The sequence below is a fragment of the Gavia stellata genome, chromosome 2 (genome assembly GCF_030936135.1).
Source record: "Gavia stellata isolate bGavSte3 chromosome 2, bGavSte3.hap2, whole genome shotgun sequence".
Taxonomy (NCBI): domain Eukaryota; kingdom Metazoa; phylum Chordata; class Aves; order Gaviiformes; family Gaviidae; genus Gavia; species Gavia stellata.
This window is the reverse complement of record NC_082595.1, coordinates 53,405,260-53,549,438: the sequence shown is the minus strand read 5'-3', so window position 1 is coordinate 53,549,438 and position 144,179 is coordinate 53,405,260. Positions and strand designations below refer to the sequence as shown.

General features: G+C 42.9%; 1 protein-coding gene across 1 annotated transcript; it reads left to right on the top strand.

Moving 5' to 3' along the window:
• The first annotated feature begins 71,776 nt into the window (after nucleotides 1-71,776).
• On the top strand, nucleotides 71,777-133,217 carry RSPO3 (R-spondin 3). Its single transcript, XM_059835730.1, has 5 exons — nucleotides 71,777-71,888; nucleotides 106,639-106,830; nucleotides 108,324-108,470; nucleotides 110,868-111,065; nucleotides 133,024-133,217. Exons 1-5 carry the CDS (start codon nucleotides 71,792-71,794, stop codon nucleotides 133,215-133,217), a joined length of 828 nt encoding a protein of 275 aa, XP_059691713.1. The 5' UTR covers nucleotides 71,777-71,791.
• Nucleotides 133,218-144,179: the final 10,962 nt, after the last annotated feature.

Below are 144,179 nucleotides of genomic sequence, written 5' to 3'. Positions count from 1 at the left end.
CCTGCCTGTGCAGAGGTGGATTTCACCTGAAAAATCTACTCTGAATCTGGCACTGGAAAGTCTTGAGTCTGATTTTGCACATTAAAGACAAATAGATAAATAAACCTTTTTACCCTGAAAGTAGATGTTTTGATATAGCTCACTTTCCAGATTTGGTTTTCATCCCAGTATAAGAGGAAAATGTCTTCAGAAACCTCCAAAGGAGTGGCCATCAAACTGTGGCCACCCCTTTTGTTCACTGCTTTTCACAAAACTGGATGCTATTTAATTCTTCTAATCTTTTTTCCTAATGGATTTCATTAATTCCTTAATCTTTGCTGTGAGAATATTTAAGAAGATTTTTACTTCTTTAAATTGAAATCATATATGATTTGCTTATCTTAGGCCTTCTAAAGTGGACAACTTTAAGAATCAGAAGATTCCTTCCACAAATCAAGGTTTTTTCTTCTTCCGTTGTTTTCTTTTCCTCCAGCGTTTCTGTATAAGGCTGCTGAGACATCTGTCTGAGCTATGGTATGGATTTGAGAAGATGAATGTCAGGCCGAAGCACTGTCTGAAACTAAGTGCCACAGGACAGACCGTGTATAATGTAAGAAAACACTGTGTCATAGAAAAAGGCTGATTCACTTCTCTCCTTTAAGTCAGCTGATCACCAGGCAAGCCATGAATTCCAGGTTGTCAACTTCATAACAAAGGAACAGAAGTAAATAGTTGACTTGGAGGAGATCTCGGGTGGTTCCAAATTTCACTGCTGCTTGGCTGGCTGCTCATCACTGCCAAATGCTAAATACTCTCTGAATGCCAGCCATCACCATCAGTAAAAATGTCAGCGTGGTTCATTGCTTCCACCGAAGCACACCTCCTTAGGATTACAGAGTATCCTTTATGGATTACCGTTTAATCTCAATGGCTTTCTGCCATGCCAACTGTGCTGAAATACTCCTAGATCTCTGGCTAGTTTTGTCCCTCTGTATTTGGACAAGTAATGTTAGTAAAGCTCTGAACAGTGAATGACATGATGGTAAAAAAGAAAATAAAACAGTATCCCCAAGTGACTTTCAGGCCTGGTGAAAAACGAAACTTTTTATCACTTCCATATTTTCTGTTACATTTGTTTCCTGCAGAGAAAAGCATCAATGCCAATAACAAGCATGCTAATTACTATTTAGGCCATAGCTTCAAGTCTTTAAGTAATGTTGAATAATTACTTGGTTCAGTCAGGAAATTTGCTAAGACACATTTCTCCAAACGGCTGCCAAAGGCAATGTCTGTTTTTAATACTTGAAAAATAAACCAGATTTGCACTTTTAAGTGACCACATTTTTACAGCTCCTTTTGGGCTCCTATGCAGCATTTGACTTTATCCCACCTCATGCTTTCTCCTTCCAGCCATCATACTCAACTCATCTAGACTTCAGGGCAACATCGAAGATCACAGTCCTGGGAGCAAATTGCTGTACTGTTTCATGCACTTTGATTTAATGTAGCAGGAGGCAGGAACAGAGGTGTGGTGGTGGTGGAGCCATTCACTTTCAATGGCTCTAAGCAAAATCTGAGAAAAGGGTAATATATGAAAGACAAAAACACAAGGAGGGGAAGAATTTCTCTAACATACAGAAGACAATACAGAGAACTTCATGCTTCCTATTGCAACTGCATGCATGATTAAAATGAGACACCATCACTTTAGGACTGAACAGACTCATTTCAGTCTGAAGTGAGGATCACAGCAGAATGATGACATCTAATAAAATTACTTTTCTTTATGATCCTCTACAGCTGTAACCAGTCAGTTAAAATCAATTGATCACAGTGATCTCTGCATGTTCTTCGCTCCTCTCTCAATTTTGGTGGGAGTCTTTGCTGCAGTCCCAAGCTATTCACATCAGCTGCTGATGCTAGAAAAATGGAGATGAATTCCCCTTTATTTTAAAGTTCAGAATGTCAGAAGAAAAGATAGGTTGCATTGAAATACCCCCTTAACATGTAAAATACTGCTTGAGGTTTGCTCAAGCAAGAAAGACCAGAGTGGCATGTTTCCTCAGGAGAGAAAAGCTATACTTATCAACGGCCACAAGCCACTTTCGGTCTCTCTGGACTGTTTTGGTGCTTACTGTCCTGACAGCTTTTCTTTTTTGAATAGTTGTATCTGCTGAAATTTGTGAAACAAAATCAATCTTTAAGGAACACCTTAACAGCACATACATTCAATTTAAAAACTGAGTCAGGAAATTCCACTTATATATCCCATTCAAACTGGTATTTCAGAATACTGTGGCCAGTCCTTTCAAGTCTAAACTAGGTACAGGGTGGCTTTTTACTAACAGTTTCTTAAAAATTGTTCTGTTACTCCCACCAAGGAATCTCTGGAGGTACTAATGGTGAATGCAGAGACATAAGAACCTAAGAATGGCCATACTGAGTCAAAGCCACAGGTTCATCCAAACCAGCATCCTGTCACCAAGAATGATGGTAGAACATAATACACCGAGGCTCTAGAAGTACTTCCCCAGGGTATTCTCATGGCCTTCAGTAATTTGTGGCTTAGGGAATTCCTGAGCCAGAAGTGATATTTTTGCTTTTCATGGCACTGAGTCATTGTGGAACTTCTCTTCCATAGCTTTCTACCTGGGCCCAAGTAAACTGTTACCATTGGTAATATCCTGCATCAAGAAGTGCTCACCTGTGCCTCCTGGGAAGGAGCACCCATTGTTAATTGTTTCAAATCTTCCAGCTGGGACCACTGGCACAGAAATGTCATGAGCAAGAAGCATAAAAAACCACAGTGTGATGGTTTAAAATGCCATTGTCAGTTACTGACCTGTCATAAGTTGCTTCTCCAGAGTAGTTGGGAGTCAAGTTTCTTTCGGTTACTCGCTATAGTTGGTCTGCCTGCACATTCAGCCTCTTGAGACTGTAGCAAGACAGCAGTGTGCAGACTGTAAATTTAAATTCCTCCTGTGAACCACAATTATCTTGAGAACAATGTTTTATCATAAATAGTGTTTTATTTTCAAATCTTCAGAGCTCAGAAAACAAAGAAAAGTCAATACTACCATCTTTGTTGTTCCTAACAGACTTTTTGATGGTCTCATGTGAATCTAGAAGGCGGAAAACCCATTTTAACAAGAGCCTTGGCCACCTCAAATCTGAATGTTGTTCTGCTGGATATAGTTAATACATTCAGTTTTTACATATTACCTAATTTGAAAAGTCAAATCTCAATGAAATATAATATTAGTGACAAAAAAAATTAAAATGCCAGGGAACAGAATTCCCTCAACCCAGCTTGACATTCCCACTCGCTCTGATACTTGTGAATCACAAGGGAAGTGTTTATACCTATGGGCTGCCTAAGAAAGCAAAGGCAATTGACTGTCATCTCAAAGAGGCAGCTTGAAAGATTATAGGACATTGCCCAGAGCTGAAAGCTGAGGTCACTATGTGCAGCTAAGAAAGGACCTGTTTCCTTCAATGACAAGGCTTATCTGTTGTTGACATCATGACAGTATCTTCTGTGGCATGGCCTTCAAGTGTCTTCCTGTTCTACTGTGGTCTTCTTACAGTTGCCATTTGCCTACTTTTCCATTTTTATCTCTGCTCTCTGTAGATGTAACTTACTAGTGAGAATTTGGTTCAACCAAATGTTTTTAAATAACAAAGCTGCATTATTTGTAAATTTGCCAGGTCGTTCCTATTTTGACATAGGATTGTGCTTTCTGCTTCTATACTTTTTACCATTAGCATACTTCAAAAAATTGTAACATGGAAGAGAAAAGAGGGAAATCTGTCTTGTAATGACATTTAATGCAAAAGGTTTTATTTCACATGAAAACCCACCAATATGGATATACAAATCTCTCTGCAATCAAGGGCAGTTACATAGACATACCTGAAGACAAAAGAAGACCCCTTCTAATTAGTTGAGATGTTGCCAAGAAGAGCTGCAGGGCTGAGTATGGAGATCAACTGGTAAGTTCACCACTTCTAAAATGACAGAACAGTGAATTGAAAAAACAGTACTTCTCAAAATGTTTATTTTAAAAACATTCATTTTTAAAAGTGCTGTTCACTGGTCTCATTTTCAAATGTGATTGCCTAGAGATATGCAGAGCTTGAAAGCCAGCTCAGCTGCCTTAATGCTTGATAATGGCAATTAGGCTTGCAATCCTTTACAAATTATATTAATTCAAAATATGCACATACATGATTTAAAGAAAATGAAAACAGGCAACAGCTTTCCCTGAAACAGAGCAACTGAGTGCTACCATAAGAATTACTATATAGACAACATCTCATTGTTCATTGTCACATAGACTTGATAACAGGTCTTTTTTATTATTATTATTATTTGATACTGATTTTGAAGGTTAAATGAATTGATTGATACTGTCTGCTATTCATTAGAGCATACTTATGTTTTGCCCTTCCCCATGTGATAGAAGGAGAACAGATACTTGTATATGTTTCCTTTTGTATGTCTTATAGCACTGAATACTCCAGGTCCAGCATTTTAGTAGCTATTAACATCTGTGGTTCACTCTTTCCATAAAACTGTGAACCCTAGAGACAATTATCTATGGCTTTTTCAGATCCTGAAAATTTGAATTGTGAAGGAAAAGCTGAGGTGAGGTCCTGTCCTTGAAGAGTAGGTGGTCAGATGATCAGTGTTGGAAAGCAGTGTCCCAAATGATGTCTCTGCCAGAGAACCCTTTGTCTGTATTCATTCCAGTTCAATTTTCTTAAATAATTTGTCTTGGGTAACCAAGTGAGCCTTCCTGAAGAGTCACATACAATTACATTTCATACTTCTCAAGTATTTGCACTAATTTCCCACACATACCGCTGGGACAGCCTAACTTTGCCTTCTTGTACCCCATTCAGTATTTATTTATGCCAATTAACCCTTACTTAGGTCACAAGCAAGTGGTCTGGAGTGCTGCATCACCCCTGTGCCAGGTCTAAAACGTTTCAGTGTACTCTGGATTTTTCAGGGCTAGATTTGCAGCGTTTGAAAAAGAACCTTTGACAGCCTTAGCTCTTCTAACACAAAAGGTTGAAGTAGCAAGGGCAACTGTTGCCTGTGGAGACGCTATTGTGCTGGAAGGGTGTTTGGGCCTCCAGCTATCCATTTCACACAACTGCTGCATGTGGAAGCAGTGACAGGGAGAGAGAGTGAGGCCGAGGAGAAAATTCTCTACCCTTTGGCCAAAAACCTCTCCAGCTCCGGCTGGCCTCAAGGTGCCAGAGCAAAGACTGCTGGCTGCTCTCACTCCACTCTCCCCAAACAGTAGTTCATATGGTATAAAAGGCAAGTATAATTTAACACAACATGCCACCTCTGCTTGGGCATGGCCCAGGCCTGATCCAGCACAGAGATTGAATTACCTCCCAGCTCTGCAGAGGGAAAGCCCTCCCATCACTGGCCGACAGCGGGAGATAGCTTGGCATGCAGCTGCCTGTGCCTTATCTAGTCCAGGGATGGAGAGGGGGCCCCAAATTCCACTGCTGCCCAGTCGCAGCCCATACGTAACAAAAAGACTTGTGACAGTTCCTCCCGGACAAAACAAAAGTGGTTCCAAAGAACTGTGGTCCTGAGCCCAACATACTCGTTACTGAAGCCATAAGCACCCTGCAGCACCAGGAGAACATGCCATCTCTGAGCAGCTTGAGGCAACGGTGAGCTTCCCGGCCAATGGTGCTTGCAGCGCTCACAAAGCAAGTGCTGAGTTTGCAAGTGCTTTCCCTCTGTTATTTATACACATTTTATTTCAAAGATTTATCAATTTAAACAACAGTCTACCTAAAGTTAGGAACGCACACGTACATATATATGGATAGTCTAAACTATGTACTTTCTACTGTTCTTTTTTTTCTCACCTTTTTCCCCCAGTTGTTCCTAATTGGAAATGGACCAAATTGTGCTCACATCTGTATATGGAGAGCAATACATTTAAGTAAGTTAAAATTCCAAAATGAGATTGACTTTCCCTGCTTAGACTCAAAGGCAGTTTAGAAATCTGGCACGTTGCACTTTGTTGTGCCCTAGCCCTGCTTAGCATCAAGCCCACGGAAAACTACATTGACTTTGTCTAGGGTTATTCCCCTGCTTAAAGCTAAGCAGGGCCTGTGAAGCAAGCTCTGAATCTTTGTGGTTTACTTTCTTTTATAAGGTGAAATAGGCATGTAATTATATCATAATTACATGGCAGTAAGCAGAAATTAGAGAAAAAAATATTGCTGAACAACTAGATGCAATTATGCAACTTTACACAGTTACTAGAATTTGCTAAAGATTGTGTGTCAATCTAGGCAATTGCTCCTCCCTGGTAACCGTATAATTTCACTAAACTGAACTCCCAGCTTGGAGGACAGGCCGATCATGTATTTATGTTGTAATGATACAGCATAATTACCACATCCAGCCACTGTATGGAAGGTACTGTGCAATCAGTTCTAAAGACTTACCAGACATGATAATTTGAAGATTGTTCATATCATACTGCTATTCTGTAACTTAAACCTAGATTGTCTAAGTTTCTCACAGCTTCTAACATCTACTGTGTGTTTGGAAAGAAGGAGGAACTGGTTCCTTCTACACAAGAACATAGCCTTGCTTTGCATTCTGAATCAGAAAAAGGCTGTATCCTCCAGATGTCATTACAGAATTTCACTGCTTCAGTTGTGTTTTAGTCCCAGATAGCTGAAAGGACGGATACAATGGACAAGATTCCCAAGGTTCATGTGTCTTCATAAAGACGTGCAAAAAAATATTACTGCACCCAGCATGACAGGGCACAGTAATTTTCTAATTTTAAGAAATTAGAATAAGAAATTAGGAATAGAAACCACAGGGCGATGACATGATATCCACCTCTTACCTGAGCCGCTTCTCCTCCTTGGTCCTCTGGCTCCTGAACTCTGTTCTCTCACCCCTTCTCACTTAATTTCCATCATGGTCGGTGCTACTTCTTACCCCTGTGTGTGAAGCCTGCTTTTCTGGATGGCAGTAGCAGCAGAGCTGGTGCCAGAAGGCTGGTCTCACTGGAGCTCCCCTTCACAGACCAGCCTGATGGATGATGCTTTCACCCAGCTTTTCTTGTGGATCTACTTAGATGCCCCCATACCACAAACCTCTCTGTGCAACAGGAGCATTTTGGACCTTCCAAAGCGTTTAGCTTCATCGTGTTTGGCATCATGCAGGCAAGAGACAGCCAGAACGCTTTTGCATTTCTTCTATGACTCCTGTTCCTTAATTTGGCATAAAATCCCATTTAGCCTCCTCACTTTCACATAGCCAGCCTACCTCTGTGACTTATGAGAAGATAAGGCTACAACAGGAATATAACTTCTCAATTTGGGCACCGCTTCCACGAAAATGGGGACATTGCTGACTTCCAACCAGAGAGGAAAGACTTCCAACCATTCTCAAGGCCTGAGCCATTCTCTGTCTGTGCGTGTAGGAGTTGTATCTAGTCAAAACCTTACCTTCAAGGCTATCATACAGGTTTTCACAGAATCACTACGGTTGGAAAAGACCTGTAAGATCATCAAGTCCAACACAGAATCACAGAATCACTACAGTTGGAAAAGACCTGTAAGATCATCAAGTCTAACACAGAATCACAGAATCACTACGGTTGGAAAAGACCTGTAAGATCATCAAGTAATTTTAAAATAATTTTGTCATTCCCTTTCCTTTTCCTCTGTATTACAAAATCGCTGTTGGAATTATTATCACCAACAGAGGAAACTGTCCCAGAAATCTCTGCATTTGCAAGGCAGAACATTTCCACAGAAGCTTTACATATGGAACACTTAGAAGCTAAATTACAGCTTTAGATGATTGTGAATTGTCTCACATACATAGGGAAAAACTAATCTTTTTCCTCCATAAACTATTACTTGCCCCAGAGCTTGTTGGGACCCTGAAAGGTCTGTGAATTGCAAAGCCAGATCAGGTTATTTCAAAGAAAGAGAAGACATTCTATAGTAAAAGCATGAAATGTTAGAACAGTAAGGAAAGATGTAATCTGGAGAACAGGAGGAAAGACACATCAAATTTAGAGAGAAGAGCTTTAGAGACAAGAGGTTTTGGAAGGTGAATTTAGATGTGGGAAAGAGGTAACAGGTTGTGTGGGGGAAAGGATCTAAAAGATTTTAGGCATGGGTTTTCCTGGCACACAAGTTTCCAAATTGCTCAATTTCCTCCTTTTCCTCTGGACCTGCCAAATCCTAAGCAAGACAACCATAACCCTGTCCTTTCCTGCCATGTTGGCACTGCAGTAGAGGCAGTCCTAGCTACAGGTTGTGAAATGGGAAATCTAGACTTTCGATGACCTGGGAGGAAAACTAACCTGAATACCTGAAGTATGGATGCAGAGGAAATCTGTTCTGTGACTGCTTGGTCATTCTGGCTGAGGGTAACAGCACTCTCACACTCTTCATTTGGGTTTCTGAGTTAGTGGTCTCTGCACAAAACTGAAAACCTCCAAGTTTTACTCCCAGCTATGATATTATTTTTTTTCCATTTCATGACATCAATTTTAATTCTGTTTCTCCATACGTGAAACTTTACTTAGATTAATTCCCTACCTCCCAATTATGTTTCACTGACATTTTTCACATCAACATTTCTTGTCAGAAATCTTTTTCTTTAACTACATGAGGGTTTTTTTGTAAATAACTGACCTCACACTAATTTTCTATTCATTTTTTCTTTAACACATGACAACATATACTACCCAAAATTTAGGCCTGCGTTGTTTTCAGTAGTTACAAAAATATATTTTGTTTTTAATAAGTAAATGAAAATTTCTCATGGAACATTACCAAAAAAAACAAAAACCAAGAACCCATTTCAACTCTTACAAGAAGGGAACTCCAACATTTCTAGCACATTTTGAAATGTTTCTTCTGCAAACACTATTAACAAGGGTGCAGAGAGATTATACATCTCTAAACATTTTGAAGGTGAAAAAGAATTTTTAGAAGTTGAAACATAGCAGCTACCCATGACTTTTATGATAAATGTATACCTTTACTTCATGTATAATCATATAAAATAACTTGCAATTCTGTTAACATGCTGGCATTCCTTTCTTTTAGCAGGACAAATTAGTATGCATTTATTTAACCTGTCATTACATCATACTGTACATCAGTCACTATGCAATTACAAAGGTAATGGTTACCATGTAATACTGACAAAGCCACTGTTTGGCTGTTGTAATTGGTAGTCAGTAAAATGCATTTTCCACATGATGAATGAAGTAGCCAGCAAAGCAGTCAATGCTGCATGAGATTTACCAGAACAAAGATTAGTTTTAGAGTCCTGTATGAGCTTGAACATACAATAGCGTGTCTGTTTCTTGTTTTTTCAGTTCTGTTACAAAACCCTATAGAGTGAGTTCAGCAGGGGAAAGCAGTGAAGGGAAAAGGACCATATTTTGGGGCGGGGAGGGGAGGAAAGAAACTCAAAAGATAAAATTTGCCATGTGTAAAGGTCAGTCCAAGACCCACATCAGTCTTATATCACGTTATTTTAATTTAAACCCCTTCTCTTTCTGCAGCACCTCTGCTATTGGCGGCAGTTCCTTAGCAGAGCCAAAGATGCTAGGACCAAAGTGAGCCATTTAGTAGCTGGAGCTGATGCAACATGCAGTCAGGATATCTTCCCACAGCTACATTTGTCTCTCTCCCAGACAGATGAGGACAGGCTACCTTTAACTAACTATTAAACTTGGTTGTCTTCCTCCCTTCATCCCTTACGAATTTGCTCCTGGAAACAGATAAACCCTCTTGGAATCAGTTCCTTTAAGCAGTTGTGAGGGCCATATTCAGATCTTTCACATGTACAAAATCTTTTGATTCATTGGGGAAGTATTGTCATGCTGTAAAATCTATTGAAGAACCAGCTGCAGGGACGGATTTGGTCTTTTGTCTTGAATGACATTAACTTAATGAGTAAAAGTTATTGACGCTGCAGTGACTTCCATGTTTTTAACAGTAATCTGTGTCAAATTTTAGAAGTATTTAGGAATCTGATTCCTAATACAAAGTAGGCATTGCAAGCCTACGTATCTGGATAAGTCTGCTTTTTCGATTTTCACTTAAAATCCATGGGAGTGAGGCACTTACTTAGTGAAATACCTCCTGCTGCTCTGTGACCTGTTGAGCCCAGCACCTGTATCACCTGGTGTGCGTTCCCAGAAAGGCACTTGGAGACCTTCTGTGGGGTTCCCCTCAGCTGCCCAATGGAGCAGCTTCACCAAGGGATCAGGATGTTGAAGGCTATAAAATAGGTGTGCAGTGGAAGCGTAGAAGCTGGCAAGCTAACGAGTGCTTTTGCTCCTGTGCTGAAGTGCTGTAAAAGGCTTCACGCTCATCCCAAAGGGAAAAAAGCTGGGAAATATATTACAGAGTTGCCCAACAGCATGTCACTTCTCACAGAGACACACCGTAAGCCATGGAGGCTACTTTTCTAATCCTCAGACTTTCTATAGTATAAAACAGATGACCAGTTCTAGTCCTAAAAGGACCCAACAGACAGAGCTCAGCTTTACCCTTGCAGCAGGTTAAGCCTCCAGTGGCTCTGCCAAACTGCAACCTGAGCTCTGTCTTTCAGGGCCCCGGCCACCCATAGCATTAGCCCAATTAGGACAAAACTAAGCAGCTAGGAGAAGAGAAACACCTCTCATATCTCCCCCCTCACAGGGCCTGTGGAAGTGCATTTCTTCCAGACAACTTGTGGGTCCCCTTGGAATCTCAAGAGCCAGCTGAGATTAACCCAAAATAACCACAAATTTGCTCACAAGGGCCTGACTTTGGTGTGACTAGGGTTTTACCTGGTGCATTATTCTTAGACATATAAACTAGATTTTATATTTGAGCTAATAGCTATTCTGTCACATATTCCTTTCAGAATCATCTTGTCTGGATTTTCTCTGTGTTCCCTAAATCCATCAATGTACAACTGATGTAATTACTGCATAAAAACCAGCAATACTTCTAGCCTCATCTAGTTAAGTATTGCGTCTGTGACAGACATCAAAGCTCACTGGTGAAAGACAACTTATAAGAAACAATTGCTTATAGAAAAAACCTTGTCTCTCAGCTTTTCTGATAATCAATGACTTGGGGAACTGCAGCCATTTGCAGTCACGTCCTGCTTTACATCTAAGGCTTAATGTACAGAGTTCTGGATTTCTAGGAAAAAATAAATCTCAGGGAAATGACTTGTCTATGCAGCTAGTGTAAGCTGTATATTATCTTTTCAAAATATCTGAAGGCAACCGTGGTACAAAGTATAAAGAAAGAATGAAAGAGGGATTTTCTAACAGCTTCCCAAGGTAAATGGCATGTATTTAATTTCATGGGACATCTTAGAACAAGAGCAGCAAAAACATTGAAAATGTGCGATGGAATAATGCTGCATTAGCAAGGGGATGGCCTGCATATGCTATTTCAGCTCTTCTGACTCTAGTTTATCTTCTCCTATGAATTCTTTTTGATTGGCCTTTGCTTTCACCTCTCACACTTTGCAAAAAAGCAAAGGATATGAACAGCTTTGGGGAAAGAGGCAGGTTAAAACTCAATGTTTGGATTTTGTCTAGAACTAGTCCATAAGGATAGGTTTTTTAAATACATATTCAGTGACATTTCAGTATTATGCATTAAGAATCCATACTTAAACATGCACACTCTTTTCTGTGTCTTTTAACAACACCAAACCTAAACTGTAAGCTATTGGCAGTACCTCTTCTGAGCTATTTGCCTGAATTATTCCTGCAATAAATCTCTAGAAATGTCCACTTAAACAGTAAGGGTCATAAATATCTCATGGAAGCCGTAAAACACAACAGAATTTTGGAAGTCATAATTTTAATGGATAAAACTGTGCTATAAAAGAAGGGCCTCTGGGACCAAGGCTAAACTAAAATTTATCTAAGCGAGCTGCGATGCTAATCCATCTGCAAGCGATAAATTATCTTACGTCCCAGGTGTGACATATTAATCCAAAGGGTGCCTAGTGATTAAGGACACAAAGGTATAGATGTGGCTGAGGTCCAAGAAAGCCCCAAGCAATTAGTGGTGACTGGAAATTGTCAACAATTGCTCTGAATGTTTGATAGTTTCCTCTGCACTCAGGTTTGCCAAGGCACACACTCCTGAGTGTCTGTGGTCGGTTTCCAAAGCGTGCATGGGGCACAGTGGCAGGGCCTGGCTGGGGACCCATGCAGCTCCAGGCAGGATGCTTACAGTCTTTTCAACAAGGTACTAACACACCCCTCCCAAGCTCCCGCTGAAGTCTGAGGGTCAGGCCAACAATTTGGGGGGGGAGAGAAGAAACAGGGAATGCTTTTTTAAAGTACATAAGTAGAAATATTTCTGTTTGGTCAGAAACAGAAAAAAAAAAAAACACCCTTAAAAAAAGTCCTTTCTATTCTAAAGAAAACAAAAGTAATTCTTGGAAATGCTGAATTGCATTGTGGTATCATTATAAACTGCTGTGATTCTGAAAGTTGTTTCAAAGAGGCCAGCACAGTCCCCATAAATTAAAGACAATGAAATGTTTAGCCAGCAGGCAGGGTGTGTTGGACTGGATACCCAAATCATTCCATATCGTTATACAAACTATGTTTCAAACAGTAAAAATGGCGAGCTGTTAACAGCAGCATTGGTATCACTGAAGAAATCAGAGGCAAACTCCTCGGATTCCCTGATTTGCAGGGAATATGAACGGGATCCAGATGAACGGCTCCCACAGCGAAACCCTGAGCCCATGTGCTGGAGAAGCCGCACTACTCCCGAAGCAGGCTGCTTGCTGCTCTGCCAGACAGCCCAGGTGAAAGCTTCACCTGGCTGATGAAACTCTTGTTTCTGGAAGAGGCCAACTAGATTATCAGCGTTATTCGGGGGCTACGGTGGGAGGGGGAGAGCAGAGACATTTGGGGTTGCACTCGCCAGCTGAGAGCGTCTGCTATGAAGAAGGATGACACGCACACAGTGGATTAGATGAAGCCTTTGGGTTTGAAACCTGTGCTCTGCTTAGCACCCAAACCCACACTGCAGCACACAGCCAGGTCACACAACAGCCCTTTGAAACCCTCCTTGTGCACCAAGTCCAACGTGAGCCCACTCAGTGGCACAGAGGGCTGGCGTGGTGCCTGGTGTGAGCAGTGCCGTGGTGCTTGTCCCTGCTGTCCCCTGGTGCTATTGCCCAGTCCGCCTGTGAACCTACAGCACCTGGGCATGACAGCTGCAGCACTGCACGTGTGCATTGGTCCTTGCCGACCATGTTGCAGGGGGGCCTGTCTAAAACTGATCCTCACCGCTTATCTTCCCAAATCTCCATCTAACCAGGATCCGTAAGATCTACCGTCTGTTTCCAGAACCCATGAGTAAGGAAAGCTTCAAGAGCAGCTCACAGGCAAGACATAACATATGATATTATGAACATACAAAGAGATAACACTGCTTCACTATATGCCTAGGTTGGGCTAGATGGAGAGCTGGCTCCCAAACAGAACTGAAAGTGCCAGTTTCAGCCCCTGTGACAAGGTATTTTCCACCCTTGCTGGAGGACTCGGCATACCCAGCAGACCCAGGATAACGTAGTCACATTGAAAGTCACTTTTGACATTTGGGAGTTCCCCTCGAACTACCCATGAGTCTGTTGTAGCTCACAGTCTGGCTTCTCCTTGCCTAAATCGCTGGGTCTCTTCAGACCCTGCCTTAGCCATGTACAGGTGTGCTGACAGCCCAGTCAATGCCTTAGCTACCAAAAATCTGGCTGCTGTTATTCATCATATACCTCTCTACCTTTTCGCTTTTTACCTGAAATAAGTTGGTCCCTGTTTACACAGCAGTATGCTATATGTCTGATTGGAAGGATTTGGGGCTGTTTATCTGCCTTGCTGTAGCTTCCCAAACCCCTGCTAACACCAGAGTTTTCATTTCCATACAATCACATCTGAGACCTGTGCTCCTTCCCCAAGGAAAATGCTACCTATTGCATTTTTCTGCTCCTATACAAACAAAATCACCATCCATCTAAAGACCTTCGGCTAATTCTCACAAAATTGACTTAACTGACTAATGACTTAACTGACTTAATTGATGAATGATGCTCTGTCCTCCTGGGCTTTGACATCCTTGTTGGTACTGATTTCCAGTAATTTAATGTGGATTAGCTCACCCCTAGAAAAATTACCAGCATTTGAAAAGACGCCTTCATTAAACACTAATCAATATGAGGTTGTTTCTGCAGTCATTTTCCATTGAAGTCTCTCTTTTTCCCCAATAAGTCTTGTTTGCTCCTTGCCACAAACTCAGAATTTTGTTGAAGGGTTCATTATCTTCTGACCTGTCATGGAGACAAAACCACACTGGAAACACCTATCCACCTAGAGCAATGTAGCAGAGGTCGAGCTCCCTCCTGGGTGCCAGGGAGCCTGCTGTATGCCTTCAGGGGCTTAGTCACATGGAGAATGCCAGGTATCATGCAGCGGTACATTACGGAGAGGCTGAGGAGGAGCTGCTTTGGGGGAGAGCAGAGTCCATGGCTACAGCCCTTCTCTGCATCGCAGAGCAATTCACTCAGTTTTACTCAGACTTTGCTTTTGCCACTTTGCTGAGTATGGGTGCCTTCTCTCACCTTTAAGCATCAGGGTAAAGACGAGTCTGCTTGGATTACTTTCGATGCATATTTTAAATGATGTTTTTATAAGACATTAGAAAATTAGCTTCAATGAAAATTAAAAGATCAAGACCCAGCAATTTCACCCTCCAGTCACCTTACTAGAACTATTTTTAGAAGTGAAGCAGGCTGTGGTGGGGAGGAGAAGGACACAGGGAGAAGAGCAGCGGGGCACTCTGTGTCCTATTGGAGCACACCGGATTGCCACTTACATTCTGCTACTGTTCAGTTTGTGAAATGCAAAGGGACCCTTCAAAGGGGTCCATCTGAACCCAGTTTAGCAGTATCCTTCCCATGTCAAGCTATTGTGACCCAGTGAAAACAGGCGGGGTCAAGCTGCTGCAGAGGGCTCAGCAATCTTCTGGTGCTGCTAACAATCTGCCCACCATGCAGCGGTGTCCACCGAGCAGGGGACAGGTGAGGCAAGCAGCTGAAGCCCCCGCGTGAGAGCTACATGCAGCCATCATTGCTAATCAGTGCCTTTGACCAGATAGAGAGACCCCTCTCACCCTGCCTCCATTTGGTGTAGCTGTGGATGTTGTTTGTTCATGCTCTGATATGGAGCTACGGGGCTGCTAAAAGAAAACTTGTCAGGCTGGGTATTAGATCCTCCTTGACAGAAGCAAGGAAAATGGGCTGTAAGATTGTTAGGGAGGTTTCTTTGGGGTGCCTGCATAGCAACTGAGTTGTACTGGATATTTTGGCTTGCATATACCACAGTTAAAAAAGTTAAACACAACGTTTCATTTCATTTATTTCATTCCAGAAACTGGAGGGCTATGTGTAGACCTGAGTGAATGCATTTTTGTCAAATATAAAATATAAATATATCTATCTGCTTTGTAATGCAGCTATGAACTGAAAGACTTGCTTCAGTCAAAAAGATGAGAGGAAGATGTAGGCATTTCTGAAGTCTGAATGTTTTCTTTCAGTCGTCTTAAGACAAAAGAGTTTAATTTTTCATTTCAGAATACTAATTTTATTTTGATGTGAGGCTACAATTTTAAGTAAAAGAGATAAGAGTTCAATTGCCTGAAAGCAAAGTGTTTTATTTTGGTTTCCCACAAAATAATTTCTTTGAGTTATTTAGGGGCTGCTTGGCTTTGGCCAGTGACAGTAAACCCTTGCTGTGACTCAAGATCTGGGGAACTGGAATTGCCTTTCCCAGATCCTGGCTCTCCCAGTGACCTGCACAGGGACTTTTTCTGTGTCTCTCCTCCATTTTCTGCTTGCCTGGCTGGGCTGAGAGCTCCCTGGGGACAGGCACTGTTGTCAGACACCTACTCGTGCAGCTCCTGGCATGCTGGTGTTTCTGTTGACCTAGGTGCTGCTGCTGAGGGATCACTTTAATAAATGTCTCCCCTCTCATATAAATGTTACTATAATTGCTGAGCATTGTAGAAAGTCCCACACCTGTCCTCTCCCAAGACTTTGAGAAAGAGAAGGGAACACAAACCAGCTGCAACTGGAAACCACAAAAGGTTTGATCGGAGTTCATCTCTGAGGTAGCAATACCAACTGTGCTATTATAACCAACATTTGAACCTACATTCGTAAACAGAGCTGACATTTGTTCCCAGGAGAGGCTGCTGATATGTCATGCACACATGAGCCGTACGGGTGTTTCTTCTGATTCTCACATGCTGGTTACAAAAGGCAAGTAGCAAATGCAGACTGATACCACTTCCCTGCTTCTGTCATGTATATGTAGCAGGTGGCCGGCGCGGTTGGGTACGTAATGTTTGGATGTCTTCAGTCCTCCAGAATTAGCCATGAGGCTTCACTAAAAGACTCCCTGAACCCTAATATAAAAATAAAATGTCAAACATATGCTATACAAAAAAGGAAACAAAAGGAGGGCTGTAGTTATAAAAGTAATATGAGCTTACTGAGGTCCCGACAGCCACAGACGTCACTGCTGTAGGTTTTAATGTGCTTTGAAATAGAAACCATTAGCAACTCATGTATAACAATTCTAAATATACAGTAATTTACAACCTTACCCCAGAGTCCATTGCATAAAACATTGATGTATTTTACTACTTTTTGTAGGCAGTGGAAGAAGGAATGGGATGCTCCCGCTCTCTGCCACAATCCCTATTGCTACCATGACCCCCATGAGCACCACAGGACAGAAAGGGACATAAACAGGGCAGAGGAAACCAGTCTAAGCAGCTTTCACTCTTTTGGGTTTTTTATTTTCACAGCCTGTGACCCTTCTGTTCCTCCCAGAGCACAAGCACTGCCAGTGGAGTCACTAAGCAGGGTGCAAGCAGCTGAGGGGGCCCTTTCTCCTTGAGACCTCTGCAACTGCCTTTAGTATTTCAGCAGGCTGGAAAGTATGCAGTCACAGGGCTGTGTTTCAGTGCAGACACAGGAGGTTTGATCACAGTGGTCCCCTCTGCTGGTTTTGACAAAAGAGAGGAACAGAACAATCTGTCAAGCAGATCCAAAAATGTCCCAGGTCTGGTCCAAACCCAGAAACTCACAACTAAGGGTCAGACTTTAAAGCTGGTCCAGAACTGCAGACTCTGAAAAATGTGGTGTGATGGTTGGGAGGAATGTCTGTGCAACCCCTGGTAGGACTCTCTTGAAACCGCAAATCCCATTCAAATCCCACCTAGATGATAAGGTCTCCAGACCATGGAATATGTCTTTTATTTGACTGCAAGACCCCAGGCAAAATTATTAAAAAGCATGGAAAAAATAATCAGCTGTGGCCCCTGCCATACCTATTTATTGAAGCTTGAAGTTGGAACCTTTGTCAGGGAAAGCCAGGCTAGTGTGTAATATTACATATCCTACATGCTGAAAAACAGTGTAATGAGGGAACTTCAGTGGCTTATCAAGGGACAGCTGTCACAAGAAAGAGGAGAGCTACTGTTCTTCCATGTTTTTCCTGTGCCAGACCTAAGCAACCTTCCTCATGGGGCAGCACAACATGATGAAGACCTTCTGCAAAAACAGATTCAGCTTTTTCCAGAAACTTTTCCCATTTACTACTTGTAAGGTCCTCAACCCTCAGTCCACTGCTGCCATCACCCTTCCCCATGGCTCATGACCATGCTACCATCAGGCTGTTCTCCACCAAATCTCCTTCCCTCTCCCTAACACAGCTGCAGACCTCATTTCACCAGGTCCTTTGTTGCCTCCTCCAAATGCAGCTGCCAATTCCTTTCTCTTCTGCCCTGTCCACACCTCACACCTGCCCTTCTGGCGCTTTGCCTCTCCTGCTCTGCTCTGAATTTGGATTCCTCCCTTCAGCTGCTGTCTCCAATTCCTACGTCCTCTCCAAAAAGATTTCAGAGAACCAGTATTACTTTATGCTGCCCTCTCCCTGGATCATGTCCTTTGGATACCTGTATCCCCCTCTCTGCCTCTCTGTATCCCTTTCCCCACCTCTCATCAGGACAGCCATAGTGGGTGTGTTCTGTCCTATGTGGGATGTGTCCCTGTGCTTTATCCTCCTTGCAGCATTGCCTTGGGCTCCTCCTGACTGCAGCTTCCTTCCACCTGCACTTCTTCCAGGTACCCACTTCCCTCCCACCTTCTGGCTTCTGGTTCTTTTCCCTCCTCTCCATCCATCCCGTTAAAGACCCAAACAGGATCCTAGAAGGTCATTTCCTTCTTTATTTTCCTATAGTCTTCTGGCCCTGGTTTAAGTTCCTCACTCACCAAGAGTAGCTGACTTACAAATTCTGCTACGTCTTATCAACCAGGACGCAAGCTTGTGTGCCTTCTGAATAGTGCTAGAGTGCTACATTGATGATTTCAAAGAGAAATCACTGTTCAGCTCTAAAATTCAGTGCTGTTTGTTTTGGTATGTGATAGCTAAAGACTATTTGGTACTAGTCCTTACAACTGACTTTTATTTTGGTTTACGATGATGCAATCAGTGCAGTCATGTAGCCACACAGAGAGAAACAGTATGGCCCACAGTGAATTTAACACTCACATGGGTAAGTAGTAGGCCAGATTGCGATACATTCCATTAACTGCGCTTGTCTGACAAGTCTGATTGAGGCATAAGTAAAAAATATACTCTGACTCTTCCCAGATAAATTATTTCTGTAACTCGTTAAACTGCATGTGCACATAAATCCGGAGAAGTAAGAATTTCTGAATTTAAAGACTTAAAGAGAAGACTGCAGGGCAAAAAAGTAAAGTTGTCATGTGTAATGAAGATAAAGTACCTTTGCAATAAATTTAATTATGCAATAAAGTGCCAGTGTGGTGTGCAAGGAATTTGCTCAAGGTTCCCCAGGTAGGCTTTCATTCATTTTATCTTGCATTCTTGAGCACTAGCAGTCAGACTTCCAAGAGAATAGATTGAAGTATGTATATTACCTCCCTTCATAATTTGTCTTTTTAAAATGTACCAGAAACAACATGTACAAGTTGGTTAATGCAAACTCTTCAGTTTAAGAATGCAGAAGCCAAGAAGAATTCATGTAAAGGTAATTATTTATTTATTTTGTTTCTGCATAACATATTCAAATATAACATCTCAGTTCCTTTGAATAAAAGTATCAGTGGTTTATGTCAGTGTTTACGCACTTTTCCACAAACATATTGCCCCATTGTCTTTGGGACTCTGGTTCAGTAATACAGATGTAGATCGCTCAGATACTTTATCTGCATGACAAATATGATTGTAAACTCAGTGATAATTATTCTGTTTCTTGTGTATTCAGTCAGTTGCTATGAATAGAGGACTTGGGGAATGGCCATGCAGCTTTTACAGAAACAAGATCATAACTGAAATGGATGTGATTTTTCCCTATTCACGTAATTTTTAACCACAAGACAACGATAGGCTTGTATACATTTTTGGGTACAATGACCCACATTTTATGCTGATACATCCTGGCAGACCCTCACTGACTTCAGTAGAGCTCAAATTAATTTGAAGTCCCAGGAAATTCAGCCCACTTTGCCCTAGGAACATTTGTAAATATTCCCCTGAGAAGGCAAAAGTAGTCTCAGCACTTTCCTTGAACACAGTCCCATGTGCTGCAGCCCCTTCTGTTGCCTGTCATGTTGGTCATTCCAGAAGGTAATCAGGTGGTCTATGGGCATCCCACATTTTGTTCTGCGTTTGGCCTGCAAACTGGTGGTGTTCTGCTGTACAATCTTGTGGCTTGCTATATACGGATTTGGGCTTGGCTTGTACTCACTGTGGTCTAAAGTCATGTAGGAAGGATTAGAGCCAGAGTTTCAAGTAAGAAGATGTTTTGGAGCCCTATGGAGGTTTTCTCATGGAAGGGGAAAAAACCCTCCCACGCAATCATCTCTAAAGAAGGGATTACCTGTTTTCATTTACCACTGAAACAAACGCAAGCATCTCTGAGATGTTTTTGTGGCTAATGCACAGCTGGTATTGTGAGAAATACTGTAAGTTGTGGCTGGATCCTCTTCTCAGCAATGCCCATGTAAGGCTGAAATGACTACTTTTTGCTGAAGGAGTAATCCAGTTTTACACCGTCATAACTGAGGGCAGAATTTACCCCAATGGTTGAATGTCTTCGACCCAATGAAGAGACTAAACATAGTCAAATCAAAGCAGCAAATGAGTACTCCTCAGAGGCGTAGTAATTTATATCAGTTAAAACTGTCCTTCATATTAGGCCATTGTTCTGGAAAGCATTTGGGCATGTCCTTATCCTACACTGCTGAAGGCAGTAAAGCAGGTAAAACACATGCTGAATTTCAAGCTGGTGCTGCTGAGATTGTAATGCTAGTAGTGAAGACTTTTGATGAGCTTCCACCTGTGCTGCAGAGCAACAGAAATTAGGTAAATGTGTTGGGTCACTGCCTGCCTTCCACCCCTGCAAAGCAACCTCTGGACTGAGCACCAGGGGCCAAAGGGACCACATGCTGGTGGGAGCCAGCCAAGTCTGCAAGCATGGCAGGATCCGTGGATCAGTGGAAAACCCTCGAGGCTGTGGGCAGGGCAGTGGCATGAACCAGTTCTGCCTCACATCTCTGTCTGGGGGTGATTTGGTTGATTTCATGGTACGTTCAGCATGGCATTACTTTGCCCCCTTAGAAAGTCTCTGTATGCTCTATAGGGTCTTTCCAAGACCCCATTTTCTGGGCAGCTGGGAAAGTGGTTGCTGCAAAAATTTGGCAAAAGCCATGTCCTTTTTGTTTTCATATAGGACATGGTATTTGGCTGTGTAACATGGAAAACTCTATGTCACACAGGATATTTGGCAGCTCTTGCACTGGTGTGTGGGAGTTGGGAACTGTATTAAACCGAACGTCCAGGTTTCATGGGCCCATGTTTTGATGCACAGCTGGGACAGGGTTCTCCTGAGCCCGTGTAAAAAGGAGCTATTCCTCTACGCTTTTAGTTTGGTTGCATGCAGTAAATATCCTTCCCTTGAGCAATTCTGCTGAGTGGGTTCAGAAAGGAGCTGCATCTAGAACTAGCATCAGAGTAGGATTTTGGTAATGTTATGTTCACTGCAGAGCATAACTCACAGCATGAAGATCATTCTGCTTTTGGTATCCAGCCTCTCAAACTCATTGACAAAGATCTGTGAACCACAGATGTCTGTATAGTTTGGGAGATGTGGCTTTCTATAGAGTCATAGAGTGAACTCTTGGATGACTGTGTATTAACAGCTGAAAAAGAGTTTGCAATCAATAATACTATGGTTCCTGTCTTCCCCCATCACTAAAAGCTGTTAGTGGATGATATAACCCAGGAGTTGTATCTTCCGTAGCAGAAGATAACCCAGGTGCTATGGAGGCTAGAGACTGGAGTGGGTGGGTTGTACAACTTTCAGGAGTCCATAAAAATAACTAAAGATTTACCTATACTTTATATCTGAAAAATAAAATATAATAAAGTTGTTGTTTCCTCTGTGTTAAGCTTTTCCTGTTCCAGATCTCATATGCCTCTCTCTTCAGCTGACAACATACAGAGATTTTCAGACAAATTTAATAGTCTTTTTGCATCCCTGCCTCTTTCCCAAAGTTGGGCTTGGCCCTTGTGTAGATGAGGAGCACAGCACTATACTGCTGTGCAGACATGCTTGCTGTGTAAGCAACTTATTTACTTCAGACCATGTATTCTTTAAGTTTCATAACAGGACTGCTAAGGTCAGAGATAAAGCTTGCACACCATGCTGTTTGCAAAACATCTCAGGGCAACTAGAAATATGCTGGAACAGCCATATTATACCCTACGGAGCCACAAAGTTTTACTTCTAGGAGGTTAGTCGTGCTTGGAACAAGAACTTGCACTGACTATTGTGTAGTAAATTACATGTTTTTTTCCAGCATCAACCTTATACTTTGGTTTTCCCTTGACACCTTTGTTATTTTCACAGGCTGTGACCTGTTTGTGTATCTCATGTAGAGGACTAGTTTTATTACAGATGTTAAAATGGCATCAAACTGACTGGGAAGTTTTGACACGTGCTCTGAAATCAACCTTTGTAACACATCACCGTGCCTTCTTTTTTCAGCGTGAACCTCATAGCAGCGTACGGCCGTACATACCAGGGACAATCCTGGGACAGCACAGCGTGACATGCAGTGACCGGCCTGAGACAGCCTGTGGTGGGGTACGGTGGCTGTGCTGAAATCCTACCAGCATCCTTTCAAAAACCTTCACTGCCTTACCCAAAGTCTGCTGGGAATCTTTTCAGGGTTTTGCATCAGGACACCCTGGGCTGATTGTGAATTAAATGTGTTTCGGTGAATGTGCAGCATGGGACCTTTGAGAAAAGTCAAGGTACCACAAAAGAACACCCATATCTATTAGGCAGTAGGCAGGACCACTGAACTAACCAAACTTTAAAGAGTTACAGTAAAGCATCGTTATTTTCACATGCGTGTTTCAAGGTAAGAAACTGGCTGTGTGTTTCCATACTAGGGTCAAAGAGGAAAAAATATCATATATGAATCCAAAAATCTATAAATCAGAAACATCTCTTTTCAAAGCTGCCTGTCAGAAAATTGTCAAAATTCTGCCTGTATGGATTTTTGCATATAACAAAGTGCAATAAGGTGAAATGCTGTAGCGTGTCTAGAGAAGGGCAACGAAGCTGGTGAGGGGTCTGGAGCACAAGTCTTATGGGGAGCAGTTGAGAGAGCTGGTGTTGTTTAGCCTGGAGAAGAGGAGCCTCTGGGGAGGCCTTATTGCTCTCTACAACTACCTGAAAGGAGGTTGTAGTGAGGTGGGTGTTGGTCTCTTCTCCCAAGTGACAAGCAATAGGACAAGAGGAAATGGCCGCAAGTTGCATCAGGGGAGGTTTAGGCTGGATATTAGGAAAAAATTCTTCACCAAAAGGGTTGTCAGAGATTGGAACAGGCTGCCCAGGGAAGTGGTTGAGTCACCGTCCCTGGAGGTATTTAAAAGATGTGTGGATGAGGCACTTAGGGACATGGATTAGTGGTGGACTTGGCAGTGTTAGTTTTACGGTTGGACTTGATGATCTTACAGGTCTTTTCCAATCTAAACAATTCTATGATTTTATGATTCTTAGGAACAGAGAGACAGGTTCCATGAAGTGTCTCTGCAGAAATATATGTATTTGCTAAGAAATCCATGGAATAGATCACTTAGGAGCTTTTGCCTTTTTCTTTTTGTTCTGCTTGGCTTTAGCACATACTCCCAGGTGCTCAGAGAGTATTAATGTATTGCTTTTGCACTAGGTTGCATCCTGAAATAAAGGGAAGGTAGTGTTGATGAATCCAGAACACATTTTGTGCAGAAAATTCCTCTCCTTCCCTTTCATGGTGAAGAAGCACGTTGAATTTTGAGGGTGTTTGAATGGCTTTAATGGAGCTGGTGTGAAGGCAGAAGTAGAGTTTATACATAGCAACTTAGAGCAGGGAGGGAAAGCAACACATGTGCACTGGAGGGACAAGGACAGAGATACCCAGAAACATGGTAAATTAACATAGTGTGATGACATAAGGAAAAAAGGGACCTTGTTAACGAACCAAATTGTTATTGCAATGAATGTTTATTTTCAGAGTTACAGGAGGTATGCTTTAGAGGCTATTAGTCAAAAAAAAAAAAAAAAGATGGGGGAAGGGGGGAGGATTTCGTTCAACATCTAACCACATGCTTCTGCCCTGCAATGCAGGGAAACAAGGAGAGCATTGGATTTCACAGATAGCACCACAGACAGCTATTAAGGCCTAATCCAGTTTCGCATTTCTGCCCAGTGCTGGCTAACTACCAGCCCAATTTGCTGGCTTCTCTCTCCCTGTGTTTCTTCATTGTTTCAAGCCATGCAGAGACTTATCCTAATAATAGGTCAACCCTCAGCCAAGTGTGTTCAATTGAAGGCCACCATGGGAGAATGGCAGGATATTGTCTTTCCAGCAGCAAGTGAATTTCAGGCAGCTTAAGGCGGTATCCATTTCACTATAATGCTGGTTTATGTTACAGCCCTTTTCAAACTTCTAATTGCCCTGTACTGCTGACATTTATAGACATCCCCGACTTTAAATGAAAACACAACACTGAGGTCAGGAGGAGGTTCTGGGACAGCAGAGATCCCAGGTGAAGCCAAGGGAGGAAATTACTTCAAAACCTCCAAATGCCAAACTTGTTGGGGTGGGGGGAGGAGAAGAGCGAAAAGAATAAAGCCCAGCGGTGAGGGAGACTCTATTCACAGCCCCAAAGGTATGGATGCTTAATAGCGACTCTTACTTATCCACACATTCAAGGCCTGGAGCACAGCTAGTCCTCTCTCTCCTCAGTTTCTCTCCCCCTAGGTATAAACATTTTAAAGTATTTATTCATCTGGATATGTGACACTATTTTGGCCCATCTCTTCAACTGTGTTACATTGGTGGAGTGCCAATGAAGTCAGTGACCTTATGCTAGCCGGGAACCTGGTCTCGCTGGACTGAGAAAGTGTCCTGCCTATTACAGAGGAGAAAACTCCCAGATTTTCTTTCTTCTGTCCAGGAATCCTCATCTGAGGGAAACTGATTTAGCAGCGGCTGACGGTAGGAGATATCGTTACATAGGCTGGCCCTTGCTTTCCAACACGCTGCACAACTTGTCAGACACATGAGGTCAAATCTGAGTTAAAGAGCCAAAGTGAAGAAACAAGATGTGTCTCATTCATGCAGGGATCTGTTAGAGTGGTAGACTGTCTGCTCACTTCAATTACTCCTGTGGTGTAGATGGCTCCATTATTCCAGGGAAAAAATATCTTGCAAGGACAAAAGTGAAGGGATGCTACCAGTGTTATTTGTTCCCTTGTATCTACAACTGTTCTTATACATTTCCAGGGGGGTTGAAGACCTGGAATGTGCTCCCCAGCTGCTTGGCACCCCTGGGGCTGAGCCGGGCAGGGCAGGGCAGGGCGGCAGAAAGCAGGGGCTGTACCAAGGAACGCATTTCCTTCATTCCTGGTCAAAAGATGCCTATACCTTCAAGGCATCATCCCATCCTATGCAAGGGAAACTTGCGTCAGTGAGAAATGGTGGGGAAGAAACTCTGCAGAGCCATAGCCTCAGTACCCAGTGAGAAAGGCTGCAGCTCCTCGAAGGGGCAGAGAAGCAGTGCGTGATACCAGGAAAGCTCACAGATCAGTGGAGCACATGCAAGGGGAGAAGACATGGCAGCTGGAGGGACCCCTTGACTCTCTATCATGAGTGCCATGGCTCCTCAAGCAGTCTTAACAGGTCATCATTTTGTTCCTGCTGAAGGATTTCCTACTGCATCAACAGGGGATGATCTCTTCCTGCTACTGAATGGAGAGAAATTCAAGGGGAAAATGGATAGGGAAGAGACTGCAGAGGTGATGACCTTGCTAACAGCACTAAGTGATGGTACCCTGGGAATTTATTCCTTCTCTGCCTTTGATTTAACAAACACAGGCAGGCAGGGAATAAGACTGGAATCCACAGTTAGATTGGGAGGAAAGATTATGCCAGGTTGGACGGGGCTTTGAGCAACCTGGTCTAGTGGAAGGTGTCCCTGCCCATGGCAGGGGGATTGGAACTAGATGATCTTTAAGGTCCCTTCCAACCCAACCATTCCGTGATTCTATGATTCTGTGATTGGAATGTGCAAAATTCCTATGTTGTTTGATCTGCTGCTTGGTGCTGTGCTTTGTTTTTTCTCTTGTGTCACTATCACCTTTTGAAAGACAGGATTACGAACTATGAGACTGTGATGGAGGATACACGATATTGTACTAGAATTTGGACAATAAACCCAGATTACTATTCTAGAACTGGACAAAGTTAAGATAGTTGTGTATCAATAATGTGAAAAAGATGCTAAATGGCAATGTAGACAGAGAAAAATAGACAAAATATGGCTTGTGTTTCAAACACATTGTTAAAAAGATGTTTAAAACTTTCAAGTACATAATACTTTTTACTTGAAATACAGTCAAGTTTATATATAATTCTATATTTCTGTGATTACAGGTTGATATTGCTAATGTATATTTATAATGCCTCTATATAGCAATAAAAAATTCTTCTAAACATAGTCAACCATGTGCTGATTTTAAAGTCCTGTGTTTTATCCAGCCCATAGACACACTTCTACACCCTTCCTGGTGTCTTGCAATTATCTAGTAGATATGCACCAACTATTATGCAAGATATTCAATAGCTACACAGTGCCAGGTTAGAGTACTTCAGGCCAGTTATTTAGGTTGCTAATGATGATAATGATTTAAAAGCACCTCCAGTGACTTTCAGTGGGAGACAAGTGACAAAATGTTTTTGAAAATCCTGTGACAAATATCTTAATGGGTTTGATTCAGTTCGTCATACACAAATACTTAGTGTCACTCCAGAGACCTTACAATATCTGAGAAAGGGTATCTGCCACACAGGACTGGCAGATTAAATAGGACCTCCAAGAGTATCATACCTTTCTGCATCAACAGTTTGAATATCTTTATGATACGGGCAGGGGAGGGGTGGGATACTCACCGATGTTTAGGACAACTGAGCCCTGCGTGTCTGACAATGGTTATACATCTAACTTCTCCTGATTGTAGAAAGTTTAAATTTGAAATTATCAACCCAAAGACAATTTCTGACAAAGAAATGAGGCTTTCATTGTGCAGGAAGAGGTTCACTCACTTTTACTCCTCATGGAAAAGAAGCATGGGTGCCACATAGCCAGCCAGTAAAATTCAGAGGAAACCCACTCACTTTAGTGGGGAGATGTTAATCTGCCACACTTAAGGAAAGGGCCTGGCAAGATTCCTCTTCCTGGGGTTTTTGTAATTATATAAAATCATAGAACGGAATATGACTCGACCTGTCGCAGGAATAGACAACGAGGAGAAACTCAAATTCCTTTGACTTGGTGTTTGCCTCGATTTTGAAAATACAACTCAAGTTTTAAATAACAACCTATTCATACAGTGAAGTTTAAGACCTCAGTGAAGTTTAGGACCCTATAAAGCAAACCTGGACCTAAAGTAGCTGTTTCTCCCTGTGTTTGTATCTGTTCCTGTCTCCAGGCGTCAGCAGAAGATACTGAAGTTCCTCTTTATAAAGAGGACAGTGAAGTCCCATGAGACTGGTGTGGTACTTTCCAAACTGCGACATAGGTGTGAAAGTGACTACTGAGCAGAATGCACATGACTGTTCTCCTTGTCCTTCACTCCTGCAACTGCTCATCATGCTTCTGCTCCTCACTTATAGAATCGAGGCTTAAAGACCTCTCTCTCTTTCAGCATCCCACTGTTGTGTCAGGGTTAGTCAAGTAACATTCGCACTGTGTTAAGCTTTCAGTGGCTTTTCTGCTGATACCTGGGCCATAGCAATCTTGTCCAGCTTCACTTTCTGCCCGATCCATCCTTGTCCCACACTGCACAGGAAACTCCAGAGCTGGAGAGAGGGAATGGAGAGGGAGATCTCTTGCAAGTGCATTCATGCAATATCCCATCTTTCACTTTTTTTTTTCCAGAGTGGTGACAACCTGAGTCTGTGTTATTAATAGATACAGTGACTGCAAACTCACACATTATTTTATTTTATTTTTGTGAGAGCCGATATTTCTGTTAAAAATTCTCCAACTCAAATTTGTTACCAGAGTATAAATTTCATTTTCTATTTCCTCTCTCTCCTCTTAATTTCTGCCAAGCAGCAACACTGTCTCAGGAGGAAAAATGCCATTCTCCTAATAGGATGTGTCAGTTCCCTTAAGCCCTGGTAGGTTTTTATTTGATGCTTTTGTTCCTTTCTGATTCTAGCTGTTCATAAAAAAAAAGGTCTCTTCAAAACAATGCTTAATGTAAAGATATTTATGAATGGGAAAACGATTTCTAATGCAGCTCCTTGTTCTTACACTGTCATTTCTGAGCAGCAACTCTGAACTATGCTTCCACTGTTTTCAGATTTCAGCTTGTTAAAGGGAGTATTCGGTATGCAGCACAACATTCAGCCAAGATTTCATTACATTTTGGGATCCAATTACTCATGCAGAGGGGGTTTTTTGTAACTTGGTGTAAGTTTCCTTTTCCTGGGGAGGTTTTATTTTAATTCCCTTTAGTCTGCAATCTCCTACAAGTATTTTGTGATATTTTTTAAATCATGGCAGAGCTACAAAATAAATACTTTTTTTTTTCTTCCTTTTTTTTTTTTTTAACAAATCTGGAAAAGAACCAAATCCAGATGAAATGCATCTCCAAGATTTTTGAGTAAAAGCAACATTAAAGGATATCTAATTAGACCTACAGTAATAACATCACCATCCTTGTTATGGGACATATATATATCTAAAGGCTTGTGATCTGCTGAGTTAGGAAGTTAGCAAGCTGGAGGGTCTACCACAATTTCTGAGCACCCAATCAGCTACACCACATATGACACACACCATGGAAATTATAACCTACTCTATAGCTTTTGTGTAATCAATTTGGAATGACCAGATTTGCTCTCAAAACAAGACTTCCAGGATGCAAAAGCCACAGATCTGAACAAAACCACAACTCCCTATATGCAAACTATCACATTTTTATATAGTACAGTGAATCTAAAGAATTTAAAACAAGATGCAGAAAAACTGAAATGCCAGCAAACTAGTTGTGCTGTTTGCCTATGACCACAGAAAATTACTCTGGATGTCCTATACAGCCTTTAACTTTTTAAAGAACATTTAATGAGTACATAGGAATTGCCATCTATGAATCCAGGCATATAGCCTCACCAAATCCTAATATAGCATCTCTTCTGCTTGCTGTTGCTTGGCTCCTGAATTCCAACACAATCTTTAAATGATAAACTTCTTCCTTACTCCAAAATGTTGATCTGTGCTTGTGAATTTTAAGTAACATCTGTTCTTAAGAATTGCAATTACTTTGCTTAACATTGATGTAAATTGTTGGGTTTTTTTTTTAGTTTTCCCCTTCTACTGCATCTATTTGCCATTTTATGCAACATTGAATTTTGATGCTTCTATTAATCTTAGCAAAAGCCAGGAAATTGAATATCATAAATAAGTAAATCTGGTCAATTTGGAATAGCCCATGACTGCCATGCACCGAAGGAGGCATTATGGACTGGTTCTATTCAAACAACCGTACAAGGCAGCATCTTACCTTGTAAAAGCCCCATCTATTTCGCCACATTTCTGTTGCCTCATCCCATATGTCATGAATTTGGTGAAGTTAGTGAAGTGAAAAAGAACACTAGAGGATAAATTTATCCCAGGCATTGCAGAGTCTGCATTCAACCTATATTCTGGACTAAATCTTTTTCTGTTTAATACTTTTTCCTTGCTGAGGTTTTAATAGAGAAGGTTACTTGTTTTCACATCCAACAAAGCATTTTTACTCATTAATTTCTCCATAAATCACCTTCTTTCTTTTCCTTTATTTTTGCTTAAGGGGTCTAGATTTGAAACCACCATCCTAAAGCTCAAAAGACCTCGACCTAACTCCCAGACTCATAAATAGCGCACTTGTATAGCCTGGGGAAAATCCCTCTGTCTCTATGGACATGGGCAGAGACAGGGGGAGAATGGAGAGTGCTGCCCTTCTCTCTTGCACTGCACTGTCCTCCTCCTGGCATTACGTGAGCTGAAACCATCTGACCTCTCTATTTTAAAGATGATGCTGCTGCCTCAGAGGATAGACAGATATGCCTTTGCAGCACTTCTGAGTGTGGTTTGAAAACTACAAATAAGGTCTAAGTCAACAGCGTTGAGCAGGGTGTGAGACAAACTAAGAGAGCTCATACAGACGGTCATGTCATCCCAGCAAGGGATGTGGCGGTAAGCTCTGATGGGCACATATTGCCCTGGCTGATGGCTCAGGGAACTAAAACTCTCTCCTCTCACCTCTGTGATAAATCCATGCTTGCAAGTTATGGCTGCTTTAGATCAGAGAAACAAAAGACAGGGAGCAGTAAGTGTCTGGTTAGAGAAATAGCCAAGTAACCTGAGTCAACATGCAACATGGAGGTGTATATTTTGACACATAATAGCACAGTATTTATAGATCTTTTCTGGGCTCCAGGAAAATGTTCTGCTTTCTGTTGTGCTCAGTGAAATAGATCTGGATGCCCTGCACCCCTCTTGTTATCACTAAAGTATTTTGTTATCACTAAAGTATTTAAACACCTAACCCCTTATCTCCATCATGCTGTGGATCAAAATGACTGAGTGAATGTTCTGAAACTTTAATACATTAATCAGGAGTTATTAAAAAAAATATTTGCAGATAGAGCCAATAGGCAAACAGATTTACCACTTTTTAGGAAAATACGATGGCAGGAAGGGGGCAAGATTTCCTTTAGTGTTTGGTCCATACTGGGCCAAATAGTGGTTAAGCCCAAGTCACCTCTTCCTCTATCCTGCAGTGGTTTAGAGAAATCAACACTTTTCCTGAGTGCTAACAGGAGGTTCTGATGGTTCACTGTTCTCAGACAAAACCAATTGCCCAAGGCTGGGGATCCAATGGTCGTGTCCTTGGGGCAGAGCTGTCAAGAATGAAGAGAATTTGCAGAACACTTCTTTGTTTTGCTGAAAGTGTCTCAAATTCATTACATTTTCAGGAAAACAAATGCACACATTACAGAGACCATGCTGCCATCAGGAAAATGTTAATCGGATGCATTACAGTAAAGAACAAAGGCATAAAGATAAACAAGACCCTGACAAAGAAAAGTATTTAAACATTTTGAAGTATGTGTTCAGAGTTAAACATCTCCATAATCACTTTGTTGAAGTGTATCCAAAATACAAAAATAACCTACTTATTTTTCTAGAAGTGAAGTTGGACAATGTGGTCCCAGTTTTCTTGCATGTCCTGTTGTAACACCCACATAGCCCACAAGAGTACAAAACCTCTGTCAGATGAGAAGTCACATTTAACATGCAGTTTCAACCCGCAGAAATATATCAAGCCCAGCAAATGGGTTTTGCATGCATATATGTACAAACACATACATATCTACACATATACAGTCTAAATGTGTTTGCATTACTTCCTAAGCTGTTGCAAAGCACAAGAAGACAACACAGTCAAGTAGCCTACCATAGGACATCCCCCTATCAAACAGAATGTGACATAAGTAAAAACTACAATGTAGCTTCACACAGCTTAAGCAAATGCATTATTTAGTGGTGAATTTCCTGGGAGATCTGGTGGAGCCCTAAGGAGGTCCTAAAGTTCTTCTTGCACCAGCACCCTGAGTGGTGTTTCCCAGGGTAGCAGCCACACCACTGATCAGTTTATTTTCTCCCACCGTACCTGCACCCAGCACATGTCTCTTCTCTATGTCCAGACACTTCCTTTTACCATGTTATAATGTATAAAGAGCACTCTAGTATGTTTTTCAGCCTACAAAGGCAAGTACTTTAAGGAGATGATCCTTGTGTAACCTATAAACTCTGAAGTTTTCCTACAACAGGCAGCATCTACTCATTGTGGGCAGGGGGAAGTCTGAATTGCAGTAGCCACAGCTCAGTTACACCTTATGTAAACTACCCTTCTATAGGAGTATAAGTGGAAAGATCTGAAGGTAATATGTGCCACCTTCCCCATGCTTGCAAACAGTTGCACTTTCACTCATCCCCCCTAAATTTAGACATCTGTCTCTCGAAGTGTTCCTCTCTCTCCACTGACAGGACAAGAAATATAGCAAATCTCTGCCCATAACTTAAGCACCACTGTCAAGGACCTGAAATTAGGTGGGATGATTCCAGGTTTCTGCGATGAACTGCCATGGTCCATCTCCACTTAAATTTCTAGGTGCAGCTTCAGTAACGAGACATTTTAGTCATTGAAACTGTCCTTGCCCTGCCTGAGATTACACACTGCTACATACCTATTTGTTCATGATGGTCAATGCTTCAAATGAGCCTAGCAGGTAGTCTTCCATGGCACTTCATGATCATGTACCTTGCACACGTGTCCTACGACTTTTTCTTAGCTTTCACGCTGACACAGTAGCTAATTATAAAAACAAACTGTAAGGCTATCTGTTTGCCCTTGTCTGTTGCCAAGTAATGTTTGGTTTGACGTGAGACAATAGTATCAAGATGCTTGAATCAAGGTTGATATATAGTAAGAGAATGATGTTAAGAGGAAACAATTGCAATAAGTAGCTTTCCTCACAAGGAAAATAATAGAAAACTATACACAGTCTTAACATTTTAAATGCTCTTTCCCTTTAGCAATAGCTTGTATATTAGAGGATAAATTTCACTTTGTGTATTAAAATTACAACTATTATTTCACTTTCTTTGATATTTATAACAAATAAAGAAATATGTAGCTCTCTTTATAGACTTACCTAAACCCAGGAATTTCTTGAGGGCTAGACGTCCAGCCCTGAAAGATCAGGTGAACCCTTTTTTTTTTATAAAAGAGAAGAAAAAGAAGACGATGATAATACACTTATAAACTATCAAAGTAAAGTTTTGGATCCATGATTCCAGAGCTGTCTGGTTACTTCGCCTGAGACTTTGACCCAGCCAATGTCTACAGCCATGCATAATTTTATATATTCTGACCTTCGTGCAGCCAGTGACAAAGAAGATGTAGCTAATGCATAAACAGCTGCAGATTCACATCCTAATCAGTATCTCAGCGCAGCAGAAATCATCCTTTTCACCTTTGTGCATCTTTTCAAGTTGTGATAACCTGACTAAAATTAACATACTTTCTAAGGCAAACAAAAATGAAGCCTTGCTCAGAATATGTATTAATTTTTTGTTTTCAGGATTTCTGGAAAAAAGCTGAATCCACCAATTCCAAAATTTCTGAAACCTTTTCCTAGCTTAGCCATTTATTTTTATGTGTGTTATGTTCAGTTTTATATCCTAAACCCACAAGTGCTTAAATCGAGCCACGTAGAAGCAAATGGGAGAGTTGAGCTGGCATTGCTATTAATGCCACTCCAGTACTGACAAGTTCCTAACATGCAATCTTTTGCTTTTTAAATTCTACTTGGTTGTCAAACCCAGGCATAGATTGGAATAGTCTGTCCATAGATAAAATTCCTAAATTCCTTTTCAGTTGATAACAACATATTTTTTTGGAAGTCTTAAGAATTGACAATAACTATTATTTTCCTTGCTCAACAGTCAAAGGAAATCCCTGTGGCTTCTACTCAAGCCACTGAAACATAGAAGAGAAAAAGAAGTGCCACTGTCTGATATTCATGTACCTTTAATATTAGGCGATGCAGGTGGATCTGGTTTGATGAAAAAGTGGTACCAATATCAAGCTCCTGAGTGGCTATTAATTTCTAACAGAGATGCACTGTGGCTTCAAAAAAAAGCAGGAAAGCAAATCTCTTCTTCATTCTCTCCAGTTCATAACTGTTCCAGCTATTTATGGCTTGCTTTTTCCACCCAACCTTCTGGAGGCATTTTTGTTCCTCTTGACCCTTCAGCACTTTCTCTGGATGCCTCTGCCTGTAAAGAAAGGTAGGATTGGCTTTTGATTTATCAGCTAAGTCCCTGACGAGAATGAAAATACTTTTGCTGTTGTGGGTGGAGAAGGAGTGTTTGCAATGGCTTGACTTGCCCTGACAGCTCTCTGTGTTTAGTAACTTGTCTGAAACATTTGTTTTGGGATGTCAGCCATTTGTCTCAATCAGTGTTGAAATTTTTGATAGGAGACTACTAGAAAATAAGTTCCTGTTAGAACTGTTGTACCTTTACCATACAAGCAACAAAATACCTAACATTCATATGGAAAAATCTGAAGCAGAATGGATGATATATTTTACTAACATTATGTATTATTTGGCCTTGTTTAATCACATTTCTAATTTAAATGAAAATCAGGGTCCTCACTGCATCCAGAAGAAAAAATACTTTCACCTCCACCATGTTGTGTACAAAGACAAAATAGCAGGTTCAAGAGACAATACAGTCTATTTCTGGATGGCAGATGCTCTGTAGTGTAATCATTATTCATTGGCTGCAGGGATTTTCAGGCAGGCTGCCAAACAGCCCATGTGCCTCTGCTTATTGCCACATTTCTTCAAGGTACGCTTTTTAATTGGAAAGGGAAGAGATCATGTGCGACTTGCTATGCAGTTCTTGACAAGTAGGTTTTAAGATTAAATGCTATACTATTTTTTCACATGCAGGAAACTTTGGAGAATGTGATCTGCCTCTCCAGTAATCACACATTAAACTATAAAGCTCCATAGAACACAACTGTTGATAAGAAGAAAGGAAAACTGGGAAATTATTTACAGTGGGATGATGTTCAGGCCCTTAGATAAGTGCATGCAAAATGTCATGCACATATCCACCATAAAGAGCAAGCAGTATATTTGCTAATGCATTCCTTCTCCAATGCGAAGTGCTCTTACCAGGTACTCTTCATCTCTACCTAGACCTGTATATTTATCTATACTTTGTACAATATACCCCTCCCATATGGCAGTGGATAAAACACAGATCTACAGATGAGTCTAATTCCAGGATTTGATGGGCATGACAAACACATGGTTTGCATCTTCTAGACCCTATCTAAGATTTTCCGGCTGTCCAGATCACCAGATCCTTAGGTCTTGATCTGTAGATACAGGATGCAGCCCTGTAGGGATAAAACTACAGGATTTTGTCTTACAGGAACTAGAATATGGTAAAAAGATGAATACATTTCTACACTGCAAACTTGAAAGGCCAAATTTTCACATCTGAATGTCTAGAACCCATAAATCCATTTCTAGCTTTTAGATTATTTCAGGTTTGTAAGACTTGATTTCAGCACCTCCAAATGAAAATGTCAATGAGATATATAGATGTCTTAATAGCTACCTAGTTGGGCTTCCTCTTACATCATGTGTGTGTCAGCAGTGTAAATGTGTACACCTGAGCCGGTCATCTAAATTCTTCTTTTAGACAGTCAGAGGAAGAGGCTCCTGAAAGGCACTGGTTGTCTCTTCCTGAAGCAGATTTCTAAAGTAAATCTCTTAACCACAGCCTAAAAATGCCTTTTTTTTTCACATTAACAATAAAGAGAAGCTATGGAACTAGCCCCTGTGTAGACATCTGCATTGTAGACATTGCACACACCTTGCATACTAACCCACAGGGCTAATGAAACACAACCAAGCTTAAAAACTGGAAGCAAGAGGGACTACCTATGAGGAAAGACTAGAAGTGCTAACAAGTTAACACAGCCTGGTTAAGCTGTGACACAAGCCCTCCTTCATGTTCTTCAGCATCACAAGTACCGAGAAAGAAAAATAAATTTTCCTGATGTGCTGGGGTTGCCCCGCTTTGTCTACACCAGCTGACTGGCAATAAGACTGAGCTTGCCTGCAGACTGCTGGGATGACCCAATCTCTGAATGTGGGAGGAGGGAGACCAGAGAGTACCAGCACCCTACCTGCACTGTAATGCAGCCATGGGGCCCTGTAGGAGCCGCTGCCACCTCCTGTGCTTGCACCCACTCCTGGGAGCCCCTTTTCACCATCCATCCTGCATCTATCTCATGTTTCAGCACCTTGTGAAGATTTTGTGATGTATCACCAGGGGTCAAGAAGACTCTGCTAAGACATATAGCTAGAAATAATGAAGCAGAAATAAGAACAAACAGAATAAGGAAAAAAAAAGTTTCCTAAAGCTTCCTAACAGTGAACTCTCAGCAGGCATAAAAGAGAAGAGACTCATTACTTAGAGACATTTTCTTCAGCGTCTTCAAGACAGACCATCAAAGGTGTTATGCAGCAGACAGACACAGAGTGCGCTCACAGATTCCCAGACCTGGTTGTGATCAAAAGGTGTGATGTCCCCTGACACTTCTGAAAATATCCCTGCAGGTAATCTGCTGCTTCAGCTACTTTAATAACTTTAGTTATCTGGCACTTTGCTCTACCTTCTTTAACTGTACTAGTGCACCTGCTCAAGTCTCTTCACAAGATCTCCTGTGCAGGTCCATTAGATTACTGCTTTCCACAAAGTTACCAAGATATGATAAAGATGTCCTGACACTCATTCTCGCTCCCTCTCTGATTTATCCTCCCCTTTTAGGAAAGCTGCCTGACTGAAGCTATAGGTTTAAATTATGTAGACGAAATCTACTACGCTTTCAAACAATAGGCGTTGCCTTCCTCCCACTTGGAGAACACCACCTTGGTTTTCCTCTTGCTTTTGCACCTGATTCTTAAGGTTAGGGTATGCCTCAACAGAGTTTTTTTTAGACCATGTGAAAAATTCGGTGTGTAAAGGCTGCAAAGGATGGAGGAGCTCCATTGTAGGGTATGATACTGAACTGGCACAGGATAGATTACAGTCTGTGGGTTATTCAGTTGGCAGGGATTTTCATGTGTACATTATGGCAGGAAAGCATCCTACGGGTGAAGTGGCAGGACAGAATCTCTTTCTGGGAGCACAAGGGAGTATTGGGGCTGGCGAGGTATGGAAGGGAGAAGGGGGATGGACACGCCAGTCAGGAACATCAGGACCTCCAAGCTGCTGGCCCTGCTCCTCAGCTCCCCAGCTAAATAGGAGGTCTGAGATGTTTAGGAAGGAAGAAAAGGAACATCTCAGAACAAAAGAGTCTGTGAAATGTTTTCAGATGCCAAAGAAGTCCTTGGGGAAAAAAATAAAAATTTAAAAAAAAGGGTTTTGGTCTGGTCTGAATGATTAAGCAGCTTTTTCCATCTCTAATTTCTATGACTTCATACTTGTGTGTTGAAATCCAGACTCCACTGAAACTGATGATGAAACTCCCACTGAATTCCAGGAGCCAGGCTTTTATCTGCAGTGCCTTAGGAGAACTTCTTCTAATTCTAAAAGTCCTGAGTGCTATGTGAGGAATTTCCAGCTGCCATAAAAGCTATTGTTGTCTTCCTAGTACTGCAAGCACAATTCCAATTGAAAAGAGATCTGTACAAATATAAGTATTTGAGTAAGTATAAGGCTCCCTTTCTGTTTCTTATTGTCTCTAACAAGAGATATTTCCACTGATCAGTCTGAGAGTTAAAAACTAGTTATCTTACAGATGGGTAACTAAACATTAATGAGACCACAGATTGGCTCCCCAAGTCTATTTGGTCTATATGCTGCCTATCAGCTTTTTTTGTGCTGACAGTTCCTGCTACTCACAACTGAGAGCCTGAAGTAAAGCTCCCAGGCTCCACCACTCTATAGCTACAAAGGGAATAAGGGAGATCTGCAGGGAACATGGAGAAGCCAGTTTGTTCCACACAGACACGCCCGTTGCAACTACTATGAAATGTGGACAGCAGCAGAATACTTTAAATGCTCCTTCTCCCTCCATGCTCTACTCTCTCCTCAGCACCACTGCAGCACAGATGTCCTTCTGGGTTTGATTTCTTTCCCTGGATGAAAAAAAGGTCACTCTACATCTCCCATGTTTCTGCAATTCTTTTATTTTTGGGAACTAATAAGGGGACTGAAACATATTTCCCTTTAGCTGCAGTGGTTTAAATTTTTGGTTTAGGAATGAAATATTCGTGAACATGGTAAGAAGGAACCAGTGTGAGTGCATCTCTGCAGTTTAGTGCCTCTCCCTTGATGATGGAAAGGAGAGTGAGAACCTTCTCGGGGGCAGATGAGTATTCAATAATGCTCTCGCTTCTTGAATGCTGTCACCCACACCACGTTCTCTGAAAAGGGTGAGAAGGACTGTTACCTCTTCCAGTCGTCGTGAGCAGGAATGGCTAACAACACTGCCTTGCGCAGACCTGGTTTGTGTAGGCATTTTCTCACCTTTGGGTGAGGAAGGCAAAGCAATGTTCAGCCATGGATCCCAGGATCACTCAGAGCATCAGTTACTCGGGCTTTCTCGGCTTTCAGATTTTCTTAGGACACGTATTGTTCTCATAGTGTTTCCCTTTTCACAATGGCAGCAGGCACTGGATTATTTCCAGTCCATCCTCTGATGCTGGAAGTGCTCAAGCTTCCAGCTCTGGAAGGACCCAGCTGTTGCATGGACCAGCATCAGTCTCAAAAGGGAGGGCAGGCCCATGTTTCCACATCTGTGGCCAGGTTTCTGCTTCCTCCCATGCCACCTGGGTAGCCTTGGACAAATGGTCAATCTCATCCCCCAGGAAGCAGCAAATGCCTGAAGCAAATCAAAAAAGTTAGGTGTCCTGAGTCATCCTAGTTTGCAACTAAAGACAACAAAAACTATATGCGTAACAAGGGTGACAGGTTGCCACAGCTCAGCCTAGCACCGCAAGGTTTGCTTGCTGTTGGCTTTATCCAGGAACTGTCATTTGATTAGACTCCTTTCCACATCATCTGTATGGCAGAGTCAATGTCACTTACTGTCCTTTCTTAATGTGGTGGTTTAGATAATATCTGCATAGTTTCATTCCTACAAATTACTAGTGGTTCTTGACATTGATTATTTGCAAGACAGTTTTCCAGGTTCTTCCATTTTTAATTCATTCTCTTCCTTGGCTGCCTTGAATGTTCCCATGTGGTTATAATTGTTTTCAGCAAATCCATGCTCCTTAAAAGAAGCATACAAGTCAGTACGCTGGCACAGCCCACAACAGACAGATTGCAAAGTTGTGTTCAAGTTTGCTGAGGTTTCTTTCTTTACAGACAAAACTGGAAAAAGATATATGAAAAGAGCAAAGCTAATTTCAGAAAACCCTTGTGACAATTGTTCCATCCTGCAAATGCCAATTTAATATGCCATTTTGCTCATCTGATATGTACAATGGCAAGAAAAAATGGATTTGATAAGAACCATGTGCACAGCAATATGAATAACAGATTATATGAATATCATTAATAAACTTTCTGTCAAAGGGTTGGGGCTTTTTTTTCTTTAGTTTTCCGTTTTATATAAATTACTATTATTGCCTGTTTTTTTCAGGCATCAAGGCCTCCTAAAAAATCCTTAGATAAGGATTGAATTTAACAACCAAAGCAGATACCTGTTGATGGTGATGTAGAAGAAACACTGTTTTGTGCAGGAAAGAATCTTGTATGGCAAGCAGTCTTCTATCTACGTTTCCCGAGATAAATAACTGTAAGACTACAGTTTTTGACACCTCTAGATTTATTCCTGGATCCCTCTTCCTTAGGTATTTAACATGAGACATATGAATTGATCAAAATGATACATTCATAGCAACCTTCCACTTGTTGTGAAATAATTAAACTAAAATGCCTTAGATTATCATTATATAAATTAGTAATGTGTCATTGTCTCGAATGAATTTATATCAGTTTGGATGTGCTGCAAGTCTGGCCAAACAAGCAAAAATTCCCTGCTCAGGGAAAATTCCTTGGCGTCAGCTCTGTTCATATTCTAAGAGTAAGCAATTAGTTGCTTGTGTTTAAAACATCGAAGAAAAAATTCAGGGAAGCAAATATCTCTTCCCCACAAATGCTTACAGACTGAATATTCTGAGAGAGGATCTTTGAGATGCTAACAGTAAAATAGCATAAGACGGAAGAAATATTTTTGACCAGAAAAATCATCAAGAAAACAACCAAAATGATCTCTTGCATGTAACAGAAAGTAGAAGTGCCAGGGAAGGTTTTTGCCATATAGCAGACTGGTTTCTAGCAAGAAGGAAGAGCTGAAGAATGATAGTTTATGCAAATAAGTCAAGAAAATGGAGACTAATAAATTAAATTGCATTAACACAAAGTATAAATAAATCCCATGTTTATGTTTGGATGCTGAAAAAAGTACTGACACTTAAATTTTCCATTGCTATCAACACTACAATACCTTAGCAGATTGCCTAGAAAATCATCCAAACAAGACAGCAAAGCCTGCCTGTGCTTACTGGAACCATATTTGCTGGAGAGAACTAGGGTCACACTATTAAACAGAATTAAAGTTGCTATGGCGGGTTTAGTAGCCAAACAGCAGTCTATATGTTGGAAACGTATATTGAGTGTATTTGTCAGCTAGACTGTGGCTTTCTGAATGCTTCCAGACTATAGACATGGAAAAAAGCTTCCAGGAAATAAGATCTCGGTATACTTCCCCAAAAACCCAGACAAAATATGGAAAGATATTTATGAAAGGCTTAGATTTCCCTCTTCTATATATTAGGGTTTGGACTCCATCCCCATGAGAAGCCCCAAAGAATGTATAGCTTACAAGCTAATATGCCATCTTCATATGCAATGAATTATGATATGGGTAAGTTTTGCAGATCTCTGTACAAGCAAGTGTGCTGTGATGCAATCAATGTTGTCTGGGAGAGCACTTGGCTTCCTTTCCCATAAGACTGTCCCTTCCCTGTGATCCCCTGCCTTGTCCGCTACAAACTTGTCATACTCTGCAGCAAAGAAGCTGGGAACCCCAATGGATAAAAACTGTGTTCTTACCATATGATTCTGTTTCAATCTTAGCATATGTATGTGGGCCTGCTTAACCTCTTGATCTGGTTTAGCAAAAAGAGGAGGAAAGGAAAGAGAAAAAATGACACAATGAAATAATAAAATGAAGTGATATGAAATGAAGTGAAATGAAGTGAAATTAAATGAAATGAAATGACACTAAATGAAATGAAATGAAATGAAATGAAATGAAATGAAATGAAATTAAATTAAATTAAAAGAAAGAAAAAGGGAAAATTTGGAACTTTAGGTAGATGTCCCTGTGTCTTCTTTAACAAGCATCTTATGGAAGAAAGCAGCCACATGTCTGTGAGAATTTTGGTTTTTTCTTTCCTTGCTAAGCAATTTTTTTTTTTTTTCATTGGGATAACTTCACAGTAGGTCGGTTTATAGTGTGGACCCACAAGCAGCTTTCTGTGGCCTGCCTGAAAGAGTCATGAGCTGCAGTGCAGGATGAGACGGTGTAATGAGGTAATGAGTGTGGGGAAAGGAAGTAGAGAGTATGCATGCACTGGCTTTGACATCAAAGTTGTTGTTCACGTAACTGTCCTGAGGAAATACAATATTCTAACTATACATTTCAGAGATCCTTAAAAATTTTCTGAAGAAGCTGTTGTTTGTGTCGTTATTTTCAGTTCCATTCTCTTGGGGATTTCCAGAGCTACAAGTAAATCCACACACAACCTTCTGGAAGACTTGGAATCACCTATGCTAAATTACTCCCATTCTTGCTCTAATGAAAAAAGCTGAGAAAGAACAGGTATTTCTGCTTTATAAGAAATGTAGAAGTTCTCTTATTAGCTTTAATTTAGAATTGCGACAAATGTATTTTTCAATTTCCTATGAAATGCAATTTTTAAAAAATGTTGTGGTACCTATTTTGTGAGCATGGCAAAATGTCATCTCAGAAGTGCAAGAAATTTTAAATCTTTACTAAAACTTAGGTTTAGGCAACACAAGACAAAGCTCAGTGGCATCTGTAATTTGTGTAAACTAATAAATCAGTTGTGCCATACACGACAAATAGATACTTCATCAGCTTCATTGAGACTTCCTATAAGGGTGGGAGCTACTTCACTGATTAAAGGAAAGATAAATACTGAGTTCTGTTCTCAGATATATTAACACAAATCTGGGATGATTCCAGTTAAAGTCAATCAAATTACTTTAGCTTCCCAGAGAAGTTGCACTGTGATGTAATTGATATCATCACTCAGTTTTCACTCATGCAGAACATAAGAATACTATCCACAATCTACAAGTCTCTTCTAAAAAATCTATTCATACAAATCTATACACAAGTGGAAAAGATTTTTGAGGCTTGCATTTAATCATTTGCTCTCTGAATTGTGAAGTTTTCCTGCATTGTATCATGGCCATGCTTTGCATGCCGAGAGATATTAGTAACGGCCATTAAAGTACCCTGTCATTTAAAAAAAAACTAAATTACAAAATCGTCATGACATTTGACAGGATTACCATTTGCAAGAGGAGAATTACGCAAATGCAAGAAGCTGAAAGGGTGATCGTTTTCTTTATTTCTTCATATTAACTTCATTGGATATTAATCCTCCTACGGTGTTTCCAACACAGGGAATTATGTGGGGGAGACTGTCAAAAGTGTTTTCTGTCTACTATTAATTGGCTTCTGTTGATGCTCATGAATTTAGACATTCACTTTAATAGCAGACTTTGTCCAACATTAAGCATATTTGAAAATTGCTTCTGCAATTACTAGTGACTGGGGAAAATGTTTTCCTCAGGCTGAGCCCTTCTTTTGCTAAGTATTGTCTCAAAATAGATCCCACAGTGGGACAAATGTGTTTGTTGCTTAGATATGGTCTGCCAGATTTTCATGCGGAATATTTCAAGCCGAGGAGGGAGAATGAACTGTACTGTGCAAGTTCTTCATGGGCGTTTAACACCCACAGTTTGAAATTCTAGCTCTGTTTATTTTCTCAAATAAAAACCAAGTGCTTGTTTCTGGGTCCTAGGTTTGGACCAGACCTCCCTGCCAGTGAGGCCTGGCAGGAAGGACTGAAAAAGCAACAGCTTTGGGTCTTGCTAAAGTAACCCTGGGTTACTGGCTGGAGAGAGCAGCCAGAACTTGCAGTTGCTCCTGGGTTGGCTGACAACTGAAGCCTGTTGTTGCTAGCCCTTCCCCTGACCTTCGCCTTGACTTTTGGTTACTGGCTTTATTTTGGTCCCTGAATCCAGATCTTCATCCTAAACACTGACTTGGACCATGTGCATCCTATTGCTTAAATAAAGGTCATGTGATTGGTCTTTCAAGTGTGGAGAGTAAATCTTAACAGTCTCACGTCTTCACGGAGTCTTTCAGAATATGCCACCCCTGGTGAATTCAATTCAGGTGCTCCCTGGCATCTGGGTTAGCTGAGTGTGGATGTGAACAGCTACAGCAGAAAGCCATCCTCTCATTAGTGCATCCAGATGTGCACACCTCTTGTATGAGGTGCTAGGACTCATAAGGACATATCCTGTGACTCACAGCGCCGTATGAAGTGGCACTACTCTGAATTGTTTTCATTATGTGTTAGGAGAGACCCTGCTCTTTTGCAGATGCCTACGCTGAAGTGCTCACAGCCCACCAACTCAGTAACATTTCCTTCCTATTTGTTATGCTCCATATTTCTGTCTAAGTTTTTTATTCTAACAGATGGCAAGACACAGACTCGAGAGACCTGTTCTAGCTGTTGACATTAATCCAGCTTTCATTTCGTAGCCCCAGAACAGATTTTGTGACGTAAGGTGTATAGTGGAGCAACCTGGCATCCAAGGAAGGCAGCTTGGCTTTGTTAAGAAGATCAGAGACTACAAGTGGATACAGCAGGTTTTAATAACTACAGCATTTCCTCATGCTGATTGTCAATATTGGAACAGAGTACCGGGATTGTATCACCATGCTTTCTGGGGTAGCCTTTAAGAAGTTGCATGAGGGACGTGCTCCAACCCAGATAAGGACATGCAAATCAGAAAGACCCTAACAAGCCAGAAGTGGGTTGTTATTAAACATCTCCCTAGAAATTGGCCTTCAAATGGCCAAAGGTTTGTGGTTTACAACAGTTTAATGCTGACAATTGCGGGGATTTTAATGAAAGGTGAGCTAGCTATTGCTGTGGTGTTGGTACTGTTGAAGACATCTAATATTCCTGAAATCCTCAATCAAGTCAAAAACCGGGGCTTCTATCTTGTTTGTTGAGCTGGACTTTGTGAGGGAAGAGACCAGCCTACAGTACTAACACAGTACTAATACAGTACGAGCCTACAGTACTAACACTTTGAGGCTGAGGTGGCACTGGAAGAGCTGAATTTAGCCAAGCAGCAGGACCTTGGTAGGAGCATATCTACCTGTGTTTGTACCTCTTTTGAGATTTGAAGACAAAGTACATTGAAGACTAAGGAAATCTGTGTGTTACAAGAAAATGCTAGAATTTCATTCTCCAACACACCACCTTGAAATTTTCTGCAGCAAAGGAAATTGCCCTGCACCACTGTGCAGGCAGGGATTGAAATTTGGGCTAATAGGAACAGGATGCTAAGTGAGGTTGCAGGAACCCTGTTCACAGCAAGCTGCTGTGGGATCTGTGCACTTTGCAAGTGCTTGAGGCTTAAATTGATCTCAGGTCAGCCAGTAGATTGAAGTTACACACTGGGCTTCCAACTCAAATTTCCTCTGAAAACTCAAGTGGGGTAAAAAAACCCCGTATGGATCAATATACCTATGCTTGTGCATTCTGCATTTTCATCCACAAGAACTGCTGGATTTGTATCACTAATGCTTGCATTGTGCTCCATTTGATACTGTAAACCACTTTTTACATATTTGAAAATGTGGTTTCTTTACTTAGAGGCCGTCCTGAGTCACATCTGCTAGGGACCAAAAAGTGAAAGAAAGAAAATGGAGGTCCTGCCCTCAACTAAAGCTTTATGTGAAAAATCTCACTTTACCTCAGGGAGTGTTTTGCACTCGAGTAAGTGATTTGTCAGTACTAGGCAAAAGTTGGACCAGTTAATGGCCCCACAGTAAGAGTAAAGACAGCGGTCTCTGGGTTGCTGTATGGCTGGCTTTTCTCTGTTGTTCTCTCCAGTCTGGTCTTCCTTCTTGTCCTTACAGAAGTCAAATAATCCCATTTTGGGGTTCTCTTGACTGAAAGCTGCTTACTTCCCTCTGGTCCAAAGCTGCTAGTGACTGTTCCAGCTCTTCTTGTCTTTCTGCTCCTAGATGAGTTTTAGTAGCTCACATTTTTCAGAATGCAAGTGGGCTTTCTTCTTGGGGAAATGGTAAGCAATTGGTCCAGCTTATCATAGTACAGACAGGATCTTAGTGACCTACCAGACAAAAACACTGGTCAAGCTTACGGACACCAAGAATGTCAGGTGCAACAGATTTGCAGGGATGTACTGGGGCAACTCCAAGTGCAAGGCAGTGCAGAGAGATTATTAGGAACAGTTCTGAGAAAGTCTTGGACGAAGTTCAAATCACTGAAATGACTAATGCATTTCAGATTTGGCCAAGAAGCGGCATTAAGCCTTCATTTTCAACAGAAGGGCACCTACCATTAAACAACATCTTCTCTCTGACACATCACTTTTTACCAACTTCACTGTTGCAGCAATTTAATCACTGGTTACTTTTACTACCAAGGCAAACTGTTATGTGAGTTTTGTGTGCAGATAGGATGATTTGTTTCATATGTCCAAAATACGTTTGCTGCAGGCAGGGTTTGCTGCTAAGTAGATAAACCACATCTGAAGCCCTAATGCTCTCATAAACTGGCTTGTGCTTTCTGATCATTTCTTTTAAACACAGCTTCTACTCAGCATCAAAAAACATTAGCACTTTTCAGAGAAACCAGATCCCTCAGCTTTGACACATGATTTAGCACTCTGATCATTACACAACACATGGTTTCAAAGTATCTGTTGCAATTTTAAACATGTGTGATGCTACTTGAACTACACTGTCTTTTTCACAAACTGCCCTGGGGAGTTTATTGAACATATTTTCAATCAGGTTTCCTGGCGCTTTAAGTATAGTTTTCTCAAATAGCTGGGAACATTGAAGCACTACATGAAACAAAATAATGCAGTGTGGACTAAGCAGGTGCAACTTTCATGGCCTGTACTCAGAGGTGTTGTGGATTCACAAGTGTTTTGAGTTACTCCAAGTTAGTTTTGATCCGTCTTATTCCATTTAGGCATTTAGATAGAGTCTAAAAACAAATATAACACAAATGCCATGACTGCTGGAAAGCAACAAAAAGTTGCTTTCCTGCCACTTTAATTTCCTCCTTTGGTATCCTGAGCAAACTCCTAGCAGAGGCAGATTGAGCACTTCCGAAGTAGCACTTGCTTATACTGGTATGGAGTTTTTCATGGTCAAAGGAGTGGGTGAGAGAGTTTAGTTTGCAATGGGATGCCTTCTTTGATCCAGCTCACCACAGGCCCACATAAGTGCTAGTGACAGCACTAGGGAGGGATGTGGGAGTGAAAGACTGAGCCCACAGGACAGGATGAGACCACTGCTTTCAGCAGCAGATTAGATTTATACCAGATTCAAATGATCCTGGAGGTGCAGCATCAGTAATATCCACTGCTCACAGCCGCTGAAAAACCAAATCAGCCCAGGCTGTTTATTGCTGAATCAACTCCTTTCTTACAGCTTCAGAAACACAAAGCTGTGCTGCCTGCCAGCAACAGGAAAGAGCAAAACATGGATCAGAAACTCCAGCCTGAGAGAGGATGAAGGAACTGAAGGTCTCTGCTTTTCCCTGAGCATCACTGACTGCAGTGCACCGGGAAGGGGAGGCAGGATATTAGGGCTAATGGGTGCAGAGCCACCTTGTTGATGGGCACGTGCTGGCAAGGATTTCTCCTCGACAGCAGGTTTCTGTGCTGGCTATCTTGACCGCTCGTCCCTCCCAGTGACAGGTTTTGTAGCTCCACAACAGTGTGCAACAACTCCCATGCTGCAGGCAGCTGAGGTGATAGCCTCACATCCCTGTTTCAGCCAGGGAGGCTGACTAGGCACAAGGGATCCCAGCACTGCCTCATGGCACACACCTACCCCATGGCAATGGCCCGGCTGGGGCTATCTGAAAGCCAGCTGGGTACTTCACAGCTGGGAATTGGGCATTTCCAGCAAAAGCTCTGTTCTGTGAAGCCCCTTGATTGTGTCAGTCTTGCTCGCTTCGACCAGGCAAAGGAGACGATGGAGCTTCTGCAAAAAACCCTTTTCCTGAAAGCACATTCAGTTCCCACCAACTTCAGTATCAAAGTCTGCACTAAATAAGAGGCAGAATTTAGTCCCACCTATGCTAATTTGGGCAGGTACTATTTCCAGGGCTATTCCAAAGTAAACAGGGTGCCTGCCAAAATATCAACCCCCTCCACCTTGTGATTGCTCCCTGGTGTGCCCCTGTTTCAGGAGGACTAGGTTAATAAGGAAAGAGCCCACTGCATTACCTTAACCAGCTGAAAGGGGGATATGGTGCCCTGGGGGCTAGCTCCAGTCATCCAAGTTTTCCTGCAGACACTAATACTAATTGGCCATGAAACCAAAAGACATACCTGTTCTGAAACGTAGCTTAGTGAGGTGAGCAAATGGCCACGGGCTACTTCAAACCCACTGTTCCAGATCTATAGACTGGTGAAGAAAATACATGAAGAACAAAAGCAAATCTCACCTCGTGGGTGAAAGGATGTAATAGTATCATTGTCAGTTTTATTTTACTAGACTGAGAGTTCTGTGTTGTGAAGGCTTGGCTGGAACACATACACTTGCTTTTTTGGAGACTAAAAAGATCTGGTTTAAAATCACACAAGAATCAAAAGCTGCAGAAAGCTGCACAATTAATTAAATAAAACATTCTCAAATACAGAAAAGAGAGTTGTTAGCTTGCATACACAAGTGTAATATGAAGGTCTAATCTCAACTGATTTTACCTTTTCTTAGGCAAGACATGTAGACCAGGGATCTGCCATTGTGAAACTTTGACAAAAATCGTATTTTGAGTCATGACAGTAAAGGCTACTAATCAAGATAAGCTCTGGCACTTTTGAAACATGGTTGCCTGACCCTTGGAAACACTTCTTGTCACTCTAAAATTTGTTATCCCACTCACATTGTTATATTCTCTTCTGCTATTTGTCAATAAGGCACATATCACTGTCACCAGTACACATACAAGTTGACCTGGTATTTTGCTTCTCACATGGGAGAGCTGTTTCATTGTAGGCAGTCATGGTGATATAAGTTGATACGGGGTTCATAAGGTAGCAATCAAATCAATGAAATAATCATCTGGCTAAAGCAGAAAGCAAAATATATGTGAAGTAAATTTTAAGCCGTCAGAAAGAAAATCCAGTGATGTCATCACCCCAGTACTCTATCAGCTGTACAGAAACAGTGCATGTGCGCTGGGTGTTCTAGCCACCCACCTCCTAAAATCACATGCACGCTGACCAGTCCTATTGTGTGATCATAAAGCAGAATTTATGCAGGCTACAGCAACTGTGGCAAGAGTGCAAACCATCCTCATCCAACGTGCTTTCAGAGAATGTGCAAAGAAAACAATCAAAGGCTTTGGAAGTTTTTGGATTGGATTTCTGAGCCAGCAAGAAGCCTTCGTTCATGAGGGAAGTGTTCATTGATATAAATAGCTTTATATCTCTGGAGTCTTCTTCCCACCTTCATAACCACTTTTCTGCTGTTGAGGATTGTTACTGTTCTATGGGGAATCCAACATCTGGGTAAGTGGGTTTTAATTATTGGAGAACTACCACGTAATACAGAAGCAGCCATTTTATTATGCTTTGGTGTCAGGTTTTTTTCACAAGGGGTGTCACAGGATGATTGGGAGGTTGGAATTTCCCCAGCCAATGTAAAAGTCCTGATTGAGTGAGGCGGAGGGCCAGTGGAGTGAGCAGCACTGAGACGCTGACCACGGTGTTTGCCTTTTAACTGGAGCCAGCTCCTGCTCCTCCACTCCATTCCAAGCTCCTGCTGTGCCTGGCCATGGGTTCACAATGATAACACCAGACCTGAGCCCTCTCAGCTGATCCAGATACAAATGTTTGATCTGGATACAACATGGACATGCAACCCTTAATCCAACACATGAACCGGAGTACATTATTTAAAATTTGTTAATTTTACACTTCCAAGGTAGCAACCAGAGGACAGACAATGCCTGAGCCACATAAACCTAACTGATGGATAGATAAGCCAGTGCAATTGACTCAATACATTGGTACTAGCAAAATGAGTTTATTCACTAGCAAGGTTGATCAGTACTTTACATCATGATTTTGTGGTACCTCTTGATCTGGTAGAAAGAGCCCTTAAGATGGAGTTGCTGTATTGGTGAACCCCAGCCTCAAGCAAAGTATTGCAGTGCCCAAACCATAATAAACCCTCTGGACCCCAGTATGCCAGGAGTGCAGAGCAGAGACCTTCATTTTGCTCCTGCATGGAATCAGAATAAGCTTGCCAGGGCTTATTAACCTGGACAGCATTGGAAAGTGGCTGAGTAGCCTTGGAAGTAGCATAGCTGACTTATATATTGCAAAGCCTGACTTAATAAATTGTAATTAGTGATGCATGGGTCTACTCTGGGGTTTCTGCACCCATGGCATGGCTAATTAATAGTCTAGATAAACCATCCATAGACTGCCAAGGTAAGAAGTACCCAGTTCAAATATCTGCTATCTCTACCTTCCTATTCATCAGTTTCTTGATATTTCCTCTCCCTTCCCCAGTCTCCTGCATTTCTAGCACAGGAGTGTGTAGCATGCAGTGCAATGTCTTTGGCATACTGGAAAAAGAGGTTGAGTGGGAAAAGACAGCCGGGCAGCATGTGCTTCCTCTCCAGCCACATGTCTTCCCTGAGAAAAAGGAAAGGATTACTTTGCTACATGCTGTGTTGGCTCTGTCTACTCTCTTCTGGGAGGCAAGATCAAATCTACAGGCGAGATTCTGTCTGTAGATTTCTAGATGAGCATCCCTGCTTTACATGTTAGAGCAGGGCTGAAAAGCAAAAGCTTACTAAATAAAGATTTGGGTTTTGTCTAATAAAAGGGAATACAAGAAGAGAAAGGAAACAAATCCCTCTGCATCCTACAGCAAAGATTGTTTGAAGTTCCCCATTGATTTTGCACTGGCGGCAATGAGGGTTCTTTCCTCTACAGTTCTGCTCTGGGAATGGCAACTTCCAGCCATGCGTGATGTCCTTACATTACCTCAGAGCATGGTCTCACTGCTACATGGCACCATGCAGCACCATGCAAAGAGGTGAGTGACAACGCCAGAAACAAGATAACCAGCGCAATGCAGGACTGCACTGAGCAGCTTCTCCCAGCATGGCTCATTTGCTTGGGTCCTGTGCCATACCGATGTGGTGACGCTGTTTCTGTTCCTGGAGCAACCTCATCCAGTGCCAGGCCAGACTTCTGGCTCCGAATCTCATCACACTGGCTTGTGTTAACTGTGAAATTTATGAATGGTAATTACCAGTCCACATTTCTAATTCCCTTTACTACTTTTGCGTCCACTAAAAACTAGGGAGGGTTAACCATAGGCCCCCATGGAAGGGCTGAAGTTGGACTCATGTCTCTGAACCTGGAGTTTGATCCTCACAGTGAAGGTTCTTGTCTGTTAATGTCTTTCATATTTCTTCTTCACCACTTCTTCCTTCTCCCAGCATGTGCTGGCCAGATCTTCTCATATAGGCACAAAGCCACCTGCAAGAGGTATTGATGTCATTTGCTCATGGAGTTTGCAAGGCTGACTGTTTGGTCTGCTTCTAGACACAGCAGCACCAGCAACCAATATGGTCACTGAAAACCTGTACCAGTCTGCAGCTCCTGTTTCTTATCTCTGGGGTTTTAACAGCACACATTCATTTTACCAAGGCAGATTCTTTTCTCTGCAACACCCACTGAAAATGTGTCTGTGCCCAGTGGAACGCTCAGCACCTTTATGGCACAAAACACGTCCCTAGGAGATTTTGGCAGCAGTAAAGGCCTGAAAGTTGAAGGAATATACTTACAACATCACCTGTGTGAGAGCCTCACTGGTTTACTGCCTCTCTGAGAAATCCAGCAACCGCACAACAAGCCCAGATAAAGCAACAGTCTTGCAGTGGACTCTGCCACCACCAAAGCTTTCTTTCCCCTGTTGATGGTAACATGAATCATGTGTCCTTGAACCTGAGGGAAGAGAAGATGTGAAAACCTCTGAGAAAGTCGGTAGCAGTGGCAGTGTTTTGCGGCATTGAATGCCAGTGCAGCAAACTTGTCTCTGTAAAATGTTCCCACTTCTCAATATTTCAGCTACACACTACTAGAAAGCATCTACTATTAAGCCATACATCACCAGGGGCAGGCTTCTCATTTCTTTGCTGCAAAGGCAAAAGTAGGTAACTTGCATGTGATTTATAGGGAAAACTCTAACTAGATGAGTGCAACACATACCCTGTGCCAGCGGCAGTAAATCCAAGCCCTCTGTGCTCTCAAGGGAATGTTTCATGCAGTAGCTTGAAAAATATGTGCAATGCCTTTGAAAACCTTGCGTTTGAGGGTTGGTAGAAAATTTCTCACCACCGTCCTGTGTGGCTACCTGCCTGTGCTGAGAGACTACTACAACAGCAGCAACTGCAAAAATTGCCTGCTCTCAGGCCTTATATCAGACTCCCCAAATCACTTTTGCATATAGTCAGGAGGTTAAAAAGTTTATCTATGTTTATAAAGTCTGTCTTACCAGGAGGAAAAAAAAAAGAGATGATTACATCTAGCCTTGAAAAGGCCACTTTACTTGCAGGACTGAAGTGTTTAAAAGTGTTATTCCAGGACTTTGGAAGTAAAATGAATTCTTCTCCAGCAGGGTCCTGAGAACGTGGGACTGATGGGCAGGCAAAGCGGCTGGAGTGGGCAATGAAATGTGCTCAGGAAGAGGAGGAATTCAACTGTCTGTTGTCAATTGTAAGTTGTTTCCACTTTTATTTATGGAAATGGGTTTAAAAAACTGTTCAGCCCTTAATAAGAAAAGGAGCTCATCCCTTGCCATTTAAATAACCCCCACAAAGGGCGGAGGTGAATGACATTCCCGAAGTCAAGCTGTGGGACAGCAGAAGAGCTAAGAGGAAAGCAGATCCCCATGGCGCAGCATTGAGCAGTCTGACGTGGGACGTGTCTCCGCCACCTCCAGCAGCCGGGCTGCGGCGGGGCAGGTCATCCTCAGGACAGGGAGGCAGCGGGGCAGCTGCATCCCACCCTCCCCAAAGAAAAGGTCTGGCCCTGCTCTGTTCAGAGGCTGCTGCCTCCGCTTCTGCTCCAGTAGGGAGGGTTTATTTCTCCCTCTGCTCAGAACAGACTGTTCCAGGTACAGTCTCCTGGGAAGACAAAATAGATGCCAGTCTTTAAAGTAACGGCATTTGCCCCCACCCGGAGCAATATAACCACCACTGCAGAGGGGAAGGAAAAATTAAACCACTCTCAGAGATCTGGGAGATGGCAGATGTTAGCCTCTCTAATAGGAGTAATAAAAATAATTACTTCTATTAATATTAGGTATCCAATTTCCAGTGTTAAACAAGAAAAGTGCAATACCTGCCATTTTAAATTACTCTGTCATGTTTTCATTCCTTCCTTTCCCCTCGGGATTTCAAAAATCTTGACAAAATATGTGTGCACTCTTCAAATATTTCCTGAGGCCAGTGGGGTCCATATGTTCTTAGGAACAAGTTTTTCACTCTGTGGGTCATTCCTGATAACATTTAGATTTTCTGATTGGTATATATTGGCAGCACAGAGCTAGAAGACGATGGGGATTTCCCCTTGCAAATATAATGCGGTACTTTGTATAGTTTAAGGGCAGTGCAAAAGTAATATAGCATTTTACAAAGAGTAAGCAGAACACTTCTGTGTTTGCATTTTGATTACATCCATGGCTCCTAAATTAGAGTGTCATTGTCAAGGTAAGGATGATATTTTATTTAAACTGGTGCTGAACATATGGTGTTATTTATGCCTCAGACATTCACAGCAGAAAGAATTTTCTAAGTCTAATTTATGCTGTTAGCGAGTAGCCAGCAAAAAGATGAGACCTCACTGTTTTTACTAGCTAACAGAGTGCTGTTTTAGATTAAAATAGTTAAGAGATGTATTTTTTTGAAGGAAAAAAAAATTCTACATGGATCTGTACAGAAACCATGACTAATGTAAGTGTAGATCTGTATCCTTCCTCTGCTGTCAGAGCTTGCCCATGACACCATCTCTGGTTGTCCTCAGCTACCCATTGTACATCATACCCCATGACCTTCCCCTCTGTCAGTAGTTTTTGATGAAAGTATTGTTTGAACAGGTTGGGGCGGGTTATGTGTGACAGGGGATGGACATGTCTGTATTCATCTGTGCACGTGCTGAGAATCATTTGCTCTTTTGCTCATATGGAAGACGAAATTGAGCTGAAGTCGAATTTCAGGTCAACTTTACTCCTAAGTAGTGCCAAATGGTGTAGGAGGTTTTGTGAGTCGGTGCACTCTAGGGAATTTTATTTTTTTAGAAAAACAGGAAATGAGAGAGTACTTCAGAAAAAGACTTTTTTTTAATAAACAATTTAAGTATATTTCAGTTCTGAGTCCTCTCTCTCTTCCTCACCTTCCCCCTACCGAGGGAGGACTGGAGCCCTTATATTTCATCTGTATGTGCTTCTTAACTCAGCTTTGTAGTTGGCCTTTAGAGCTACAAAAGTTCACTTCATTCAAAGACTGATCCACCTAATCTTTTCCACCAGAAAATAGATTTATTTTGTTTAAATGTTAGCAATTGCTCATATTAGAAAGCTAGATAGGGATCTGCAATACAACAGACTATGCTAAAGAAAAGCCTGACGCAAAGTTGTGATATTAATCATTCAAAGGGAGCTGCTAAGGGTGCAAACAGATGGGAACAGACATAAGAATTTTATTTTTCAGCCAGAATATCTAAAGATTGTCTGATTTGCTTTTTTTGTATTTCAGTTATGTAGAAAACTTATGTATTATATATGCATATATTGGAAAAAAGTTTCAATTTACGTTGTCAACCATACCATTCATTTGCATTATGCAGTGGCCACCCCCTGTAGCAGGTACAGGCGCTGTGCCGAGGGGTGTCCACAAAATGCCGTGCTGGTAGAGCCCAGCTGCTGGGGCTGGGGAAGAGGGACGGGCAGGAGGCTCAGCGAGACAGAGCTCCCTGGGCTGGCCCTGCCGTGAGAGGCGTCCATGAAACCACACCTCCTGTGGGGCACACAGCAGGCAAAGGGCTGGATTTGACACTGCCGTCATGCTCCCAGACCCCAGATACAGCCCTAACTTCTAGAGCAAGGCCTTCTCGCCCTTTTCCACTTGCAGGCTCACTGGCGGCCATCCCCCCGCCTATGCACGGCCCCACCGCGGGCGCAGGGAAGCGCCAGGCCTGCAGCAGGGCACTGCCGCCGCCATCCTTGGCCAGCATGGAGAAAGGTCAGCGGTGACCAGCCAAAACGACCGGTGGGACAGGGGAGCTCAAGGTCTCTAAAGTATGGTTTGTCAAGAGACCTTGTTCATAAAAAGCAGGCATAGCATTTCTGCCTGTTGTTTAAAAGAAAATGCACGTTATCGCCACTTACTTCAGCTAATCTTTGCAAAGTGCTTAAGTTTCATGTTCAAAGCCATTAAGCACATGTTTATATCCAATTCAGCACTGTTATTAAGAATTTTCAACAGGATACGAGAAAAGTCCGTAAATCTGGAAAGCAGCCGTTTGACAAGTCCTGTGACTTGCAGTAAGGACATCCAGTAATAACACAAAAAGGGACTGTGATGCTTTCAAAGTCAGTGTACGGTAACACCAGACTTTGTCAGTAGGCAGTGTTACTACTCCAACATCCACATGGGCCAGCACGCTGTCTCTTTCTCACAGCATCCAGAGATAAGGACTTTCTTTCTCAAATTTCACTGTTGAATGAAGTGACTTTGGGGTAATTCTCCAGTCCATTTCTTAGGAGGCTCCCAGCTCCACCAGAGGTGGTTTTGCTCAGGAACCAGAACCAACAGGAGAGGGACCTGATAACCCAACAGCTCTGAGAATGAATCTAGACCCCACCTTCCTGCTGCTTTTTTACATTCGTTTTTTTTCCTGTTTGTTCCCCTATCCTCATAATTCTTCTTTGAAGACTTCTAAAAGGGTCTTTTTATTTCTTTAGAAATCGTTTGTTCAAAATTCTAATGCACAGAATATGCTTTTTAAGTCATTTATCCTCAAATTCTGTGTTTACAAAGCAAGCGTGAGACTCAGATACGTACCTCTGCATGAAGCAGATGTACGCCTGCAGACTTGGACTGGGGGAGTCTCCAAACTGGTACTTCACACACCATGGTCCATGTGAAATGGCCAAATTTAATCAGAATCTGCAGTTTTGTTTATGCCCAGGCCACTGTCTTTTAAAACACTCTATTATTTTAAACTCTATCATGTGATTGTATTTTTTGATCTCATTTAGACTGATGTAAACACCAAATAACTTCACCAAATGAGACATTGATGTCAATCTGGGATAGGTCAGATCTGTCTCTGACAAACCTCCTTGGCCCTAGAGGTGAATAATGGTTTAATTCTGTCATGAGATGACAGTTCCTCTATTTGTTTCCCTTGCTTTGAAGAGCGGGGATGAATCTGGGACTTTGTTCTGACAGCGAAGGCCTGATAGTGCTAAAGCCATTTGCAAACAGCCCCTGACTTCCAAACCCAAGCTATTCCCATCCTAAACTTCTCCCCAGCAGATTCTGCCAATCATGACAAATTGTGTGAAATCTGTGGTGAAATTGTGATGTGGAGAAAAGTCCACTAGGGACTAATTTGACACCATCAGATGCAATTTTCCTTTATTACCCTAAGGCAAGATTTAAACTAGTTTCCAGGGGTGAGAGGTTACTCCATTAACCCATGTCGCTCGCCCCAGCAGGCTGCCACCTTGACAGTCTGGAGCATCGTTAAGTGGATGTATTTCTCCCGTTTCCTCAGTCTTTTCCGGGGTTTTCATTTTAGGGTCGCACTTTTATTCTTAGTCTTCAGATGGACATCTCTTTTCATAGTCAGACCGATCTCTACCAAAGACTTTCCTGCAGCCTTTTTTTGCAGGAGGAAACTAAGATTTAGGCTCAGTCATTCCAACAGAGCCAGTTAACCCTGTGTTGTCTGGAGAGGAGAGTGGGGACTGAGGAGGGCAGAGATGCGAGGCCCTGGCTGAACTTCAGATAATATGGGAAGGCAGAGGCGGGTGGGGGTATGAGGAGACATGGTCCTGCGGGGCACTGCTGGCCATCCCAAACCAGAGCTGCCTCTGCACACACCCACCCCCTGAGTACACGAGCACCTGGGAGGTGACCAGAGACTTTGCACCGGGCCAGGCTTCAGCTGAGCATCTGCCTTCGTGTGACCTTGTGCCAGAGGCACTACATCCCCTGGCACCCTGGGTCAGCACGAGCCCTTCCAAGCAGGCTTCCCGCAGCACCAGCCCAGGCCCAGCAGAGCTTGCTAGCTTGGGGTTCATCCTCAACCAAAGCAGCTGCTTTGCTTCTGGATCCCAGCAGGCGCTGGAAGTGGTACAGCCCTATTCTCGTGAAATCACCCCTGAGTTGTAAGTCTTGAGCTTGGTGTTTGCCTGTGTGTCTGTTTATCCATGGCACAGTTACCCAGCTATCCACATAAACTGCACACAAATGACAAATAACTGTGCAGATGTTAATGCTGACCAACACCAGGTGAGATTGCAGAATCATGTCTAATAGCCATCTTATACTCATTCAGGACCCAGTTCCATCAAAGTCCAACATAAAAAGTCAATGCCACAAGTAAGAATGGAATTTGCGAAAGAGCTCAGATTGCATATGCTTTTTTTTTTCCTTCTGTTTCTTCAGGGTTTTTTCCTTCTTCCTTCAACTTCAAGAAAGTTTAGTTTAGTTCCATGTCTCTGTGCTTCTCCCTTTCACACAGGCACTGACTACGAGAGGACATATTGCTTATGTGAGCTTTTGTGAAGGACAGAAGGAGAGCTCCTCAGTGTTTTCAGTGATGAGTCAGAAAAGCAAGGGCAAAAAATGCGCACTTTCCTTTTTAAGCCTGGACATGAAACAGGTTCTTCTTAGGGTGCTGTGTGTAAGTGGTTTAGCTGAACCAGGGACTTCTGGTGCAGCAGAGGCATAACCATCCTGAATCTGCAAATATTTCAGTGTTTGTCTTTGGCAATAATTTGGAAAAGGCACTGCAGAGGCAGGAACAAGAATCCCCAGGAGGGCAGATGCAACATAATCTGACCCATTGCGACATTCTCCACCGTTTTAGTAGCTAGCATAAATCCTGAATGGTAAGGTAGTTCCGCCTCTTTAAAATACCTTTTTAATTGTCAAGAGGAACTGTTAAGTGAATTAAAATGAGCTAGTTTTAAGAAATGAAATAAAAATATTTATATAGGGGCTTGGATGGGTTTGACTTCACCTCTTTAACTAAATTAGGTGAAGCCAAAATGTTGGGGACTGATGATTATTGCAAAATAATCTGGATGAAGACTGGTTATAAATTTAAAGTTAATTAGCTGTCCCTAAATGGTTTTATATATACATGGACGTTCTTGTCCTGAGGCAGACAACTGGAAGGATTCTGCAGGCTGGATCACCTGAGAGTACAAATCTGGGCCACAGTACATCTGATGACAGCATTGCATTTCTGTGGTTAACTATCATCTCATAGGGTTAATGCTACTCACTGTCCTTTGAGAACTGCCCAACATCCTGATTTTTGCCACATGCCCTCTGCCTTCTTCCCCCTCCAAGGCCCTGTGGAAGGCAAGCCCCATTGCCATGTAAGAGTGTCTGCAACACACTCCTCCAGGAGGGAGAAGACAGGCTTGGAGGCATCTGCTTTCAAGATCAACAATTGCTTTGCAAGAAAAAGAAAAAAAACAAAAACAAACCCAAAAAACCCTCGAACAGGAAAAGCCATTTAAACTGAATTACTGGCACTACTATTTTCACCTCTCCACAACCTAGCCATGACTTGAAGAGCATCCTGAGTTAAGAGTTCATAATTCCAGCTGAACTTAATGGGAGTATTTACACAAGAATCATGTTGCAATAGCTAATAGGCTTGGTTGTGGGCAAGTCTGTTTTGCTGTGTCTGTACTGATTTTGGTCCAAAGAATCTTCCCACTGCTACAGTTCCACCAACAGGTAGGATAATCGTAACACTGCTGTGACTGATCACTGCTAATTCAACAACCATGACATCTAATCGTGGCCCAGGCAGACTGCAGTGTTTGAAATCCATGCTGGTGGCTGCTGCTGGCTTGTCCACACCAGATCTTCCATCATCAGTACCACAACAAAAGTTCTGCTGGTGGGTAACTTGTAAGGAAAATGTGATTTTGGACACGTCCTCTCTGTCTCAACTTTCTTCATGAACACAGTAACAATAATGATATTTCTCAAGGTTATTATGAAGACTAATGAGTAAATGCTTATAAAGTGCTTTGAAGATGAAAAGTGTGAAATATTCTATTTAGTTATAAAAGCATAGATGAGGCAAAGGCAGCAGCCAATGATCTAATTTAAATAAAATATCATTTTATAATGTTCTAGTGATGCTGGGTTTTGACTATGAGAGAGGGCAGTCAATCTCTGTGCATAAACAGTGACACCAGGAGATGCACTTCCTCTTCATGAACTTTGGAAAACCTGATATATCTCATTTAATAACAAAAAGAAAAATAAGGAAAGGAGAGAAAGAAAGAGAGAGACAGAGCCAACATGAGGTGTAGGGCAATGTTTCATATTAACCCCGGCTTCCTCTTCATCCAACTGATTTCTTTGAAAAACACAGTCACAGTTCATCCACTGGTCCTATGGCCCGTGTTGTTCCTCAGGGAAGCTCAATGTTATAGTTAGAAAGAGCTAAAGGAAAAATATTGCTGAGGAAATTAACTAGATTTTTCAACCTAGCAGCTTTGTAAGAAAAGGGGATGCATTGAAGCTAAAACTTCTCATGGAAATCACAGTTTTTCATTGATGCTGTCAGGAAAGATTGGAGAATTTCCAGCTAGGACCAGGCAGAAACCATTGAATTGCATTGGGTTGGATTTGGTTGGATTGGGTTAGGTAGGGTAGGGTAGGGTAGATCAGGGCACCTTCTGAGGATATGGAAAGCTGGAAAACAAACCCCTGTCCCTCCTGGCTCCAAACAGGAATACTAAGGTGGCTCTCCCTTTCTGTAACCAGTGATTTCTGATCAATGACTTCCTTTTTCCCAAATCAACTAGGACTTTTCCAGCAAGGCGACTGTCACAGAGGACAGGAGATCCTCCAGCCTGCAGCGACAAGGATGCTCAGCTGCTGTGCAGAGACTTGGTCACCCATCCCTGGTGCTGGTCAGACAGGCAGTGAGAGCAACCTGAGCAACATGCTGCTCTGGAGCTCAAAAACTGGGAAGAACATTGATGGTAAGCTGCAGATGATGGGTGGGAAAAGCCTGTGTCCACATGACGAACACTGTTAGGTAAGATGTCTTATTCAACTTCTTGCTGCAGGGTCCATAGCAAATGTAACGGCAAAGAGGGGCACGAGCACAATTTTCTCACAGAAAAGACAAGTGCCCTCATCACCCTAGGAGGCACAAGCCTAAGAGGGGAAGGGAGCAGTGCTTTCCAGGGGTTTCTTCAAAATCACAGAATCACAGAATCACTAAGGTTGGAGAAGACCTGTAAGGTCATCAACTCCAACCATCAACCAACAAACACCACCATGCCCATTAAACCATGTCCCACAATGCCTCGTCCACACATTCCTTGAACACCTCCAGCAATGGTGACTCCACCACTTCCCTGGGCAGCTTATTCCAGTGTTTCACCACTCTCTCAGTTAAAGAAGTTTTTCCTAATATCCAGCCTAAACCTCCCCTGGCACAACTTGAGGCCATTTCCTCTTGTCCTGTCGCTAGTCACTTGGGAGAAGAGACCAACACCCACCTCTCTGCAACCCCCTTTCAGGTAATTGTAGAGAACGATGAGGTCTCCCCTCAGCCTCCTCTTCTCCAGGCTGAACAACCCCAGTTCCCTCAGCCGCTCCTCATCAGACTTGTGCTCCAGACCCCTCATCAGCTTCGTCGCCCTTCTCTGGACGCGCTGCAGCACCTCAGTGTCCTTCTTGTAGTGAGGGGCCCAAAACTGAACACAGTATTCGAGGTGCGGCCTCACCAGCGCCGAGTACAGGGGCAAATGCCTCAGGACTGTGTGAAACAAAGCCAACAAGAATAATTTTGGAAATTAGAAATATCAGTGAGCTTAGATCTAATTTCCCATACTCTACCAGTTGCCTGACATTCCCCCTATGCATTCCTTTGTCTATACACAACAGTACAGAAGGAAGGGAGTTCATCTAACTTCAGACATTTACATATTTTAGGACACAATTCAACTCAGCTCTTTTAGACATCTATCACAAGACAAATAAATCAGTTATAGAAATGCCTATGTCTTTCCACTGACTACAAAAGCAGTCTAGATGACAAGTTCATGCGCAGATATGTGGTCAGATCAATTCTAACCCCATGACTATTCCCCCCTCATCCTTCCCATTTCCCCCATGAAAAAACACGGATCCCCTCACAGCACAAGGCTCAGCGCAAGCAGGGCTCTGCTTGTAGAGTCACACCAGCATGTGTTCATTGATGAGTGAAACCAGGTTGAAATTCAACTGCTTGTTCTGGCCTCCCACTCATTATCTCTGCTGGATGTTTAGATCTCAGGGAATTTGTGGAGTTTCTGGGTTTCCAGACACCAGATAGTCTTCCGTGAGGCAGTGGGCGTAATTCCTTCAATGACTGTGGAGGAATCTCTAGAAGGGAACTTCATGAGCATTGCTCGCTCTCTCCTCTAAGGGAAGAAATCAAATTCATGGTTTTCTGACAAATACTTGTTTTCTGCTGTTGTCAGAAAGCCAGGAGACATTTAGCAGCTGTAGCAGTGGAAGCTAAATAAAAGAAGAAAAGTTTCCAGTCTGCTGCTACACTGGATACGTACGCAAAGTGAGGTTAAAGAGAGGTAGCTCTGCTCTGGGAGATGCTCACCCAGAATAAATTTTGAAGTGGCACAGCCCTCCCTCCCCTCCCACCTCGATATAGGTTTAATTCTTAAAAACACAGTCCAGTGACCACTGCAAAACAAGGGTAGTAGTATATTCAAACCATAAATCAATATTAAAAGTGGACTCACTTTTTTAAGCAGGATATGTCCACAGCCTTAATCCAAGATACTAGTGTGTAACTGATGGGATGTTATATATGATTCAGAGTTACGTTTCTAATATGAAGTTACCATGTAACAGACTTAATGTGTCACCAGATACAATACAAAACACTGTAGAAAATAATCTTCAACACAAGAAATAGCTCCATTTCTTTGGGATGTGAAACTCTTTCACTTTCTTTTCTACTTTTGTTTCCTAGGGCTCTGTTTCCTTCAAAGCTAAAACTGGTATTTGCTGGTTTCAAGGGCTGTTTATTGCTGTGACAGTAACACATCACTCCAAGTAATGCTTCTTAAGTACTATTACATGTCTGATCTGAAAATGTACAAACACATTCAAACAAAAATGCTGTATTAATAGACAGGCTTAAAATAAATAAACAGGAAACAAACAGAACTTTTTAAAAGAAGGAACTGCAGTTGAAATACTTTAAAGATAAATAAACTTTTAGATTTGACTCCCTCTAGAGTATTTTTAAGGAAAAGCTCGATACGGGAGATTCCTTTTCTGTTGCAGAAAATCTCGCACCGCAGTCCCACCGAAATGTACTTCCCTCCAAATGCAATAATCCCTCTTTGCCCGGCAGCCTCTCTTCAGCGGAGCTCTCTGCCTAGTGCTGGTCATAGCCAGGCCCCTGCAGGGCTCAGACCAGAGCACCTCACTGAGACCAGAGAACAAAGGAAGATCTTTTTTAATAAGAGGTGAAAGAGTCGCAATAGTGCGTGCCTACATTTTCCAGAAAGGGGACCAAATCCTGCCTGTCTTCGTCAACTAAAGGCAGTAGGAGGGCTTTCATTTGGTCTGTAGTGACGAGTCAGAATAGAGTCGACCCATGTCTGTAGGGATGTGTTGTAGTACAGGACCTTCGTGCACTTTGACCCTTGGGGAGTCAAAAAACCCCAACACAGTGTTGCAACAACTGCAGATCCCAAATGTCTGCTTTTTCTAAAAGGAGGATCAGTTACCTATTTCAAAATGAGCAGTGCCAATGTAGATACCAAGGTCTTCGCAAGTCTTTCAGTTAAACTCCCTCGGTCCCGTTGCACACGACACACCACCAATGTTCAGCCACGGTCTGTATCCACTAATGCTCCCACTATCGCTCACGCTGGGGGAGCTGCAGAGGATTACAAGTAGTAGTGAGATATTGAACAGAAGAAAAGGTAGCACAGAAAAAACAACTGAATTTTCCAGAAAAAGCCCAGTGGAAACAAGACATGGAGTCTTCCAAAGCATTTATATCTATGTTTCTAATGAAAAACAAACAGAACATCAAATATGTTCCATAAGTTTTCTATGTGACAAGAAAGAGGGGATAAAGGATATGCACAATTTTTTTCTCTCTTTGCCAGGCGGTAAGATGGAAAGATACCTGGAGAAAAAAGATGTGTAAATATGCTGTAACTGCCTGGATCTGAAAATACAGAAATTGGATTTCTTACTAACTAGCTCCACCACTTCCCAGCGTGTGATAGCTTCTCAGTTACTAGTTTTCTAAAGCCAAAAAAGGGGAAAAAAACCCAACAAACTAGAATCTTTTTAGCTGTAGAAATGTGTAGATAAATTCAATCTGACTACAACTCATGTACTGCACTGCAGTCCCTCCAGGAATAAATTTGGATCACTATGCCATAGACTCCAAAGGGTCAACATGACATATTGCATCATATCCCCCTACATGAAAAAGTATTCACTAACAAACATCACTTCCAAAAGTGCTCCTTTATTCCCCTTTCACATTATAGTTTCTTATGAAATATTTTAGTGGATGGCTTTGGTGCTTTGCCACATTTCTCTCAATCTATTTATAAATGTTTGGTTGGAAAGAAAGTAAACATTACAGGACAAACACTTTATAAACCTTTGCTATTTTCATATAATACTCGAACTGCAATTGGTTTTGCTTTTAAAAAAAGTAATAATCCTGGAGTGCGGTGCAAAATGACACAAAACGTCCCATGCCTGTTAAAATGTAAAAAGGAAAAAATCAAAAAGCATAAACCCAATGTTTTAGATCTCATCTGAGAACACTGAAATGATCTCTTTTACGAGGGAAAAAACCCAGGCCTGCCAGGTAGACTCCATCCTGCATGGTGTGTAGCTGGTAACAGCCTTCAGGGCAATCACTGCTGTTTGATTATAAGTCGAATTGACTAACATGCCACTAGAAAAGCGGCAGCGACGATGAGTGTGTGATCCCCCCCCCCCCCCACCCAGTAATGGATTAAACAAATGTTTTACACCTTAAGGGTCTGGCTGCATTTGGCAAAGCACAACTGGTTTCTCAGAGGCAGAAAAGCGCTGGCTAACGTGCATGCTGCTGCAGGGATGGCTGCATCCTTCCCACCCCACACACCCAGTGACTTGCTGCTTGTTTATTTAAATGACACTGTTGTTTGAAATGATGGGGGCTTCTTATCCTCTTGAGTCATACATTCTCTGTCTGGGATCCTCTGTTTAGGCACTTTTAGCACCTCATTAATTACTAACTGCAACAAAGTCGTGCTGTTTTGCAACTCTATTGCCTTTGTTAAGAAATCTCAATCCTGTGTTAGAATGTGAAAGGGGACTGTTATCTACCATATGCCCTGCTTGACTCCATATTACAAAATTAGCTTTCTAGTTCCTGAAATACATATACATGTGCTCTTTATATCCATACCCCATGGTTAAACAGCCTGGCTTCTGTTAAAATAGCCTGCCAGTAACAATTGTAGAAGCTACCGTTGCAGATAAAAAACACTCTTAACTCCGCAGGTTATAAATAAATGTTTTATCCAGGAAGATACCATTTCTTAAAAATGACCATTAAGTCCTGCCTCAAAATGCAACTCTAGATGACCTTCTATGAATCTGTGGGTACTAACACCCTCTCAACCAGTTAACTATTAAAGAGAAGTAACTAACAGATTAAGCACTTGGAGATTTTATTTCACTTTCAGAGGGCGGGTTAGTGGGACAGTATCATGTAAGGAACCGTGAAACTCTTCCCTGCAATGTCCTGAATGTTATTACTGTATGTAACTCTGCGCACACATTAAAGCAGGTTGGTACGAGAAAATTGATCCAAACAGGGACCTCCATGGCTGTGCAGAAAGCTGTGATCTAAGAATCATCTTCAGCAGCAGCTTAGCCTGGAAGCACCTAATTAAATTCCAAATGTCCTTCCGTGTTTGGGCTGAATGCTCCTCGGAGTTCAGCCCCTGCAGAGACCCAGAGCCAGCCCAGGCAGGACTCCTGGGTGAGCAGCTTGTGGGCCAAAGCTGAGCGTAGCAGAGCTACATTCACTGAGGAGCTAGGCCCAGCCACCAGTGGGACCAGAGCCCTCTCAGCAAGCAGTGTGCAACAGCTTCTTTATAAAACAGGGACAGAAGAAAAGAAACGGTAATGATAACGCCTTTGCTTAGTGGTTAGGATATATGCAACCAGGAGATAGCAGTTTCTGCTCATACATTTCTGTTTAATGTGAAATGTGCAAGCAATCTTAAACAAAAGAAACAGAAATTAAGGCTTCCCTTCATTTTTCCCTTAAAATCGGTTCCTTCTTATGGTCTGACACCAAGAATCTGGTCTCCTTTGCTACACGGTGGCTCGGCTGCACAAGCAGCCTGTGGAGTGACCCCAAGCTGAAGAATCCCCTAACCAGGAGCCTAGGGTGCGGGGTGCGATTGCACTCTAAATCACACTCACACTGAAGGTACACATGGAGCATAGTCCACACTCTGGCCAAGTTTTATTGCCATTGGGCTTTTATACTAAAGGGGTCTCTGAAAGAAAAGAGAAAGCTGACTCAATTCTTTTGAACGAAAGGATCTGAATTTCTCCCCTGATGGAGGAGGCTGGCTGGCTGAGGCATGGCAGATATTCAGCTGGGCAGAAAACCCCAGCTGAGCTGGGTGTTTCCTTCTTGCCAGCTCCTACTGGCTCTCAGTTCAGGATGAATATTGGTTATCACAGCAGTCTGGAGGGGTGCACCTATTCCCACAGTTCATTTGGGGAGTTTAGGCACCTTAACTCTCGAGCGTTGGATGTCACTTGCAAAGTCATATGCCTAAAATACAAGAATCGTTACTCCTAGACTGAAGATGCCACCATTTATTTCATTAAATCTTGGCTTTCAAGTTGTAGGTGTCTGATGCCTGGTTTGTAGCTTGTTCAGCGAAGTAAATGTTGATACTAGATTAGCAGAAGCTCCACATCACTAAGTCGTCGTTGTTCCACCATCAACGATCAGCCCCATATGACAAAGAACGAAGTCCTGAATTAAAATGCAGAGTGGTTCTTTCCAGTCATGAATAGTGGTCAGAAGTATGCTGGAAGGCACAGAAAAATGGTAAGGCTCTGGCTGAGGAAGGTGTGTCTCTTCAGACAAGTGCAAGGGCTTATTTCAGTTCTGATGATGTCAGTGCAATATATGCATCTGCTTCATGCTCTCCAAGCATAGGGACTGACATCAGCTTGTGCTTAAAAATTCTTCTCAACGGGGGACCTTGTCTCTGGTGCGCCAGAGTTAAGCAGAGAACATCTTTCTTCAGGACTACCATTTTGCAGTCTTTCAGGACCTTCAATTTACATCTTAAAATAAGCAACAAGAGCATTTGAGTACAGAATTGCTTCTCGATTGCTCAGCATTATCTGCTTAATACAATCATATATTACTGAAATATCTCATAGAGTAAGTATCAGTGACACATTTACCAGTGTTTAGTGAAGGACCATCTCTTGTAACATTTTAAATCACATAATAGTTGTCTTCACAGGGTAAAATTCTAATTAAGTGCCACAAAGTATGTCCAGTGGAACAACTTTTCCTCCTGTGCCAACCCTGACGGTTTGTTCAAGAGGGGCAGTGTTGCTGTTTCATTATATTTATTAACATGGGACCCAAGACCCATTTTGGTAGCTCAGCCAGATTCCTGCTGCCCTTCCCTGCTAGCACAGGGCAGGGCACCCTGTGCTTGCGCACTCTGTGCCTCATGTTGTGACAGTGGCCGCCCAGTCCCTCATCAGAGCACAGCTACTACCAGCCCTGTAGTACCTCTTATGCCTTCAGGTCACCCAGGCTGAACTGCTTCATGACTTCAGGCAATGGAACGGGGTTGTTGAGGACAGATGGAACTGCAGCACATGAACCCCATCCACAATGTGCACCATCGACCTTCTTCATGCCTGCCTGTTCCTCTATATGCACACTAGACAACATGCCCATCACCCGCACTGGGTTGTGAGCACACACATTAAGAAAAAGGCTTCTTCTCTGCTCCCAGCCTTTCCAAAGGACCCTACTGCAACCTGTAATTTCACCTTCAGTAGTGAGATTGCTTCACTGACCCCTTTGAGACACTCCCTGCCCTTACTGTTTTACATGCCAGGCTTTTCATTCCCTTTTCCTCATGGTGAACCAGATCAGAGAATTGAATCTGCTGGAAAGAAACCTTTTTTTTTTTTTTTTTTTTTGCAGGATTTCTTTTTTTTCAGCCTGATATTTCCCTAATCCAGTGTACAACTGCTAATGCTTGGACCAGCACAGCCCAGGAAGTGGGAATGAGCAAGTCGCTTGGGCAAGTGTGGGATCTACTTAGGCTGACATTACCACCAAAGAAATTCACAGGAAACACTGCCAAAGTGAGAAAACAGCTCCTAACTTAGGTGTTGTGAATCACCCTCCCAAATACTCAAATCATAGAGAAGTCAATGCCTAGACAAATGGATGTGTCAGAGTCCTGTGAAACCTTTGTTGTTGGTTACTCACATCCTCCAGCTTTACCCAGTTATAGTTCTACCTTATGGGCTCTCACCACAGGAGAAGTACACTTGGGCAAACTGGTGCGTGAATTTAAACCAGTGCAGTTATTCTGGTACTGACTTCTGGGTGGTTAGTTAGTCTAGACCAAAAGCATTTTTTTTTCAACTCAGCATACCTCATAAAAATATTTATGTTAATCACTTCTGTTCTAGGTTGAGTATTTACACCCAAAATACACAGATACTTCCATGGCAATGCTGAGAGTTTTTCTTGTAGGTACAGTTGCTCTAGGCACAGATTCTGCAAACACAGAACAAAAAGTTGGTCTGCATCCCAAAGGTTTTACAGTCTTATTGCAAGTCCAAGAGACGACCAACTGATAGATGAATACAGGGAAACAATGACTTAGCAAGGTTTGATCATCCTCGTATTAACTGCTAAAACTTCCTCTGTGCCAAAAAGTTCTCAGTTTCATTTTGAAGCCTTCCTGTTGGACTTTCTTAACTGAACTGCATCTGGAAGGCTTGTCCTACAGAATTTGCCCATGTGTTTTTCCCACAAATACGCTTTTTTTCCCTACTTACGATAAAACAACAATTCAGCTCTCTTCCAGTGCAATCCAGAAGACCAGGTCCAAACCTCTCTTGGACTGATGAAGGGTCAAGCTGACAGGAGCAGGCTTTGGACCTGGCCCAGGCTGAGGGATAGTCCAGACCCACATGCTAATTTAGGGCCTGATCCTGCAGACTTTGATTACACTGGGATTTCATTACAATGACAGAATTGCAAAGTCGGAGATGGGAAAAATCAATTAGGTCATCTAGTCTATTTGTTGCCAGTATAGGATTGTTCCCTACTGCACATTTTGTTAATGTTCTGCCATAACATCTTTTAAATATCTGAAGCATAAAGACATTATTAAAGATATTGGGAACGGATCTTTGGGAACTAGTTTATTTTTTAAAAGGTACACATATTCTCATAGGCTCAGCTTATTGTGAGTAAAGCATTTCTCATCACTGACTTTTTGGTTTATTTAGACTATGTAATTATAATCTTCTGTTTGTGGTATTAACAGCTTTTGAGAATGCTCATGATGTTACAGAAGATTAACCTCCTAAACTGAACATGACTAAGGCACAAGTGGGTTATGGTAGGAAACACAGAGAAATGTAACAACTGTCAGATTTGAAAATATGGAAAAGTGTAGTAATACAGACACACACACACACATACTTACATACCTATATGTGCATGTGCACGTGTGTTTTGGGTAATTTCTTACACATTTGTGCCTCTCTGCATGCCTTGCCCACTCTGTACGTGTTTCTTAGTTTGTACAGAAAAAAAAAAAAATCTGGGGCAAAGACAGTCATGATTTAGGGTCCTGTGCAATGCCAAGAATACTATTGGTGTTTAAAAAATAGTAGATGTGTCAGATTGTGCAACCTTTACTCAGGATGACTGCTCCAATCCTTTAGCCCTTCTCACTTCATTACTGACCCAGGTCTATGGGGATGCTACCGTGGATACCTCCTTGGTGGTGAAGTCTGACCTATGCCATCTACACCCTGAGCAGCACCTGAAAAATAAGAAAATTGTATTGGACACGGTATGCTTCATTTTCAAGTTATGTATCAGAAGTAATCCAAGGCCTTTATTTCTTTACTGTGTTTCCCGAGTTGAAAAGGCAAATTAGTGACCCTTTTGTTCACTTACACAAACTATTTCCAGTCTAGAGAAGAATGACAAAGGGTTAGCATTCAGCTGTCCTGTTCACATGGCTAGTTTTTATGACTGGAGTGCCATTTTAAGCAAGCATAGTATCAGCTGTTAATTGCATATTATTATCTTATTTTGGATATAATCTGAGCATCTTGAGCCCACCTCCTTTTTTCCCCAATGCATTAGCTATTCTGAAAACTGAAATTAACATTTTCTAGCTATGGAAAGTTGCACAGAAAAAATGCTGGGCAGGAATTGCAATAGTGAAACCACCACACACTATTCCTATTTGACTAATTTCTTTCTTTAAAAAAAACCCCAAAACCACCACCTAGCTGATTTTACAGTCTCCTGCTGCTGGCTTTAATGTAGGTCAGTAAAAGGGAGAGCTCAGACATCTTTGACCTTCCGGCAACGGTAAGGACCATCAGCCATTCTCCCCCTCCCCACCCTCTTTAATAAACCCCAAAATAGAGAGGCGCAGAAAACCACCCTGAGAGCTGTTTCAGTTGCAAGGAAATACTACATCCAGCTCCCTCCGCCGCGTGCGCTGCTGCTGGCTCCTCATGTCCCCGGGCCTGGCGAGAGGAGGCTTTTTTGCAAGCCCGATCCCCCCTGATGCCGGCAGCCCACCGGCCGCAGGCCCACGCGCAGCTGTGCAGCCCCGCACAGCCCAGCCCGGCCCTGCTGGCTCTGCCTCCCGAGGGCTGATGTCAGCCTGAACTTTGCCACCGATATCTCATCGGGATGAGCGACATAAACAGAGAATTGCACGCCAGAGTTCTGCTCTGGAACAAGCTCCTTCCACACATTTCAGCAACATAAATCTTCTCCTTTTGTCACAGAACGGCAGTAACTGTTTATGGGTTCCGTTTGTTATTGTTGGGGGGGTTTTTTGCCCCCTAACGCAGCTGATCTGAGGGGGGTAACCTGGCTCTCGGGCATCCTCTTGCCCTGCCTCTTTTCAGATCCCATCTTGAGTCAAGGCACAGCTTTTGTTTTCTCCCTGGTCTATGCCTCTGCCCCTCTTCCACAACAAATAAGCGACTTCTCCCCCCAGCTGCTGGTCACTCATGCATAACCTGCCCTTCTGCTTGGCCCTCGGTCGGCACAGATCCGCACGGTCGGTTTTGCTGAGGCTCTTGGGCGACCCGCACCATCCCCAGGAGTGTCTCCCAATACATCTGCCCCATGCGTACCCGCTGCAGCAGGGACACATGGAAGGGAAGAGGCTGGAGAGGCAGCAAGCGGAGTTTCTCAGCCGTGCTTTGTCAGGGCAAGGCGAGGGAGAGCACTCCCCATTTGTTTAATGTTTTCCTTATGTTTCTCGCGGAGCGTTTATTTTTTGACATGCTTTCTCTGCCCACTGGTGCTAATGCTGCTCGAGCAAGCTGGCTGACTGGCTGCAGGTTGGCTCACACGCGTGTCCCGTCCTTTCTCCGCAGCCTTGTTTATTTATGCCACTTGCCTGGCTTGCTCAGAAATTTCCACACACGCACTAGCACACGAGAAGTCCCAATCTCCAACAAAACAAACCGCCGAGGCGAATGTGCTTTCTTCATGTCAGCATAGCCCCTCGGCTTGTCTGCCGAATGACTTTTATTTTATGCCTCTCTAGCAATCCCACCCCATCCGGCTCAAGTATCCTGGATTAGAAAGACCTTCCCCAGAGTCCTTTTCAAAGGGAGCCTCCCACAGACCTTTAAATCCCCCACATTTTATGGTACAGATATTTAACAGCTCTGAGAGAGGTAGCGGGGGGAGAGCCTGAGGAAAACAGTTACAAATAGAGTGGCTGCTCCTCGGGCCACTGAGGTTCCTGATGCGATCAGCGTCGTTTTATCCGGCTTTCTCTCTCATCCCAGCGACAGCCACTGAGATAAGAAGCGAAGCAAGAAAGGGTTCAGTGAGGTCTCGGGTTTTCCCCTGAATCAGCCTCACCTCCCCCTCTCTGGCTCTCCCCTTCCCCCCAAAAAAGAAAACCTTGCCGGAGAAAGGAAACGCGATACCCTTCTGTCAAAAAGGCGGCTGTGCCTCGCCTAGGTGCAGCTGAGCTGCGCCTTTGCTGCCCGGGCTCCCGTGAGGGTCCCGGCGGCGGAGGCGGGGAGGCGGCTGCGGGCACCCCCGGCCCTGCGGTTCGGCTCGGCTCGGCTCGGCTCGGCTCGGCTCGGCTCGGCTCGTCACGGCTCCGGCCCGCGGCCCAGCCCCGCGTCTCCCCTGCTGCCAGCCGGCCGTGGGGACAGCCCCCGGCCCCGACGGGACACGCGGCTTTGCTCTGCCCCGTCCCGCCGAAGTCACCCCGGAAAATGCCTGTCCCGGGGGGAATGGCAACAACGCAGAGAATCCCGAGGAGAAGGAGAGGCTGGAGACCCCCCACCCCCGTCCCATCTCCCCATCTCCAGGGATGTGGGGGGCAGATTCGGGCAAGAGGGGGGTGCTGCGCCGTGTCCCCCTCCGCGTGGAAGGGGCCGAGCACACCGCCCCGTCTCCCCGGCAAGTGGGGGGGCTCCTCCCCACGGAGGGGCCAGGGCGCGGCGGGCAGCGGCATCTCCGCGGGGGCCCCGGGAAGGCCGGCGGCGGCGGGGAGGCGAGCGGAGCCCTCAGGACGGGGGCTGCCAGCGAGGCTGCAGAGCCCCGTCGCCCGCCCCGGCCCCGGCCCCGGGCCCGGGCCCGCCCCGCCCCGCCGCGGGGGGCAGCGCAGCCGCGGGGACGGCGCGGCGCTGCGCCCCCCTCCCGGCCCCGCCGCTGGAGGATGCTCGGGCGCTGCTGCCCCGAGGGGGCTCGGCCGGGCGCGGGGACCCCCCCCCCCCCGCCGTGCCGGGGCGCTGGGGCTCGCCTCCTCCCACCCCGCCCCGCCCCGGGGCCTCTCCCCCGGGGCCCCGCTCCGGAGCAGCTCCCGCATGAAGCCCGGGGGCTCCTGGTCGGCGGGCGGGAGAGCCGGGGGGGCCCGGCCCACCTGCGCCCGGCGGCTGGCGGTGCCCGCGGCGCAGAGCGCGGCTGCTCCGGAGCAGCGGCGGCGGCGGGGCTGGGTCCTCCTCCTGCCCCCCCGCCGCTCCCGCCCTCGCACACTCCTCTCCCACCGCCATCCATCCATCCGTCCTGTCGGCACCTCGCCCGCCCGGCGCACACACGGGCGCGCACAGCCGCACGCACCCCGGCACCCCCACAACATGCTGCCGGCCACCGGCCCGGCATGGACCCCGGCGGCGGCTGCTCGGCTCCTCTCCGCTGCTGAGTCCCCTCTGAGGTTTGCGGCAGGTAGCGGGGCGGACGGTTGGAAAGTGCAATAGGAAAAGCGGAGGGGAAGGAAAAAAAAAAAAAAAAGGAAGGAAAAAAAAAGGCAAAAAAAAAGGCAAAAGCCATCAAGCCGGCCAAGCCCAGCTTTGGATCTCGGTGCAGGTATTTCTGCTGCTGTGTTCATCCCTTGCCGCCTACCACCCCGGTTTATTTTTTTCTAAAGGAAAGCAAAAAAGAACGAAAAGGAGAAGTCGAACTCTCAAAGGGTTACTATGCAATTGCGACTGATTTCTTGGTTTTTTATCACTTTGAACTTTATGGAATACATTGGCAGCCAGCACGCCTCCAGGGTACGGCGACAGGGAAGAAGTAAGTGCGAAGAGATTTATACTTTGATAACTTCTGCTTCTTCTCGTTATGCTGATCACCTGTCGGGGGGGTTCTTGTGCCCCCGGTGCCTTTGCGAGTGCGCTAGGGAGCAAGTCCCGCGCCCGCGGCGCGGCCGAGCGGATCTGCAGGCGGTTTCATTGAGTTGGAGGGATGAAGGCGATTTTTGATCTCTTTCTGGTTTTCTCTCTCACCTCACCGGGATGAGCAGAGCTGGCTCCGGGAAGACCTGCGTCTGCTCCTGTATATTTTAATGTCTGGTGAAGGGGAACGTCCTTTCTTAGCTCTTTCCATTGCCTAAAGGGAAAGCGCGATGACAAGACAGGTAACTTCTTGCCGTGATGCCCTAAGCGCCTTTCTCCACCCCGGTCCCCATTTAGCGACCTGGGGGAGGACGGAGAGAGAAGCCCCCACTCCAAGAAGCAGCAGTACAGATTATGGCTGTAGGTTCAGCCTGGCGCTCGGCGGTGCGGAGTGGGGGGCTGGGGTGTCACGCCGCTGCCCGGCCCGCTGGCTTCCAGCCTTCACTCGCCACCAGTCACCTCGGTGGCACCGTCCGGGAAGCCCCTGGGTCGTCCACCGGCACTGCCCCGGGGCTGTGGCCCCTGATATTTTATGTTGGGTTGGGTTTTTTTTAATCCCATGGGATGAAGGGAGTTCGTCCCTTCTGATTTAGCCAGCCCCCGACCAACGTCGCCTGGGTCCGGGGTGGCGGCAGGAGGGAGCCGGGCGGGCCGGGGCATCCCTGCAGGCCCGGGGGGCGAGGGTCAGTAACCGGGGGTGCTGGCAGCAGCTCCTCGGGCACTGCCGTCTGGAGGAGGCGATGTGGGAGACCAGAGGCGAGGAGAGCCCCCCCGGCATGGGGGCAGGAAGAAAAGCGAGGCAGAAGCGAGTCGCCCCCTCGGGAAGGCGCTGTCCAGGTCGCGGGGCGCTGCGACGGGCCGGCGGCCCATGGCTCCGGCGTGGGGCTCCGGCGCGGCCGGCAGCACCGGGCAGCTCCGAGGACCCGGGTCCACGGTGACCCCCCGGCAGGGCCGCCGGTCAGAGCCCTGCCGGGGCGCCGCAAGGAGCCGCCGACGGCGCCGTGCTGCGGCAGCGGGGGGCACCGGGACGTGCCCCCGATCCCGCCTAGCCATCCCACCTGCATCGGACCCGTCGCCGTTTCTGGGGAGGCGTTTTCTGCGCACCTACTGCGGAAGGGCTGCTCATGCCTGTCCTCTGCCTGACAGCTGCAGATACCGAGGAAATGTCATAAAACACGGCAGCCTGCATTTAATCAGCAAGAAGTAACTGAGTTACTTCCTCAGGGAGGGGACGGGGGATGACTATTATTCTAATTTTTTTTTTGCTCAGCGCTCGCTCCCTTCCCCTGTTTGGCATGGCTAGCCCTTGAAAGCCTCCTTTGTATGGTTTGCCTCCTGCACACAAGGTTTGATTCACCTAAAGTGCCCCTAAAGCGGAGCCGAGGACGAGAGAGAGCGGGGCTCCAGCCCCCCCATCCCCACGGCCGCGCAGCGAGGGAGCACTAAGGGCTAAGTAAAACATGTCAGGGCATCCGATTTATTATCCTTGGCAAGGGAGGGCTCCGCAGCCTCCATCACTTCCCACCCACTCCTTTAACCCCTGGCAGCCGCGGGCCCACAAGCTGCGGCGGACCCCCCACCCTCCACGGGAGCACCCCAACGGACGCGGGTGGAGGGGTTCAGCCCCGGGTCGGGGGCACAGCAGGGGCAGGACCCCCCCGCGGGGCGAGGGTCGGGGGGCGGGCCCCCCTCCGCCCGTCCTCGCTCCGGCACCTGGTGCGCTCCGCTCCGCGCCGGGCCAGAGCCGGGCCGGCGGCGACCTCTGCTGTCCTGTGCCGCGGCGGGCAGCCCGCGGTGGCAGGTGCTCGGCTCCGCTCGGCACGGCACGGCACGGCGCGGCGCGGCCGCTGCCCCCCTCCTGGGGCCGCCCTTTTGGCGGGGGAAGGCAGGTCGCCCTCCTGCCCCCGGCCGGTCTCGGTGCCGGGTGGGCGCAGGGCAGCCGCGGCTTCCCAGCGTCGGGGCTGCTGCGTGTGCGTGTGGTGCGCTCCTCACGCCAGCGCCGTCCCACCTAGGCCTTTCTTAGGCCCCCTATTCAGCAGCGTAACTTTCGGGAAATAGAGCTGGAAGTGTTGGTTGCAAATAATTAGCTGGTTGGTACAACGTGGAGAAGGTACTGAGTACTTGCTCAAAGTGTTCTGGTTAAAAAGCAAGAGTTAAGTTAAATCCACAGCAGAACAAGTGGCTGAAAAATCACAGCTAGGAAGAGTCGGAATGGGAGTCTGGCTCATTATTTTGGCAGTGAAGGCAAGTAACCGTCAGAACACCTCACCTGGATGCAGTGTGCATCCTGGATGCAGTGTACATCGTCCACTGGCTGAGGTCTTCAAATCGGGCTGGTTGTAAAACATGCTTTGGTATAACCAGTGGTTATTTAGAGTGTGAGTGTTTATGAAAGTTATTATAAAAGAGGTTACAGTCACCACTTGCACTGGCCATTTTGGCTTTAAAAATCTATGAATCGTTATTAGTGAATACTGGAACTTGCAAAAAAATTATAGTGTGCAGATAAAGATGACACCTGTCAAATTCATCTACTACATGGAAGACTTTCTCTGGATTTTCGTTTCTTTTGCCCAGATAGCCTACTTCAAGCATAAGTCCTAAACCCATTGCTAGGGAAGTGTTTTCAAATTTCCATTTAACCGATACAGTTTTAAATCCGGTACAAACCACTTGCCATCAAGCAGTCAGCAAGCCCTTGTTACTTCATTTTGTTTAATATCTGAGTCCCCCATTCTATGTATTGTATTGTAGACTCTGACATTTTAAGATAAAGGAATAACAAAGCTTGAACTAACTAATTCAGAATATGCTGGGCCAGACTCTCAGCCAGTATAAATTGAAGTTTCTTTGTTAATTTACCCTATCAGAAGGACCTGGTCCTGAAGCATTACTTATTTTGTATCTATTGCAAAAGTAATCTTTACTAGGAGAAAAGTCTGGTCTGCAGTCCTTTCACTCCCCAAACTCCTACTGAAGTTTCTAGTTTGAGCATCCTAAATTTCTGTCTCATGATCAGCAGTAAGTGCGTAGTCGGCTGTGCAGAGGCAAAACTCCTCTGAATTCAACAACAGAGTGCAGGCAGAGGATTGGATCCATAATTAGACATAGCACAAGATCAATGAAAGTTCAAAAGCAAACATATCATCAGCAAAGAGATTTTTGCTTTTATTCTGATAAGGGCAATTAAGATTAACAAATTAAGTTGCTTGCTTGGGTCCTACAAGAGAGATTAATATGCAGCCAAGTATAGACTAGCATACCAATGAATAAGAAATTCTATGTATCTGCCAGTGATTGCAGTTTGCTTAGGAAAAAAAGTAAGATTAAGTCAATAGTTCCAAAATATATAGATATAGATATATATATATATATATATATAGCTCTGCAGACCACCATCAACCCTCAAAACTTAGTACTGACAGTTATGCACCTTTCTCATTGACCTTTTAACTGATGGAAATGAAGTATTATTTGCTATGGGTCTGTGAATGACCGGCAGACCATTTGCCATCACCCTGTGGACTACCAGTGAGCCACGGACTAAATTTGGAGATCGCTAGAATAAGCAAAGCGATAGAAAATTCTGTATTTGTACCACAACTCCTACATCTGGAAGTAAAACTATCAGTATGACCTAGTGGAACTGCAATTTGGATGGAGAGCTACCACGATGTATATTATTGGTAGCCCATCAGTATCTGATATTGGCAACTGGCTCCTGCCTTTTGCTGTAACGACACGTTCGCGATACCCAGCATTCACTCCTTTGGTCGCTCCTCCATCGTTTTTTCTGTTGACGCGGGACTGCGGGTCTTCCATCATCTGCTTCTGGTCACGGTCGTGAGTGGAGGGCTCCACCCTGCAAACCCTCTGCCTCTCTGGTTTGGTTTGCATGTAACTGCTTAAGAATTCAAGATTAAGCAGATGCCTAACAGCCCATTTGAAAACATAGCTATGTAAAATAAAACAAAAGAGGAGAGAACTGACAAAACACAAACTGGTAAAATTATGTCTTCAGTTTTTTTATACCCTTGTGGAGGGCGTCATTCACATGGAGGTAAAATGTCAACAAGAAAAGAGGAATTACATTATTTATTAAAATAACACACATTTTGGAAGCAATTTTTTAATAGTTCACCATCTATATTTTTGATATCTACATGTATGTTTAGGGTTGTATGGCACAGATGGTAATGCTACATATTCTATATATAATATAGGTGTTCTTACTATTTTTTTAAAAAAGAAATAATTCAGTATCTGAGTGCAATAATTTAAAGCAGAAGTTAGCCAAGCAAGCAGCCATCAAGTAAGCTGAATCTGTCCTTGGGTGGGATTAAATTATTTTCAAAGTATTTGTATGCTGCTGATAATTTTTCTTTTGTGATGTTTTCATATTAGTATTGTCAGAGTAAATACTTTGCTGGTGACAAGTGCATCTTTTTTGCAATGTAACTATACTTCTCATTTTTGGATGAGATCCTGTTTGTTTCGAAATAGACTGTAAAATTCCTATTGCAGTCATTAGAAACAAAAGCAGACGGAGTACCGTTTCATCGTATTTTCATAAACTGTGAACGTATTTCACAGTAGCAATATCTTAAACAATTAAATATTAGAAAATCACTGCCCATTGCTGAAAGCATTAGAAGTATTATAGGGATATCCTGCTTGCGTTGTTTTTTTTAATAACTCTATGTGCATGTAGATCTGTGTTTGAAGTATACCAGCTGAATGTGGAACAATACGTGTTATTATCCCAAGAGACTAAAGGACGTTACAGACCAGTTCTTCATTTCATACCTGGCATCTGAAAGGGTGATAATTCCAAATTTTGTTTCTTTCAGCTCCTGAAGACATTTCCTACATTATTTAAAATTTATGTTAAATTGCAAATACATATATCACCAGAACGTCTCAAAGCCATTGACGTAGGTTGGTATGTCAGCAAATATGTATGAAGTCCTATTTCTCTTTGCAGGCAGCATAAAATATTGCTATTATTAATGAGATGGTTTTAGAGCTGGAACTTGCTTCCTTCGCTTTCAGTGGAGAAAGTCCCATGGACTTCACCGGAGCTGGAGAGGGCTCTTTTTCTGCAGGACCTCAGGAAACATTTTGAGTTTGGAAGAATTCCTATGCTAGAGTACTTGCAAAATTGCATGATCCAAATATGTACGATACCTATATAGGAAAAAACAATGCTCTGTATCTTTCAAAACTGTGATATTTAGCCTGCTTGGGAGGCAATCTCTTTCTTAAGCATATGAAAAGAACAGCTATTTTACTACTTTCACCTACTGAGCCAACTGAAGTCAATAAAGTTAACTCTGAAATTAATTTCTTCTTTTAAGCTTTATTACTTGTGTATCAAGCCTTTGCAAATCCCTGGTTTGCTGCTGCTTCTTGCTGTAAATTTTTCACTGAAGATAATGGAAGTTCTGCTTAGTAAAATCTGAGCTAGGACTTAAAAATGAGACTTACCCATTATCTCTTGCTTTGCGTGCTCATTTTGCTTTCTGGTTGATAAAGCTAGTGTGCTGGCTTGACCACTGCTGTTTATCGCTAACATTAATGAGCTGTCTACCATTTCATATTAAATCGTTTATAGACAGTGACTACTAGGAAAAGTCATCTGTTAGAACTATAGAGATTCTTAAGAAATTTTTTCCCCAACAGTAAATTGTCCCTTTTTCATTTGAAATTAAAGAAAAATTTGTGAAAGCCTGGTGGAAGATATATAAAAGCTAATAAAAATTAATATTTTTGGCTCATTTCTAATTTTAGAGGCCGAAGTACTCAGTATCACTTTGCCAATTTTTTACCAAAATAATGCAGAACAAAGCAATCTTACCAGATGAAAAAAGGCAGCTGAAACCATGTACATTTTTATACAAAAGTCTGTCTGCTATTACCACAAACAATGCTGCAGATAAAAATATTCAGAGAATATTTATTAATGCAAAACATGTTATGGCTCTCAAAACAAAAAACCAGAAGAGCTACAACTTTTTTATAAATAATTGAATAACTAAGCTTCTGGTGATGGCAGAACAATCACTTATTAGACACTTCGTCATAATAAAATCCAACAGATTTTATTAATGATGACTTTAACCCTATTTTTGTTGTTAGCAGTGAGCAGCGCGATGAGCAACGCTACTTAAAAAGAAGGAATGATTGTACTACGGTTATACAATAGCTGACTAATAAACATTTTTGGGTGTTTTGATTTCTAGATTATGAGCTATAGACCACGCATTTTAAAATGTTAGTATTATTTACTTGTGTGATCAAAAATAGCACTCACTGAAGCAAAGGAGCCACAAAACTTACATCCCTCCAGTGCTGCTAGGGAGGAACTCAGCTATGGGGACCGGAGCTGAACCGGGACAGACATGAACTGTGACGGCACTCAGCTCCTGCCTGCTCCAAGCAGCACCCTGGCATTGTGCCGATACTTCAGCTCCACACAACAGAGTAATCAGGGGGGAGAACATAAAGAAATGCATATAGTGAACACTTTTAAATGAAAGTAAAACCCTGAACCACAGGTCTACACTGAGTTCTGGTAGCGCGCTGCTATAAACATTATCCTTTCAAGCTTCTTATTGTGTGTCGGTTTTACGTCCTGACACGTTTCATGTTTAAACTTGAAAGGTCCTCGATGGCATTTCAGACGTTTGATATTTCCTGCAGGGTAAAGCAGATTTTGGGGCACTGTAAAATAAAACAGGAGTTCATTGATGGGTGTTGGAATAGCAACGATGTGTGATTCCTGCGGCTTCCTGTAAAGTGTGAGGGCAGACACAGCAAGGCTCAGATCCAAGAACAAGACTTAGGTGCCTAAGGTGTGTCTGGGGCAGGATTTAAACACCTGAGTCCCTCACCTTCAAAGCCCTGCTTAATTGCCACCTCCCCCTTGACACACGGGCATTTCTCATACGTTTTGTCGTTTCGAACATGAGACTTCAACTTACGGACATTGAGCATCCACCTGGCATGGGAGACTTCTAAGGTCAGGTCCCTTCTGCAGAGACTTTGAGATTTTCTCTTAAAGAAACCCTGGGTAAAAAAGGCAATAAGTAAATCATTACAAATAATAAAAACAACAATACAAAGTTCTTCCACAGGGAGAACAGGACTCTGCAGGTGATCGCTTGCTGACGCTAGAATACAGTCATACGCATTCCTGCTCCCGCACTCAGGTCCCCCAGGCCCTTCCCTCTTCCATGCTAACTAAAATGGGTGCAAGCAAATGACCTGAGATTACATGTAAATCCAGGCGATAAAAAGCCAGTTTCTTAGAGCAGATCAACACAGGCTAGAGTCGTGCTAGATAGAAGAATTAATTTAACTTAGATTTTCAGCTCCTGGCTGGATATTTTAGCTGCTAAGTTTTTGGATACATTAAGGGCAGCAAGGCTGCTGCTCCCTTCTTGGTGTGTTTCAAAAGAAAAAAACGAGGTCTCCTCTCTTTTGTTAAAGAATATATTGGCTTGCAGGGCTGGGTAGCAGTGCCAGGGCACCTAAGCCCCCTGGACAGCCAGGATTTGAGACAGTTTCTGACCCTAGCATTTCCTTACGACTAGGCTGAGAATCCTGTGCTCAGCTTGCTGGTTTTTGTCAGTCCCTTTTGGAGGCACCCAACTCTTCCCACCTACTGAAAGGCAACTGAAGTGCCTTGCTCAGGGCTGCCAACTATACTTTGATGGAGGCATCGATGGAGGGCATCACTACACAAAGCAGGGATGTTCAGAAGAGCATAAATCCTTTATCAAGCACCAGCTCATGCACTCCACTTCTCTCCAAATAACTCACCAGGTGTGCAGCTTCTCTGGTGATAGCGTTTTGGTGGGAAACTACAGCAGAGTTAGGGCCTGAGCCCTTTCTCCTCATCTCCCCTACAAAGTGAGGTTCTTTTTCAAGGGCAAGGAAGAGGAGAAGGCTCTCATGTGAACCAGAAACGTAGAAGCAACCAGCTGGTGGAACAAGATTTCCACTGCATTTCTTGACTAACATTTACAAACATCCACATGAACCAGAGCTACTAAAACCTGACACTTTAATATGTTTACAAAGTTTATGTATGTTATCAGCACATGTAATACTCCCCAAAGGATTTATTACAGGTTTCTTTAGCAACAACATTTTTTATTCATAACAGCTCAACTGGTCAGAGAGAGGAAAACAGCCAGCTTCTTCAGAGCGCGCCTCCCACGCACACTTGCCCTGCATTATTGCATTGCTTATTCACGAAGATTACAAACACCAGCGTCGGCAAGTGTTTCATAACCTTGTTTCCTTTTCCTAGAATGTTCATAATTAATTTCACTTTTTTCTATGCCACTGAATAAGGAGTTGCTGGTTTTACTTTATGTTACACTGCTGAGTGAAGAATTACCTCTCCAAAATAGAACCAAGTGGGACCAAAGGATATTTATTTAACACGGGAGTCAGAAGATGTTAAGTGCATCTATTTAGCAAATACACACAGATGGATGAAGATTCCAGAAAGTTTTAGTATAACACAGAACTGAAAATAATCAACTAAGAGGAGACCTCCTTGTGCTAGGCATGATGGCCACATATGTCATAAAAGCTAATAGACAAGATCTTGAAGGCTAGAAAGGTAAATAAATTACACGATTTGGTATTTTGCAAAAACCCAGCTTGTTTTGCAGTCCAAAATGAAGTCGCACATTCGTCTTTTGTGTTTATGTTTTGTGAAGAGTTGAGCAATTAACAAGTTTTGAGTGTGTATTAAAAGTGAAAGTAGAATTCTGTACAAGACTGTAGCATGTATAACTTGTGCTATACCCTGGACAAGTTTTTTTAAGCGCAAGGCCCTGGCTTTAGGAATGAAACAACTTAAATGTGCTATTTAAGCTACCCATTGAGGGGAAGCTTCAGTGGTGTAAGAATTTATCAGTAGGATTCAGTTGTGAGTGAATGTCAGCAAGAGGACGTCCACATGGCTGCTTAGGTCTTATATTATTTCCTAAGAAAAGACCAAAGTTATTTTCAGGAACAGGTAAATATAAAAGCAAGTTCCCCTGGACAGATTGTAGACAAAAATATTTCCCTTGCTTTGTTAGCATCATTTATTTCTGCTAACAACCTATAAAATTAGCATGATTTGAGAATGCTTAGTCTCTTCCATGGCTGGGTACCATGTTCTTTCATTTGACTAATTTACTGAGATACTAATCACGCTTTAAACCTTCAGCTTCTTTCAAATGTATGTTTTAGAACAAGTAAGCTGTTACATTACTATCTCTGAGTTCAGTGTATTTCAGGAAATAATGTAACAAGTGGTGACATATATTATGGTTTAATGGTCTCTTAGAGGTCAAAGTGAACTCATTTACTCCATGGACGTGAAAATTATGGAGGAGGTTTCAAATAGGCTTCCTTTTACAATTTTTCTGTGTGCTGTGGCTGGATACTCTGATGAACACAAGTCTTCCCAAGCTTTATGGAGGTTAGAAGCACTGGGTGGGGAGTGACTGGAGTGTGGGGTCTTATTCCTATTTGCCAGGATCCGGCTGGCCACAAAGGAAACTGTAAACTGTACCCCTTCGAGGGGAGAACAGGTTGCTATTCACCTCTTTCTGCAATCACATCATTTCCCAGCTACCCAGTGAGCGGAGAAGTTCATTTCTTCCTCAGTATAAATCACACCTGAGTCCAGATAAAATAGATTAATCAAGAGAGTAGTCTTTTCTTGCATTTCATTATGTAAAAAGGAGGATTCTAACCATAGCTACCACTAAAAGACCACCAAGCATTATGAAAGTCAATCCATAATCCTTTCTGAAGCCTTGCATAATTTGTTGAAAAATAAGTTATTCATCTACGGAACTTGCTGGTCGAGCCTTCCACCCTGGTTCCCTGACTGACTGTGGTTACTGCTGTGTGCACCAAAAAGGGCCTGTGTTTTTCATCTGGAAGTCCGCAGAGACCTTGGACACATCTTGTCCAAAAGAGATCAGCTACAGAAATTGCAGTACTGCATAAAAGAGAGCTTATTCAGAAGAAGAATCTTCCATCTCATACTCCCTGACTCCTACATAAGCCTTCTCTGGCTTATGTACTTCATCCCCTGGAACCCCCTAAGCCTACAGCTGTAGTCCTAGAGCTGGAAAAACTCCTTTACACAGTCTGTGCCCATGATCTGCTAAAAAGACCTTTTTGGCCATCAGTGTATGTAACACTTGACAAAGGTGTCAGGAAATCATAAACCTACCAAAAGTGCACGGTGGTGTTTAAAACTGTTCACAAAATACTGACAAAATTAATAGTTTTGATGGAAAATATAATAATATTTTCTAAAATATATAAAACAATTAGAAATAATAAATGAAAATATAAATAATATAAAATAAAATCTAAATTAAAATAATATAAAATAATATAAAACATAATGACATTTAGTCATCTCTCCCTTCTCCCCTACACATTCATATCTATATCTGTATATACACATCCACATACATACACACAAATTCACATAGACACAAGCAAGAATTAAAGGTCTTGATGTGTTCTTAAAGTATTTTCACTTTGAAATTGTCTTAAAATATAGGTAAAAAGGATACTGATAACCCCAGACAGAGGAAGTTTTGTTACAAGCCACCCAAAGCTTTTTGGTTTGTTTGAAATCTCCATCTCTTCTCCCACTGTTCTTATGGTCTGTTTGGTCACGGAAAACAAAATAATTAGTTTTATATGGGTTAAACCAAACACTAAATTAAAAATAAAAAATTTGCACGGGAAGCTTGGTAGGGGACTCTCTTCTCTTTCTGTTGAGCCAGGCATGCCTAGAACTACACTAGGAAGTTATATGGACCCTTCCCTTTTCAGTTGTGTACAGGTGAAACCTTTCTGGCTTCTCGGATGACGTGTATCTCTAGGCTGGAAATTTTATTCAGCCAATGAGGGGGAAAACAATGTTCCTTAGGCTGGGCTCTGGCAGGGGAAATCGGTGGTGCGAGAGAAGAAGAGTCTTTCCTTGCCCCCATGACAGCCCAGCAGCACCACTACTGACATTCCCCAGGGGGATGTCTGTGCATGTGCCTGTACGTGTGTACCGCCGCCATCTGTGCATCTGCCGAGGGAACAGCAAGAAGAGTTAATATGCCTCTCTTTTATCAGAGAACAGAAATGTCATGATCATAAGGCACATGCCAGACTAACATGAGGTTTTCAATTAGAGCCTCTGCATTGTTTTTAATGGGAGTTGGTTTAGGCAGAATAAACATCTCATAAAGGTTAAGGGATTGATTCTGTTTCTAGTTACAACTCGTGTCAGGAAGCAAATAACTCACAGAGCTCTGCCAGCATAAAATTTGCATGTGCTCAGAATCCAGCCTGGATGTTTATACAGGCTATTAAAAAACCACGATAGTTGGTGGGGAATTTTTGTTCTCACTCACCAAGAAAAGGAGCAGCAATGCAATCTGCACTTCTCTTCCCGAGGTGCTGGTAAACGTCGTGAGGGTATTCCACCGTCTTTTGTAAGAGAACAGCTGCAATTTGCCACTTAAAAGTGTGGGAGGGATACTTCTACTGCTTTCCCCACGCTGTACTTACTCACCCTGACCAGCACTGTGTGCTCATGAGCTTTCTCCTACTTTGCCATGTGCTCAGTTACAGTTGTCAAACTTCCCTTTTCCCTCTCGTTCTACAGGTATTGAACTCGGGCACTATTTCTCAAAGCAGTGACTGAAGTAATGTGCAGAATGAGAACGTACACCACATCAGACTGGCTACATAAGTAAGCACAGGGATAGACCCAAAATGCTGCATTTTCTGAAGTGGCAAGTGGTAGAGGAACTCTAGATCAGCTCCGTTAGCCTGCCTGATTTAATACAGGCGTGGTCCATGTCCTCCTCACTACCCATAACATGCCCGGATCCAACCCAACCCCACTGGAAACAAGAACTAGCAGGTGAATGTAGTGAACCAGAGCAGACACACCAGAATTCACATGTGACGATGCTATGTAAGGTATATGATAACGTGCCTTTTGTCAAATGAATTTTTTAAATAATTTTTTTCTCATCATCCTATCAATTCCTGTTCTTCCTTAGAGTCATCCCAAAGGAACATTCCCTTAGTTCCTCTCTCCCTCACTCCCTTATTCATACCTATAAGCAAGTTTCCTCCTTGGCATACTTTTCCCTTTTGATGCCAAGCCACAAATTATTGCAACTTACAGTTCTGAGCCCAGGGTTTTGCGGAGAAATGGTGAAAAGAAAACGGACGCCCTTGAGCTGTGGTGTGATGACTTGATGATAGCAGTGGGTTTCTTGGTGAGAGAAAAGAAGCAGTGAACAGCTTCTTGATTTACAAAGACAGATTGTAAAAACAAGCTATGAATCTTTGCATATACAAAAAGAATCCCTGGGCCCTTTGTCAGACATGGCCTGGTAGACATAAGGAAGGAGCTGGAACAGTTTGCATACTATAATAGGGTACGTAGCCCTGAGGTCTATCAAATACAAGAATATGAAGGGTGGAGTTTGGAAAGTGGTGAACTATTCTGAAGGTGTCAGCTGACATCAAACAGGGCTATGGCTGTTTGACCAAGCACAGATACCAAAATATTCACCCAGTTTGTCTACTGCTTTCCAAGCAGCAGTGCAGGACCCTTCAGGGACCAGCGGAAAAAGTTCACTGTTTGCAAAAACATTGTGGGGGGAGGAAAGTCCCCTCCATAATACTTTGCATTTCCCCACAGCTTTGTCAGGGAGTGCCACGATGCCAGGGCAACTGGCCTCAATTTAGTACAACTTACAAAATCATCCTCCTCAGCTGCAGAGAGACGCAGTGTCGCAGAAGGGATGGGCAGCGGAGCTCATCAGCCGAACTGTAACGTGTAGCACTTCTTGCTGCACTCTATAAGCAATTCTCAGCTTTCGTAATGTCTGATGGTCCTGACTTTCCGTATGCCAAGCCCTTTCTCTGACACATTTAATTCCTCAAAGCTCTGCACATCTCTATTCTCTCTTGTGACAGCAGTTGAATAATGTCTACAAATGGAAATATCTACTCCTCCTCTTGGCTTGCTGTGGAGCCATAACCCCCTCCCCCAGTATATTCAGTCTAAGTGGATTTACAGAGTTAGTCTGACAGTTTCTGAAATAGAAAACCTCTGGTTAACAGCAGAGCCCAAGCACTGCTCTCTCTACAGGCAGGCCAGTGCTTCTTGCTTCTCTTTAAGATGGACTCCCTCCGATGACGTGGGGACGGAGGAGATACCACACCCCGTCCAGCCGTTGGCCTCTTGCTGAGACAGCTGTCATAACTGCCAGTTCTTCCTGAAGGTTTTACAATGCGTACAGTTTCAAACAAACATCAGATGAAAGCAATTTTGAGTCTAAACCAAGCACGGCCAGGTTTGCATTGGTGATTTATTGGTGAAAGTCATCAGCTCCTATTACCTATTTCTTGAGCCATCCAGTTCTTTGGCTTCCAGCCATTTCTAGGGCCTGATTCTGTTCCTATTGAAGTTAATGGGAGGTTTTGTCACTGATTTCAATAGGAGGCCTTTAACTTTCCAACTTTCTGTCTATAGAGGCTTGAAGTGCTTCCAGGTTTCCATCACAGTCTGCGGTTCCCCTCTTTAAGTCAATTGGACATTAACAGATTGCCTGGGCCTGCACCTTTGGATATAGGAAACCTCTCGACCTGATTCAGCTCTCACTCACACACCAGCTTTATACCTCAGTGGAGTCCCTCCTGATTTATACTGGCAGGAGAGCGAGGTCCAACATTACTTATGCCTGGGTCATTGCCAGCAGAACGCAGAGAGAATTCAAGTCACTTGTTATCCCCTACCCTGCACCTCTCAATCACAGCATATATGTACGTGTATATATATGCAGATATATTAGAATCATCTGGACTCTTTTAAGTTATTCACCATCGAAACTGACTTCAAATTCAAGTTTTAAAGTTGAAATAACAAAGAAGGAAAAAAGAGCCAGAAGGAAGCCAGCTGCAAGGGTACTCACAATTTTCATCAGTCTATGGGACACTCCTAATAACATATTTTACTACTTTGTAGTGAACTTTCTTTGCTTCTGCCATAAATATATTCACTGTGCTGTAAATGAATAGCTTGCAAGCTCAGTAAAGTTAATATAGAAGAATAAATCTTAACTACCTAATGTCAGGTCAGAAATATAAATCTTATCTAATATGCCAGGTCAGAAGGAAAGAATACTTTTAGCTGAAAATAGCAAATACTTTCCAGTGCAGAGTAGGAACTTATTTTTCTCTTTAAAAAAATATGCTGCCCCTAATAAGATGAGTTGAACAGTCTCCTTTTAGAATCTCCAAAAGAAAAATAAACACATAGAGCAGAGTTAATTTATAAAATGCTCCAAAGTTTATCTTGGCAGAACAGTTTTAGGCAGTGAGATTTCGCTCTCTCTTGCACATGCATCCATACACATACACACAGGCACACACACACACGTACGTCTCAAAACTAGGACAGGCCCTTACAATAGCAAATATTACAGAAAACTTCTATATCTGGATAAATTCACAGGTCCTTATTCAGGCAAAGTTCTCATTTTTAAATCACTGGAAATTTTTCCAAAGCAGGACAACAATCCTTCAAGCCTTGTTGTGTAAGTACAGACCTGCTGTGTCACAGTGGGAGATAGCGAGCCACACAAGTGCGTCCCGTCTCAGGTCCCCTTCCCATGCGCTGGCTCTTCTGCCAGCTGTAAAGCAGTGATGCCACTGCTGTCCCTTTCTCTGGTCCACCCAGGGCCCCACTTATTGGGCACAGCTGTATAGCCTGGTGGGCCATTTGTCAGCTGGCTGCTGCTGGCACACGGGTCCCTCCCAGGAGCCGTAGCCTCTTGTTCCTCCTCCACACCTTCTTCACACACATCTTGCACATCAGAACCAAGGCAACTTCAGAGGCTGTGCAGGCAAAGCCCACCAAAGGCTTTCTTTCAGCCTCACGGGCTTAACTTTACTTTTTTTTTTAAGTGCGTGTGCCTGCAATCAGCCTGTGCTGGGGAGCCACAACAACAGGGGAATACTGCAGGCTCCAGATGTAACAGCCAAGAGACTGCCCAAGTGCAGGGCACAATGCAATTAACAGCAAACAGCATCATGCCCTACGCTGACACCCTCAAACAGTTTGGAGCTCCTCCATCTCTTGCAGCAGCCACTGGCCTTTCAGACAGTTTATTTACTTCAGGGTCTGTAAAGCAAACAGTCACTTCCCTCAAGATTAGCAAGAATAGAGACAGTTTTATGTGGCTGAAGCACAGCTCGAGGCTGGTGCATGCACAATTCTCTGGACCATCCTTGCTCAGTGCCACCAAGTTACAGAGTGCAACAAAAGAGTGCAACAAAAGAATGCAACAATGAGTGGGTTCCTTCTCTTCTCTTCTCTTCTCTTCTCTTCTCTTCTCTTCTCTTCTCTTCTCTTCTCTTCTCTTCTCTTCTCTTCTCTTCTCTTCTCTTCTCTCCTCTCCTCTCCTCTCCTCTCCTCTCCTCTCCTCCCCTCCCCTCCCCTCCCCACCCCTCCCCTCCCCACCCCTCCCCCTCTCCTCTCCTCTCCTCTCCTCTCCTCTCCTCTCCTCTCCTCTCCTCTCCTCTCCTCTCCTCTCCTCTCCTCTCCTCTCCTCTCCTCTCCTCTCCTCTCCTCTCCTCTCCTCTCCTCTCCTCTCCTCTCTTTCCTTTTTGGCTGCTGGGAAGTTGCCAGTAATTTCCAGCATTTGGTCTGACAACTGTTCTACTGTAAATATTTAGAAGAATCCATTACAGATTAAACAAAGTGTAAGTAACTGCTCCTAAGTGATAGCTCTTATTAATGTTTGCAGCAATAGGTGCTTTACAAATGCGTATGAAAGTCCTACCTCTAGGCTGCTTGTAGGAAAGGGCAAGATAGAAGGCAGCAGTCAGGACACAGTGTAATTTGAGAATCAGTGTGTTATCATTATAAATAATCAGTGCAGAGACAGCATTCTGTAATGTGTGCACCATGCTTGCAAATCTTCTAGACAGCAATGGGTAGAGTGCGCTATCCTGACCAATGTATTTTAAATGATCTGTATCTGGCTGCAAAACTACCCAGAGCCTCAGTTTGGATTTCTTCGCCTTTCTCTGGTCTGCCCCAAAAATATTAAAAAAAACCCAAAACAAAAACCCCAAGCCCCTCCTACCCCAAAGAGTATCAAGAATCATCATATGTTACAGGGGAAAAGCCAAGCACTGCTCTGGTGGAATTTGTAACTTCTGTTGTATTCTAAAATGATCCTGACTATACAGTGTCTTGAATGTTCACTGTGCAGGGTGGTATTAGTAGCAGGGAAGGGATGAACACTAACAGCGTTCTGGGGCTGATGATGAGATACTTAAGCAGCAATGCTGACAGAAGTCACTTTCCAGTGGACTCAATTTTGAGGATTAAAAAGGCCACATTTACAACAAACTGAGATGAATGTAGATGTATAAATCATCTACATTCCAGCCAATTTCTTTGCTGAAAAAAATACATGATATTCTAAGAACACAGTGAACAGCAGGTATATGTCTATGCATGTGCAGACCATAGCAGAATTTTCTATCCCAACAAAGGTTGGTAATACCGATTTTTTTTTTTCATTTAAATTACATTATATATTGTCAGTTTGCTGTGAGTAGAGTGTGCTGGTTCCAATACAGCAGGGGTAAAAAATGGATCACAAGACTTGGTTCCAGTGTCCACCTTGCACTAGTTAGGTCCTGCAAGCAAAAAGGCCTGGGTCTTATCCAGGCTACTCATGATGCGTTCCTAGGGTGGTATGTCTGATACTCAGAAATAATGCATGTAAGGCATCATTTCTAATTTTTTAAGCTGGCAGCCCCCTTCTACTTTCCTGTCCCCTACCTTAAAGAAAATGTCTAGATAATCTGTAGGAATTATCTGTGTTGTTCATCCTTTCATTTTAGTTCCATAGCCACATCTGACTTCTCAAACTTTTCTGTGTGTGAGTTTAGATCTTTACTGAAGAAATAAATAAAAGCAAGGTGGGTAACTGGGAGAGTTGGGTGTGAGCTGCTGAGCCGGAACATGCTGACTTCTTGGGTACTCCCATCACTGATCATGGTGGCTTATGGAGTTGCTGGATTCAGTGTCACAGCAGGGAAGAAGGATGAAACTTGTTAAGGTAAAGCCTGGTGCTGCAGGTTTCCCAGAGAAAGAAAAGGGGAAGAGACAACACTTGTGATCACCTGAAGCAGGCCTCAGCAAATTAAACAGAAAGGGTGGTGGCAAAAGGAGTTAACATCCTCCTCACTAGTTCAGTTGTTGGGCTGGTGTCAAGAATGAGGAGGAGGGTAACATCTGCTCCAGCTTCCCCTCTGCATGGTCAACTAGTACCCAGCACAAATGAAGTAAACGTGTTGTTATCACCGGTTCCCAAGTGCGAGATGGACCCGAAGCATAGACAGCAATGTGCCTAACTCCAGTGGGCGCAATACATTTTTCAAGGTGCTGCTGAGGTAGGGCCATCCCTGATGTTCGGCTGAAGTCAGTAGCTGTCTGCCAGAGAATGACTGCTACAGGCTGAATCTGGCCTTGCACCACAGATCATTCATGTCCAAAAGCAGGAGACAGAAAGCCAAGAAGTCTTCTTTAGGCCCTGGTCTTTCTGAACTTGTTTATAGGTTTCCAGGTGCCAACACTATTCCACCTCTAGAGCCAGTAGCCAGCAGGAGGAGAGGGCGAGGGACCCGTCCTGAGCTTCTTGACAGTGGCAAGGATGATGAATGTCAGGTAGGATGTAAGGCGATTCATCTTCTTGGGTACCTCCATGTGTTCGTATATGGGAGCTTCAGGAAGTTAGGCAGAAGAGAAGCGCATGCATCTAGGGGCAGACTAGATGGTCTCTTTAAGGAAAAGGAACATCAGTAAGGAGCGCTTCTAAGCTAGTGGGCTTGCATAGCTGAGAGCAACTGGAGTTGTTCTGCACAAAACGCCCTTAAGTGACTCTACTCACCTTAAAATAATAATAAGCAGCAGCAGCAAGAATGCACCTTTCAAAACCTGTATAAATATCAGTTCATTTTTTCATATTAATCCTCTTGGCAGGTTTGCAAGAGGGCATTGTCACAATTTTTCAAAAAGCGAAAAGGAGGCGGATAAGTTATCTTCTAAGACCAGCCAATAGCAGTGATCTCATTTTAAGACACACTGATCACTAGAAAGTTTTGCTGAATTCCGGGTGGTCAGACCTCTTACGTACCTCAAGGAACAAATCTTCCACTGGATAATTTGGCAGGGCTCTGTTGATTTTTACAGGACAGTGACATTTGACCCAAATAAATAATTTGACTGTCTCCCTTGACTGCAGGCATTGAAAGCATAAACACCAACAACTGAGCTAGTCATTGGACATTACATGGCAATTCCCAGGCCATCTCATCCTTAGGCAGAGGTTTACAAGAGTTCAGATGGACTGAGTCTTAGAAGTGTCTGTTTGCCTCCAATGACTACAAAGTGTGGTGTCCCCAAGGCCAGAGGATCTCCCCCTCTCTCTCCACAGAAGAGTTAAACCCAACAAGACCCGTATTGACGCTTGAGAAGCCTGGACAGCTGGGTCAATCATGGATGTCCAAATCTTCAGTGCCTACAACCAGGGAAGATGAATCCCAGCATGGGTCCCTAAGTGCAGGCACCTTAATTTTTAAAATTAGATAAAAATCTTTCAGAGGTGCTAAAATGTAGTTGAAAGGCAACTGAACCTCCAGAGCTCTTAATTCCTACTCTGGAGCCATGCTTGAATGTTCAAGGGCAACAGACATTTTAATTATACATCATTTCAGGGGGATTGCTGGAATATCATTTCCCCTCAAGTTTGTGGTGCTGTGGGCCATTTCCACTTATCTTACAATGTAATGATCACGATGCAAACAATTGTTTCTCAAAATTTGCTATTCCATTGCCATATGGTCAGTTAGAGCATAAGCACATGCAATTTGAGTGTGAAACTGCTGATTGAGAACAGAAGCACTTTACAGCCACTTAGCCCAGACATGAATGCATATCCCAGGGTCAGCGGGAGGGGTGATCCAGTCCTACACTTCCAGAGCGAGAGCCACAGTGCAATGGAGATGAAAGAAAGGTGTAAAAAGAGATGCTGTAGTAATAAAGGTAATTTTTCTTCTTTTGCTCACAGCCATGCTGGCTGAGGGACTATGCTGTTTTAAGGTAACAGTGTCTCCAAGTTCTGTATAAGACAGCACCTTAAACACTCCTTCCAGATGTTAGTTTCAAGAAACAAAGTGGAGTGTATGCTGTAGTTCAGAAAAGACAGGAACAGTAATAACTTGGCTTGTTATTCCTTCTGCTTTTTGAAAGAGAAATGTTCCGTCATTTCACTCCATTTTTTCACGAAACAACATTCCATCTTTATATCCTCTTTAAAATACTGATTTATTAGTGCCTTCTTAATTTCCTCTGGTATAAAGAACAAAGAAACTGGGGAAGAGACCGTATTACTGAAGAATTCTAGATACATGTTTAGGTTTTAAAAAATGAAAAGATACTGTTATTTTTCTTTTGTTTTGCCAGTAATTTCATATGAATGTTAAACTGCATTAGACAAGTGGCTAATGCACAGCAAGAGAAAATGACATGAAATCAAAAGGATACTTTCTTGAGATTCTCCCCTTCTCTATCCTGCACAAATATATTGTGGTAAAATCAACAAGTCTCCTACCATCTGTTTGCTTACACTGATGCCTCATCCAGCAGATATGCTACATTGAAAAGTTATGAGACATAAAAATCCAATTTTGTTCATAAGGCAGCAATGTGGAGTTTGTTTTAAGGAAACTGAAGTTTATTTTATTTCTGGAAACTCCTGTGAAGCAAGTAGTTCTCAAATCACAAAGAAAATATTGGACCATCACACTGTATTAAAAATACGGCATTTTTATTTGCTTTTATCCACAATTATTTCATTCTCTTTTTTTTTATGTAATCAGAATCAGATTGATGAGCATAATGCAACTCACTGCGAGTAAGAAAACAATGATATTGCTGATGTTATCTTAAGGCAAAATGCTAACAAATGGCTGGCTCGCCAGTGCATGCCGCCCCTAGCCAGAGGTGCAGCGGCAAGGGATGTCTGAAGGTGCCTAGCAAAAACTGTAGGACCCACTTAATGGTTGCTTTCTCAGGCACAATAATTTATGGTTAAACTACAGCATGCTTTTAGAAAGATGTCTGACCTCTTATTTGAAGCATACATGCAACTGAGATTATACTGCCTCCCTGAGACTGTTGCAATGATTTAACTACCAAGACTTTCTGAAATTTGTCTTGGGTAATGCAGTTGAGACTCACTGATGCCCAATTTCAACCACTGATCTGTTGTATCTTTACTCCCAGTAACAGATAGCTTTATAGCATCTGATATTTTAAAGGGAACACTTAATTACAGACTGACTTTTTTTCCACATAGAGAAAGAGGTGCTGTTGTAGAGTGTGCCTCAGGCAAGGCTGGTTTTGGAGAAAACACTCCACAAAGCTAGATGCAGTTTTTACTATGCATTTTATCTCTAAAAACAGGCATGACTGAAGCTTTAGTGTATCTGATCTCAGCCCTATTCTATGCCAGTGTAACTCTTTTGGTGTTAAACTTTCATGGAGCTGTTCTTTGCTTATAAAGTCATAACAGAAGAATTGGAGCAGGGTCTACCACAGTGCTGTTCCTATGTTGTGACCAAGCAACTGTGTTCCTGACGGAAGTGAAGACCATGACGACATCCCAGAGCACTTTGCCTCATGGCTGAGCCCTTCCAGCCATCAGCAGCTCTCAGGCATTATGTAGCGTCAAGACATTTCAAAGCTTACAGGTCTTCAGAGGAAGAAAACAGCAGTGAGGTGATGCACTGACGCTTCTGAATCCCCAGTACTGAACTATTGCTTCAGCATGGGCATTGGGACGGCTACACCTCCTCCTTGCAATATAAAGTGGAATAAGGCCGATAGCAATCATGCTCGTTTGCTGGTAAGAGCCACAATTTCAGCCCTAGAGGTTCCCTAAATGTCTCAGTTCAGACTCGTTATAGCAGCTATCAAACAGGCAGTTCATTCCCTTTCTTCTCCAAACGTGTGGTGTTAAAGAGCTGCTGCATCCCCTAAGAGAAAGGTAATATGACCCTTAAAGCATTTACTTACATCGTGGAGCTGCGTCTTACTTGATTGCTAGAAAGTGCCTTGAGGACCACAGGGTGACAGGTCCTACAGAACTGCACATTTGGAGTCTTACTGTTACTGCTGCTGCTGCTATTTGATTATATCATGTTCTCAGTATTTTTTAAGGATGGTTGAAATCACAATAGAGTTTGCAATAATTACATTTATTCTCTTTTTCACATGTCTGTGAAAAACTTTGTAATAATTTTCCCCTATCATTTGGCCTCCTTTTCACTTGGCTTCCCTTTGAACACCTCTTTCTAATTTTCTGTGAGAACACCTTTGTTCTACTGGCTTTTTTCCATATGGAGTGTTACATATGATGTTGGTATGGAAAGTATTACATAGTAAACAGCAGATTTAAGCAGAAAAAGATACTTTAGAGATTAATGAGCGGGCTTTGAGTGTCTCCTTTTATAGGACACCAGTTTGATTCTTACTGAAATCAAAGCAATCTGTTTTCCTTCCTATCAGGATATAGCTTAGTAGCCCCTTATAAAATTATTTCATAATCTCAGAGTTGAAAATATTTATATTAAAAAACCAATGAAATTATCATCTGTGTTGGGTCTCCTGCTGAGACACAAAGGAACAGGGCTGCTAACTCCAAGCACTGTAGGAATCTTACTCTCAGGTATAATGGCAGGGATTTAAAATGCATGAACATTAATTTTAAGAAGTTACTAAATTAAAGTAGTACCAGAAGCCTTTCATAAGCCTTTTGAATTCACACAGCTATGCTTTCCTCTGCAGAATTAGGGAAGATAATTTATTTTTTTAATCTTCTAAAAAAGGAGAAAAGAATAATGGTTTTGCTTTCTGGAACACCACGAAAACATAGTCATGTTGAAAATATTTGATATTTTATTTTCTCTACTACAAAATCACCTAAAATTATTGAAAATGTTTAAAAATGAAAAATAGTTTAAACTTTGAATTAATTAATGGCGAAGAAGTTCAAGGTATTATTTTCAAAGTTAGTATGTTAAGAGTTAGGCTTTTGCGTACTTCAGGAGGATATGTGTCTGCTCCAAGCACAAGAGCCTCTATTCAAGAATGTGTCCTTAATTTTAATCAGGTATTTAAGTCTAATTGAAGTCGAGGGGTCTGTAACACATGTGTGAAGGTAACCATATGCTGATGTGCTTTTTTGAATGTGGAGGTATTTAAGCATGAGCTTACATGATAATTGTTCGGGGGGTTTTTTCAATTGGGTCTGGGTATGCAGAAAGTAGCATAAAAGGGATCAACAAACATTAAAGCTTGTTAACTTGGTGCTCAGCATAGAGGAGAAAAAGGGCCTTTTATTTCCCTGAAATTTCTGACCTTTTTTGTTATTTTTCTTCTCCCCATTGCTCTTTGCTCACCAACCACAGCTCTCATTTGCTGTGGACAATTCCCAAAGGGAACATTCCTCGCTGGAGTAACTTACCCAGCTCTTTTTCTTAATTTACAGCAAGTACAGCACCCCTTGCAGAATGCATAGCAGACCCTTTGGCTGCAAGCCAGTGCTAATAGCATGTTTTCCAATAATCTAATCTCTTCAGTCACAGAGAAGAAATCAGAAAGTTAAAAGAACTGGCTTCTAAACTTGTCTCAGTCTGCTCTTGAAATCTGTGCATGGAAAGGTTGTGCGAGTGACTACAATAACTTGTACCACTCTTGCACCCATGACTCAGCAGTTGTGCTCATAACAATCTGATGTATATGAGAGAATCCCATATAAAGCAAGGTTTAATGTGGTGCAGGAACAGAATCGCACATGAAGGCTTGCATGTGCAAAGAAGCCAGAAATTTCAGCCAAAGCTGAGGACATATTGTAAACATCCATGAATAAAACACTTCAACACTTCCAAGAGACAGGTATCATTTCTCCTTTGCAGATGAAGAAATTGAAGCCCAAAGATGTCAAGGCCAAAACTTTTAAGTTTGGCTCTAGAAGTGAAGCAGCAATCCTTTGATTGGACTCCTAAATAAATAGCTGCATTTTGAGACCTCTGACCATCTGCATCTTCCACAGGCACTCTGAAAATCAGTTACGTACATAGGAATGAAGGAGGAGATTAGTTGTCTCACTGGAGGCCCTGGGTTTGAAGATGTGGATGCTAATACTTTTAACTTTCCAGTGCTAGAAGGGGACCATAAGCAGGCAACTTCGTCAACCTTCAGATCCAAGAACCCCTAGATTTCTCCTAAAGCACGTAACTAAATGGTGCTGTTAGGGGAGTTTCAAATACAGGGAAAGACAAAGTAAGTTGTTGAAAGTTCACCTATTGCTTTTATTTTCTTCCATGCTGTTTGTTTCTTTTTTACCTGTACTGGACTGTCTATACGTTTGTTTTGGGCGTGGGGAACTGATACCATCGCAATAATTTTTCCTCCTTTCTAACATTATGCAGACCTCTGGTGGTCTACAGATTACAGGTTGATAACTGGTCCATCACTCTACCCCAGGACAGAATCCCCTATATGTACAATTTTGCTTGCTGTCATCAGGGGCATGTACTTGTGGGGAACTGCTACCTCTGTGACAGCAAATTGCTTGACTTGCTTCATGCAACTCCATGAGGTCAAGGAGTCAGTTAAGAAGGATGTTTTCATACTAGGGCACAGTTCAACCTTTCCTTTCATTTACTGCATTTTGGCATCTGCTTGTGTCATTTTTTATCACAATTTTTGCTGCAGCAGCCCGGCATTTGGAGTGGTGTTGTTGCGGTCATCTCACATCCGAGCCTTGTCTCATGGCAGCCCAACGTGGTGCCGCAAGCCACTAGCCACCAGTGAAGCTGCCAAATATTCATCGTATTGGATGCTTTAAAAATAACTGCTGTGATTTCATGTTTTTCTAATATCTAGGGGATGTTTGGTTTTCACCGAAGCCTAACTAATTGTTGGTATAACTTATATTAGACAGTTCTATTTGTAGTAATGGGTTCTATTTCTATCATTTATTCTGCATCAGCTTAACTTAATTATTTTACAGCGTGACAAAACAGAACTGAATAGTCCTCTCTTCCTTATTACCGGAGTTATTAGAAAAATGATTTTCAACAGAGCACTGTTGCAAAGTGCCAAGGGTATTTTGCAAGCTGGCTAAGGCATCCGACACCTGAAAAAGCAGCTCTCGCAGGCCACAAAACAGCAAATGGATCATTTCATTGTGCAGCAGATTGGGTAGGAAGAGGTGTCTCACAAATTTGTACTTCCATGTGCAGCGTAAGGTTAAACATGCGTCCTCAGGATGCTGCTGTGATCCAGCCTAAATTATGTGACTCCTACCATTGCTATTGGTGAAATACTTCAGCAAAAGTATATTTTTAAGACCACTTGTTCAATTATGCATAAAAAATGTCAGATATCACTTTGGATGTGCATCAGCAATAATAAATAATATATCAGACAAATAAGAACTAGTCATCCCTAAAAGCTATAATTCGTAGATTAACCATTAATCTTTCCAAATGTTTTTGTCTTCAGTTTAGGTTAAACTGGGTTTAAAGACAGATAAGGCTTTTTTTTTCATATTTTTTTGCTCTTGTAGAAAAACATTAAAGCGTCTTCAAAACCTTTGACTTTACAGTTCTTACTATAAAATGTTTAACAACATTCATAACACTAACCCTAAATTTTGTAGATGTTTAATACTTGGTTGTAGATATATAACTTTGTTTGCTTGTTTTTCTTTATCTAGTGTTGTCAATAGGTGGCCTCAGTTTATTTGGTTTTTTACTTTAGAATTTCCTTTTTCTTTTACTATTCCCTATCACCTTTACGTTGTTGCTATTATTATTTCAAATTAAAGCCACTTGGAGAATCACTGACAGAAGAAAATTGCATTAAAACACATCACTCTTTAAAAACAGAAGTATTTTGTAAAAAAGCTTTGACATCATTTTGTCAAAATTTTTTTTCAAATAACTGAAATTATCAGATTATCTTTTAATCTTTTGTGGAATATTTCATAAATTTTTGCATTTTATGGCAATTTTGCATGAATCCCACCTTGAAAATCCTTGTGAAATAGCATTCCCATCATCCCCTATAGGTGTGATCCTTACAGGCAGACATGGGAGCAGAGCAAAACATTCATAGAGACCTTTAATCAATTATACTGATTTCCCAGTTGCTGCACATCCTCTTCAGGACATCCTCAAGAGGCTGGAGCAGCCAGGCAGCTTTCAGCTTTAGGTTGCGAGGGAGGTGGTGGCCATGGGGCTCCTCTTCGCGGGAAGAGCGCGGGTGAAGGTGGGTACGGGGGACCTGGTTTCATCCTGCATTGACCCAGAAGCCGCGGTGGGTGTCTTCTATGCTGGAGGTGGCAGCAAGGGGACAACAGGGCATTTTGGCCTCTGCCCGGGCCTCTTTGTGCCACTAACGCACACAATAGCACTGCTGCAGGCAAACTAGCTTTAGAGGGAAAGCTGTGATCAATTGGCTTACTGACTGCTGAGGTCATAATGGCACTGCCTGCCATTTACCTGCACGGCTGCATGGAGCTTTCCCGGCCTGTGCAACCACTGGCTACAACAGTCTCTAACAACCCCTCACAGTCTGCAGCTTCTATTTTCAAATACAGCCTGTGCATAAGCTTTCAATTTATTTAACTATCTGGAAAGTTTGATGTGTCAGCATTATACTGTTAATTGGTTTTGGGATAAGGAACATACTTTTACAGATGTTATATTAAAAAAAAACCCACAAAAACCCAAGCAGTTTTAATTAATTTTAATTAATTTTCTCTTGCAATCAACTGAGCTGACTGGTGCGCAAATCCTCGAAGAAGTGGCGTACACCACCACATAAAAAATGAACTGTATCCCTGCTTAAGCACAAAATGGATGATAGCCTTGATTTTGTTACCAGCACCCCAATAATTCAGCTCAAATACTCGCTAGCACAGCTTTAGCTCGACTGTGAACTGCCTGCTGTGGATCACTGCAGTGATGTTAGGTGTATTATGGTTTTGGGGAAGTGAATGATGTTTGGTGTGAGCGCTAAATTTCTTTCATGTGGGTCAGCGTGTGAGGCAGCAAAGCCAGTTGGGAGGGGAAGGCTCAGACTTCAAAGGGAGGGCGGCACGCAGAAGGGTTGATGAAACAAGCCCTAACTACGTGCCATTCATAGTTACTTCACAAGAAGAGCCAGGCACACGGAGCTGTTGAACTGAGTCAGTTTCTCAAGAATCAGATACCTACTTAAATCTTGCCTGTCCTATTACTTAATCTCAATCAAAACAGGTCATCCAATCACACTGCCCTCTAAAAATCAGATAACTGTACTCCAAACCATGGACTACCCTCACGTTGATTAACAAATTAGTGAAATCCTCATCCCTGTCTCTTCACAGGAGTTTTGCAGTTGACTTTGGTGGGCCAAGACTTCCGTCAGTGAGTCCAAGCTGACTGATGATGAAGTCTCTTGCCTGTTTTCCGTCAGAGTTGAATTCAATTTAATATCATACTGTTCATGCTTTGCACTCAAAAACCTTTGACTTCTCTTTTTTAGACTGGCATGGGTCCCAGCGGCATGAGGGAAAGGTGAAAATAGTTGGGTCATCATTTGCTGAGTGTTGATAGCATATGCATAGCTACACAGCACTACAGCAGAGAAGCAGTCACTAGAGCTAGTATTTTAATCATTAATTTAAACTTGGGGTTTCAGACAGTATTTTGTGTCACTGACAGAAGGATGGTCCGGTCATCCTGGAGAGTTTACCTTTTTTCCTTCGTGAAAATTTGAAATCAGAGTTTCCCCTTGTTACAAATTGTAGAAAACAATTTTTAGAGACCTTCCAGCACTGTGATACTCCTTAGTATCTATACTCTGGGTTCAAATCTTGATGTAAGACTTGACTTTAAAGAGACAGGTTTCGCTTCAATGTTTGCAGGCATCAGTCCAGAACAGTTCTACTGCAAACAACATACTTCGGGGCTTTTAGTTAGCTTCAGTATGGTACGAATTTAAAAGTTATGCAGGAAAAATTATTTCATTCAGTACAAACTTTTGATCAGTTCCACTTAGGAAAATATACAAAATTGAGAGGATATTAAGTAATTGACCAAAGGCACATCTGAGCAATGCCAAGGCAGTGGGCTGGCTTGCTGTCTGGCTTATTAATTTTTTAACACTGTAAACATGGTAGTAGAAAATCATAGCTTCAGCATGGGATTACAGGCTTTTGCTGTCTAAACCCTTCTCCCTAGTCCCCAGCATGGAAAGTAAAATCTGTTACATCCTGCTGTTCTTTCTGTGGTTTCTGAAACAAAACTTTGAGAGAAAAACTCTGGTCTCAAAAGACCCTGTGGGAAATGAGAAACTTGCAAATGCTACTGTAGTTGTGTAATGTTGACAGTATGAGCTGAGTGATCCTTATACAGCTTGGAAGTACACGAGCATCTGTGTAATACGCAACAATAAAAGTCTCCAGTATGTTAAAGGAACAAAACAGGAGAAGCAAATGGGGTGGACAGGCTTTGCTGCCACCAGGACAACCTAAGCACCAATGAGCTTTGTTAAAAACACATAAACGATAGATGGAACGCTAGCATCAAGCAGAAAAATCAAGCAGAAAGACTGCATCTTTCAAAGAATGAGCATGTGCAATACACAGCTGTGCTTTTTTACTTGATAGAAGTATGTGTCTTTTGTAGGGAAGAGATTTGGGAGTCATGGGAGTCACGGTGACATTGACAATTTTGTTTTTAGAGTTCTGTGTGCATACGAACAGTGTAAAATCAGCTGGGGATCTTTATGATGGCATCTTGCAGGATTAGAGTATTAAAATACTGTCTAAATATATGTGCATCAAATGTAATCTCTTTCCAAAACTCACACCTCCTTTTTTCATCTCAGCACAGATGCTTTATTTGCAAGTCGCTGAGTCTGACAAGCGTCATGACACATTGGTTATACAACTATTAGGTTATACAACTATTAGGTTACTCCTCTTTATAGATCCCATACTTTCCCTTCTATAACAGATCATCTTATCTAGACAATAAGGAGGAGATAATGTAATTCAGTTTTCCATTTTTAGAGAAGGTTCATAATGTATAGTCTTGAGGGCTGGGTATTTGGAAACAACTACAGCTGACTCTAAAAGTAAGATCTGTAGTTGCTTATAGGATTTAGAACTTGATGTGAGACGGTATTGCGTGACCTCTTCCTAGCTTTGCTATCACTACCAGGGTGCTTAAGGCAACTTGCCTCAGGGATCCTCTTTGGTTCCTATGCTGCTTAAACTTCCTGGATCCCTGAATTTTGGTGGTGCTCCGTAGTACGTGGGAAAAAAAAGTCAATTTCCCTTCTCTCTACATGAAAAGAATTTTTCAGTTTATTTACAAAACTCTCTGGAATGAGAAGGAGCCATTTGTGGTTGCTGTGGCTGATTTCTGTTGTGCTGAAGATGCTAGGAGACTGCATAAAACTCTGCACCCCTGGTGAGATTTTTCAGCCTGTTGATGCTCTTTCTAACCAAATTCAGGGGAAATGTGTTCTGGCAGCCAGTATATTTAATTTTCAGGATCACTTTGCCAGACATGTGTTTAATAATGATGAGGCATTCCCCAATGAGATCTTGGCTATTTGGGCTGAGGGCCTCCTTGCTCGTAGACACCACTACAAAACAGTTACGGATACTCCCTGAGACTGTGGGACAGTCCCATACTCATGTTTCTGTTGCTCTTTAGAACTGTTGACACTTGGTGAACAAAATAGGTTGGTTTCTTTTCCCTCAGATGGGAAGGGCCTCTTGAAGAGGAAAATATTCTGTCAAGCCAGGCAGATGTTTGAGGAAATTTTTTTTCAGTCCTTATGGGATCTTTTTCCTTCAACACACAGGAGGACACTTGAGGATCTTCTTTGTTATGTGTTTTGTACCATAGAAGTCAGCAATGTTCTGAAGTAAAACTGGAGTCAGGCAAATCTCTGGAGGAGTTACCATCCTCTTAGAAAGAATTCTTACAGTATTTGTGAAGCACAAATCACAAAGAGAAACAGAAGATATTAAGCCTTTAACAGTTGACTTTTAGACTGATTTTTCTCTTTGCTCTTTTTGCGGCTGCCTCTCCTTTCAAGGCCACCTCACACTACTGTAGATCCAGGGGAGGCTGCACGGAGAGTCCACATTCCTCAGCTATTACCACTGGTTCGGTTGCATCCCAGAAAACTTATGGCCAATCCAATGTAACAAATGCTGTGTATGGGTCTATCTCACCCGCAGAGCCCAGCTGCTGCCCCATCACGACACATCAAGTCCCTTGCCTCCCTGTGGGTGATTTAAGGCCAAGCGATCAAGCAGAGCTTAGCCTGCAAGATTGAGCTCAGGTTTCGTCTTGGCCCAGGCTGGCAAACTATTTAGCAGAGATAATACAAACTTATCAAACCCATGTGTACTTGCTCTCCCGGTGCTGTCCCACCACTCCTGGGCTTTCTCTTTGCTCCACATTGCATGTTACCTACACGTTGGTTCAGTGTTTTTGCCCCACCATTGTCTGTTCTGCTGCTAATGCATTTCCACATGGAGAAATGCTGTCCAGGAAGGAGTCTGAGGAAATACGCTGTGGTTTGCAAACTGAATTCCTTAATGACTTTCTCATTAGAAGAGCTCACTGCCAAATGCTGTTTGTGCTTGCCTAAAGGATGGTCTGCATGATTAAAAGTAGCTCTGCTTTACATGAAGTTTTGTTTTCAGGCCACTGCCACAGGCAGCTGCTTCGCACTAGGCGAGAGAGAGAGAAATGAACACCAGTGAACGCATGGAGCAATCAAGCAACACGAGAACCTGTGGGATATCCCGTCCCAAACCCCCCCACCACAAGGGCTAGTGCCTGCACGGGTGCCACGTGGTGGGTAAAGCCGAGGCAGGACCTGGGTCTCCCAGCAAGGGGCAGCCCAACTGGGGAGGCTGAATTCCAGAGCAGCTCTGCTGTGAAAATATTTCTTGTGAGAACTTGCAAGCCCGAGAAACCAGGAGTAACAGCAGCTCTCTAGCAGGGACGGATTTCATTTGTCTAGCACGTCCATTTCAAGAGTGAGCTTCTAAATGGACGTGTTGTCGTTCAAGACTGGTGGTGAAAGAGCGCACCTCAGCTGCAGCAAAGAATATTCTTCTACACCAAGCTTTTCCCCTGGATTTCAGAACATATGCCCAGCTGGATTCCTCCCACATTTTCTTATTTTCTTCTTTTGATCCCATAAATTTTAATCTACATATAAAGTAAAACTGATAGAAAAATTTCATTGCGAATGTTACAGAATTTACCTGCTGCATGCCGTCAAAACCCCCTATCGCCTCATCATTGAAAGTTCAGATTCAAATTCAGCTCCTTGTCCCTAACTTTCTATTTTTAACAGAGAGACCACAACTCATTGTTTCCAGAGCAGGGCTTTGGAAAATATTCTGAGAAAGGAAAATCCCCAGTGATTTCATTTGCTAATGAGGCTTAAAACTAATATCTGGACAAAGAGCTTGCACAAAAAAAGGCCTCCAAGCCAAAAAGGGCTTAAAGCCAGGCAGGGGAAGAGAATAGTTCAAGATTAACTTTGTGTCTTCTCTGATCTCCAGTGCTTAGGTTTTATAAAAAGAAAAATGGAGGGATGGATTCTGGACCTAAAGCCAGTCACGAGCCTGCACACACAAAATTTGTACCTGAGGAGTCAGCAGGCCTGGCTGGCACTCGTGTAAGAGATGGGGAAGAACTTGTCTGTGGGTCTCTCTGCTCCCACCACTTGCTTTGCCCATTGCTGTGCTGTATTTTCCATCCTTTAGAGTCTAGGATTTCACTGTGCTCAAAGAGTGTTTGAATACAAGAGGGCAGACTGCTTGATGGCTGGTAGGGTCATCTCTAATGGCCTTAACTGTCCATGCACAGAATACTTCATCCTCATCGAAGTCAGTTCTGAGGGTTGTGGAGAATTTTTTATATTTCATTTTATTTGTCTTTATAATGGAGCAGGTTGCATCAAAGACCAAGTGGTTACAAGCGAGAGCATTTCTTGGACCTATTTGCAATGCTAAAGCCCAGACCTCCCGGTTCTGTAGCCAGTCCCTAACTCACGAGGCCACAGCGCCTGCCCCTCTGCCAAGAGACTGGACCTCTCTTTGCCCTGCTTACCACATCCAGAACTTGTGGCTAACAGGAGTGGTCTGTGTTCTCCTAGTGCTTCTTCACCTGTAGACTTCAAAGCGTTTCTTAAAGTGGATATAGATTACTTACCCATTTCTACTGTTGACCTAAGTATAGAACTTTGAAGCAATGATTACACCAGGTGTACCGTGGCCGGATTTCACCAGACGGGCTTTACGTTCCCAGCTTATTGTGGCATATCACTTAAACTCTGAGCTCACAGTGTCTGATATGGGCAAAAAAAAGGGTAAAACTTCTGGTTGCTTTGTCTTGGTTATGGTGTGCAGTCGCTGAAGTGCTTGAGATCTGCAGGCACTAACACCTTGCTGTAATGAGAGAGGAATAGTAAGAGCCAGTTCCTCAGCCAGCAGTGATAAGTTCCCTCCCTGTGGCAGAAAGATGTTTCAGGGCCTGAATTTGCCCCGTTTCCTCCTGGAATCCCTTTGACCCCACTTGGCCTCCGCAGGAGAGGAGGCACTGGCCCCTACGTCGCAGGACTCAGGCAAGCGCCTGGATTTGAACCGGAGAGGGAGAAGGCTGAGAGGTAACGAGAATGAGGTCTTCAGCTGGCGCTTGGAGATGCCTTATTTCAAACATGGTATCTCATTTTCTAGACACAAACAGAGAAAAAAATGTCTGTCTTCATTTCAAATGTCAGTTCTGACTTTTCAATGAGACTTTTGCTCTATGCACTTCCAAGAATAGGAGATTATTTTGCCTCACATGTTGAATTATAACATGGCATCAAATCAACCTTTAAATGGAGCTTGACTTACATATTTTAGCTTATTCCTTGTTCTGTAATATAAACAATATGATTCTCCATTTGGAACTACAGGCTTTCTTTTTTTGCCATGTTATTTGTATGAGATGTATCTGGGATGCATGAAAGAAGGCAGAAATTGTGAAAATGGCTAGGAGTACATTTTATTTTATACTTAATACTTCTGGAGTTAAAGGGGAGATGGAAATTGGCCATGTAATGGATCTTAACTATAGAGAATTATCAACTTTCGATAATAAAGTATTGTTGTCTCAAGGGCTCACAGACACAGCTTGACCTCAGAGCAATTGCACATAATATTTTCTCTGTCAAGAGAATCTATTCATAGTGATGTGTCACAGGTGCTCACACATAATATGTTTCCCATAAAAAGTTATCATCCATATTTTATATAGCAACTTTGATGACAAATATTTTGTACTTCAGCTGCTTTTCCTTCCCTCTGTCAGACTTAATGAAAGAAAGTCACGGATAGTTTTTAAATAATGTCAGCTTCTTAGATCACGTTACTGTGTCTGCCTTTGAAAGTAACTTTGTACAAAAGCCACAAGAGAGGGGAGAGAGAGAGACAAGGAAATTTTCATTTACTTAACTTTAGAAAGAAAGCCAATTTTTCAGGCTCTTAATTTCAAAATCAATATACTTTGTACCTTTGGAAGTGTCCCAGAAAAAAATATGCTATACTTATTGAGCACTCAGTATTTTGAGAGTCTAGTGAAATCAAGTCTGATATAACTGAATTGGGGTTGCAGCTTCTCACTACGCAGAATGCTGTTTATTCTCGTAGTGGTGGTTTGTCCTGGTGGTAAAAACATTTTCTTCCTGGTTGTTCTACAAAGAGGGTGCCTCAGGGGGCACAGAGGATTGGGTTCTTATATGCTCATTGAAATTGTTTGTCCGCAGCAGGCTCAAAGTTTGCTCTTCTCCTACGTGTTCAGCTCTACTGAGAGAAATAACCCTCATTCCTCATTCTATTAATGAAAGAGGAAAAGTGAACTTGAACTCCCTCTGAGGTTTCTCAGATTGCGGGACTGGTCATTGAAACCTCAGAGCATAGAGGAGTGCTTTTGCCATTCATGGGCCATGTATTTTCTGCCAAAACTGCAAGTGAACAAAGTACAGAGGCATTCCTGAACTTCCCTGCCACCAGGCAAACTCCCTTAAGCTAGCAGAGAGTGGTGGCTTTCAACCTGTAAGCCATGAATTCTGGTCTGCCTCCAAGGGATCCACAGAAGGGAGCTGACAAAAGCAAGTTCATTGTACATGCAAGCTATTTACCAGTGTCTGCAGATAAAAATAAAATCAGAACACTAAAATAGGCAATCAAAGTATGGCACGTGCATATTTATGAAATTACCACTGGCCTGAGGAGAGGGCAGAACAGGAAGCCAATAGTAGTTACAAATAGATTTACAAATGTAAGTGAGGACTGGATTTCTCTTACATATGAAATATAACCAGATGCCTCAGGTTGAGACATGAAAGCTTGCACTTTGAAAAATGCCTGGGGTTTTCATACAAGACGAGGCCAAAAAAGAGGGGATACAGGGTATGGAGCTATTTGATGCTTAATTATTTTTCAGATCCAACTCCTATTTAAGAATGCAACCAAGAAGAAATTAAAAGTAGGTAACAAGTTCTAAAGTACAGGAAGATACAAAACGTTATTCTCTACCACTGAGAAGCAATACACTGATAAATGTCTGCTACTGAAAAGATAGTCTGCAGTAGTATCCTCTTTTCTGCTACCCCCAAGCCCCTAAAGAACTGAATAGTCTTAAGCAGTGAGTATAATAAGTTTTCTTTTCCTTGTCTGAAGAATTAGAACAATTCAATTGAAAGGCAAATATAATCCTACCTATGCTCCATGCTGGGACTGGAGCAGGGTAAATGCCACAGTTAAGTCTGAACATCAGGTTGTAATTGTTAGAGATTAAAAACATGCCAGAGAGAACATTCCAGGGAAAGAAGGAGGGTGAGAAGGATGGCTCTCCTGTGTCTTTTTATTAAGGCAGATTAGCATCAGATCTTACAACGGCATATTCCTGTGCAGCAGAACTCAATCAAATGGCATTTAGTCAATGAAGGAAATCACACACTGGGTTCATTTTTAATCATCCAGCTAGCAAAAGCAAAGATAAGTGAACATGTATTCATCTGCTGAGCCAAGTGCACACAAGGCAGAAAAGCCACTGAAAATAACTGGAAGAAAAATAACTGTTCTTTAGGATGCTGCTGTTCCATAAAATCTATTTCAAATATAATTTGCTGTTAGTTATTTCTGCAAGATGTGAGTACATCAGCTGAGCTTCTCATTTTTATGCAGATAAAATAATTGCTGAAATGAAATGTCTGGTCATAAGAGACACAAGAATAAATGAAAAAAATTTTAAGAGCTGTCAGAGAGGTGGATGCTCCACCCTTTCAAGTACAGAGGAACCATTACTTCATGGTCTTGTCTAATATCTCATTCTCTTACTGCTTGTTTTTTTTTTAATGCTTGTCTTCTCAGTGCATCCTAATGTGAGCCAGGGTTGCCAAGGAGGGTGTGCTACATGTTCTGACTACAACGGATGCCTGTCATGTAAGCCCAGGCTCTTTTTTGTTCTGGAGAGGATTGGCATGAAACAGATCGGAGTATGTCTTTCCTCGTGTCCAAGCGGCTACTATGGGACACGGTATCCCGACATTAATAAGTGTGCAAGTAAGTGCTGGGGAAAGGGGAAGCACATGGATTTGTTCGTTCTCTCTTGAATGCTGTGTCCCCTTAGGAGTCAAGTCAACAGAGAAGCAGACGGACAGGCCATGTCTTTATTTTTTCAGTTCTTTTATAGTAGTGCAGTAAACATGAACCCGAGCAAGAAGTTAAGGTGAAAGATCACAAAACGGCCTAAAGCTCAGGGATCCCGGCTCTGCATGAATGACCTGCCTAGGACCCAGGTGATGGTCTCTTCCTCTACAGCCCCTTGTGAAGGGGAAGCACCGGCGGGCGCCAGGCACTACCCTCCACCAGCAAGAGGGAGCGGCTGCAGCTCCAAGGAGCAGGGGCTGAGGGACGCTGAACCATTTAACCCACTGCCCTTACCCGCCTGACAGCTGCAACGAGGAGAGAAGATGGCAGGTGGCATTCTTTGGAGATGCGGTTTGCCCTGGTTTCTTTATAGCTTGTCTCACACTCAGTGTAGTCCTCTAAATGCCTGTAGTACCAGCTGGCCAGGTTTCAGCTGGCCAGGTTGCAGCCTGATTTGGGGAAGTTACCGACTTATGTTGCCTCCGGGCTGGGAGACAGAGAACCCAACTCTATTCTTTACCACTCGGGCAATATTTTGACCCCAGTATGGATTTTGAACCAAAAATGAACTGGAAAAGATTGCAATGTCCTCCCCACTCCTCTTTTTGTTGTTGAATTCAGTGGTTTTAATCCCACAGGTGATATAAAAACATAAGAGTGATGGCCAAGCAACTCTCCCAGTTTTTATCTGGTAATAAAAGTTATTTAATGAACGAACCCCAGAGTAAAGTCTTACAGAGTAACTTGACACTGTAAAGTATTTGCTCACTCTTTAGCAGTGTGTCGCATATCAGACATGAGCTGTGTCATACACAAGTTTTTACATATTTCTTTTAAAAATATCTGAGAACTGAGAAGTATACCACTAATGCCAATTTGGCTAGTCATATAGAGAATACATGAAATACTACAGGACATCTGATTGAACATCAGAGAGTCATTTAAAAAAAGAAAAAGATGCTGATGAAAAACAGTCTTAAGCAGATTCTAAATTCTGACATATTTTTATTTCTCCTGGATGAATGGAGATAGACAGTGTGGAACTGGCCCAGTACCTGTGCCCTGTGGGGTTAATTAGTACCTATGCTGTGCCAGTGTAGGGCAGAAGCAGTATATTGCTATTCTGATGTGCTGTGCTCTGTCTTCGTTTGTGTAGGTCTGCAAGAAGACAAGCAGTGTGAGGCTGTTCAGCATCAGGCCATCCTTATTAAATCCTCACTCGTGCCAAGGTCACTTGTGGCTGGCCTCACTGTGTGTACAGGCCACGAAGAAGATCTAAATATAATTTGCTTCCTTTGAAGACTGTTTAACATTGCTAAGATTGTGTGATTCTGGTATATGTGAGAGAGCCCATGGCGTTTCGTAGCAAAGAGCAACAACATTGTTGTTTACTGTTTGCATTTCAGAATGTAAAGCTGACTGTGATACCTGCTTCACCAGAAACTTCTGCACAAAGTGTAAAAGTGGGTTTTACTTATACAGTGGAAAGTGCCTTGAAAAGTGCCCTGATGGGCTGGAAGCCAACAATCACACGATGGAGTGCACTAGCATTGGTAAGTCCCGTCCACCCATGTCCTGCATGGTTTTCCCACAAGGGATGGGGGATCTAAGGAGGGCATGAGTTGCAAGATCAGTTACACCAGGGGAAGTGCAACTTAAAATGGAAATGTTCTGCATCACTAGATGTATTCCCCAGCACAACAAACTCAAGGTATTTCCCAAGTCTGTCATTTCACAAGAGGCACAAGCTCAGTTGTGCCCCACAAACACAGCCTTGACACTAAGGGCAGTTCTGCCTCAGGAAATAGGGCCTGTTTGGTCTGCCCTGAGGTAGAATGACATTCATCTTTTACTTGCTCTGTTACGGTGTTATGCAGCACCACTACCATCAAAGGTTAAAAATCCTGAGCCAGACCCCACATGTAGTTGAAAGATTAAAATACTAACTGCTTTGCTTTAGCTCCCTTGTACTACCTGAACCTTCAAAGCATGCATGCGTCAACATTTTGAAGCTTACCTTCACAAAGGTGAAGGCTAGAAACTAAAACATTAAGGAAAGAAAAAAACCCAAACCCAAAAACCCCAAAATGGCATATGTGCATAACCACCTGAAACCAGAAACTGAGGATTAAAATAAAACACCAAATAGTGTGGCACTGTCACTGAAGGAATGAGATTGGCGACACTGGTCCTGTGACTCACTGGCTGTGGAGAAGAGACCTGCTTTTGTACCTCTCCAGCCTCTGACTCACAAGCTCCGATTATTCATGCTGGGGCAATTTTGGAGGTCACCACACCTAACTGTCTGCTCCATCCCTCTGCCACCCCTCCGGCTGAAAGCAGAACAGTGATATATTTGCCTCTGGGCTGCAGCAGTTGGCATCCCCTGCCATGGGCATGCCGAAGCTGTGGCAAGGTTCAGCTTATTTTAGTACGCCGACTGTGAATTGTGGTGGCTGAGGGCTGCGAACTGCGGTGGAAGCGGTAACCTCTTCAGTCACCAGCAACCAGGGAGCACTTAGGCGCAGTCTGGCCATGATGGAAATCTCCTCCCCCACAGTATCGTGCACATAGCTCTCCCTGGTATCGCGTGGTTTGGAGGGGAAGTAATGCAGGAATAAAAATAATGTACAGTAGTTTGGCATTTTCCTTCTAGAAATACATATTAGTTCAGGTGGTAGTGATGGTTTTTACGGTTTTATTTTCAAGCAAAGACTTTCATCTTCGAAAGAAATTCAAGGGATTGTTTTTGTTTCTTGATGGCTTTTTCCAAGTGCTGTAGACTTAGCTGCTTTAACAATGAGTCAGTCTCAACTAGGAAAAGCCATTTAAAGCTACGGAGGAAAAACAGAGCCTTTTTGTGCACGTGAAGGCCAATTATTTTAACAGGAGAGCTCCAGTGTAATATGAAAAACAAAATGACCCACATGACAATTCACTGGAGGAAGGCTCAGAGATTGCTTGAGGTCAGTTATATTTTTAGGTTTTGAAAAATTTGGAAGTAAATTCTGAAGCTGGAAAAATGTTGACTTACAAATTCCTCCTTACAGAGGGGCTGGAAGTCTTTCCTTCTTCAGCAGTGGTTTATAGTCTTAAGCACACATGTGAACATAAAGTGAATATAAATGTTTACTATCTTTTATCAAGAGAAGGATACTGAGGACATGGCACAAAAGAAGGACAGTTATTAAGAGCATGTTTTTCAGCTTCCAAGGTTACTCCCATTTTTGTCTACACTGTTTGGACAAGTGGCCAGCTGCACACTTTTTAAGTTCCCAATAGCATGGGATGCACATTCAGATCACAGTGGTTTATAAACTGCAACCTGCACTTTTCTGAAAAGCTTGCACCCCCCCGCCCCAAATTCTCCTCTGCTTTGCCTACTTACAGCTTGTATATGCCACAGATGATGGCCCTTTCAATATTTAAGCTGAATACCAAGCAGCAGATCACCAAAGATACTTGATTCTTAATGCAATGCCTTTTGGTATCAGTTTGTCTTTTATAAGTCTATTGATTTCCAAATTCAATACCTTTGAGACCAGCTGCAGCAGCTTGACCCAATGACTTCACTCTCCTTTCACATAGGCATGACCAAAGTGTAGTTCCAGCCAAGCCTCCAGGATTTGTATCTCTACAAAACCAAAGAAACCTCAGAACAAGCCCCAGTAACTGATTTCATTGAGACCAATTGTGGTGGTGTTGCCCCGTTTCAGGAATGGAATTATGGAACAGCGAGTACAAAATAGTAACTGACATAATTATTTGACATTATTTTGTGCAGTATAGCTTCAGCAGTCCAATTTCTGTCAATTCACTGCTGCAAATCCTGATTAATTCCATTAATTTTTACCACCTTTTGGCTGATGCAGAATAAAATTAATGTACCATATGCATTGTGTATACAAAAAGATATTGGCCAGGCTCAGCTTGTCCTATGTTTATTGCAGTGCACTGTGAAGCTAGTGAGTGGAGCCCATGGAGCCCTTGCACAAAGAAAGGAAAAACATGTGGTTTCAAAAGAGGAAATGAAGTAAGGGTCAGAGAGATCGTACAGCATCCGTCAGCAAGGGGCAATCCTTGCCCAGCTACAAGCGAGAGCAGAAAATGTATTGTACAAAGAAAGAGATGTCAGAAGGAAGGAAAAGGTACCACGTTATCATCATCATAATATGAGATTGGTATTGTGCTTGTTTAATAACTCACATCTGAATTCCCAGGCCTCGATTGCAGGCTTCACCAAAGCTCCCATTGATGTGGTGTTCTTTGGGCTGGAGAGAACTGTGCCCTTGCCTGGAGTAAATAAAGTCATAACGCTGCTCAAAAAATGCGCTTTGTGTGATCTAGAGAGGACAGGGTGGGCTGGACGGGAAGGCACATTCTCTCTCCCTTCTGCTGAAAGAGCTGCCAAGATGAGGGGTTGCATGTGGAGCTCAGAACAAAAAGATCCATTGTAAAGAATGTAATGGTGAAAGTTGTTTGTTGGGTATCAGGCAGCCAAGTTTCACACTTCAACCATGGGATTCTTCCAAACCAATTCCTATTTCATGCTTCCCTACAGGTAAGACCATAACTCTTGCAATTGCAGCGCTGTGGCCTCTCTCCCACTCTGAACTTTTTCTACTACCTGTGGCTGAAAAACGTGGCCTGATCCTGCCATCTGCATCTGGCTCTTGGAGTACCAGCATGGGAGAAAGACCACAACACTGCGTGGCAGCCAAGGGAAACTCCACTTGGTTTCACCCAATAAGCGAGAGTGCCAGCAGAACCGTCCCTCCATGTGGGCCAGCTTGTCGGACTTATTCCCCATCATGGCACCTAGTGAATGGCATCCCACATGTTAAGAATGGGAGATGCTTAAGAAGTCCATGAAATAATTTATACAAATTCCACCCAGTAGAGACTGTTGTTCCATTGTTCCCTTTTCTCCCCTTCTTGCAGTGGAAAGTTTCTTGCTCTGTCCCTGGTGAAGTTACTCTGGTTGGTACAGGAGTGTCGATGGAATATTTCCTTTTCCCCATCCCTTCCATTTTCCCTATCCTCCCCATTTCCCCCATCCTTCCCATTTCCCCATCCCTTCTACTTTCCCCTTTCCTCCCAACTCAAAAGCAAGGTTTCACCCCTTTTGAGGATGACTGGAACAGGTGGAGCAGTTGCCCCCTGTGTGAACATCTGTGAGCCAGCATGAGCTGCTGGTACCAAATAGTAACCTACTCTTTCATTGTTAAATGATCACTGGGGTTGCTGCAGATTACTCATAGAAATGTTAAAGGGGTTTGGAGCTTGTAACCCTTTTGAAGGTTGGCTTGTTCCCTAGGGATATACCTCATGAGAAGGGCAACAACATTAGAAGGAGGATCTTATGAACCAGATAGCTACAGGTGCCCTCCACCCAAGAACTGGCTAGATCTACATTTATGGGAATCTATGCGGTAGATGTCACCTCCTCCTCCTTGTGTCAGGCAGTGCCTTGAAGAGGTAGTGAGGTGTATCTGCCTCAGGGGAGCAGCCAAGGCAAGCTATTTACGGATTCCCTTATGCTTAGAATCTATGTCCAAAATGTCCATGCCTGCTTCTGCTCCTGCACAGTGGCTCAATTTGAAACACAGCCTCTCATTAGCCCACAGTAACTGGGGGAAGACTCCTTTTTTTTCTACCAAAGCTAATTTTGCCAGAGCTGAAAATATAGGACAGAACTCTTATTTTGGAACTGTGAAACTGTTTTTTTGAGGTGATAATGATGTTGTATATTTGCTTATGGCAATTTGGCAATCTCTTCAGGTTGGACAAGATAATTCTCTTTGAGAAATGTCTGCTGTTCCTGTGTAGTAAGTACTTTAGAAGAAACTACTCACGTATTTTACTGTCAATTCTTATTTCATGGGATCTGTGCCAAACCGTACTTGAAATATACTGTGCACCACAAGAATTTGTTCACAATGATGAATCTTTTTTCTTTCTTTTTCTTTTTCTGCAATGTGAATAAATGTGGGTGGTTTTCTTCCTTTGAGCAAGTCACATTCTAGCCTGCTTTACACTCAGTAGACAATTCCTTTGAAACCAATGCAGGCAGATGGAACCTATGTTCCAACTCTACCCGTGCCCTTGAGATTTGTATGTCTATGTCTGAGAGTAATTTTTTTTAACGTTCTGAAATCTACCGCTATATACTACTCAGTATCCACAAAAGTCTGCCCCATTCACTTTCATACACCTTCACAGGGAGATTAATTTAAAATTTTTTTAAAAAAGATAATTCTTAATAAACCTGAGGAAATTCACACATAAAACCTTAGGTTAAAACAGCTTTAAGGGATGGATTATGGTGACAAGCCAGGAAACTGAGAATAGAGCTAGAAGTTTTCCTTCTGTTGCTACTGGCATGGGGAAATGAAGATTTCCAACTTAATCTCTGGGCAACTTATCTTCCCTACTGCCACTGTCCCTTATTACACAGATAGAAACTTCTGTTCCCCTTTGAACAACAGAATAATTGCATGAGAAACCAAGCCAGGCTCTGTTCTTACGGCTAGCTGCATCCAGTCAGTGAGTGCAGAAGGAGGTCACAACAAAAACACTTTGGGAAAGGGAAGGGAAGGTAAATATGTTTGTGTTTACTATTAAGAAATATTGAAAATGCTCTTTCGTATTGTATGACTCCCCATTGCTGCTCAGGCATTGCTTTGCACTTTAGCTTTCACAGCATTGGCCTTTGAAGTCTAGCAGCAGACCCAGCAGTTACTGACAGTGCTGCTAATCTTTTCTCCGCGGCCATGAAGACAGAGTTAGCTCGGTCAGCCTCTGCCGTTTCCATGTTGAATAGATGTCTGTGGCTGAGGTAGTTAGGGCAAAGACCACATGATGACGGGGTATGCTCGTCACAGATGCCTCAATGACTTTGCTCAAGGAGTTGAGGTCAGAGACAGGATGTTAGTCAGTTAAGTCGCTGGTATCGCACAGAGGCAAGGACGTGTTTCTGGAATGGCTACGCAAAACAAGATAAAATGGATGAAGAGGGGTTTGTTTTGTTTCCATCTGCTGGTGTGTCATTAAAGCTGGTGAGATCTATTACAACTCTTATTTTTCCCTCACTGGCCATAAAATGAAGTTTTACTGGGAGAAGGTGCTAGTATTTTCAGAATGAATGCAAACAAATGGGAATAATGAGGATACAAATAGCCCGACTAGCCTAAAAGGTTCTTTTTAGTCGTTTTAGCACTAAATTAGTTGATCCCAGTGTGTTCTGATGCAGTAATTCCCATGTTTTTCCCATACAGACTCCTTTTATAGTTCAGTCCCATCCAAACCTCACTGTAATTTATTTCATAATTCTCCTCTTTTAGTCCCATGATGGTGAGTTCTTTTTGGTCTGCATGACTATGATTTTAAGTTCCAGTTTCTTCTTCTTCCCTTCTTTCCCTCACACTTTTTGCTTTGTTCCTCCAGTGCAGTGCACTGTTACTTTTACCGTCCCACACTTAACATCTTCTTGGCTCCTACCTTTCACTGATAGACATACGTTGAGAGTCACGTGTTTCCTGTAGCCACGTCCATTAATAGAAAATGGCAAATAGATATACTGGAAAAGCATAACTTGCAGAGCTCTTCAAACTCTGCAAATTATCCATCAATATTATTTCTTTGCCTTAATAAATGTGCTCTGGCCAAACACAAGTCCTTTTGGACTGCAGTCTGCAAATGTGTGAGATGATTGACTTTTGCTGGCCAAAAGACAAATATCAGAATTGCATACAAAAGTATTTGTGAGGAAGGAATTGCATGTTTTCATGCATGAGTAATTCTGCCAAGGAGAGAAGATTCATCGTATGAGTTTCTGTTCTGTTACCCCTCCAGGGAGCAGACATTTTTAAATGCTTTCAGAAAACATGTTCTGATCAGTTTGAAGAGACTAAAAACACTCACTAAAAGACTAAGTGCATAGTTATGAACAAGGAAGACATCTGAGAAAGCTGGGTATTATGCAAGCCAATAGATAGGCTACATTGGTTACACAGCTGTATTGCTGCAAACAAATAAATAATACATTTCAATTGTTGCTTGTTCATATATTGATTCATTTGCATGCTGGTGGCATTTAGATGTTCAAAGGAGAGAACCAATGTTAACTGCATCCAGTTCTGTGCAAACACAGACCAAAGAAAGTTCCTGTTCCTGGCAGGCAAAAATTCAAGCATTAGACATGAAGACATGGTGGGATGAATGTAGAACAGCATATTTCTTTTACACTGTGGTGTGTAGGAATTGTCACCTTGCAGAGTCTGAAAGCAGGATACTGTTATGAAACAAGAGGGATGATTTTAGTCAAAATTCACAAGACTGCAACCCCCTGGAGGCAAGGTAGCTTGTCAGTTAATGGTTTGTGCTGTAAGGAGAATACAGGTATCATGCTGTGATTTTTTTTAGTGTACAAGAATAAGAGAGAAAGCAGTGTCTTTGAGATGAGGAGCTTGAATTCTAGATGCAGACTCGCAAAGAGAAGGGAACCAAGGGACCAGGTTTTGTTGTTGAGCAGTTTTAATGAGGAAGTGTATATATTTTGGGGAAATAAAGTAAAACACATACTTCTATCCTGCACTGCATTCATGCGGATATAAAAATCCAGGTTTGATTTGAACAGCTTAGAGAACCGAGACTCAGGTCATCTCTGTTTCTTTGAACTAGTTCCTCCACCCCTTATTGCTATATGTCCTCATAACGCTTCAAACATATTAATCAGATGATGTCTGAAAATGTCTTCAGTTGGTTATGGTGTGAGGAAGGCGTCCTATCAGGCATCCATCGGCTTTCCAAAACCACCACTCAGCTAAAAATCCCAAGCCATTCATCAAGAATTTTCTTTAGCTAAAACCAATGTAACTTAATACTAACAAACTTAAAATATTAGGCTATAAATTAATTTCACTCACTTAACTTAAAGTCATTGAGTTACCCACCCTAATGTACATGCTCTGATGCCGTATGGATGCATATAACAACGGAGCACAGAGGGCTCTGGAGTCTAAACTAAGTTGCCCCTTTAGTATTTCTCACAAAGAAAAATTCCTGCAGTTGATCTCCGGTTGAGGTGCACTAATTTCATTAACAGCCAGTTAAGCTGTCCCAGGAAAAACAGAGAAAGAAAAAGAGAGCCCCTACTAAAATAAAATAAAAGATGCGTAAGTTCCATTACATTTTAAAATGTACATGGAAGTACCGTAGTGAAGGAAGCCATTTGAAATCAGTAGGAGTTTCACCACTTCTTTGCACAGGTTTTGAATCGTGGCACATAAAATCAGGGTTTCATGATCTTCACAACCCATAGAAACTCCTATGTAGCCACTTAAGACTCACGTAAGTATGTGCCACATCAATGTCCTTATTCGTGTGGTAATACCCATTTTCCCCAAAAAATTCTGGACTGGCCTCTGGAACAGCTGCTTGTGCATTTTGTTGAGCTCTGTTGTCACACTGGACAATCTGAATTTGACGTGGCTGCAATTTTCAGAGGGTTTTGCTATCTGAGAATTCAGACAAGGAATGACAAGCTGGGACTCCAATGAGCCTCCATAGGCTTGGCAAGTGCATGATGGGATTCACTGAACTTAGGCTGGACATCTAAAATCAGGGGTTTTTTGTCAAAGCAAGGGTCGTGTTAATGGTGGGGTTAATACTGCATCTGGGGAGGGGGATCCATGACACTGTAAGATGGATTCTAAGAAGGGCAAAATAATTTGCCTCTTGAAAGTGCCTGTTTCTTTCCAACTACTGTTAAGGACAGCCTAGTCTGAGTGATCTGGACTTCTACCCGCTAACTTTTAAGTTAAAAGGCACATTTTTTCCATCTGCACAGTAACGACTTCGCAACACTGCAAAATCTAAACCAAGGTACACCCAGGTTGACTCCGTAAGCAAGACGAGGGTCTTTCAGGAGTTCCATGGGTCAGCCACAGTAAAACAAAAAGTAGAGTTGAAAAATACTCATTCCCAATACTAATTTCATTTAGTGTTGGGAAAATCAGGGTTAGAGCAGAATTTTGTTGTGTTTGTTGATAAACATCTAGTAATGGCTGTACACCCTCTTATTCAAAGGTGAATTGCCCTTTACAGAACAAGCTATGAATAGTCTGTCCCTATACACTCCACACACCAAAGATAAAAGTCTCTTCGCAGGGAAATGGAGGCCCACACCAGTCCAATAATTCCTCAGTGTACTATTTTTAAACAATTTTTTTCTGATAAAAAAAAAGGAATTGGGGGAAATTCTAGATATTTTTTGGATATTTTTGTTACTGAGCATTTTTACTTAATCACATTTAAGTCCTAAGCAATGCTACATGGGAAAGTAAGATATTCCAATCACAGCTCATCCCAAAAGTCACATCCTCTCCCTCGTGTATAGCTCAGTGACATTTAAAACAAGAGGGCTGGAGCATGTGAGCCGGGGAGACATCACAGTGCACAGTTTGCTCGTATAACTGTGAGAGATGGGGTGTCCTGTGTGAAGGTCACTAGTATGGTTATGGTTAATGACCCTACTCCATGGCAGGTCACAGGACTTCTGAAGCCTCAAAATGAACACAAAGCTAATTACTGCATCCCTGTGTTTACATACTGCATACGCCAGTGGGTCATAACTCTGGCCTTTGTGAGCCTGAGTTACTATAATTGAGGAATCTATCTTGTGAAGAGTTTGGTTGTTTATTTTCTGTTTGTTGCTGCCAAGAGGACCTCTCATTTCCTTTCCTTGCAGGGGTTTTGACTCTTTAACTTTAACACATTTCCAGCCTCCAAGAGTGAGGCTGTTGAGACTGGGAATCCTCTAGTTGCAACATGAAGTGAAATGGCGTCCTGGGGATACCTTGAGCAAGGCAGGGCATGGACAGCACAGGGCTGCCCACCACCGCAGGCTGGCAGACAGGGGCACGATCTAGAAAAGACATCCGGGTGAGAAGGGTTAAGAGGGGAAAAATAGGACCGATATGAGTCAGAGCAATTTGTGAATACAAAATAGCTAATAGTAGAGGATGTACTGGTTCTACAATTCAAGGGCTGAAAGGGTTGGGAAAAGACATTTTTAAACTTTAGTCATAGCATTTTCAAAATTTAATCACAGGCAGTTTTGAAAGTCTTATTATGTTACTACTTGCAAACTGAGACCTTAAAATCTGAACTAATTAATAGTAATATTGCGTTTTGCTACAAGTATATTTACTGTGTTTGTGTTAGCGTGACATTAAATTCTCATCATACCTCCCTGTTCTGACAGACACGTATCAACCGCACAAGCAGGTAATACATAAAGCTGTGTGCTTCTGCACATATGGTACTACACACGTAAGCACCTCTGTGTACATGTGTACCGCGCCAAGGTTGTGTTCTCTGAATAATATGCATCTCGATGAACAGTCAGGCTGAAAATGGCTGTGGCTGTACACCAACCTGTCAGGCCCTCAGGTATCAAAATTGGTTTTAGCCTCGCAGGGTGCAGGGCTGACAATGTCTCTGTGCTCCTCGGGAGACGTCCTCCTCTCCTGCTGCCAGCTCCTCTCTTGCCACCTTCCGCCTCCTCCCTGTCCTGGGGGCACCTGGGAGCAGAGGGGAGGTTGCTCAGCTGCCCTGAGGTCCTCCGGAGCATGCTATAAAAAATGTGCTGGACAGGCTGCAGGTAAACAGCATCAACCTCGTATTAACAGGAATGGTATCAAAGCTGAGAAAGCAGCGTGTGGTCAATTGCTCCCGTAAGGGAAGTGAATCAGAAAAAAGCTGATTGCATTCTTCCATTAAAATGTGAACGATGTGACAGCTGTTCTCCTCAGATCACTAAACCAAATAAGGGATAGAAATCAGCTCTTTTTCTCTTTCTGATCTTCCCTTCTGGTGCCTCCTTGTGCTCAAGAATTGGCTGGCTGACTATCTTTTAGATGCCTGAGCTCTGTAGGAAAAACAGGAGGGAATATAAACCTCTCATGAAACCCTCTTCCTCCCCATTCCAAAGTGCCCATCAGGTATTCATTCAGCACCTGCCTAAAATCTTCCCTCTTGAATAAAAATGTTTGGGATTGAGAGGAGCAGCTCCAGCTTTAGAAGGTGAACTCGCAGCTATGTCTATACTGCTAAAGAAAAGCAGGCAAAGGTCCGCTCCTTGGCCACAAGGCCAAGGGCCATCTTCTGGTTTACATCCAAACTAGCTGGGGCTATTCCCTCCATAGCAGATTTGACTGGGGAAGAGGGACGGCTGTTGCAGGTCAAACAGAGTCCTAAAACAAAGTACCAGTTATGCTGTGCAGACACGCAGGGGTCTGCCTGGTCTCTGGCCTTCTTCCCTGGTACAGCTGTACTTTACTTACGGACTTCACATTGCCGAGTTTCAGGGAGAGGCAAATAGGGAACTGTGGCTCCTCTCCCCTCTCAGCGCAGGGCAGAGACCACGTGCGAAAGAGCAGAGTATCGTTCTCTCTTACCCCACATCGCTTCCTTCCTCTGCCTGCACAACCTCACGTACCCGTCTTTCTCTCCACACTGGTCTTTCTATCACTTCTCACAGTCGATGCTTCCAAAGTCCTTGCCCTATCTTCTAGCGCTTTAAGGAGCTCTTTCTGAGGGAGGAACGTGTTTGTCACAGCTGGAAGAGGAAACCAGCCTCTTCCAGGCTGTGTGCTGCAGCAAGATACCTTGTCAACTTCTTTCTCTTGACTCTCCAGAAGACCACAGCAAGCTGTTTTCTCACCTTTGGGCAATATTACCACAAAGTAAAGGCAAAGGGAAGCAGCTGCTGACAGCAGGGCTCACCCGGCCCTTGCCACCTGGAGATCTAAACCCCTCACTACTTTGGCCTGCGTGTCCTGGAAAGAAGAACAAATGCAAGAGAGGAGTTTGCTAGTACATCTATCAAATTTAGTCCAAGAATGCAAAACATTTGGGGTATGTGAGCTACAGAGTAAATCAGGCAGTGGATGTTTCAAGTCTAATGGTGTCACAGGCAGCAGTGTTTAATCAGCTAAATCCTGGGCTGTGGAACACTTCCATGTATAGCAATGCTGTTATAACACTGCCAGTCGTGGACAGCAATGGCACTCATTCGCTATTGTATTATAGCTGCCCTTCTTTTAAAGGGCCTGATCCAAGGCCCACTGAAAGCCCATTGACTTCAGAGTACTTTGGATCTAGCCGTAAAGAAGGGATTTTCAGCGTTCCTTTGTAACAAGGCAAAAACAAAGGAGCACTTTTTGGCTGCTGTTTCTCCTCATCTTTCTGGATGTTTGCCTGTTCTTCCCCACCCAGGCAGCTCTGTTTGCTTTTCCCCACCCAGGTCTCTGCATCTCCAGTCTCCTCGTCTCTTCTCAGCTCACTGTCCCTGCCAGCTCTGACACCTGATGTAGCCTTTGGTCTGCTTAGGGTGCCACCTCCCAGCTCTCTTCCAACCTCATAACTTTGAAAAAGAAAACACTCGCTGCCATAACTTTCCTTTTTAAAGGTCCAAAGGAGCTTCAGAGCGTTCCCAGTGAGATGACAACATCCAGTGCTATTATCGGAGATCGTAAAGATCAGGAGAGAGGTTGTGGGAATCTCCATCATGGAAGATTTTTAGGAGGTTAGACAAACATCCATCAGAGACAGTCTAAGTGTAGTAGTTCAGCTTCATAGCCTAGTAAGGGACCAGATAACACGTTGATAAGCATTTCTAAAATTGCTACAGTTTCCACAAATTTTTTTCTTGCCTCTTGCCTTCTGTGAGACTTCCACAGAGAAACACCGTACTGCACATTTACAGAGCACAAATCCAACTGTCTCTGTCCATTGACATCAATATAAGGCCTCCTCCTGTCTTTACCAAGCTCAGACTATTTGGGCCTGAGTCAAAGAACTGAAACCAACTTTCCTTTCACTTTGTCCCATTTAGTCATTTGCATTGCTGAGATATCTGTTCATGTTCCTCTTTGCATTCATCCTCTTTGAATCGTTGTTATAGAAAGAGTATTGTGCTGGATTTTCTTATGGAAAATTTCAGTGAACTTGTTAGACTAATTCACCAGAGATACAAGCTAGCACCTCTCTGCCAATGAAGCTATGTATATTTTAAGAGCAGATGAAGATGTGGCCCATGAGGGTAAAACTGCTGTATGCTTAGACCTGAAAGAAAAATGAGCTAATTTTAAGGACTGGTGCAAACAAATATTATTTTTCAGTAATTTTTGTTGAAGCAATTTTGCAGTGGCAAGAAATTAAAGGAGAGAAAAAACCCCCAACTTTTGTCATTTAAAGATACGGTGGCCATGCAAAATTCGGAAAAAGCATTTCCTAAATTTTCTATTTTTAGTTCTTTGAAATCCAAAATGGTAGCAAAAAGATTAACCAGTGGCCCATGAGTGAAACATACACAGGTGATATTAAGGCTCGACTCTGATGATTAACTGCAGGGATTTTTCTATTGTTTTTTGGTTTACAAGCAAAATGACCCAGTAATGAAATTTCTCAATTCTAATCTAATCTTCCCCAATATCTATGGCAAACAGTAGCCCCACTATAAAGATTTACAGCTACAGTTATGTCTCTGCTTTGTTCTTAAGCATGTATTTACTTCTGCCCATTTGCTTTCTGAAATTCTCTCTCTCATTTGTCATCTGAAGAACTCCTTTTAAAAGGAAAACAGGCTTCAGACATGAAACACATCTACATTCCTGAAACATGAGATGAACAACCTTTAATTCACGCAACCTTTCATTTACAGTAATGGTTAATGGATGGGCCAGTTTCATTATGGACAATGCCTCCCCCTGTCATTAGCCTGCAGAAAGGTCTAAAACTCTTAAGCATTTAAAGGAACGCTGTTTCAGACTCTGTACTCTCTCCTTCCCTCCCTCCCCCCCCCATCACCCCTTCTGACTGCCCTTGTTCTAAGTGCATAATCTAAACGTTGTACTCTGCAAATTGCACTTATTGTTGGCTTCAAGCTTCGAAGGACCCTTCTGAACACTTTTTATACAAATCCTAACAAGGTCAGAGTTGGAAAAATCTCAGCTGGTGGACTTGGATCCCATGAGCTAGTGACCATTTATAATTAATATTAATGAATGGTAGAAGACAGATGTTTATTGCTTAAATAGAAATGTGCATTGCTAAACCAGAAGGATTTAGTTTAAATCCAGAGGAACTGACTTTATTTCTTGTACGGATGTGGGTGGTGGGAGGGAATGGCAGTGGGTGATCCAGCCCCTGCTACCTTTAAGCATGAGCAAGGAAATGATATTCTGTAAAGAAGGATCCTGAGCTCTCTATTTGATTGAAGCATGATGTTTGGTCCTTCAAAACATTAACTGAAGTAAGGAGGAGTCTCTCTGTCCACTTCAGTGGCTTTGATTCGTACTGGTAGTGGTTTTCATCCATAGATCCCAAAGCACTTACCAAAATTACAGAACTCTTGTCTCCATTTTACAGTTGTGGAACCTGAGGAAGTCATATGAAGACTGTATTATAAGGAAAAAAAGGGTTCGTCACTGAGATGAAGGATCACGTTCTCAGCCACAGTATATTTTATGTTGCTGGATTTTTTCCCCCAGTGGTCTTAAATCAAACTAAAGCTATGATGGACAAATCTCTTAATTTTAAATGTGACACAGTAGAAGATGCAACATGGAGATGGAGGAGTCTCTGTGAATCCCTCTGAATACTACAGGCTTAAGGTTGATGGAACCTCTGTTTTCTAACTGAAAGCAACTTACTCTTTCAAAATACATAAATTAACTTCCTGGACATAGAGACATCTTGGGTAACATTTTCAAAAGTACATGACCAATTTTAAGTAACTTCTTGGAGTTTATGGTTGAGCTTGGGGTAAGGGTCTATTTGCTCTGGATTCTTTGGACAAAGCATCCTGCTCCTTTTAGTATCTTACCACAGTATGTATGCATCAACCGTTTGCCGTTTTCTTGCCCCAGAGATTTCTACACTTCTGTATGACAGTCTATACAGTGTTTCTGAGCACGTCATACCAGACCCTTGCAAAATATTATTGGTTTTATGGGGTTGGTCTCAAATGTTATAGAAGAGTGCCTAAGGAGTTGCTAGAAAAAGCAGGTGACACTCAGATTTGTAGAAATAGTGAGTAGTTTCTCTTTTTGACTAACATGAAAGGTCTTGGAGCAGGCAGGAAAATGATTAATTACTTGGTTTTAAAAAGAAGCATGAACTTATTACTTGACTAGTGTACAGTGGGCTTCTCCATCTGGAGGGAGGAGGCAGCTGGAAAGAGAGACTGCTGGTCCCCACAGTCCCAGTTTTCAGAGGCTAGAGAAGGTCCTGACTTCTTGCAATACACTGTAGTACAGAATATATCACTAACTGAACTTTTGCTTTGGGTTCCCTAGAACCTTTTTGCAGACCTATGATTCGGCTCCTGTAACCAGCCCCACTGCATGGGCTGTGCTCACCCCACAGGCACCCTGGAAGCGTAAAGCCTAGAATTGCTACCAATTTACCGGCACGACTGTAGCACTCGTAAGACACCAGCCAAGCACCAAGCAGAAAAATAAAACATGCTTACAGCAAGTTCTGCTGAACTGCCATTGTATACTGCTGGTAGGAACGGTGCTAGACAGGACTCAGGGCAGATCTCCTGGTGGGGTGGCTAAGGGCTTACAGACTTTCCTTAGCACTTGGTGGGGCCTTGGCCATGAGAGGCTGCTTCCTCATCTCGGTGGGGGCTGCATCTCCTCTAACCTTTGGGCCATCCAAACTCGTTCGTATCCAATCTAAATGGCATGGTGGTCAGTCTGTAAAGTATACTAAGTGAAGCGGACTCCAGTGATGCACTGTCACATGGCATACTCATTCTTCACATTCCACTTCAAGCTACTCATAAAGCCGGCTGCTCACTTCAGTGTGCAAAGCCTGTGTTACTACAAACAGCTCTAAACGCACAGTTCATTCCCAGAGGGATTTAAAAAGAATAAACTTGTCACATTCTTGGGAAAAAAAAAAAAAGACAAGACAGCCCGGATAAAATTTATATGGACAATTTCTATCTGTGATTCATTTTAAATTGAAGACTTACGGGCAATGTTAAAATATTTCCATTCAAGTTTTTTTTCATGCATGTCCTCCATGACCCCTACTTAGAAATCTTTTTTTTTAGTATTTTATAGGGCTGAATTTTTCAAAGGAATGGAAAATACCAGATTGTCAAAGTCATCACTTTTCCCAGAAACTTGCTGATTTCAATGAAGCCCCAGTGGAAAGTAGGCAGGTTTTGAAACAACTTTGCCTTCGTGTTACGTTTCTGCCTAGCATCCTTGTCCATTGGGCCGGCCCTTGGAAACCCACCTGGGAGGCTAACAAGGACTCGAGAGCCTGAAAACCTGATATCCCTTTGACAGCATCTTGGTCACCCGAGCTCCCCAAGCTTCCTAGGGCTAAGCCCTGAATCACTTTGGCATAAACATTTCCTGAGCCTTTTTCAGAGGCAGCCCAAGAGCCTTGGTCATCCCAATCCCCTTCTCCACAAGCTGCTCTCTAGCTGGTGAACTGCCAGGTATCCCCTGAGTAGATCACAAAAACTCTTCAGAAACATATGGAGATGGCCAAAGTGATGTGTCGTGTCACCCTTTTTGAAAGGGTGTCTTTGGAGTCCGTGATCTCTATGAAATTTAGAAACCCGATCTGTCATTTTAATCAGGATGAAAATATATTGTGGACATACTGGCACTACCTAGAGAGGGGAAGATCAATGCTTTGGCCAGCTGAAATAGTGCACACACATTGGAGACACAAAACAGAAAGAAACAGTCTTTTTTCAACACCTTGTTTTGAAAAATATCCTTGAAAGCAAATTCTCCCTTCATTTACACCAGAGACCAACCTTGGTGACCTCCGCATGTTTGAGCAAGTACAAGAGAGGGCAGAATCGGGCCTCTGGCAAATTTAAGTAATAGCACCCTGGCTCTGGGCTGATGGTTTTGCTGAGTAGATCCATCAGGGGCTGCTGTCCCCCTGCGTGTTAGCTACCGCCGACCGGCTGATCCATCTGTCAGGCTGGCCTGGGTTACGGGTGGGACAGGCATGGGCTCCCATCTACCTGTCAGCACAGGTGTCACCCCAGGCGGGAACGCAAACAAACTGAGCTTAGAGCGGAGGGGACAAGTGAACCGTGCAGAGCGGGGCCAGAGGTGCATCCTGTTGACTCCTCATCTTCCTTCACCTTCCTGGCACATCGGGAAACTTAAGGAGATGTAAGGAGGGGGCTCCAGGGGGAGCATACAGCTGCACCTATACCAACAAATGAAGCGGTGGAAGATGCCCAGGTTCACTGGCCCTGGCATCTAGTACCAAGGCAGAACTCCTGGCCTGGCCTAAGCGTTAGAATCTGCACTCACAAATCCCCTCCAGGATCCGTACTCGATCATTGGTATAGCCCAGCTCCAAGCTGTGGTTGTTTAGGGAAAAAGGCATTCTTATGGATGCATCCAAACATTGGGGTCATATGAGTATCTTCTGAATTGGCAGGTTACAATTACTGCAATCTGTTTAAGTAACGCCAAGGAAAACAGCTTCTCTCATTTATCCCTCCCTTCAGAGCATTCCGAGTATAAATTTGAGTACTAAAGAAGCAAGTTTCTTTGGGTGTTTTCTCCTTTTTACTATTGTACTAGAAAGAGCTCAAATGTCTGCTGAGGCACTAGCATCTGTCTCTTATCATGTATAACTTTTCTTGATTATTTCTAGAGAGGCAGACTAAACATGCGGCTCTGACATAATGCAGCATCACATTTTTATTTCTGGTTTGCTCAAAAGCCTGCACCAGCTGAACTAAGTCTCTAAAAAGGACTATATTTATGACCTCAATCGGGGCTAATGGGAGGGTTTGGATTATTGGTGCCTAAAAGGAAAACTATTACAGATTTCCGACAACATCCTGATGCTCTAACAACAGGGTAAGGTTTTTTGGTACCAGTCACTGCTATCACCAATCTTTGTATTGGTATCTGATTCCATTAGTCTTAAAAGAGGCTTGTACAGTGGATTTGGACACTCATCTACCTCTTTTGCAACTCTTAGGAGAGTTGTAAAAATTAAATGCCATTCAGAAGCCATTGTTAAAAGTCTCAAAGCAAGCTCAGTGAGAAAACACCGTTTTCCTAAATACCAGCACGGTGTATGTCACTTCCTGTCCTAAGCAATGCAGAGTGGTTTTCTGCTCTGCTAAAGAGCCATTACTTTCCTGTCTTGGAAGCTGTGTTGAAAGTTTATAAGCTACGGAATCTTACAAGACGAAAACTCTTCTGTAATTAGAAAATTGCTGTTGTTAGCACAACATTAGTCCTGATTAAAACAAGGCTGCTAACAAATTCCCTTAGTCCCAACAGACAAGTGCAAAGGAAATAAATCCCCACAGGCGCTGGTTTGAAGAAACAGCAGTAAACGTCTCCACAAACAGCAAACAGAACTTGTTATAGAAATCCTCCTCCTCTGGCTGCTTCTTTGACTGGAGGATATACTTGCATTTTCAGGCACTGGCAATGTCTTTTCTATGGCACAGGAAAGGCAGATCCAACCCATTTCTGTTGCAAAGAGGTCATCACAAGGCAGTTAAGCCAGGGACTTTCCAAAAGCCTTGCTTACGAGAGCTCATGAGTGTAGTGGTGTCATTTCCCAAGCAGCCCATGGAAGAAATGATCCCGTCCTACTTCCCATACACCTAATCGGATACAGCTTGCTCTTTATCTGCTACAGCAGCAAAGCCTGATGTCTCCTGTCTCAGCATAGTTGATGTGCTTAGCCTCCTCTCTTTCCTCTCTTCCTGCTTTATGCAAACGGATGTTGTGCAGGCCCGATCTATTCCTGTATTTAGACACAATTCTCTCATTCCCTGAAATGTGTCTGCCTCAGCATTGCCCTTTTCTTGCAAGGACAGGCTAGCACACACAACATAAATATGAACATTTTTCAAGTGAATGCAATTTAGTAGTCCAGATCCTATTTTCAGAGGCAAATGAAGATCAAGGACCCTAAATCTCATGGAAAGACTACTGTAGGTCTCAGTCTCCAACATCTCCATCTGCATCTAGAGATATGCTTTCATTTTCAAGAGGAGATAGGCACATGAGTTAGTCACTATGTCCTCTAATGCGGTTGCTCAACCATAAGTGTCGATATCTCTTGAGGTATCTTACGTTATCTAAGATCACCACATAGGACTGTGGATATGACACATGTCTTAAGACCTGTACCCATCTGGACTGGTATGTGGAAGTCAGGTAGGCTGTTCTCATGCATCTCAACAGCAGGAGAACCTACGTTTGGCCAAATTAATTGCTCCTTGAATGCCTTTGGACCTTAGCTCCTTTGAAATTTCTACCCAGATTCACTTCAGCAGTTGGTGCATCTTCAAGAGTAAGGCCAGGAAATGCACTGAGCCATGTAGCACCTAGGTAATTCTGAAGTTGTTGACTCTCAACATTCTGGTCACCTGAAAAATCTAGTGATTATAAAATAGGGTCACTATAACTAGGAAAACAATGATTGCTGATAAGAAGTTATGCTGTTTAAACTACAAAAGGACATACCAGATGAATCAGCCACTAATGGCTTGTGAATGAAAGGACAATGTCCTTTGCATCACTGGGCAGCTGGGGCTTTGGAGGCTTGTTATCTTGGCGAGTAGTGTGAGTACATGCTACAGCCTGTGTTCCAGAAAAAAACGTGTCACTCTTCTTGAAAATGAGAGTGATCTACTCATTTGCATAATATGACATGACTGTGCTGTAGACGGAGCTGTAGTAAGTAGCTTTAGTGCCTGGGGCATGCTTGTCTTACTGGTATCTTTGCTTGGCACAGCTTCTTCTGGGTTGTCATGCTGTTGTTGTCCAGATCATGTTGTGAGGAAAGGGTCTAAGAGGACTACAAAAAGCCTCTGAGAAAGGTGTGGACAGGTGGGAAGGAGGGCGATACAGAGTGGTGGCACTTAGCCCCCAAGTTTTGTCCCCGTACCTCGTGGGATACGGAGATGTTGGAGCAGTGGCACTGGAGCACCGGTGCTGACAGCGCTCCAGTAGCCGGGAAAGTACTGAGAGGTCAACCGAGGCTGTAAGGGGTGTGAAAGAACACTGTGGCACATTACAGCTGTGGCTTGTGGTCTTTTATTACAGCTTTTCAGCTCATTACAGTATAGTGGGGAGGATTTTGTGGTCCGTGGTGACATGCACAGTAGAAGCGCCAGGACCCGTCCAGATAGGGGCCTACTACACCGGTGCCTGCAACCCTGCCAGGCGCAGTGCAGTGACTCCTCTTGCCCTTTCTGCTCTCCCAGGGTAAATTTCTTCATGGGAGTGATGTCTCCAAAGGAAATACTATCATCCCAAGTGCCTGATGCCAGATTCTCATCCCTCTGGGGTTTCCACGAGACCTACCCTGTGACACCCCAAACACACACACCAAAGCAAAGGAGTTTGCACAACCAGATTTTATGCCTTCCTATGGTGGTTTGGGGTCTCAGTGCCCAGGAAAGGGAGAAGTGAACAAATACACTGCTCTGAGTTCCCTGTAGTGATTACAGCTGAATATAATAGGGTGGGACTAAGTGACAATGCCCAAAGTAGATGAAATCTGGAACCTGCGGTAGTTAATCCACGTCAGCCATGATTTTTTCAGTAAGTAACTCTCACACAGTACTCTTAAGTACCAAGTTCTCCTAAGTAGTCACCAACCCTCCCTCCTTTTACTCCATAAAATTTGGCTATAGGTCTAGTGGAAACACCACATCTGACGCGATAATGCAAAGACTTCTCTGAAATACTCTGGTTTGTATACTTAAAGATGTATTCAGACACGGCTTGCATAAATACAGACGCAGGGATTTCTTTGACCAGGGGCTATAAATTAGATTAACAAGAACTCAGCACCTTTAAGCTGATTTGACATGTAATTATATTGTATAAATAAATATATTTCTATTTATAGCATCACCAGATGCTATAAATATAAATTAATTTCATGTCTGCATTTAGTTTTAACTACTGCATTTCTCAAAATTACAGCATGTCTGTAGATTTTCTTCAATATACAAAGTTGCTGTTATTAGAAGGACTAAAGTATCTCCTATCCGCAAGAAAATTCACTGGACAGTGCCTACAGACTAATTCTTCCAGTACAGTTGGCTGTAGGAAGTTTCAGTTCTGGAATAAAAACTATTTTAATGCCAAATAATTACTTCACAGAACTATTAGAATCTCATGAATCCACATCTTCACGAGCAAAGCATTCTCCTGGAAAATGTTTGACTATCTCCTATTTAAAAAGACTTACCCTCTTTAGTCTTTTGGGGTTTTTTTTTTTTACTTTTGAAATTGAATTTTTTTATTGAATCCATCAGAAGACATAAACGTTAGTAGCGTTAGTGCATCACTATGAGAGAATTCTGTAACCCACCAGGACAGAATGGTATTCCCATGCTGTGGCAGAACACTCTGCCTTTTTTATGTCCTCTTCCCGGCATACCAAAACCAGTTCCTGGTGTGCGCAACGCAAAGCGCAGACAGAAGACACAACAGCAGACAACGTGCGGAGGAAGGGCATCGGACGGGAAGCACTCGTTCCTAACTCACTCCTCAAAAAATAACTCCAGGGCAGAGAGAAGGAAACCTCTACGCATGCGGAGCCCCTTGTTTCACCCCCGGCTTGCAGGAGGCGGCCCCGAGGGCAGAGGGCCGGCGCTGCCCCCCCCGCCCCGGGCTCCCCCCTCCCGGGCGCGGCCGGGCCTGGCGCGGCACCGCGGCGCCCCCGCGCGGGCGGCACCGGCACCGGCACCGCCCGCCGCCCCCCGCCGCGCCCGCCTGCAAGGGGAGACCTTCCTTCGAACGCAGTATAGCCATGTGAAAAGGCGCTGATATATATATATATGTGTATATGCATAAAATGTTACATGTTCAAACACAGAAGGATTTTCTAACAACGTTCTTCACAAGGGAAATTGACATTCGGGGAGAGTATTTTCTTCTAAGTTCCATTGCTGCATCATTTACTTCTTTGATGAGCTTCAGTTTTAATGCTGTTCTTGCCTTTTCTTCTTCTTCAAATGCAAAGTAGTTCAGCGATGGGCTTGTAAACGTAATGGCCCACATCATTTTTGCACTTTTCATTTCACAGATAGCCAAATGCCCAAATTTCCAATGAATTTCCACAACTTCTGACATCCAGGTCAATGGGCTGTTATAAAGTGGGCTTCAGCAAGTAGCAGTAAGAAGAAAAAATATTCAGGAACAAGCTTCTGGGAAGAGAGAGCAGGGATATGAACAAGGAGAGACATGCACCCAAAAATGTGGCTCCAGCTACACCTGCTAGCAGATAACTGTGCGTAGAATCTTCCCTTGGGTCTAAACTGAACCAAGGACTGACTGGAAGTAACATTATACTGTCATATAAAAATTCCCACTTTTGAAAATAGTGGTGAAAGGAGCTACACAACTGGCAAAGATGACCCTTCTATGCTTTTATAGCATCACCAGAACACCACAGGTCTAAAGGGTAGATCTTTTCACAAATGGCAACAGCATGGAGATGATGGCATTAAACCATGTATAAAAATGCACAGAGGACTCCAAACTACTTCTCCTCAGAGTAGAAGAGAATTAGGAATGAGTTTTAAGTACTTTCCAGAGACCAGTTTTGCTTGTCCTTTATAATGACACAAGTCTGATTAAAACAGAAACAGTGAAGCCATGCCTAGATAAGTCTCTCGCTAGGCAGAGATAGTGTATTCTTAACGTATTAACACACACACACACATATAAACACATACATCCTGATTCATGACTGAAAGGGAAACCATTAAACGTCATTCCAACATACCTAAAGAATTGTGGCTAGGAAGTCACAGCTGAAGGATTTTGGCTAATCACCAAGTGAACAATGTCAAACACTGAATGTCTGGACAGCTTCCATTCAAATAACATTTCATCTTGGGCCAACTGTATTTAAAATCACTGGAACAAAATTCCATACTGTTATTTATCCATTAGCAACAGACAAGCATTACAGCTGGGTAAGATTCATACCACTTCTGCATGGAGCTCTGCCAGCTCTCCCAGTGGTGGGAGATCTCGCTGAGCCTCGCATGCCCATTCTGCAGGTCTCCCCTGCTCACCTCTGCACATCTTAGACAGCATTGCCAAATTCAGAGAGATATTCTGCAGCTATGTGGGTGTATAGTGGGGTAATCTCTGACTGGTTACCTAAAATTTGAGGAGCCATTTTACGTTTAAAGCTTTACTGCATGTTTCAGAAACAACAGATGAGAAAGGCAGATGTTTGTCCCTACTCGACTTAACATGTGTATCTAAACCTTCCCTTGCTCTCCAATCTCAGGCAGTGATGGTAAGGAATGGAGAAGCTGTAAAATAAGCCCACAGACCTACACAACAAGAAGATGATACAGCATATCCTCATATCTCAGTCTTACTCCTTGCTTTCTGCCTTCTTTTCACCTCCTCTGAATCTTCTCCCTTTATCTGACCTACTCCTCCTTGGATGGTCATCTGTTCTCAGAACAAAGCCACTGCCCCTGCACCGACTCCCCTACTGTGACCGACTTGACAGAGCCCATCAAGGCACCAAAAACTCCCAGCTCTGGTTTTGAGTCTGGAACGGGCACAATTCCCTACATTCAGCACCCTCAACAGCAAAAACTATTGCCAGGTTTGTGTAACTCCCCCAACATTGGTGTAGGAAAGCCTGGATTATGTCTGCTGATATTTAAAAGCAAAAAGTATTTTTGCTGTAACAAAGAGGGATATAGTATCGTTACCAGACATCATAAAACAGAGTTTGGCCAGATGCTTTTCAATACTTGTCCAGAAATTTCTCCATGTAAGGAGGCATGCAGATCAGTATGACATTGTATCATGAAAGTCTCAAGCAAGGTTGCTGTTGAAGACATCATTGGGATTCATCTAACCACAGGTGAATTTCAGCTGCATAGCTCAGTAGATGAACCAGTTCCACACAGAAAAAAATCTAATCTGTTTTAGGCTTGTGTATACATACAAGTTCAATTTAATGTCATACCTGCATTGGTTTGTAAAGTAAATAGAATCACAGATTGGTTTGGGTCGGAAGGGACCTTTAAAGATCATCTAGTCCAATTCCCCCCTGCCATGGGCAGTGACATCTTTCACCAGATCAGGTTGCTCAAAGCCCCGTCCAGCCTGACCTGAACACTTCACATGATGAAGCTTCCACAACTTCTCTAGGCAACCTGACCCAGTGTCTCACCACACTCAGCATGAAGAATTTCTTCCTTATGTCCAAGCATAAATGCATTATATAATATCATCTCCACAGCCAATACACAAAGTTTTAATGTTCCTAAGGGGATGGGAAGCTTTATTGGAGAGGTCTGTAGCAGTAATAAAATCCTCAACATCTTACCTTCATAAGTATTTAAAGCAATAAAGTACTTGAATACCTAATTTTGTAACGATGGTCTAAAGCTTGGCTTGAGACTTGGCACACCACTTTATAGTCTGAAGAGGGTTACATACCTGCTCTGGAGCTGACACTTTACCATGGGATTCATGTTGCAATACCAAGAATCCCCTGGAACGTGGAGGTTAAGGGAGGGGAGAGGGATTTTTAAAAGACATAGATGCTGAGAATTGGCAGTGAAGGGGAGTAACATGATGGCTAATTCCCTCTCACTGTATGCTCTGGGTCCCAGACCAAGATAAATTTAGACCAATCAATAGTTAATGCTACCTGGCTTCAGCCACAGATGTCCCCAAAATAGTTGTGTTTTGGTGGAGTACATGGAGCTGTGCCCCTGGCTGTGCGAGACAGGCTATGAGCGTGTGAGATATTTATACCAACTCTAAAGCACCGGGACTCCCCAGGGAGTTCTCAGCTCTTTGCTTAGAGTCAGAGCGATGGGAGGTGCTAGTCCAGTGGCCAAATTTAGTAGTTTGGTGAAGAGTTGGACACTTCCAAATGCTAGTACTAGTGCCCAGCTTCTAACGGGAGGTGTTAATCCAGGGCCGGTTTTACAGGCTATGGCAAAGCGAGGGAGTCAGAAATTGCAACAGCCTGAGCAAATCTTCTAATGTGCCATCATTTTTATTTCAGGGAAAAAAAATAGGGAGGAGAAAAGAAAAAAGTCCAACAAAGACGAAAGCAAGGAGGCAAGACAGGAAAGCAAAGGGCGAGCAGCCCGAAGACAGAACCGAGAACAGAGGGAAAACAATAACAAAACGCAGCCGAAGAAAAGAAAAGCCCCAAATAAAGAACAGAACCTGGCACCTGTCGACACTGCACATTAACAGCCCTCCATGATTGTTTAAGTCTTATGATGCTGCTATCTCTACCAGATCGCCCTGACAGGTGCTCCAACCGTTCAGGCTGCAAATGGACAATGCTACCAGTTATTATTAAACTTTAAACAACATTCCAAATACTTCCTATATTCTCCAAGCAACCATAGTTTATTGAAGAGATTGACATGAGCCAAGAAAGAAAATCTAAAAATGGGATACTTTAGAACTGTTATATTATATGCTTCCATGCGTCTGTAAAAGGCAATTAAGAAATTTTGTATATATTAATAATAGGGTATAAAATATAGCAATATAATAATGAATGACATTCAGATGAACAATGTTCTTTTTCTTTGTAAAATATTTTTCAAGTTATTGTTTAAGTATGAGGCAAGAGATATGTCTAAATCTAAGACGCAAATCGTATCCCTTCATATATTGTACATAAATACTAAGAGAAGGAGGAAAACGTTTCTGAAGAGCCAGTAGGAATCCAAGGTTTTATAACCTCTGGTGGAGCAGGACGGGATTGCCCTGTGGTTCCCCGGTCCGTGCTCCAGACACGGGTGAGAAACACCAGGGGAAAGCCGACAGGGCTTCACAAGCTGAGGGAAAAGAAGCAGAAGCTTCTGCAGCTTTGAAGACTGAATCCCTGAGGCAGAAGGCGACAGAACTGAGCTTGGATAGTGCTCTTGTCTGTGGGACAACACAATGTTTTCTGGTCTCAACAGTGGTACCGTGTGTGCTGTTTTATGCTTTTTATACCTATGTGTAACTTAAGTCTACATTTCAAATCTTCTGGTGAATGACAAATCGTATTTGTAGCAGACAATGTTGAGTTAATAAAAACCAGAAAAATAGATCATGTAAATACGTGTTTTTCATAGTGATGGTGTCGCCTCCTCTACTGGGGGAGAGGACCATTTCACGGCTTCACAGACAGAAGAGGACACAACTTACATCCACAATGTGCATCTAGTGAAAGAGTATCCACGAGAATAAATCTATTGAAGGATAGAAATTACAAACTTCTGTCCAATTTTACTTAAATTCTTGTTCTAGTTCTCTCTGACACAGCAGAGGTAAAAATCTCCACCGCTCAGAGGACAAACCAAACCCCTTGGTAGCATTCTGGCTATATTAGTGGCTAGGGTGACCCACGAGTGAACCACAGGCCGTGCGACACACTGACTGCTCAGAAATGGATCTACCCTTTACAGAAACATGTTGAGGAACCAACATGCTTCATAGTATGTGTTTTGTTGCCATGCTTTCCCCAAGGGCAGTTGTCACAGGGGTAACAGCCTGCCCAGTGTGGTGCGTGGACTAGAAAACATGTCAGGCGAGCCTTCCCAGCCAGTTCCCATCCTATTCACTACTTCTGTTTCTCACAGTGAGTTTGACCTTAAAAAAGACTCTGCCCAACACTGAAGCCTGTCTCAGGCTGAGGAAGTCTGAGCGATAGGCTTTGGTGACTTTTGGGGGAATATCCTAATCATCCAGACAGCAATGCAAAACAGTTTCCTACATACTGCTTTGTAAGAAAGAGCTTTGTCTCTTAACGATACATGTATGGATGCAGCAGCCTAATAACATGGGTGTTTAAGGCTCCCACAGCTTGCCTCCAACTTTCATAAGAATTAGTCAAACCTTTCTGTAACCAGTCCCCAATTATATGCATATATTATGTTTTTGCTGGTGAGAAGACCTAAAGGCTAAAGGCTGAATTTTAGATAGGTGAGTATCATATGCATGTAACACTCATCACATACAATGAAGTCTGAACGGGTGAGAGAGAAAAGCAGGGTGTGCTGGCTGCCTGTGAGAGGCACCTAACAGAGGGAAACTGGCGTGGGGGTGGCTATCTGTGGGCTCCCAGCTCCATCACATAACTTGTCTACACCCTCCTCCAGAGTCAGCTGGTCTCTGTCCCCCACTACCGATCCTGGCAGCAGCAGTCATTTTCCACCAGCATCTTCCCACCTTCTTGGTAGCAGCAACTGAGGAGAAACTGGTCTCAGAGACGTGGAGGGTGCAGGAACTGTGCTCAGCACTGAGGCTCTGGGTGATGCTGAAGGGAGTCAGAGAGAGGAAAGGAGAAATCCTGCTGCTGCCAGACTCAGAGGTTGGCACCAAAAGATGAGGTGCAAGCAGCAGCTCTGGGCCGAGGGCTTGGTATCACCACAGAAAGCAGCATTCGGTGCTTCAAACCCTCTCCTCCAGCTGCAGTCACCCATCTGTCTGGGGGCTGGTGGGCAGACAGGGATGTTCAGCTGCTCGGGAAGAATTTACTGCTCCATTTACTTCCTCCAGGGACAGGTTGTTGGCCAGATGAAGTATCCCTAGTTGGATTCAGCAAACTAGACCACCAGCTGGACCCCATGGATAACTGAACCCAGAGGAACTTCGTCTACAACTCTTAAAAACTAACCATTAGGACTGTGTCTTTTCCCTGCCTTAATTAAATATAGGACTTAAACGGCAAGGGGTTTTCAGATGGGAGACAGCTCCTGATAAATGCACAAGCAAAAGCTATAAAAATGAACAAGAGCGTTCAGAGGGGAATTAAAAAGAGGAAAAAGCAAAACAAGGAGCTAAACCCAGAATGTTCCTGATCTCAGTTATTCTCTACTACAACATCTGGAAGAGTCAAAGCAACGCCATTTATCTGGCAAAGATAGACAGAGGACTGGAAAAGCAGTGTCCAGTAGTTCAAGAGCTACAGATTGAAGGAAAAACAAGAGGGTGAAAGGAAAAGAAGAGATTTTAGGATACAAATGCGAGCTTAGTTATACACTGCCACGTAAACCTTTATTACAAACTCCAGTGTGTCTCTCCCTGCTTACGCAAGTGGCAGTGACAAGAGAGACAGTTTGTCTCACCAAGAGCAGGACTTGGAATACTATCACCTTTCAGCAAGGGATAAAAATGTAAAAGGAATTTGGCTTGTGGCGGTAATAATTCATAGCAATAGTACCTGAAAAACCATGATACAACTTTTCCTGGAAATGATCAAGGAAGCTGCCGTCATGTTGTTCCCTCCCACACAGGATGATGTTTGATAATATTTCCTGTAGCCATGGTGAAGCACTAAAAAGTACATCCAACTCATCTGGGCAACTAAAATTTTTCTCCAGTGCTCACACTGAATGTAGACTACCCTGATGGTAGGTGAACTACTCCACTAGGACTCCCAAGAAACTGAAGAAGAACATGGACATTTGTAGGTCAAATATATATTGCAGTAACACTTTTTACCCACGCAGTAATAAATATGTAAAATCGTGAGTCAGTGATCTTACATGCTGAGTAAGAGCTAATGGGGACTCATATGCCCTTACTGGAGAAGATCTGATTAAGTCCTGCAAGTAGCTGTAACTAAATTTGTGTGAAAATTCTTTCCTGACAATTGCTTCCCAGTTACAAAATACCTCAAAACCTTAAGGGTCAATTTTAAGTAATTTCCACATGATTATGAACAGAGTAGGATTATGAACAACTTTTCTTAAAATGGGAGCTAAAGGGAATGGGTGTTAATTGTCAGCTAAATTCATAGTGTGTTAATTATTAAAGAACAGGTCTGGAATAAAATACTAAATATCAGTTATCGTCAGTAGATAAACATAAACGAGGTGCTATTTCTGACAGTTAAGCTGTTCAGGGAATTACAATCAGTAACAAAGAAGCAGAAAAATGCAAAAAAGCAACTATTATGGCCCAGGCTTCAGATCCGTTTGACCAAGCTGTAGCTTGTTCTCTCACCTGGCTACATGTTAGTGAAGACCTGAATAAGGGAATCCAGTGTTAAGGTATCATAAACAATTTAAGCTCTGAACTGCTAAAGCCTTCATTGAAATTGTCCCAGAAGCTTTATTCTGAGCCACCAGAGCAGAGTTGTCAGGCTGATCAATGCACTAAATAAATGACAGGTTTTGCTGTACCCTGTAGCAAAGTGGCAGCAGAAGGACCCATCAGCAGAATGAGACCATCACAATCACCAGTCATCCCCCTGCCCAGTTAAGGTCTTGTGTCATACCCTCTACCAACTGCCTCTGGATGCTTGCGGTTGGTATGCTGATGGGAAAGCAGCACATGAATATTGTTACTAATTCAGAAGTATTCCTGTATAGTCCTCATGAGTCACTGTCATTTATTTTTTGTTTCTGTGGGTTTCGGCTCTGAAACTTATTGAAGGATTAACTTTATGATGCATGAATGTACCATCAGCCTTGTACTTAATTGCTACGCATTGTTATTTTCAGAAACAGCACGGGGTTTCATTCGCATGGTTTGCATAAAGTTGCAAGAATTCAAACAAAAAAATCTGCACAGCATGACATAACAGCAGATCATGGGAGCCACTCTTCACAGTGACATTCTGCAAGCGTCAGCTGAAGCTGCAGTTTCAGGCTTGCCTAAGTCCAACAGGGAGGGCTTGGGCAGTACTGTCACATTTTCAGGCTCAGGTCTGCTACTTCATTGCCGTTACCTAGCACAAAGCTTACACGGTAAAGAACTTGCACTCTTACGCAGCAAGTGTACTCTGCAGTTACACATCCTCAAATAATTCTCCCATATGGCCTCTTGTTGACAAGGGATTAGATTTTTCCTACTATTTTGTAATAAATTCGCATAAATTGAAGAGGAGTTAAGTAAGCATGTTTGTTCACCATTATAATAACCCCTTTGTCCCTTACATCTTCCTCTCCTAAGTTAGCATTGATATTCCTAGTGGATTTAGACCTGCTCTTTCAGACCCAGAATGCTAATTGCATTTGCCTTTGAGAAACAAGAGCACCCATTGATAGGCTTGCCACAGAAATTTCTGGTTTTTCATGGGTGGGTGAAATTTTTGTTGATACTGTTCTCTAGAGCATTTCAGAGTACTAATAATGTCCATATCAATCCCTCATATACAAGACAGTCATTCAATTTCTTAAAAACCAACTCTCTGCATTCCTGCAGAAGGCTGGTTGGAAGTGCATCTTGCCTGAAGAACATTTGTTAAACATCTTTTTAGATATAGAGCTGTCTGAGAATGACCATGTGTATGTCAGCAAGAAAACAGACCTTTAAGGATCTTTGAAATTGGCCATGTGGTGCTTCTCGTTAGAATTTACTAAGTATTTCCTAGGAGTAGTTTTAAAGCGTATTTCAGCACCTTGTGGCTCTGTTTCAATCTCAACCTTACCTCATCCAATCTGGGCTGTTCATGGAAAGGTGAATAACAGCTACAGTAATCTCCACCTTCCTCTGTCAATGCACACGAAGGTCTGCACTTACACTGTGCACACACCTAAATTACTCTGTCCTGCTTATCTCACATAGATGCTGTAGATGGATTTGGTTTTGAGTCATTAACCATTCTCCTTTCTGATCGGCTTTTCTTCAGTTAGGTACACATATCTTCTGAATTTCCTGTCTCCAACCGAATTTTTGAAGCTTTTGTCATTGTGGTCACACATAGAAGGAAAGAGTGGTCTCACATTCGCCTCTGTTCCTGCTTCTTCCTCCTGTCCTCTCCACTTTCCATCTAAGTGTCCTTTCCTCCCCCTTTCTTCTTCACTAGCTTCGTTCCTCTCCTTCTTCTAAACCACCCTGGGTATTCTCACGGACAAATCTAACTGCTACCTGAGTGGCAAACTGAGTGCATTGGACTTCTGAGTCTCCTGGTTTTCTGTCTCTTCACACCTCTCCCTTGCTTATCTTACTTCAGTTGTTTCTTCTTATGAAGGCTACGAAATAAAGTGAAACCAAACTGTCTCACTACCAGACATGCTTGTAATCACAGAGCTTCAGCCTGGGGAAAGGAGGGAAGGTAAGCAGCCTCTCTTGGATAAAATTGCCAGCACAACTTTTTCTGTAATCAGGACTGTGGAGGCAGAAGAAAATCTGCAGGTACCACAAAAATAGGATGCAATATAGCAGGGACAGGAGGGAAAAGAGTTGTCAGCTGGTCTGCCACCTTTAGAAGGGTGATGTGAACAAAATTAAACTAGCAACAGCAACCGGTTTTTCTTGTATAAAGGGAATAAAGCACTAGGATAACTGATCCCAGAATGAAATCAATACATTTCAATTTATTTAGTTCTTGATGTGCCTATAGAAGGAAACCAGAGATGAGAGAAATTAATGCAGAGATGGGAACAGAGGTATGGCTGGCTGCAGATAAGCAAGAAGCTGAAAAACATACTGTCATTATTATTTAATATATGCATGAAATAATCTCTACTTATTCATAGTCTACTCCAGTGCACCTATGGCTAAACAGGTTAATAAAGTTCTACAGATGTTCGTACAGCCATTATCCAGGGGGAGCCGGCACAGCAACCAATACCTTGCACTAGTGAAACAGGTATTTTCCTAGAGCATGAGATTAAGGAACTGCTTTTGTGATTTTGGGGTGGTTTTGTGACTGGAAAACAGGAAGGTAGTTCCCCTTTCTACTTTATGCTATAGCACAAAATAACTGGTTTCACAAATGGTTTGATCCTCACTATATTATCAATGCACCATATAAATATACATCAGTCCATAAAATAGGCTTCTATAAAAAAGGAAAATGTGGATAAAATTTCTTAGGCAAATCAACATAACCTGCTCAAGGGTATGTTCCTTTTTTATAAGAAATGATGTATTGTTTTATTCTGCTGTCAAAGTTGAACAATGGTAGAAACTTCGAAAAACATCTTACAGCAAAAGCATAATTCAAAATGATAAAGGAATTTATTTTTCACGGTGATGCTTTGTTTATTAAAGAAACCTCCAGTGAGTAAATGACAAAGAAATCTGTCATACAGCTACTCTAATAATTCTATTCTCTGGAAACAGGATTTACAGTTTCAGACAGAAGGAGGGGACTAAAAATGGGTGAATTATCTCCACATGACACTGACAGATATCAGTGCACCCCTGCTAGTTATTGGAAAAGTAATGTCCAAAATAATAAATAAACCCAAGGTCATCCTTTTAGGGCCCCTTTCTCCCCACTGTTAACCCTCAACCAGCTGACAGAAGAGCATCTGGTTTTGCAAGCCAAAGACTGAATAGCTGGGCAAGGAGCTGTCACTCACTCTGTTTTTAAACCAGGAGATTTCTTGAACAGTGGCCGAAGTGCACAATTCTGTCACTTTTGGGGATGATGCCTCCATGTCAGATGTTTATGTCTTGCTGTCATGCTATTCACTAACAGTATCTGAGATATTACTGCTCTTCCAGTGTCTCCCTTCCATTGAAGAGAGACTGTCTATTCCCAGAGTGTAATAAGCTTCTAATTTTTCTAGATTCTAGTTATTTCTTTCTGAAACACATTTCTACCCACCAGCTCCTGCCTTCTGTTCAGTAGATGGGCCATATGTAGGATAACTAACCCAGTTCTGCTGAGAACAAGATCGTGTGATTTGGACGTCCCATGTACATGTGCACTGGCGTCAGGGAATGGAAGGACTGGATTTTGGATCAAACCCCTCTGAAAGAGGGAGAACATTAGATGAGCCACCATTATAGTTTTAAACACCTTGAAAGCATGGGAAGGAGCATTCACACATGTTAGTCTCATGTAGTCATGCCTGAAATGAATCCCAAAAGCACAGCCTGACCTCTTGGGCTACAGGCTTGGTCCATTTCTCCATGTTTGCAATATACAGTGCTATTTCTGTATCATTCTCCTCACCACGGATGCTCAGCTCACTTCCTAATGGGATTTGTAATAAATGAACAGTCTTCCTGAACGTTAATTAAGTTGTTTACATTATTGTTAATGAATAATGAGGGCTGAGCCACTCGCTGTTCTCCATCCTGACAAAACCTCTTTGGAGTATCTTTTGGTGATAGCTCTCCAGATCATCTTAAGTACAAGTACATATTCTACTCTATCTGAGCCCTTTCACCTTACCAGTGTTATCTGAGCTCCAGTAGCACATCAAATGATGTAATTAGCATCTCTCATCCGTGGTTTCTTTTCACATCCTGTTTCCTACGACCTTACATGTGCTGTCTCTAATGCATTACTGTAGTCTAGACATATTGTGCTTGCTGCTTAGAGGGATGGAGAAAAGAGAAGCAAGGATTCTCATGGTAGTGGAAATCTTGCTTGAGAGATCAATTTCTTGTTTTGGGTTGTTTTGCTTTTTTATACAAGGGAGAAATGTCAACATAATACAATTTCTTAAGCACATGCACACTGAGACTTAGGTTTTCAAAATTAATCCCAAGGGAAAGAAAAGAACGATAATTAAACGTAAGTATTTGAAAGTCAGCTGGGCACCTTAAGCTGAGATTCTGGTACACCATTAGGGGGCCATCTCAATATAAGATCTTAAGAATGAAGCTTTCAGAAAGACTTAGAATTTTTATTCAGCCAAGAAACACTTGCTCAGGGATAAGTAAGAATTCTTTGCAATTTTCTCATGGGTCCTGCAGAATCCTAGGAGCAATTTCATACATTAGGAAATGCAGGTCCACTGCACTTTAGTGACTGTCAGTGGGTGGTTAAAAAGCACAATGTCCACATTGTACCTAAGCTGTAATTAAAGAGGTATCAACTATTTTTCAATATAGAAAGCTTTGTCTTCTGACTACAAGAATAAATAAGACATTGCTCAGGAATGCTGGATAGTCATAACTTCAGGCCTATAAATCATACTTAGTGTGTTCTGTAACCAGCTTTTACTGAAATGTTACTTCATAAAAAATCACACTAGCGGCACCATGCATTGTATTATTTATTATTACAAGTGGGAGCTGCAGAAGCCTCCTCATCATCCTTCAGCTATCTCCCCCTGGGGGAGAGCAATATCTGCCATGTTTTGAAAAACAGTCAAGAGCATCATGAGGAATTTCAATATTAATTTGAAAAGTGAACATTCTTGGCTTGGTATAAGGCAACAGGCAATGCAAAGCATCTAGATAAAATGGCTTATTTAGAGGACACATTGACACCACTGCGCATTTTCTTAAACAGCTTTTAACTTGATTTTTTAATACAGTGACACAGATCTGTAGTCAAGGTCTCTTTGCATATCATTTTTGTGTAAGCAATAACAGTGACTTATAATTCCATATAAAGCTGTCGGCACAAACTCGTGTTCCCTTGCACGAGCTCTGCTGAAGCCAGTCTGAAGCTCGCGCAGTCTCTTTGCCCAGCTAAGCACAAGAATGAGTCTCTCAGAAGGCTGCAGCCAAAGGCTGAGAAGGTTCCCATGGGCTTCTGTGAAGCAGCAAGATGAAGTTCAAAGGGGAGAATGCAGAGTGCTACACGAAGGCAGGAATATACAAAATCACAGAGTAATAAGAAAAGGCCCCTTAGGCAGCAGTGGTAATTCACAGCTGAATGCAAACAGTGTCATGATATCACAAAGAAAGCAAACATCATACTGGGGCATGCACACAGGAGTATAGCCTGTAATATATATGAAGCAATTCTTCTGTTCTACTCAGTACTGCTAGAAGTCTCAGCTGAAGTACAGTGTCCCCTTAAGGTACCACAGTTAAAGAAAGAGGTGGTCTAACTAGAAATAGTTCAGGCAAAAGCACCGAGAATGGTCAAAGGTCCAGAAAAATGAGCTCCAGAAAAATGTTTCCACACCTAACTGTATTGATGAAGCAGATAATAGACATACAGCAACACTGCCAAGGATGAGAGGAATATGGCCACAAATAGGAATCAGCTGAAGGAAACAGAACTAAGGAGTTCTTTACATGTATAAATTTCCTCCCTTCTGGATGTAATAAACAATGACGCTCACTGAAGGCAAGTAGCAAAAAGATTAAAAAAAGCAGCACGTGGCAAACACAGAGAAATCTAGGTAGGTAGAAACTAAAATATCACTTCCATCTCATCTGTAGCCAGTTCATAACTACCCTTTCTTAGGATACACAGTGCTTGCATTCCCAGCTCCCATATTTATACATTTAGACAAAAATAACACTTTAGCTGACGGACGAGATTTTGAGAACTGTTGATTCTGCCATCTTAAGATATACGTATATACATTGTATCTAAAATTAATGAAAATGAAGGACTGTCCTGGACTTCTTGAAAGCCTTGGAGCTAGATTAGAAATCCAACTCCTTACTTCCCCGTCACATATGGCACTTCCCAATATCGAGATGGTTTCCCCCCTTGCAGTGTATCCTGAAAGCAAGGTCCCTACAGGGAGCCTCATCAAGCAGAGCAGAGAGATGCCTAACACAGCCAGAATTAAAAAGCAAATTTTGGGACTGAATCCCCAGCCGGGCGCATCAATGCCCACGTCCACCCAACCAAGTGTGTCATTTCATGCATATGCTGTGGTCTGGAAGTCAAAGAAACACATGCAAAGGGACAGGGAGAGACCTCTACTCCAAATACCAAGATCCAGGACAGTGACATTTCACTGGACTAGTAGACAGCTGGGTTCACAGCTGAGTGTCCCAGTTCGGAGTGGAGATGGGAGCAGAGCAGCATTCCTGCTGTGCGACTGTCCCAGTTTAGGCCATGCACACTAAAGCAATTAGGATCACATGGCCAGGAAGTAAAGGAACATCTCCTTAAAATAAAATCTGTTTCAAGATCTCTTAGACGCATGGGTGGCCTCAGCACCTGAGCAGCGTTACATATGCTCACTGGCGAAACACAGGTGTGCAGGACAGAAAGTGATGTGGCTGGAGAACCGATCTGGGCACAAGTAAGGAGCAGTTCTGAGGAAGGCAGTGGTTAAAGGAGCCACTTCAAAGGCACCACAGGAGGCAAAAAAGAGCCTAGTTCCTGCTTTCAAAGCTGTGTCGTTCACAACTTGCTGCGAAAGCTTATAGATGTTGGCAATGTACAGCGTTAATCTGAGGCAGAGGAGCTGAGGGATGGACGTGTTTATGCACTTGAGCAATTGCTGGCTTTTCACAGCACTCTTGAAAAGATTACAACTTCTCTAGCACAACAAACTTCCCGGTAAAATAACCTCTGCCAAAAGACATTTCTTTACATCATAA

Excerpts from the sequence above, each read along its gene's own strand:
- RSPO3 (XM_059835730.1), top strand. The coding sequence starts at position 71,792 with ATGCAATTGCGACTGATTTCTTGGTTTTTTATCACTTTGAACTTTATG. Across the intron at positions 71,889-106,638 it reads GGTACGGCGACAGGGAAGAA|TGCATCCTAATGTGAGCCAG; the intron begins GTAAGTGCGAAG and ends TTGTCTTCTCAG. Across the intron at positions 106,831-108,323 it reads CGACATTAATAAGTGTGCAA|AATGTAAAGCTGACTGTGAT; the intron begins GTAAGTGCTGGG and ends TTTGCATTTCAG.